The 144,179-nt window shown below is 42.5% G+C and overlaps 1 protein-coding gene across 3 annotated transcripts; it reads left to right on the top strand.

The window, feature by feature from the left end:
* Positions 1-4,564: 4,564 nt before the first annotated feature.
* On the top strand, positions 4,565-118,300 carry CRACDL (CRACD like). Of its 3 annotated transcripts, none has more exons than XM_073664882.1 (12): positions 4,565-4,815; positions 55,088-55,245; positions 74,958-75,020; positions 84,151-84,319; positions 86,780-86,915; positions 88,262-88,411; positions 89,722-89,793; positions 95,461-95,685; positions 96,333-97,728; positions 107,887-108,059; positions 114,710-114,857; positions 117,470-118,300. In XM_073664882.1, exons 2-12 carry the CDS (start codon positions 55,239-55,241, stop codon positions 117,613-117,615), a joined length of 2,685 nt encoding a protein of 894 aa, XP_073520983.1. In that variant the 5' UTR covers positions 4,565-4,815; positions 55,088-55,238; the 3' UTR covers positions 117,616-118,300. The 3 variants fall into 3 exon arrangements, with proteins under 3 accessions (XP_073520983.1, XP_073520984.1, XP_073520985.1); XM_073664883.1 differs by having other exon boundaries at positions 55,142-55,245; XM_073664884.1 differs by lacking the exon at positions 55,088-55,245 and having other exon boundaries at positions 4,566-4,815.
* The last annotated feature ends 25,879 nt before the right edge of the window (positions 118,301-144,179 follow it).

Here is a 144,179-nt window from a genome sequence, read left to right on the forward strand (position 1 = left end):
CAGGTGTTATGCAAATGTAAATCAGATTTTTTGGGCCTTGGCTTTAAAGGCCTTGCATTGTATAAAAGGGTACAACACAAGATAAAAATCCATGTAAAAGATGAGATATATAAGTGTGAGTATCTTGTCTTAAAATGTGCACTAGTGTTCAGGGGTGTAGTTATACGGGTACAGAATAAGGTTATGTGCCACGATACGGAGTAGCAGCGGTTTGGACGCAGCTCACCTGCGCTGCGTCCAAACCGCTGAATTGTACAGTACAAGCACAGTGGATGGGATTTATAGAAATCCTATGCCCACTGTGCTTCTATTTGCCGCCACGTAAACTCACCGGTGGCGTGGCTTGAGGAGCCGCAGCATGTCAATTTCTGTTGCAGAGACGCTAGCCTCAGCAACAGAAATTTCCACAATAGAATGGATAGGATGCGTTAAATCCACATGGTTCAGTAAACACATGCGGATTTAACTGCATGATTAGAACGCAGCTCTTTGGACGCAGCGAATATACGCTGTGTCCAAAGCGCTGCTACTTCTTGATCGTTGGAACGTAGCCTTAGAAGTTACATCTGGGTCTGTTGCCTGAGAAGGTTCAAAGGCTCCTCTGTCACATAAGAAGACACCACCAGCATAATGTCATGGCTTGGTTTGGGGATTCGATCCACTGACCTGTCGCTCTGTGGCCGGTTCTTTGTCTACTGAGTTATTGCTTTTTCTTCCCTGCCCAAATGCTGATGGTTTCTATTGTCCTTGTTCCCCCTTCTTGGTTTGCTCCTCTCCAAGTATTTTCCATTTACATGTTTTGGTCTACCCTATCACATTCTCGGTTGGGTTTAATACGTTAACCCTTCAATACACTTTCTTGCTGGCTATACCTCTAGGTGGACTTGGGTTTAGAAGTTCTTTGGCTAAGGGGTTTACCTTGAATGGTAAACACTAGTTAAATTCCTGCAGTGATTCTGTTTGTTTTCTTTTCTAGTTCCTCTTCTTTTCGCCTCTTTAGGTTTCTGGGAGGTTACACTTGTTCTGTTTAGTTGTGGTTCTCCTTAACTTTCCCTCTCTATCTTATATGAACGTGTTTTAATTCATCTTACCCTGGGTTTTCGTATCTTCCTGCACACTTTCCTCTCCTTTTGTTGGCAGTGTGTCACAGCCTCCCCTCTGGTTCCTCAGGAGGTACGCGAAACCCCTCAGGCTAAGTGCCCACGAAGCAGAAATGCTCCTGATTTTTCCTCATCTCCCTGGCAGGAAAAACGCATGCGGATTTTCCAAGCGATTTTTAGCATCACTTGGAAAAGTATTTGACAACTTGTTCACATTATATAAATCCATGCAACCGGCATGGATTTATATAGTGTGACCAAGTTACGATGCTGCAAATGCAGCATCGATAGTAAAAAAAAGAATAAAATGGTGAAAAATAAAAAAACAACATTATGCTCACCTTCCGATGGCCCCAGTTCTCCTTCTCCGGTGTCTTCGACGGCTCGCAGTGGTGTAATAGGACCTTCCATGACGTCATTTATTCATGTGACAGGTCATGCGACCGCCGACGTCAGCGGTCGCGTGACCTGTCACATGACTAAATGACGTTATGGAAGGTCCTTTTAAACCACCGCGAGCCGTCGAAGACTTAGGACGCATCGTACAGGAGACCGGGGGCCATCAGAAGGTGAGTATAATTATTATTTTTTTTAATTCTTTTTTAACTACAGGTACTATGGTACCCGGGTCTGGATGAGAGTCTCCTCTTCTCCAGACCCGGGTACCATCTGCACATTGAATCGCTTAATATCCGCATGTGCACATGTACTCATGTGGATATTATGCAATTCAATGCAAGTCAATGGCGGCAATTACGCCGCGTTTCCGCAAAATTAATGGACGTGCTGCAGATTATTACTGGAGACCATTCAAGACCTTCTGCCAAGCGTTTTTTAAGCTTTTCCGCGGCGGTATTGCCTCAATGGCCTTTTAAGGAGCCAAGTTCGAGTTAGTGTTTTTGAGTTGTGCGGCTAAGGCCTTTCTAGTCTGTACAGGGACCAGTTGGGTGTGAGTGCTGCGTCTCCCTGTAGTAGATCTTCCATTTTTCCATTACTAGTGAGTGAGAGTGTGTTGCGTTCATAATACATAAGTCCAGTTTCACACGAGTGTAAATCAGGGGACTGCAATGCCCACATTGATCACGGGTCTCCTGACCCAAACTTATAGCCTTATAAGTGTTTATGAGGCTGTAAGTTAAGCTCGGGAGATCCATGGTCAGTCAGGGCATTGTGGTCCATATAACAACTGTGAAATAAGCTCGTATGAACACATCCTTAGGCTGAATTGTGATGTCCTGATTTCAGGACTAGCTGTGGGACACCTGACTCAAACTCAATATCCTCAACTAAAACTATGAGACTTTTGAGATCAGATGTACAGATCCGCAACAGGTTCAGGAAATCATAGTCTGTATTTGGCTGTATTCAACCCATGAATACAGTGTAAGGGTATATTCACAAATTGCTGTTGCATTGCAGTATTTGCTGAGTACCTAATCTAAAACTATAACACTTGAACTGGACTAATTGTATTGAGTTGCAGTACAGACAGAGTCACAACCATATGTACCCTTCACTCATCTGATTTTCATGATTCCGTCATGTATTGAAAACCTGATTAAAAAATATCTACAAAAACCTTGAAAAGGAACCTGCCATGTCCCCAAATGCTATTAACCTGCAGTTATGGGGTTAGTCTGCAAGTTAATAGCATTCTAAATCTGCCGTGCCAGTGCATTGAAAGCCCAGGTACCGGGGATAATGAACTGTATTCCTCCCCGGAGCCGACTGCTTTGAGCACGGCTTCGGTCACAGTTCAGCATACAGTGAGCGGCAGCTGTAAGAACACCCTGGTACATTGACTGATAGCCATTTCTGCAGCGTATCAGTGCAGAGATGACTATCAGTCAAAGTGGCAGGTTAGCGTCTACTATTGAAAGCCGGGGACTGCCAGGAAGAAATGAACTTTATTCCTCCTGGGAGCCGACCGCTTTCAGTCATAGAGGCATGTCAGCATGGCTTCAATCACAGTGACCGGCAGCTGTAACCGCGCCCAGGCACACTGACTGACAGATGTCTCTGCACTGACACACTGGAAAAATGTCTGTCAATCAGTCAATGTGCCAAGGCATTCTTAGAGTCTATGACTGAAAGCCAGAAGCTGCCGGTAAAAATAAAATGTATTTCCTCCTGGTAGCCTAGCTGCTCTAGAACACTATTAACCTGCTGATTAACACCGTATCTGCAGTTTAATTGGGGACATGAAAGGTTCCCTTTAAATTATCTAGCACTATGAACATTCTATTCATTTTTTTTTAAATACTTTGTAACAATTTCATTCAGGTCTCATTCAGATATCTGTAGGTTTTTTTTTTTTTTTACTTATGAAAAGAAAAGGTCCATTTTCATCAGGTATTGATCCACCTTTGGTCTCTGTGCCCATTTTCAGCATCATGTAACATCTGGGGTTTTTTATATGAAAAAAAAAGGCTTTCTGAACTTCTCCTGCACAAGTGAAAACTGGACAGCACTAGGATGCAGCAAGGCTGAGGTCTGTGTGCTTTCCGTTTGTTATTTTCACAGACCCATTCAATTGACGGACATGTCTTTTTTATTTGCTGACCAATATAGGGATCATGTGATGGGTGTGTTCTGTCCGTGATGGTCTCAAAATGCATATGACAAAAAACAGACGTTCGAATGAGGACTTATTCAGGAGTTGGGAATGTGGAACGACAAGGCGCTAATGTGCAAAATATTCATCATACATCCAGAGACAAATCTATTACATTATTATGGTTCAACACATCCAGGGCTCTGTTCACATCCGCATTAGTTTCCAAGCTTCGGAAAACCCTTCTTTCCCTTAGGAAAACAAACTGCGCTTTACTCACTCTCCCTGGGATCAACGTTGACCCTTCCCACTGCTCTGGGTATATGTTATTTTCGGCAGCACTGACATCATGTCGACAACGCTGCAGCCAATCATTGTGGTCAGTGATTTGTGCAGTCAACTCAGGTTGAGCTGCTGAGCTCCGTTTCTGGCTGCAGCGCCATGACGTGACAATAACAGACACCCAAAGCAGCGGTGGAGACTCTGCGCCGGACCCACAGAAGGTTCTTAAAGCAAAGGAACAAACTGCAGCTACAGGGTTTTCTGAAACCGTAAATCCCCTTTAATTCCATTGTTCTGCTCTGGCATAGGAGCAGACCCCATTGACTATATTGAGACCCATTGGGCTTCTGTTATGGAGTCCATCATTTTACCAGACAAAAAAGCAAAGTATGCTAGGCTGGTTTGTCTGACATTTTTTTGCCATTTCTATACTAGTGATCGCACCCTAGCCTTTGTAATGTATTTCTTGGTTGTCATACACACTAGTGCCAGTGCTCACAATTGCATTGCACTAGAGAGGCAGTGACCATATACTGATATGTGACTCTTGTGATATCTGCCAGGTGCTTGCAGTTCCGCACTTTGCCCAGCAGGGGGGTCATGTTTCATCTCCATATAGTACAGTCCACGTTGTACAGTCACAAGGAGAAGCTGACCCCGCCTGCTGCCGGACTCTGAGCCCTGCTGGATCCTGCTGCCGGATCCTGCTGCGCTGCACACAGTTCCTGCTGGACAGGGATCGTCTGCAGTGGGCACACTGCCCGCTCTGCCACTACTGGTCATCCTCGGAGCGATCGTCCTGCTATGTACCTGTCTGCACTGTGAACCTGGATTTATCTCCCAGTCTGTGCCCCAGAACTGACACCTGTAGCAGATAAGGTAAGGAACATACATATATGGCTTTACCTGTGTATGCTGAGATGTGGAAGGCTCCAGAATCCGTAGGTAGGTGTTATTTTAGCTGATTATATATATACAAGTAGGATACAGTGCAAACCTGGTAGTGATCAGCTTTACTTTGTGCCCCTTGTGATGCTGTCTGTGACCAGTTCCTTATATATTATATATCACCTGTGTGCCAACCTGGAGGGTAGTAATCAGCTTTACTTTGTGCCCCTTGTGTGCTTACCCTGTGTGCTACCTGTACACTAGAGCTCACCTGGGCGCAGGTAGGATACAGTGCCAGCCTGGAGGGTAGTAATCAGCTTTACTTTGTGCCCCTTGTGTGCTTACCCTGTGTGCTACCTGTACACTAGAGCTCACCTGGGCGCAGGTAGGATACAGTGCCAGCCTGGAGGGTAGTAATCAGCTTCACTTTGTGCCCCTTGTGTGCTTACTCTGTGTGCTACCTGTACACTAGAGCTCACCTGGGTGCAGGTAGGATACAGTGCCAGCCTGGAGGGTAGTAATCAGCTTCACTTTGTGCCCCTTGTGTGCTCACTCTGTGTGCTACCTGTACACTAGAGCTCACCTGGGCGCAGGTAGGATACAGTGCCAGCCTGGAGGGTAGTAATCAGCTTTACTTTGTGCCCCTTGTGTGCTTACCCTGTGTGCTACCTGTAGACTAGAGCTCACCTGTTTGCAGGTAGGATATAGTGCCAGCCTGGAGGGTAGTAATCAGCTTCACTTTGTGCCCCTTGTGTGCTTACTCTGTGTGCTACCTGTACACTAGAGCTCACCTGGGCGCAGGTAGGATACAGTGCCAGCCTGGAGGGTAGTAATCAGCTTTACTTTGTTACCCTTGTGTGCTTACCCTGTGTGCTACCTGTAGACTAGAGCTCACCTGTTTGCAGGTAGGATATAGTGCCAGCCTGGAGGGTAGTAATCAGCTTTACTTTGTGCCCCTTGTGTGCTTACCCTGTGTGCTACCTGTACACTGGATCTCACCTGGGTGCAGGTAGGATACAGTGCCAGCCTGGAGGGTAGTAATCAGCTTTACTTTGTGCCCCTTGTGTGCTTACCCTGTGTGCTACCTGTACACTAGAGCTCACCTGGGCGCAGGTAGGATACAGTGCCAGCCTGGAGGGTAGTAATCAGCTTCACTTTGTGCCCCTTGTGTGCTTACTCTGTGTGCTACCTGTACACTAGAGCTCACCTGGGTGCAGGTAGGATACAGTGCCAGCCTGGAGGGTAGTAATCAGCTTCACTTTGTGCCCCTTGTGTGCTCACTCTGTGTGCTACCTGTACACTAGAGCTCACCTGGGCGCAGGTAGGATACAGTGCCAGCCTGGAGGGTAGTAATCAGCTTTACTTTGTGCCCCTTGTGTGCTTACCCTGTGTGCTACCTGTAGACTAGAGCTCACCTGTTTGCAGGTAGGATATAGTGCCAGCCTGGAGGGTAGTAATCAGCTTCACTTTGTGCCCCTTGTGTGCTTACTCTGTGTGCTACCTGTACACTAGAGCTCACCTGGGCGCAGGTAGGATACAGTGCCAGCCTGGAGGGTAGTAATCAGCTTTACTTTGTTACCCTTGTGTGCTTACCCTGTGTGCTACCTGTAGACTAGAGCTCACCTGTTTGCAGGTAGGATATAGTGCCAGCCTGGAGGGTAGTAATCAGCTTTACTTTGTGCCCCTTGTGTGCTTACCCTGTGTGCTACCTGTACACTGGATCTCACCTGGGTGCAGGTAGGATACAGTGCCAGCCTGGAGGGTAGTAATCAGCTTTACTTTGTGCCCCTTGTGTGCTTACCCTGTGTGCTACCTGTACACTAGAGCTCACCTGGGCGCAGGTAGGATACAGTGCCAGCCTGGAGGGTAGTAATCAGCTTTACTTTGTGCCCCTTGTGTGCTTACCCTGTGTGCTACCTGTAGACTGGATCTCACCTGGGTGCAGGTAGGATACAGTGCCAGCCTGGAGGATAGTAATCAGCTTTACTTTGTGCCCCTTGTGTGCTTACCCTGTGTGCCACCTGTACACTAGATCTCATCTGGGCGCAGGTAGGATACAGTGCCAGCCTGGAGGGTAGTAATCAGCTTTACTTTGTGCCCCTTGTGTGCTTACTCTGTGTGCTACCTGTACACTAGAGCTCACCTGGGTGCAGGTAGGATACAGTGCCAGCCTGGAGGGTAGTAATCAGCTTTACTTTGTGCCGCTTGTGTGCTTACCCTGTGTGCTGCCTGTACAATAGAGCTCACCTGGGTGCAGGTAGGATACAGTGCCAGCCTGGAGGGTAGTAATCAGCTTTACTTTGTTACCCTTGTGTGCTTACCCTGTGTGCCACCTGTACACTAGATCTCACCTGGGCGCAGGTAGGATACAGTGCCAGCCTGGAGGGTAGTAATCAGCTTTACTTTGTGCCCCTTGTGTGCTTACCCTGTGTGCTACCTGTACACTAGATCTCACCTGGGTGCAGGTAGGATACAGTGCCAGCCTGGAGGGTAGTAATCAGCTTTACTTTGTGCCCCTTGTGTGCTTACTCTGTGTGCTACCTGTAGACTAGAGCTCACCTGGTTGCAGGTAGGATACAGTGCCAGCCTGGAGGGTAGTGATCAGCTTTACTTTGTGCCCCTTGTGTGCTTAGCCTGTGTGCTACCTGTACACTAGAGCTCACTTGGGTGCAGGTAGGATTATACAATATCAGTGTGAAAGGTAGTAATCAGCTGTTACTTTGGGCATCTTGTATGCTGACTCTGCTCAGCTACCTGTTCACTAAATCTCACCTGGGTTCAGGTAGGATGCAGTGCCAGCTTGGAGGGTGGTAATCAGATGTTACTTTGTGCCCCTTCTGTGCTGACCCTGCTCAGCTAGTTGTTTACTAGATCTCACCTGGGTGCAGGTAGCAAACAATGCCAGTCTGGAAGGTAATAATCAGCTTTAACTTTGGGCTTCTTGCATGCTTACTCCGTTCAGCTTCCTGTACGCTTGTACTCATCCCTGTGTCACTATGCCCCTGTGCCTAGTGCTTCTCTACCTGTCAGTTCCGCCTTTACAGAGCATCTGCTCCTCTGCTACAGTATGTAAATCCTGTCACTGATACTCTGATCTACTGTGCCACCTGTCTGGGCAGTAGAATGTGTTTTTCCAATGTTTTTAACATTCTGTTCAAATAATATCCAAAATATTAGAACATCATTGCAAAGTGGCTGAGCTGTAGAGTGGTAGTCGTGACAGAGCTGCTGTCCAGTTTTGCTCTGGCACTTTACAAAAAGGGGTGTCCCAGTCCCAGTGTGCTGTAGGGTGGGGGCATCACACTCATTTGTAGGCCCCAGGCCTCCACTACCTCCCAACTTCCGTCCTCAGGAGCTGCCGCACACAATTTATGGAACACCAATTCTTTGTGACAGTCAAACTTTTACTAAGCAGTCCAAGTTTATCAGCTGGGCACAGGTGGGATAGGTCACATCAATTTGCACTTCCTTCCTCCTTAGTACAACTCCTTTTTTCATCACGCCCCTTGGGGGAGGGCATTGCTCACATGGGCAGGTCTCTCTGGGCAAGCCTCTCCCTGGGCTGGACGGATTTTCGTGAGATTTCTCTTTGAGTACGCCCACAATGGGCGGGTCCATCTAGCCATTTTGAGCCACTCACCGCCATCTTTTCGTCGGTGTTCAGCGCCATTTTTGTTTTTTCTGGATCCTTCCCCCCATCTGTCAAGTTTTCTTGATGCATGGATCCATCCTACTGACTACGCCAAATGTAAAGTGGCTTAGAGCGGTAGTTGCGACCGAGCTGCTGTCCGGTTTCGCTTGGGCACTTTACAGACAAGGGGTGTCCCAGTCCCTGAGTGCTGTAGAGTGTGGGGTGCATCACACTCACTTGTAGGCAGCAGGCCTCAGCTGGCTCCAGTCCTCCGTCCTCAGGAGCCGCCACACACAATGCATGGGACACCAAGTTCTTTGTGACAGCAGGTAAATCCGCACTGAACCATGCAGATTTACCGCATTCAATACATTCTAGTGGTCAAATTTCTGTTGCGGAGACTAGCGACTCCACAAGAGAATTTGACATGCAGCGGTCCTGAAAGACGCGCCACACGTCAGTTTCCGCGGGTGATCCGCAGCCTCAGATGCATGCATAGTGGACATGGGATTTCTAAAAATACCATCCACTATGCTGTAACATCTGGACGCTGCGAGTTTGATGCTGCATAAACACGCCGCTTCAAACCTGCAGTGGCTCCTGATCGTGGGCTCGTACCAAAACTCAGCAGCAACATGTCAATTTCTGTAGCGGAGACACTAGCTGCTGCAGATTTTGACCGATTGAAATGCGGTGGATCCTCATGTATTGACAACAAAAGTGCGGCATTAGAATACTGTGCTTTGGACGCAGCGAAAATACGCTTCGTCCAAAGTGCTGTTGGTTGCTGATCGTGTGGACATAGCGGCTAACGAAACAGCTGTGAGCTGTTATTAATAGCCAGGGAACATGTTTGCCTAATGGCACCATCTTATGTTAAAAATAGTAGCTCTCAGCTGCCCCAGAAATGACATGAATGGGAATGCAAATGAGATTGGGTTTATTGGATTAGCTGACACCTAGCCCTTTTGTTTAGTGATGACAAGGTGTCAATCAGACCCTTTCATTACTAAACCTAATTAAAGTAAAGAGTTAAATAAACACACACACAGAGTAAAACACTTTATTTGAAATGCAACACACACATTCTTTAATCATTTAAATTAACCAATATATTCACCCCAGATCTGACGGTAAACCAAGGGTTAAAGCGATGTCCCACATTTCTTTTTCAAATATCTTTATTTAGCTCCAAAAAGCATTCATTGGTGTACAAAATCGCATAAAAAAACGTATAAAAAAACGCGGCAAAATTGTGGCAAAACGCCATTTCTTTCTGCAGCGTTTTTCCTGCCAAGAGATGCAGAAACCTTAAGGAATTTTCTGCATTCAAATCCTGAACGTGCGCATATAGTGTAAAACTTTTACTAAATAGTCCAAGTTCATCAGGTAGGATAGGGCACAGGAATTCGCACTTCTTTCCTCCTTAGTACAATTCCTCTTCTGGCCTGCCACCCATTCATTCTGGACTATCCCAAGCCCGCTGTATCCATCAGCCTCAGGGATTCGTTGTCCACTCCAGCAGTGCACCCCGGACCGACCACCTGCCCCCCACATAATTCCACTTCCACCGACCCCATGATGTCAAAAGACCCGGCCCGCTCTGTGGTACCTGGCCTGAGCCCTAGGCTCCAAACACTGTTGGAATGTCCATCAGAGAACTCAATTTGATCTCCCAGTGCCTTGAATGGTTGGCCCATGCTGCCCCTAGCAACCCACCCCACCTCAACATGAACTCCGCTGTCCAGTTCACTAAGTGACACTGAATCCCCCCCCCCCCCGTTTTATTTACACTAGTTCCCACCCACTGGATTAGTTCTATCCTTAACCATTTCCTATCTTACATGCTGAACCCATTATTCTTATTCTATATCTTATGCTATGGTACATCACCATAATAAATTACATTAGACACATGTCACTTTTACATATAAAACCGCACAACGGTATTCACATGGTGCGTCTGTTGTCTTCAGGGGCAGGAAGAGGACACTCCACAACCCTACATCAATTCCACAGATAGTATAAACTATCAGATTCACATATATATGGTGAAAGTATTCAGGCACGGTGAAATCGTCATGTGATCTGCAGAGAATTTGCACAGTGAAAGGAGAGAAACCAAGTCAGTAAAAAAACAAGTTTGTCAAACTCTTGTTTTGAAGAAAAGGTTTCATAGAAACCAATGTTGCAACACAAAGGTTTATTTTTATCTAATTATTATTGTTTATAATTGTTGGTTCTCTGTGGCTCGTGGGCCCATGATCTGTGGCTCGTGGGCCCATGATCTGTGGCTCGCGGCTGCCTGACAGCTTGGTGCCTTAGCACAAGTTCTACCATACACCTATGAAGAGCAGGTCTCCAGATGGTGACTTTTGATACTGCCCCTCACAGAAGAGCAGATCTGAGTGCACATATACTGGCGTGGAGGGAAAGGATACATAAGGTGGAGGTAGGGTGATACTATTCGTTAGAGGGGCATTGAAGCTGGATGAGATAGTTTGGTGGGAGTGCTTCATGCTCGAATTCCAAATGGGAACCCCTGAATGTAAGTATACTGCCTATAAAGATGGGTGGCTCAAGGTGATTTCTGAGAAGCTTTGGCTGTCATTTCGTTGATACTCTACGATGGGGGAGGATGGGCGTTCTGCACGTAGCTTGAGACCATCTCTCAGAACTGAATGTGGCTCTGAGACCACGGCCCCACTATCAGTATTTGGTCAGTATTCAGTCAGCATTTTTTCTCAGGAGTGGGAGCCAAAACCAGGAGTGGGTGATGAAAGCAGAATTGGTGACTTGTTTCTATTATACCTTTTCTCGGATTGTTCCTCACCTGGTTTTGTCTCCCACTCCTGAGAAAAAACACTGACCGAATACTGACCAAATGCTGATAGTGGGGCCGAGGCCTAATAATAATTTTCCAGACAAGCTTTTCTGGGCAGAAGTTTGAACTGCCAGCATTCTCAGCACCAAGAGGCTACATGCACACAGGGAGAATTTGCCGGTGGCTAATCCATGGATCTTACCACAACATGGTGACTTATCCATGGCAAATTATGCTTATATGGCCTCTTGATTTATTACTATTATTATTATTATTATTATTCATTTGTTTTCTGAATTTGCATTTGTTTTCACTCTTTGCACTGAATCTCAAGCAAACAATGCCATTCTGCAGATTCCAGTACCTACATTACATGTCTATATCCATGTGGCCAATTTTTAAATCGCAACTTGTTTGTTTGTACTGTATTCACCTGCGGGTTTTCCACTTGGAAATCTACATGAAAACTTTGCAGCAAATATACTACGTGTTCATTTGTTCTAAAGGTATGTTCTCATGTCAGAGTAGATTTTCCATCCGGATCTTGCGAAATCTCATCCACCCCCTGCGGAGCATAAATTGATTGGCGTGGCGAATTTCACGCTTTGCAAGTAAAATGTGAAACCTTCAGTACTAAATCTGCAGCATTCAACAGTGAAATCCGTAGTAAAATCCGCACTTTTGGACATACACTAATACTGTACTGGTGCTGTAAAAAGAACAGGTGCCAGTATGCATTCAGTACTTTATATCCAACTGGATTCCAGAACACTGTTCTCCTGCCAATCCCCGGTCCAACGAAATGATTTCCCTTTTAATTACTGCACACCTTTTTGACTTAAATGACAGAACATGCTATTTCTAGTAACTAGTTTAATATATTCATTATATTAATATGAACTTTTTTATGCTTCATTGTTTTTCCATAGTTGTATATGCTAAATAGGTACAATTACATTACACAGCTACATGTCATTCTGCTTCTCCAGACATTTTTCTTAGTGTAGACAGGTTTATTATCGTTATTGATTTAAGGTTAAGCTATTCCAGCTACTAAGATAATGTATTATGGGACATGGGACTAGGGCCAAGCAGGAAACAATAACCATTTGAGGTTACTCTCAATAGTGTCTGGGTTTCGCTGGAGACTTTAGTCTTTGTTTGTAAATCTTTAGAACTTGACGCAAGCCTTGCATTTCCAAGTAAGCTAAGGTTACACAATGATGTAGATTTCTGGTAATGTTAATGACTACAGTAGTTAAGGCCTGCACCTGTAAATCAGGTATAATTAATGTGGGATTACCTGGAGTAGTATTCAACCTCTAAGATTTAGTACTCAGTTGTATTTATTTAGGAATTGAAATATATATTTGCTTAAAGTTTTTAGATTTGTATGGAAGGCCAGACTGACATGTAGCAGGTTCATTACAGCCCCAGATGATACACTTTGGTGAGCTGACTTTGCTATGTTTAAACCACAGCAGATCCTATTGATTGTAGTTTATGTCATTTTGCCATTGGCTTTAATAAACTCAGTACCGGTCAATAAGTCTATGTTACCCGCAGAGGCATAGCTAGTACAGCTAAGGGGAAGCGAACCAGGTAACCTTGATTATAACTACGGTGTCATACCCCAATTCTGGGTGTAGGGGAACCTCAGCAGATGCCCGTGCTGTTAATGTAAACAAATCTCTATACCGCCATAGGGTGACCATTTAGTGGTAGATATCAGACCTGCAGAACATGTAGGAGATTACAGTACAGTTATATATAGTGACTTACAGCTGACGTTGTTTCTTGTGGAGTCGTTCCCATCTTCTCCATCTGGCTCAGACCGACATGACAACTTCTCCAGCCTCGACTCGTCTGCAGAGATTACATCAAAGACACATTTAACTTCTAACATTTCTAGCACCGCCCCCATCTATTCCCAACCTGTTCAAACTCCTCATCTTGCTGATACCCCAATATTGAGCCACTGATACCCCAATATTGAGCCGCTGCTGCATATGTGTGCCTATTACTGCACTTGATATTCGGCATAATAACAGCACTCCTCTTAGTGCCCCACATAATAATAACCAATTCTGTGCCCCATACAAAGTAAAATGCCTTCTTTGTGTCCTTTAGATGGTAAAATTGCACACTAGAATATATTAATGCCCTGTGCAAGTGCCCTAGAAAACAGTGGCCACATTTTGCCCCTAGAAAGTGATAATGTCCCATGTACACCTTTTCACAGTCACAATACTCTGAGTGCCCCAATAACAATAATGCTTCTTAAGTGCCTATTTAAACTTTAATAATGTCCCGAGTCCCTCCATGTACAACACCCCTATACCCAGTATGGTGGACACACAGCTCCGCTATACACAGTATGATGGGCCCACAGCTCCACTATACACAGTTTGATGGGCCCACAACTCCCCTATACATAGTATGATGGACCCACAGGTCTCCTATACACAGTATCAGGGACCTACAGGTCCCCTATAAACAGCATGATGGGCCCATATCTCCCCTGTACACAGTATGATGGGCTTACAGCTCCCCTAAACACAGTATGATATCATGACTGCTCCCCCTATTCACATTATAATGAATCCCACATTAGTCCTCACACCATATGATGGCACCCACACTAAATACCCACACTTTATGGAGGCCTCACACTTTATCAGGACCCCCCACAGTAACCCCCACACAGTATGAGGGCTCCACAGTAACCCCCTCTCTGTATGAGAGCCCCCACAGTAGTCCCTACAATGTATGAGGGTCCCCAATTGTTTATGATGCCCCCACAGTCACACCACGTTTTAATTAAAATGAAAAACATCATATACGTAACTAATCCAGGATCTTGACGAGTGCACCTGCAAAGCGCTGGTGCAAACACTGGACGTCAAAGTCCCAGTGCGGTGACGTCATCGTGCCATGCCGGGACATTGACGTCCAGTGCATTATCCTGCTGTTTTGTAGATGTTAGACATAAAGTGACCTGCGATGTATAGAACTGAGAGTAATAGTGTAGGGAGACCGTCTCCTTGCTCTACCGCACAGCTGCCCTACATCAGTGTGCTGCGCATACCAATACAGTTAAAGGGGTTGTCCAGTCTCAATTGATAAGTCTGCAGTCAATCTATGTCTCAATTGATAAGTCTGCAGACTTATGAATCCCTCCAGCGCACGCACTGTGCTGTCTCAGAGCTGGGACCGGCAGGTTGTATGCGTTATACATATTCCCGGCCAAAGCCCGTCTAGTGGGCGCAGCCTTAATCCTTACACTTGTATTGAGCAAGGCTGAGCCCACTGGACGGCTGCGTCACTAGACGGGGTGCGGCTCTGCTCAATACAAGTGTATTGAGTATATAGTATATAGTGCGGCATAATAGACGGGCTCTGGCCTGGAGTATGTATAACGGTGAATCCTCGCAGCGTACTATGCGTGCACTGGGGGGATTCATAAGTCTGCAGTCACACAGAGTGACTGCAGACTTATCAATTTAGACTGACAACTCCTTTAAGGGTAGCAGTAGCTCTGAGTATGGGGCCCAGGGTAACTACCTCCTACCCTTCCCCATTAGCTATGCTACTCGTTCCCACGATATTTGGTGAGTGTTTGATATTATAGATTTTCGGCAGCATTTCTACATCTATTCTATTAGGTAAATTAGGTTACTTGTGGTTTTTCATTGCATTTTTATACAGTGCATTTTTTTTACGTGTGTTTTTTACGCTGTGGATTTTGTCTCCTTGTGGTATGTCATTCTATAAATAATACTGCTTTTTGAAACTTCCTGGTATTTGGCTTTGACAAAACTTGGTACAGTCATGTGCTTATTACATGCGTTTTTGGTGCATATCCGCAAAAGAAATTGACATGTTGCGGATTTGAAACACGCACGACAGGTCAGTTTCTGCTGAGTAAAATAAAAAGCACAGCGGACATGAGATTTCTATAAATCACATCCACTTTTCTGGAGCTGTAAGATGCAGCAAAAACGTACAGCGTCAAAAATTCACCAAAAACTCATTGTGGGAACACAGCCTTAATCAGACTAGAGTGGTGCATGCAGCAATTTTTTTCCCCTTGCAGACCATTTCTCCATGAAAAACAAGCCATGTACACTGACACACTGGCTATAATGGGTCCGTGTGCTTTTCGGGTGCGGTCCATTGTGCCCATGGACAACATTTGAATATATAATATACTCTTGTGGACAAGCCCTTGGGGTAAGTTCAGATACAGAAGATGCTTTCTAGCTCAGATTTTTCGGTACATTATATGCTGTGTTACATGCTGTCCTAAATGCAGATTTTTCTATGGATTTTACACGGCTTTCACCTACTTACAAGGGTAAACTGCATGTCAAATTTACAGCACAAACCATGGCATATCTGCCACATAATACTCATAATGCAGATTTTCAAATATTCCAATGTACAGTTGAAACCAGAAGTTTGCATACACTGTATAAAAAGACACATATGCATGTTTTTCTCAATATCTGACATGAAATCAGAATAAACCTTTCCCGTTTTAGGTGAATTAGGATTACCATAATTTTTAATATTTGCCAAATGCCAGAATAATGAGAGAGAATGTTTTAAGGTATTTTTATTACTTACTGCAAAGTCAAAAGTTTACATACACTAAGATTACTATGCCTTTAAACAATTCTGGACTGGCCATGTGATGATGTCATGTGTTTGGAAGCTTCTGATAGTTTTTTTTGCAACATCTGAGTTAATTAGAGACACACCTGTGGATGTATTGTAATGCACACCTGAAACACACTGCTACTTTGTGTAGCATTATGGGAAAGTCTAAAGAAATCAGCCAAGATATCAGGAAGAGAATTGTGGACTTGCACAAGTCCGGCTCATCCTTGGGTACAATTTCAAGATACCTGAAGGTGCCTCGTTCATCTGTACAAACAATTATATGCAAGTAGAAACAAGATGGGAATGTCCAGCCATCATACCGCTCAGAAAGGAGATGGGTTCTGTGTCCCAGAGATGAACATACTTTGGTCTGACATGTGCATATCAACCCCAGGACAAACGCAAAAGACCTTGTGAAGATGATGGCGGAAGCTGGTAAGATTGTGTCAATAACCACAGTGAAACGAGTACTGTATCAACATGGGCTGAAAGGCCACTCTGCCAGGAAGAAGCCATTACTCCAAAGGAAACATAAAAAAACAGATTAATGTTTGCAAATGCACACAGGAACAAAGACCTTAATTTTTGGAGAAATGTCCGGTGGTCTGATGAAACTAAAATTTAACTTTTTGGGCATAATGACCATCTTTACTTTTGGAGGAAAAAGGGAGAAGCTTGGAAGCCTAAGAACACCATGCTAACTGTGAAACACGGGGGTGGCGGCATCATGTTGTGGGGTTGTTTTGCTGCAGGAAGGACTGGTGCACTTCACAGAATAGATGGCATCATGAGAAAAGAAGATTATGTGGCAATACTGAAGCAACATCTCAAGACATCAGCCAGGAAGTTAAAGCTTGGGCGGAAATGGGTCTTCCAAATGGACAATGACCTGAAGGATACTGCCAAAATGGTAACAAAGTGGCTTAAGGATAGCAAAGTCAATGTTTTGGAGTGGCCATCACAAAGCCCTGATCAATCCCATTGAAAATTTATGGGCAAAGCTGAAAAACAGGTGCGAGCAAGGCAACCTACAAACCTGGATCAGTTACAGCAGTTTTGTCAGGAGGAATGGGCCCAAATTCCGACCAACTATTGTGAGAAGCTTGTGGAAGGATATCCCAAACGTTTGACCCAAGTCATTCAGTTTAAGGGCAATGGTACCAAATACTAATGAAATGTATGTAAACTTTTGACTTTGCAGTAAGTAATAAAAATGCCTTAAAACATTCTCTCTTTTTCATTATTCCGGCATTTGGCAAATAGTAAAAATTATGGTACTCCTAATAGACCTAAAACGGGAAAGGTTTATTCTGATTTCATGTCAGATATTGAGAAAAACATGCATATGTGTCATTTTATGTAATGTATGTAAACTTCTGGTTTCAACTGTAATTATGTGAATGTGGGTTTTAAAAAAAACATTTACATAAACTGCACTGCACTTGTTGCAGATTTCTGGTGCAGGATCCGCATAGAAGATTCACAAGAACATGTTAAAACTTTTTTCTCAATAAATAATGTGTAATTTTTTTAATAAAGCCTCATTTTGTAAAGCAAATTTTCACCTAAAATAATTTGTACAAAAACAAAAAACTATAATAGTGGAGTTAAGTGTAATACTGCAGAGCCATATTTTTGATTGATATAAGTAATCTGAGGATTGCACACTGACTCTGTAGCTGCACAGGTACTGTCTACCAGCCATATATCCCCAGCAACCAGTCTGACTGACGTGACTCAGCTGATTGATATAGTGATGACAGCAGAAAAGGTGAAATTCGTCACACCTTTACATTTCCTATCTCAGCTTGTGTTACTAATCAGATTGTTCTATTTTACGGAATTTTAACGAATCATCTATGCAGTTTATAATGTTCACAAATACAATGATGGACTTTAAAAGTTACTGTCTACTTCCCTGAGATCAAATCATTTTACATTCCTTCTTTCTGAAGTATAATCAGCATTGAAGTGATGGCATATCATTAGAATATGCCTTCACTTTAGTCCTCATTCACGCTTGTTTGTTTAAACACGCACATGAAAAAATGGTACTGGTAACTTCTTTATTTTGGATCAGTGTGTCAGTGGTGTGTCCACTCTTACCATCAGTGTTTGGTCCGTGTGTCCGTTTTTACCATCAGTGTTTGGTCCGTGTGTCCGTTTTTACTATCAGTGTTTGGTCCGCGTGTCCGTTTTTACCATCAGTGTTTGGTCCGTGTGTCCGTTTTTACCATCAGTGTTTGAGCTGTGTGTCCGTTTTTACCATCAGTGCTTGGACTATGTGTCCATTTTTACAATCAGTGTTTGGTCTGTGTGTCCGTTTTTACAATCAGTGTTTGGTCTGTGTGTCTGTTTTTACCATCAGTGTTTGGTCCGTGTGTCCGTTTTTACCATCAGTGTTTGGACTATGTGTCCGTTTTTACCATCAGTGTTTGGTCCGTGTGTCTGTTTTTACCATCAGTGTTTGGTCCGCGTGTCTATTTTTACCATCAGTGTTTGGTCCGTGTGTCCGTTTTTACCATCAGTGTTTGGTCCGTGTGTCTGTTTTTACCATCAGTGTTTGGTCCGCGTGTCTATTTTTACCATCAGTGTTTGGTCCGTGTGTCCGTTTTTACCATCAGTGTTTGGACTATGTGTCCGTTTTTACCATCAGTGTTTGGTCCGTGTGTCTGTTTTTACCATCAGTGTTTGGTCCGTGTGTCCGTTTTTACCATCAGTGTTTGGTCCGTGTGTCCGTTTTTACCATCAGTGTTTGATCCGTGTGTCCGTTTTGACCATCAGTGTTTGGTCCGTGTGTCCGTTTTTACCATCAGTGTTTGGTCCGTGTGTCCGTTTTTACCATCAGTGTTTGGTCCGTGTGTACGTTTTTATCATCAGTGTTTAGTCCGTGTGTCCGTTTTTACCATCAGTGTTTGGTCCGTGTGTACGTTTTTACCATCAGTGTTTGGTCCGTGTGTCCGTTTTTACCATCAGTGTTTGGTCCGTGTGTCTGTTTTTACCATCAGTGTCATTTAAATAAATATATAAATGACAAAGCTTCTCCTATACTTTGCAATGTTAAATATGGATGGAACAAATATAGCCTCACAATATCAATTTCCAGAGGGGAGTTACCACTCCTTCACCCCTAGATTTTCATTACTCCAAACCTATTAGAAAAATACAAGTATATGCATACATCAAGAAGACCCTAATACAGGATCCACTAGAATTCATTAGCAGACCGACCAGTAGTTATTAACCAGCAGACTGACAAACAAGACCACTAAATAAGGTCTATTTTTATACACTACTAAATAAAGTCATTTAAAGTGTCATTGTGCATAAATAATAATAAAGACGTGTAGATCTCACCCGTTATGGCTGTAGAGGAGGCCAAAATCCAAGGGGACCCATTTGTAGTAGTTGACCGGATACAGTTATTCTTTATTCTACCCTGTCGTGCCCCTTGCATTGACTCCCGCCCTAACAAGGGCAGTAGTCAAGTGACTTTCTCATATTACTGCCCTCAAAATTTTCCCCTCCCGATGCGTTTTTTTCTCCGTGAGAAGTCATCTCATCAAGGGAGTATACTGGATCAATCGGGGAATTCCATATGATAGAGCGCTAATGGTGTGAGACCCAAATTGCTAAAAACTACAACTCAGCAAAAAGTGTCTCAGTGCCCAAAAAAGTGCTCAGTGCCTAAAAAACAAAAATAAATATAGAGCGCCCGCAGTGGTGGGTTTCTCTCTGCCGAGGTGCAGAGTGCCGCCCTCTCCTAATAGAAAAAAGGGGAGATAAATATGGACGGCATACAGATGGTACACGGATGCTATCTGTTTACTGTACGTGTTTTTCAAGGACCCATAGACTTGTATTGGTTCTTTTCATCCATTTACTGGATATCACAGACATGTCTCTGACTCTAATGAGCACGAGTTGTATACATGAAAAACACGGATAGACCACATGGGTGCAACACAGATGTGTGAATGAGACGTTATCATCTGTCGGAGTCCGACCAACAATCCTTAGAATAAGAGGCTTGGTAGGTCTGTGTCTCCCAAGTTTTCGCTACACAGGTGCACTCCCAACCACCCAGCTGAGCACGGAACTGCGGCTGTCGCTATTCTCTTGATGGGTGTGCTGCAGTTAAACTAGTGCTTCAACCCCTTAATTTTAAAGATTGATCGAGGTCAAACCCCCACCAAATTATTAATTTATGGCATATTGTAGCAATACACCATTCTTATTACAATATAGAAATAACCCCTTACACCAAAATTTTACTTTTAAATCAAATTCCATGAATAAAAGGTGGCGGAAAGATTGTGTGTCTTTGTAAATACTCTACTGTAATGTGTCAGTAATTTTATATTGATTACATTCATATACAGATTACTTTCACTACCTGCTCAAAATAGTTTTTATCAAAAGAGCAGATTAGCAGAGTTAGACATAAAGACAGCTATGTTCCCACCAGTGTCAGACTGTGGAGCCAAGGGCCCACCACTATCCAACTCCAGGGTCCCACTTTTCAGCTACATGCAAAATGTGACATTTTCCTCAATCACAAATACTGTATATACAGTATAACAATGAACTGGCTAAATGAATAAGATGCTGCCTTTGTCTGTACATAGTGATTCAAGTATATTGCGCCAAGTGCTGCTCATATAAGAGGGTCGTGGACACTCCTGCACAGGGGCCCAGGAGAGGATTCTCCTGTTCTCCTGTCGGCCAGTCCAAACCTGGTTCCCATGATGAGTTTTTGGTGAGTATTATATGCTGCGTAATTTAGAAAAAATGCAAGTAAATCTATTTTACTTGATGGGTGCTGAAAATCTGCAACATCAGAAACTCACTAAAAGCTCTTCATAGGAACGTAACCTAATTATAGCATTTTTTTTATTTTGACAAATTAAAATAAGTCCTCAGAAATATTCATAATTAATAATAAACTTGGACTGGACTTGGAACTTTGTTTCAAAGTTCAGAACCGTAATTACCCACTGCTTCCTCGCATTCCACAAGATTCCACGAGGGTTCAGTCTCTGCAGAACACTGCGCTATCATACCATTCATAATTAATTTTATTCTGTATTTATCAGGTTACAATGTGGTATGGCCACTCATACAAGTCATTAGGCTGCCAAATCTTTGCCACTATACGTTCAAAAACTGCAGCGGTATTTGGTTTTTAAACTGTAAATGACCTTATGGTTTTTAGTTTAAGTTCCCACATTGAGTATTTGGTGCATTTTTGATGCTGAGTAGTTTCACTGCGCAATAAACACAGTTTATACAGTTCTAGTAAAGTGAATAGAGTTTATATAAATCTCATTCCACATCGCTTTTTTACGCAAAATAAACTGAACTATAGTTAGTTTTTGAAATCCGCAATATGTCAATTCCTTTTGCGGTAAATATGCGTTTATAGAGGATTTACAGTGCCCCATAGACTTAGAGGAAAATGTTCAGGTAATAAAAGCATGTAATCCGCAAATGACTTTATTGATAACGTTTTAACAAAGCTAAGTAACAGTCTCCAAAAAAAGCAGCTTTTTTTTAAAAAAACATTACAAAACAAAAGCAAAAAAAAAAACGCAGCTGAAAAAAACTCTTTAAAAACGTATGTGAAAAACACACTCAACAACGTATGGAACCTAATTTAGCTAACTGATGCAGAAATGTTGCAACATCAAAAACAAACCAAATATTCAGTTTACTTGCCAGCAGTCTACTTGAAAAATCACACCGCCATTAGCTATCAGTTGAAAAACTGTTCTATTTGTAGTAGTCACACGTTGCCACAGTGCTTGCCTTCCAGTGACACCTAAATGTGAGAACATTGAAGGAGATTTCTGCAGCAAATCAGCTGAATGTCAATCTAGGTTAAAATTACATTTCCAGCAGTAATAGTAAAATTCTCCAGCCTGTCCTCACCTTGGTTCCCTTTTAAATTACGAATGAGAAGATAAAATATATAGTTACTTTCTCCAGTGATAGTCATACTCACTGTACTGATGCTGCTCTTCTTTGAAAGTTAACGAAGTTGTCCACTACTTGGACAAACCCTGTTCATACCCCTCACTTGGCTTTTAAAAAATAGTAAAGTTTATACTCACTTCCCGTGAAGGGGTTGTCCTAGTAGTGGACAACCTTTTTAACATGTCCCCAGCTGGCTTCCGTTCCCGAGGTGTCAGCACTCGCTGTCCCCGGGCCTCACGTATCATAACAACTGCATAAAGGTCCCGGGGAGTAACAACATCGCTGGAACGGAAAGGAAAGGAAGCACGGAGGCCAGCTGGGCACATGTTAAAGGGGATGTCCACTACTAGGACAACCCCTTCTTGATCAAAATGTTTGGCCCGCATAAAATAATAAAGCTTATATTCACCTCCCGTGCTGACACCGTTCCCACGGTGTCGGCACTCATGGTTCAGGAGCTCCTGTGCTGTTGTTGTGACACCGACGCCTAATCAGCACTGGCTTCACTGTCTCCGCTTCCTGTCGAATTGAGCATGAAGAGGAAGTCCAAGATCAGCTGCAGCCATGACTTCCTCTTCATGTTCGATTAATCTGAAGGCGGAGACAGTGATGCCAGCGCCGATTGGACGCCGGTGTCACAATAACACCACGGGAGCCTCGGGACCATGAGAGCCGACACGGCGGGAACAGCGTCAGCACGGGAGGTGAATATAAGCTTTATTATTTTATGGGGGCCAAACAATTTTGATCAAGAAGGGGTTGTCCTAGTAGTGGACATCCCATTTAACATGTCCCCTGCTGGCCTCCATGCTTCCTTTTCTTGCCGTTCCAGCGGTGTTGTTACTCCCCGGGACCTTTATGCAGTTGTTATGACACGTGAGGCCTGCATCCAAGCAGCGTTGGCATCACTGTCCCCACCTTCAGACAAATCGAACATCAAGAGGAAGTTTGAGAGCAGCCGCAGTGCTAACTTCCTCTTTATGTTCGATGTCTCCAAAGTCGGGGACAGTAATGCCAGTGCTGATTGACTGCAGGCCTCATGTGTCATAACAACTGCACGATAGCCCCTAGAATACGAGTGCCAACATCGCTGGAACTGCGCCGGCACGGGAGATGAGTATAAGTGTTTTTATTTTAATCGGGACCAAGCATGGGGAATGAGAAGGGTTTGTCCTAGTAGTGGACAACCCCTTTAATGAGAGTATGCCAGTAGAACATCTTGTACATAGAGTTAAATAGACCACATTTGAAGGTACCTGGTATCTTGTAAACCTAATGTGCATTGGCAATCTTTATCTTGTCCGTGGTCACTGTATATAAACTTGGGAGGTGGATCCTCTAAGTCCCAGGTCTGAGTGGGTACATGAGCCACGGGCATCGGTGCAGAAGGCAGGTAAGGCATGCTGGAAACAAGAACTAGAAGCATTGGAGGCCTCAGGCAGACAGGACACAGAGAAACAGGTACTTGAAGCACTGGAGGCCGCAGGCAGATGGGACAAATGGGAACAGGTATGGAACAGGTAATGGTGCACAGTTAAACTAAGAGTCATAATACTAAGACACAGGTATGTGTCTTGATAGGCCTTATATAGGCCTAGGTAGATGATCACATGGGAGCATGTGAGGCTACTTGCAAAGCCCAACGTGGAGCACAAGAGAATTTTGAGGACCGGGGTGAAGGGAGCAGAGCCTGGACCTGGGACAGGTGTGTAACACAAACATGTTTTACATTTTTCTGGTTGCATTCCTGATGTTGTTGGAGAAGACATTTAGCTTTTGACAATGTTATTTCTTATCCTGGTGCCTATTACACAAAAGCTAAGGGATCTTGATTTTAAACAGTCATTATTTTTTTGTAATTATGTTGTACATGACTACCAGAGGTACCCAATGCTCTCTTGTTTAGGTATTGTATTGTAGGAGCTGGTTTGGCTGGTGGCCATATTAATTTTAGTTTTCAATTGTTCCTGGATTTTAACCCTGTCAAGCCATGTCTTTTTGAGGCTGCCATTGTGTTTGTCTCTATCCTTAGGGTTGGTACATATGCAGTTGTACCTAATAGCTTGACCTTCGATAATCTGCGGTATGTTGGGTGGTCAATTGACTTATGGTACAGTGACATCTCTATTTTATTGCTCTGTATCATTAGTAAAGTGTTCTGAAAGCTTATTTCAGTAAAGAATTTGTTTAGTGTTAAGCTGATCTTGAGGTGATACTGGTTAAAATGTTCTTGGAACATTTTAACTGTTGCTCATCTTTACTCCACATGGTTAAAACATCGTCAATGTAATGAAGGTAAGCTTAGGCTTGATGGAGCTAGTGCTGAAGAAGACATCTACATGCTTGGCAATGAAAGATTTGCATACAATAGCAACATTTTACTCACTATCACTTTACCAGCCTTCCTAAATATATGTTGTTACCAACCTATAAATGATTCGGTGAAGATGAATTTTATAAGCATCACTAAAGATCCAGCTTTAATTCCTTTATACTCCATTAAAACATGGTAAGTATTATTCTATTCGGGTGTGGGAAATTAGTGAATAATGATTTCACATTTGTGGTGGCTTGTTGATGCCAGAGGACCCTCAGACACAGTATTTATTTTATTTTACTCTTATTTTCCGGACTATAAGACGCAACAGACTATAAGACACACCCCAAATTTTGGGCAGGAAAATAGGAAAACTTTTTTTTTTTATATAATGGTGGTGCTGCAGGAAGCTGACGGTGGCGGGAGGAGTGGGGTGATACTGTTGTCCCTGGGCAGGGAGGAGGGGATGTTCTGCAATGAGAGGCTGCGGTGGGCTCTAGGCTTTCAGAAAATGTCGGCTGAGTCCCCTCATGTCCCATAGTTTTCTCAGGAGCCAAGATCTCGGGAGGTGATATCTCAATCTGCGCATGCACCGCCTCCAGCAGCCACTTTCCCGAAGTCCACCGTAGTGAAAACGATGGGAAGTGCAACGACTCCACAGTCATTTTCTGAAAGCCCGGAGCACACTGCAGCGTCGAACTGCGAATATCCCCTCCTCCCAGCCAGGAGACCTTGCAACCCTGCCTGTTGGGACCCCACTCACCGCAGCCACCCCCCGGTAAGCGTCATTCGGATTATAAGATGCACCCCCATTTTCCACTCAAATTTGGGGGAAAAAGTGTGTCTTATAATCCGAAAAATACGGTATATAGCGCCATTATTTCCACAGTGCTTTACAGACACTGTTATCACTGTCCCAAATAGGACTGACAATCTAAATTCCCTATCAGTATGTCTTTGGGGTGTGAGAGGAAACCTGAAAACCCAGAGGAAACCTACACAAACATGGGGAGAACATACAAACTCTTTGTAGATATTGTCCTTGATGGGATTTGAACCGAGGACCCCAGTGCTAACTACTGAGTCACCATGCTGCAGTACAGAAAGAGGAGAAGTAGCGTCAATCCGAGAAATCAGTGTACTTTTTTTTTTTGTTCCACATCATTGAGTCCATTAACATTAACTTTTATAGTTATGGACAACCCCTTTAAAATATGTTTTGGTTTTTAACTGTAAATAAAATTTCAGTGGTACACAATTGTGACAATACCCGTTACATTTGCATGGGCATATATTTCAATGTAAAATCATATCCGAATACAAGGATATCTTTAGTGTTTTTTAATTAAAAAAATATATACATCCAATCCTGGTGTTACACGCACTCTACTAGGTTCAGATAGGGGCGAGACAGGTTACATGAATTCTATGGAATCCTGGGGGAACCGTTACTCAGGGTGACCATAGACCATGTGCCGCAGCTTCTCTCAGGCACACAGGGGTATTGACCCTCAGGCACAGACACGTAGGTTGTTTCACTTGCTGACCAGACACACTTGACAAGAGTCCTCATAAATGGTAGAAGAGTAGCATTTAATAAGAAGCCGCACAGCTTGTGCAAGTTAAGTCTTATGAGCAACAGGCTCCAGTGACAATCAGTACCGTTTCCTTAGCAGCACAGCAGTTCACAGTCTTCCCAGTAGTACAGGACAGCACAGTTCTAATGCAAAGCCACATTAATGAACACAGCATTCTTTACAGCACAGTGAGATGGAGGAGGGGGGAGGGTTTGCTGAGGGAGATGATCCCTGTGACACTATTTCTTCCAGTCCTTATGTTTCTGCATGACAATACTTTGCACTGTTTGTTCAGGAACTCTACCTGACCTGTGCTTAGCTTCACTCCTGACTTGAATCCTTTTCACTTGCAGGGGCCCTTCTGTGAGATACAGAACACACACACCACCTTTCTCTTCAGCTTCAGCCAGACAGTAAACAACTTCCCCATGATCCACCTGGGGCTCTGCTAAAACACTCCCCTTCTCCTGTGACTGTGTTAACCCCTCTAGTTGCTGGATGCTTCTGGAGCACAACACTTCCTGTCTCATGTGCTTGTGTTACTTTTAATAGTTGCTGACTGCTTTTAAAGCAACAGCACTACTTCTGCATGTCACACTCTGCAACAGCACAACGTCTGCATGTCACTTTGTTATTCTAGGAGAAGATAGTGCAGAACTCTAACTATGTTAGTTTACATTTTATGCCAGCTGTTCAACTTTACATCATTTTGATCTACGTACCCCCACATCTGAAAATACGAGAAATTGACAAGAAAGTCTTGGTTACCCACTGGTCAATCCCAGACAGCATCCATAATCACTGCTTACATACAGGAATTAAATTATTTCCAAAGTTGCCCAGTCATTTTATTGTAGATGCATTCTGCTGATTCATGCTGATTAACCTTACAGATGTGAAATGACTTCAGAGTCTAAGGATATTCTTAGCTGTCATGGAAAAGTGACAGAATCTAATATTAAATATTCATCCATCTTCATTGTGTCTGTATCATATGAAACCATGGTTTGCTGTATCTTTTTCTCTTAGTCTAAGAACAGACTCGGATAGAGTTTTGGCGGAAAGTGCAGGTGCATATAGTAGAAAACGAATATTTCTGTGTATCTGTATTTCCACTGAAAACCATAAAACTGTAAATATTCTAAGAAATCAGAAAGTAGAATCGCAGCCAGAGTAATTATGTTTCCTTTATTTACAGAGATATTGTCAGCGTCATATGTAGCTGCTACAGTTATTTTTATGTAAGCAATAAAGGAGTGCTGCCATTCTGGCTGTCACTTTTCAATTTTATTTTCAGCCAATAATGGTATTTTTTCAGTATTTTGTAAGCGGAATTAACACCTTTATTTCATATCTGTATATTTTAGCTATTTTGTTACAGTTTACTTATTAAACCCCCCAAAAAAACAAAATGAGCATATACCCTGTAGTAAGTAAATAGTAATAATACATGTAAATAACATAATGTAGTTATTTAACGCTATTTTGATCCAAAAAGCGTAAAAGCCATCCCACAGCGACAAGGTGTACCCAATCAGCACGGTCCTATCCTGACTCTAGTATTAAAACTTTACCTTTTGTCAGCTAAAGTATTGTAGTTTAATTGTGTGGTCAGCAAATAAAGGTGTCGTCCGGTCATGTCACGTTGGCTGACTTTTACCTTTTGATAAGCGATTGTCTATAAACAGACAAGTAGCGTCTTGTATATGCTCGACTAGAGTAAGCATTAGTCATAACTGTGGTCTGCAGTAATATTCCACGATAGTGACAGCCATTCTGAATTTCACTGTCTGCATATGTATTGTCATTGTATAAATGATCTTACTTATTATCTAAGAATTAACTGGGTGGTGTTCAGCTCTTCAGATATCTACAGTCATGGCCGAAAGTGTTGGCCCCCTTGAAATTATTTCAGAAAATGAAGTATTTCTCCTAGACAATGATTGCTGTTACACATAGTTTGTTATACACATGTTTATTTCCTTTGTGTCTATTGGAGCAATACAAAAAAAACAGAGAATAAAAAGGCAAATTGGACATAATTTTACACAAAACCTCAAAAATGGGCCAGACAAAATTGTTGGCACCCTCAACTTAATAATTGGTTGGACACCCTTCGGAAGAAATAACTGCAATCAATGACTTCTTATAAGTATCAACAAGCTTCTTGCATCTCAGCTGGAATTTTGGACCACTCTTCTTTTGCAAACTGCTCCAGGTCTCTCATATTTGAAGGGTGCCTTCTCCCAACAGCAATTTTAAGATCTCTCGACGGGTTTTCAGTGGGATTTAAATCCACAATCATTGCTGGCCAGGGTGATTCTTATATGTTTGTGGTCATTGTCTTACTGGAAGACCCATGACCTAGGACACAAACCCAGCATTCTGACATTGGGCACTACATTGCGAGCCAAAATCCTTTGGTAGTCTTCAGATTTCATGATGCCTTGCACACAGTCAAGGCACCCAGTGCCAGAGGCAGCAAAAACAACCCCGAAACATCTACACTGTGTGCAGAATTATTAGGCAAGTTGTATTTTAGAGGATTATTTTTATTATTGATCAACAACTATGTTCTCAATCAACTCAAAAGACTCATAAATATCCAAGCTTAATATTTTTGGAAGTTGAAGTGGGTTTTTTTTAGATTTGGCTATCTTAGGAGGATATCTGTTTGTGCAGGTAACTATTACTGTGCAGAAGTATTAGGCAACTTAATAAAAACCAAATATAATCCCATCTCACTTGTTTATTTTCACCAGGTAAACCAATATCAGTGCACAAAATTTAGAAATAAACATTTCTGACATGCAAAAACAAAAGCCCAAAAAATGAGTGATCAATATAGCCAGATTTCTTTATGATGAAACTCAACAGCCTTCCATCCATAGATTCTGTCAGTTGCTTGATCTGTTTTCGATCAACATTGTGTGCGACAGCCACCACAGCCTCCCAGACACTATTCCGAGAGGTGTACTGTTTTCCCTCCCTGTAGATCTCACATTTTATGATGGCCCACAGGTTCTCTATGGGGTTCAGATCAGGTGAACTAGCGGGCAATGTCATTATTTTTTCTTCTTTTAGACCTTTACTGGCCAGCCACGCTGTGGAGTAGTTGGATGCATGTGATGGAGCATTGTCCTGAATGAAAATCATGTTTTTCTTGAACCATACCGACTTCTTCCTGTACCACTGCTTGAAGAAGTTGTCTTCCAGAAACTGGCAGTAGGTCTAGAAGTTGAGTTTCGCTCCATCCTCAACCCGAAAAGATCCCACAAGTTCATCTTTGATGATACCAGCCCATAACAGTACCCCACCTTCACCTTGCTGGCGTCTGAGTCGGAGTGGAGCTCTCTGCCCTTTGCTGATCCAGCCTCTGGCCCATCCATCTGGCCCATCAAGAGTCACTGTCATTTCATCAGTCCATAAAACCTTTGAAAAATCAATCTTAAGATATTTCTTGGCCCATTCTTGACGTTTTTTCTTGTGTTTCTTGTTCAAAGGTGGTCATTTTTCAGCCTTCCTTACCTTGGCCATGTCCCTGAGTATCGCACACCTTGTGCTTTTTGATACGCCAGTAACGTTGCAGCTCTGAAATAAGGCAAAACTGGTGGCGAATGGCATCTTGGCAGCTTCACGCTTGATTTTCCTCAATTCATGTGCAGTTATTTCGCGCCTTTTTTGGCCAACACGCTTCTTGTGACCCTGTTGGCTATTTCCCATGAAATGCTTGATTGTTCGGTGATCACGCTTCAAAAGTTTGGAAATTTCAAGACTGCTGCATCCCTCTGCAAGACATCTCACAATTTTGGACTTTTCAGAACCCGTCAAATCTCTCTTCTGACCCATTTTGCCAAAGGAAAGGAAGTTGCCTAATAATTAAGCACACCTTATATAGGGTGTTGATGTCATTAGTCAACACCCCTCCTCATTACAGAGATGCACATCACCAGATTTACTTAATTGGTAGTTGGCTCTCAAGTCTATGCAGCTTGGAGTAGGACAACATGTATAAAAAGTATCATGTGATCAAAATACTCATTTGTCTAATAATTCTGCACACAGTGTAGTAGTAGCACGTGCTTTTCTTTGTAGGCCTCATTCCGTTTTCGGTAAACAGTAGCTTTACCAAAAAGCTCTAGGTCTCATTTTTCCACAAGACGCTTTCCCAGAAGGATTTTGGCTTACTCACATACATTTTGGAAAACTGCAGTGTAGCTTTTTTATGTCTCTGTGTCAGCAGTGGGGTCCTTCTGGGTCTCGTACCATATCGTTTCATTTCATTCAAATGTCGACGGATAGTTTGCGCTGACACTGATGCACCCTGAGCCTGCAGGACAGCTTTGATTTCTTTCAGACACAAGTACAATTGAACAACAGGAGCTGGCACATTGCACATTCTCTGAGCCTCCTATCAGCTTGACAACCGGCTCAGAGAACGGCCGACTCCCAGTCTGCAGGTAATGTAGCCGTCGGGAAGACACCTCAGACCACTGTGTCCCCTGCCTGCTGCGCCGGTGCAGATACCCTGTCTGCGTCCCCCTGCCAGCGGCGCCCAGGGCAGATGCCCTACCAACCCCCCAGATACACCTCTGGGTAAAGCATAAACATACCTAGGTTTATTCTATTTTCATGATCATGGGCATTCTATTTTCATGGCCATTCTATTTTCATGATCAAGGCAATTCTATTTTAATGATCAAGAAAATAAGTTTTAATCCCATTCATGCTGAAATTGCAAGTGTCAATAGGCAATCACTTCATGTGCAGAGTTCTTTGCTTTCTGCACTTAATGTTCCCTCTCTTCTTGAGTGATAACTCTAGTGGTGTCCGGGTTAGATGTTATTTGGAAGTGCTGTTGGCATTTTTGAATTGTCGGTGCTGCTGATACACACTCTTTAAATCTATTCCATAATTTGTGTTATGGAAATAACAATTTAAACTGACTAACAAAGGCCACTTGGCAATGGCTATGTAAACATGGATGCAAATCAGTCTCAGTAGATCATCTGTTTTCTACTTTAGGTTTCACATAGAAATCAAAGTACCAGGTCAGGTCCTCACAATGGGAATGTATGTTGCTCAATGTTTTCGTCAAACTATTTGTAATGTTTTCTATGCATAGTGAAAAGTACCCGAGTTCATGTTGTGTGTTCCTTAGGGTTCTCATTACTAATTGTCCCTGGTAGTGTGTTTAGTGTGAGGTAAGCAAATGACACTGGGTCAGATTATCCTCTGGAAATTTAATCTGTTGTCAATTTGTGAGAGATGTTTTTCTGTTGAGTTAAAGCATCTAGTATGTATAACATCACCCAATGAGAAGCCTCACTGATGAATGTCATGCATTTCCTATGAGGTAAGAATGTCCTAGCATATTTAGGAACATCAGCTTTGCTTTTAAAAATATTACTTTGTTTCTTTTACCTGATTTTGAGATCCTTTGCTCAGTATCCTCCTCTCTTAGCGCATAGGTTACAAAAAATATTTCTCAGTCAGAAGCACTTGTCCTGTACTGCATTACATGAGCAATACATTGGTTCAAGCTCAAAGGGACTCTGTCAACTCAAATTCACATTTCAAACCAACCATATACACTGTCTGCACAATTATTAGGCAAGTGAGTAGTTTGACCATATAATTTTTATGCAGATTTTCCAGCTCCAAGCTGTATAACGTTGAATGCTTATAGGATGAAGCAGATCAGGTGGTTTGTATTTGTGTAATGAAGGACGTTGTGGCCTACAACAGCCTTTACCAAGATGTGCAGAATTATTAGGCAGCTTGTTTTGCTCAGGTAAAATAGGCCAAAAATAGAATTAACTGACTCTGAAAATTGTTAAAAGTCTTACAGAGGGATGCAGAACTCTTGAAATTGCTAAGTTATTGGGACGTGATCACAGAACCATTAAAAGGTTTGTTGCAAATAGTCTGATCGAAAACATGTTGAGAAAAATAAAGACGCGCATTAACTGCCAGAGATTTGAGAAGAATCAAACGTGAAGCGACCAGGAAACCATTATCCTCCACTGCTGTTATATTCCAGAACTGCAACCTCCCTGGAGGTCCCAGAAGTATAAGATGTTCAGTGCTCATGTCAAGCAAGGTGTGGGAAAGACTAAGTGCAACACGAAGGGAAGAGGGGAAGGGAGCCCAGACACTAGGTAAAGGGGGAGTGGAGACCTCCTAGGCTGACCTTATATCACCCTGTCTCCCCTAACGTCCCTATATTTGTTCCTCACCAATCGCCGCTCAGGAACCTAAACCCTGTATTTCCCTAGAGTTTGGCTCTGGATAGGTAAGTAGGGGATGAGAACTAGTCAGTCCCCACTAACAAAGACAACAACGGTGACAAACACAGGGGAAAGTAACCTAGCTTGAGCCTACTTCAGAGATATTACACAAAACGTCCTCCTAGCACCTGAGAGGAAGTAAACAGACTGCAATAACTCCAAGCCTTCCCAAGGGAACATGTCAATATCACCGGCACCTCCCTGTAGCAAACAGAAAGTATTTAAACACCCAGGCCTGGGTGTCAGTTAGCAGGAGGGAGGTAGCCACTGGGTCCTAGAGTGAGACAGATCTAAGAAGGTGTCTGTAATGCCAAACGAAGAGATCTTCTGCAACCAACTGCTGGGCAACTGTCTGTCACATCTGACACACCGTGACAGCTCAGAGACATGACCAAGGTAAGGAAGACTGCAACTGACCACCACTGAACAAGACACAGAAGTTGAAACATCAAAACTGAGCCAAGAAATACCTGAAGACAGATTTTTCAAAGGTTTTATGGATTGACAAAATGAGAGTGACTCTTGACAGACCAGATGGATGGGCCCGTGGCTGGATCAGTAATGGCCACAGACCTCCACTTCGACTCAGACACCATCAAGGTGGAGGTGGGGTACTGCTATGGGCTGGTATTATTAACCCCTTCACCCCCTGGCCATTTTCAGTTTTTGCACTTTCATTTTTTGCTCCCCTTCTTCCCAGAGCCATAAGTTTTTTTATTTTTCAGGCAATATAACCATGTGAGGGCTTATTTTTTGCAGGGAAAGTACCTTTGAACAACATCATTGGTTTTACCATATCGTGTACTGGAAAACAGGAAAAAAATACCAAGTGCAGTGAAATAGCAAAAAAAAGTTTGTTTTTTTTACCATGTTCAATAAATGTTAAAACTGACCTGCCATTACGATTCTCCAGGTCATTATGAGTTTGTAGATACCAAACATGTATAGGTTCTTTTTTATTTACGTGGTGAAAAAAAAATCCAAAGTTTGTTAAAAAAAATAAAAAAAAGTTGCCCTTTTCCGAGACCCGTAGTGTCTCCACTTTTTGGGATTTTGGGACGGGTGAGGGCTTATTTTTTCCGCGCCAAGCTGATGTTTTTATTGATAGGGGTAGGTGCAATGTTTTGATCGCCAGTTATTGCATTTTATTGCAATGATGCGGAGACCAATAACATGTAATTCTGAAGTTTTTTTGTTTTTTTTCATTACGCCGTTTACCGATCGGGTTAATTCTTTTTATATATTGATCGATCCAGCGATTCTGAACACGACGATACCAAATATGTGTATATTTGAAATTTTTTTATGGTTTTATTTTGAATGGGGCGAAAGTGGGGCGATTTAAACTTTTTTATTTATATTTTTAAAAACGTATTTTTTCACATGCTTCAATAGTCTCTATTTGAGACTAGAAGCTGCGATCATCAGATCGCCTGTGTGTAGCAGAAATACTCACTTGCTATGAGCGCCGACCGCTGGGCGGCGCTCATAGCATCCTGGCAATGACAACCACAGGGGTCACATGCAGACCCCAGGTTGTCATGCCAACCCATCGACTACCCACTGACATGTGACACGGGCACCGACTAGTGACATCCTTCTGCGATTCCCCCCGCGGCTGATTAGATCAGCTGTCATGTCCTCAGAAAAGTGCAGGCTCATCACCGAAACCCATGCCAAATGGAGAGACCCGACCTGTGCCGTACATGTACGGCACATGTTGATAAGGGGTTAAAGATGAGCTTGTTGGACCTTTTTAAAGAAGGACTCCATAAACCTATTGCCAGTTTTTAGAAGTAATGGTATGGGAAAAAGTCTGAATCTTTCAAGAAAACCTTGATTTTTATGCAAGACAGTGCTCCATCACATGTATCGAAATCCTCCTCTGCTTGGCTGGCCCCTTCCTCACCTGACCTAAACCCTATTGAGGATTTGTGGGCCCTTCTTAAATTGGAGATTTACAGTGAAAGAAAACTAAATAGTGTCTGGGAGGCTTTGGTTGGTGCTGCCCAACAACTTGATTGTCAACAGATCAAGAAACTTACAGGGTCCATAGATGGAAAGTTTATGACTTTTATCGAAAAAAAAAAAGTGCGGCTTTAGTGGTCACTGATATATTTTTTCTAAATGTCAGAAATTTAATTTTATACATTTTGAGTTGTCTGGTTATTATTCTCACTTTAATAGATAAAAATAAATAATTGAGATTGGAAAAAATTTATATTTTTCATTTAGTTGCCCAGTAATTCTGCACACATAGATATTCTCCTAAGAAAGTCAAAACCTCACTTTTAATTTCTTAAATATTGAGATTTCAAATTTATTAACTTTTTGGGTTGTCTGACAGCATTGTAGTTGTTCATTAATAAACTTAGACATCAAAAATACCTAATAATTGTGCACACAGTGTAGCATTGTATGAGATGGAGCAACAATAAAAATTGTTCCCCTAGTTTTCAAATCTGTTCCTTAGCTGCATCCACAAATAACTTTATTGCAATATGCAAATTACGGTGCTCAGTGCACCCCTGGCCTGGCTAAACTCCAAGGTGCACCATTCCACCCACTTACAGTGTCTACAAGTAGTATTCAACCCCCTGCAGATTTAGCTGGTTTGATAAGATGCAAATAAGTTAGAGCCATCAAACTGCAAACGAGAGTAGGTTTTATGAACAGAAGCATAAATCTTACAAACCAAAAAGTTATGTTGCTCAGTTGAATTTTATTACATTTTAAACATAAAAGTGTGGGTCAATTATTATACAACCCCTATGTTTAATATTTTGTGGAATAACCCTTGTTTGCAATTACAGCTAATAATCGTCTTTTATAAGACCTGATCAGGCCGGCACAGGTCTGTGGAGTTATCTTGGCCCACTCCTCCATGCAGATCTTCTCCAAGTTATCTAGGTTCTTTGGGTGTCTCATGTGGACTTTATTCTTGAGCTCCTTCCACAAGTTTTCAATTGGGTTAAGGTCAGGAGACTGACTAGGCCACTCCAACACCTTGACTTTTTCCCTCTTGAACCAGGCCTTGGTTTTCTTGGCTGTGTGCTTTGGGTCATTGTCTTGTTGGAAGCTGAAATTACGACCCATCTTAAGATCCTTGATGGAGGAGCGGAGGTTCTTGGCCAAAATCTCCAGGTAGGCCGTGCTATCCATCTTCCCATGGATGCGGACCAGATGGCCAGGCCCCTTGGCTGAGAAACAGCCCCACAGCATGATGCTGCCACCACCATGCTTGACTGTAGGGATGGTATTCTTGGGGTCGTATGCAGTGCCATCCAGTCTCCAAACGTCACGTGTGTGGTTGGCACCAAAGATCTCGATCTTCGTCTCATCAGACCATAGAACCTTGAACCAGTCTGTCTCAGAGTCCTCCAAGTGATCATGAGCAAACTGTAGACGAGCCTTGACATGACGCTTTGAAAGTAAAGGTACCTTACGGGCTCGTCTGGAACGGAGACCATTGCGGTGGAGTACGTTACTTATGGTATTGACTGAAACCAATGTCCCCACTGCCATGAGATCTTCCCGGAGCTCCTTCCTTGTTGTCCTTGGGTTAGCCTTGACTCTTCGGACAAGCCTGGCCTCGGCACGGGAGGACACTTTCAAAGGCTATCCTGGCCGTGGAAGGCTAACAGTAGTTCCATAAGCCTTCCACTTACGGATGATGCTCCCAACAGTGGAGACAGGTAGGCCCAACTCCTTGGAAAGGGTTTTATACCCCTTGCCAGCCTTGTGACCCTCCACGATCTTGTCTCTGATGGCCTTGGAATGCTCCTTTGTCTTTCCCATGTCTGAGTGCTGTTCACAAGTTTGGGGAGGGTCTTAAATAGTCAGAAAAGGCTGGCAAAAGAGATCTTTAATCCACACATGTGAAGCTCATTATTCTTGGTGCCTGAACTACTTCTTAATACTTTACGGGGACCAAACAGAATTCTTGTGGTTTGAGGGGTTGAATAATAAATGACACTCTGAATTAACTTTTTACGTTTTAAAAAATATATATATATATTTGCTGCAGTGCATTTCCCACTTCCAGGCTGATCTACAGTACAAATGTCACAATGCCAAGTTAATTCCACATGTGTCAACCAGCTAAATCTGCAGGGGGTTGAATACTACTTGTAGGCACTGTATTTAGCATACCGCCACCTCCTTCTATGCCGCGTAACAGCACTCGTTTTCCTTATATTCAGGGCTGTTAGAAGATATATTGCCCTGCGCAGGAGTGAGTGCATATATCACTCTCTCCCATCTGTTAACCCTGCTCGGCTGTAGCTGTGTAGCGAGCAATGTCAGCAGAGAGGAGAGAGTGATATTTGTGCTTCTTCCCTCTATATAGGTGTGATGTCAGCATAGACAACTTGTGTGATTTCAGCAGAGGATAGAGTGATATGTGTGCTGCCACCTGTACAGGAGTGTTTTTGTGGCGCCCCTGCGGGTTCAGTCGCCACAGAGGTACTTCCTCTCACCCAGAGGTGTGGTATCTCACTCTCAGGTAAGGATAGAGTGCTGCCCGGGACCCTAACACCTGCATCCAACACTACACTACTACAGACCAGCTGGAGGGGTGTAACATACCTGGCGGCGTCCTTGCATAGTGGTCCATTTCCCACTGTGCAGGAGCGCGCACTTGATCTCCTGTCCAGAGTGTCTCTCTGGCTTCCCTCCATGCTGTCTGTTTGTGTCTGTCTCTGCTGCTTAAGGGCGGCGCCCGATCACTTCCTGCTTTTTGTACCTGCTGTGGGTCACACCCCTTGTGCGTCCTCAGCCTATTGCTGTCTGACACTTGGTATATAGCTCAGCAGCTCCCTTCTATCCCTGCCTGAGCATAGTGTTTTCCTTCAGTGTGTGCTTGCACTCTGAAGGTGCCAGGTCCCGTCTTTGTTTCCTTGTCTGCCTTTCCTGGAGGCTGTATTTCCAGGCCTGTCTGAACTTAGTCCTGTATGTCTCCTGCTTTGCGGTATTAGTTCCCGTGTCTGAACTAAGTCCTGTATGTCTCCTGCTTTTCGGTATTAGTTCCCGTGTCTGAACTAAGTCCTGTATGTCTCCTGCTTTTTGTATCAGTTCCCGTGTCTGAACTGAGTCCTGTATGTCTCCTGCTTTTTGTATCAGTTCCCGTGTCTGAACTGAGTCCTGTATGTCTCCTGCTTTGCGGTATCAGCTCCCGTGTCTGAACTGTGTCCTGTATGTCTCCTGCTTTGCGGTATTAGTTCCCGTGTCTGAACTAAGTCCTGTATGTCTCCTGCTTTGCGGTATTAGTTCCCGTGTCCGAACTGAGTCCTTTCTGTGTTCTCTTGTCTGTCCTGTCTGAACTCGCTCCTTGCCTGTTCGTTCCGCCTTCTAGTGGCCGATTTCCTAGACCCGCTCCTGTTTCTGGTCTGTCCTGTCTGAACACGCTCCTTGCCTGTTCGTTCCGCCTCTCTGGGGGCCGTATTCCCAGACCCGCTCCTGTATCCCTCTGCAGTGTCGGTCTCCTCCGTACACTCAGTTCCAGTCTGAACTCGTACCTAACTCCTGCTTGTTGTCTCTGCAAGTACTGTGTGAGTATCTGGCTCTGTCTTTCCCTTCCTGTCTGTTCCGTGTGAACAGAGCCCTGTCCTCCCTGCTCAGCCTTGTCTGCACTCTAGCTGTGCTTGCCTGTAACCCTCTGCCTATTGTTCCTGAGTCCCGGTGTGTACTGGGTCCTATCCCGCCTGTGTTCCTACCTGCTAGTGCCTCCCTGTCTGCACTCTAGCTGTGCTTGTCTTTACCCCCCTGCCTGCATACCCGCCTGCCTGCATACCAGTCGTGCCTGCCTATACCCACCAGTCTGTGTGCCAGCCTACCAGCCTGTTCCTGTATTCCCCTGTGTGGGTCAACAGCCGTGTCCGGGGTCTGTCCTGGAGTAGCACCTGGTCCCTCTGCTCGGTTCCTCCTTGGTGCACTGGCGTCGTATGCCGTCGTGCGACCCTGGTCGGATCGGGTGAATACTTAGTCACGCCCCTCCAGGCATTCACTCTCCGGCACGGTCCAGTGGAATCACTACCAATCACACGCACACGCCGCTTAGCCCGGGCGTGTGCATAACAGCATGCTCAGGCCATGGTTCCCGTTGAGCCCCACGGCCTTCGCCCTCTGAGAAGTTTTCCAGCGAATATATGCATTAAAATAAATAAATAAATTTTTTTTCCCTTAGCTGAGTTCCAGGCGAATTACGCACCGTCCAGATGGATCTATCAGCTCTCGTTCCTGCGGATCCGCCACGTTACTATGGGGATCCAAGACAGTGTCGTGCATTTGTGGAGCAATGCATGCTACACTTTAAGGCCTACCCTCTTTATTTTCCTTCCGATTGGGCTAAAGTGGCCTTTATGATGTCTTACCTGGCGGGTGATGCCTTGGAATGGATCAACCCCCTATATGAAACACAGGATCCGATCCTCCGGGACCTAATGGCCTTCCTGGTGGCCTTTCTAATGGTCTTCGATGATCCTAACCCGGAGGCTCCTGCTGAAGCTTCACTTCCCAATATCCCGGAGCAGCCCCAATGGGTAATGTGTGTGGGTAGCGCAATAGTCCTCCAGCCCAATGAGACTACTGCCCACCCAGAATCCTCTCAGGGTGACTACGCTTTCCGGAATACTTCTCTCAACCTCAAGAGGCAGTCCAGACGTGCTAGACTTAGAGGCAAGCCGTCACGCCAGGGCCTGTCCTCCCTGAGACCTCCTGACCCCAACCTTGAAGTCCCTACTGAAGCTTCATCTCCCTGTATCCCGGAGAAACCCCAATGGGTAGTGTGCGTGGGTAGTGCACCAGTTCTCCTGCCCGAAGAGACTTCTGCCCATCCAGACTCCACACAGGAGAACTTCCTGCACCCGGCATCAGATGCTTCTCTCTCTTTAACCGGTGTGCATGTCCAAGGATGCTCCAAAGCTGTGGTTACCTCTGAGTCTGTGCACCTCTACTACCTGGCGGAGGATCCCCTGTTGCCTCCTGAATCCTCCGGGATACCACTCGATGACAAATGGAGAGAGACTTCTCTACACCCGGTACTCAATACTTTGTCCGCTTCGTCCTGTGAGCCTGACAATGGGTACCCCAAAGTGGTAGTTGCCTCCGAGTCTCTACACCCCTCCGACCAGGCGGAGGATCTCCAGTTGTCTCCTGAACCCTTCGGGGTGCTACCTGGTAACGAAAGGACAGAGACTCTCCTATACTCTGTACCTGATACCTCGCTCGCTTCGTCCAGTGAGTCCAACCTAGTGTACTCCGAAGCAGAAGTTACTCCCGAGTCTCTACACCCCTCCGACCAGGCGGAGGACCTCCAGTTGTGTTCAGAACCCTTCGGGGTGCCACCTGGTGGTGAATGGACAGAGACTTTCCTATATTCGGTACCCGATACCTCGCCTGCTTCCTCCAGTGAGTCCGACCTAGTGTACTCTGAAGCAGTTGTTTTCTCTGAGCCTCTGCACTCTTCTGACCCGGCGGAGGACCTCCAGTTGTTTCCTGAATCCTCCGGGGTACCACCAGATAACAAAGAGACAGTGACTTTTCCTCATTATGTACCTGATAACCCGTCTATTTTTTCCTGTGAGCTTGACAAGATGTACCTCGAAGCAGAGATTACCCTCAAGTCTCTGTCCCCCTCCAACCCAGTGAACGACTGGTCCTCGAATTCCCTGCGGAAGATTCTGGCAGGTCTGAAGAAGAGGGGGCGTAAGGGGGGAGGTACTGTAACATACCTGGCGGCGTCCTTGCATAGTGGTCCATTTCCCACTGTGCAGGAGCGCGCACTTGATCTCCTGTCCAGAGTGTCTCTCTGGCTTCCCTCCATGCTGTCTGTTTGTGTCTGTCTCTGCTGCTTAAGGGCGGCGCCCGATCACTTCCTGCTTTTTGTACCTGCTGTGGGTCACACCCCTTGTGCGTCCTCAGCCTATTGCTGTCTGACACTTGGTATATAGCTCAGCAGCTCCCTTCTATCCCTGCCTGAGCATAGTGTTTTCCTTCAGTGTGTGCTTGCACTCTGAAGGTGCCAGGTCCCGTCTTTGTTTCCTTGTCTGCCTTTCCTGGAGGCTGTATTTCCAGGCCTGTCTGAACTTAGTCCTGTATGTCTCCTGCTTTGCGGTATTAGTTCCCGTGTCTGAACTAAGTCCTGTATGTCTCCTGCTTTTCGGTATTAGTTCCCGTGTCTGAACTAAGTCCTGTATGTCTCCTGCTTTTTGTATCAGTTCCCGTGTCTGAACTGAGTCCTGTATGTCTCCTGCTTTTTGTATCAGTTCCCGTGTCTGAACTGAGTCCTGTATGTCTCCTGCTTTGCGGTATCAGCTCCCGTGTCTGAACTGTGTCCTGTATGTCTCCTGCTTTGCGGTATTAGTTCCCGTGTCTGAACTAAGTCCTGTATGTCTCCTGCTTTGCGGTATTAGTTCCCGTGTCCGAACTGAGTCCTTTCTGTGTTCTCTTGTCTGTCCTGTCTGAACTCGCTCCTTGCCTGTTCGTTCCGCCTTCTAGTGGCCGATTTCCTAGACCCGCTCCTGTTTCTGGTCTGTCCTGTCTGAACACGCTCCTTGCCTGTTCGTTCCGCCTCTCTGGGGGCCGTATTCCCAGACCCGCTCCTGTATCCCTCTGCAGTGTCGGTCTCCTCCGTACACTCAGTTCCAGTCTGAACTCGTACCTAACTCCTGCTTGTTGTCTCTGCAAGTACTGTGTGAGTATCTGGCTCTGTCTTTCCCTTCCTGTCTGTTCCGTGTGAACAGAGCCCTGTCCTCCCTGCTCAGCCTTGTCTGCACTCTAGCTGTGCTTGCCTGTAACCCTCTGCCTATTGTTCCTGAGTCCCGGTGTGTACTGGGTCCTATCCCGCCTGTGTTCCTACCTGCTAGTGCCTCCCTGTCTGCACTCTAGCTGTGCTTGTCTTTACCCCCCTGCCTGCATACCCGCCTGCCTGCATACCAGTCGTGCCTGCCTATACCCACCAGTCTGTGTGCCAGCCTACCAGCCTGTTCCTGTATTCCCCTGTGTGGGTCAACAGCCGTGTCCGGGGTCTGTCCTGGAGTAGCACCTGGTCCCTCTGCTCGGTTCCTCCTTGGTGCACTGGCGTCGTATGCCGTCGTGCGACCCTGGTCGGATCGGGTGAATACTTAGTCACGCCCCTCCAGGCATTCACTCTCCGGCACGGTCCAATGGAATCACTACCAATCACACGCACACGCCGCTTAGCCCGGGCGTGTGCATAACAAGGGGCAAGATGTGTAGTGCTTCCGTGCTGCTGAACCCTGTCCCTGGCTGGAGTGGGGGGAACCAAAGTGAGGGGGGAACCATGTAGTGGGTGTGGGTGGAGGAAGAAGCTCAGGGGAGCACTTGTTAGAAGTGATATAAAAGAGGGAGCCATCTTGGAAAGACAGGTCAGTCAGACAAGGCAGTCTGAGAGGAGAAGTAGTGGGAGCAGGAGCTCTGCGCAGGAGGAGGGTCTAGCAGAGAGGCCCAAGTCTGAGAGGGAGAGGAGGAAGGAGAGAGAAGCAGGAGAAAGGCTCCAGGAACGTGAAAGGGATCCCAGGGGTACTGGCAGTGCTGGAGGCCACCCATACGCCCGAATCTGCCAGGCGGTGGAGGGATCAAGCAGCAGAGGGGATCTTCCCCTGACCAGTGAGAATTGCAAGGTTCACCTGGAAACCGGAGGCTTCTGTACTTTCAGGGTGCAGTTGCCACATCCGCACTCAAGTCGCCATAAAGGTAACCACATAGGATCCAGGGAACTCCAGGTTGCCCAGAAAGATCCGAGGATACCGGCTTGGGACATTGTTTGGCGAGGCGCAGGGCAAGAAGGGTGAGGGCCAACGCAGAAAGACGGCTGAGAAGGTCATATAGAACGGGGTCCTGTCACACACTCTTGAAACACCTGGGAGTTTGCTGAACCCCTGAACCCCTGCCTGGTGAACGCAGCGCGATGTGGGAGGCTGTAATCCGGACAGTGCAACCTGAGGAACTTAACAACTGTGAGTAAACTCTGAAGACTGCACCCCACTGTCTCTGTGAAGTTATTGCTGTGCCATCACCCCCTGCACTACACCGCAACATCTTTAACAGCTACACCACCCTGGAGCTAAGCTCTACCTGTGGAGAGCTAAACCAGCTCTGCTGCATTTACACCAGCTCCAGAGGACCTGTTCCGCAGCGGCGGCTCCCTTTAGCCGCATACCACAGGTGGCGTCACAAACAGTATATAAGAACTATAAATCCCTTGTAAATATAATCCCCCTTTTGATTGACCGCCCTGGGTCACGGACCGGGTCACCGCCACAAGTGACATCTTCCCTAGCAATGACCGGCCCGGCACCGAGTACCCCACGGCCCAGGGGGCGCGTCATCTTCTGCAAAGGGGAGATGAGCTCAGCGCACCTTTAGCCACACAAGTGTGCACAGATCACCCAAGTTTTCATATTGCAATAAAGTTCTTTTGTGGGGAAACTGTGGAATACATTTGAAAACTAAGAGAATAATTTTTATTGTTGCTCATCCTCTGGTGGGTCCCGCGGTCCAGCTAGCAGTAGTTAGCGATATAAGTCTCGCTCCAATCGTGCTTAACCGCTCTCAGGCTTCTCCGGTGCCGCTGCAGTGGGTGCATCACCCAAGTATATGATTTGCATACATGCAGCCACATTTTGACTAGATGGGTGCGGCCGTGCTCAATGCAAGTATAATGAGCGAGGACGGACAAAGTCTAGTTGGAATGTGGCCGAAAGTATGCAAATCGCATACTTGCAGTTACATTACCGCCAGAGAATCCTCACAGTGCGCGTAATGTGAGAATTCAAAGGTCAACAGTGACTGCAGACTTGTAGCTTAAGACCGGACAACCCCTTTAAGGTTTTTTTTTTAGTATTTTTTTGGACATCCATTAAAAAAAGAATAAAACATCAGCATTTTTTTTTGTAGGCAAAAATACTTACAAAATGTTCAAAAAGACTCCCTGGTGTATTCTGGGCATTTTTTAACTTTCTCATTGAGTTCATTTGTAAATTATGGAGCAGTTTCACACCTGAAAAAGCCAGAAGAATGGTCAGCTCACTACTTTTATCTGCTTGGCGCTTTTAGAAACCTGAAAAGCCTAAGTGTATGAACAGCAATGTCATTTTCTTTACAGTAGAAATGAATAAAAAAGGTGATTTTGTGAGCAGTTGGTAAAGAGTTTTTTTGAGCGAACCGCTCAAAAAACGTCTGAAAAAAATGTAGCGTGAAAATACCTTTAGGGCCAATTTATCAAGTAATTTACACCAGTTTTCTGGCCTGAAAAGGCTTGAAATGTCACAAAATGTTTGCCTAACTCATAGTTGTGCAAAGATTCAGAAAATTTTACAGTTTTTACCACTTTTCTGCCTGTCCCAGCAAGCTCCAACAACTTTTTGAAACGTGGATGAAACTCGGCTGAGAGAGTGGAGGGTGTGAATACATTTTTTGCAGTAGCGCACAGCAGCTACAAATACGCCAAATTTGTTAAACGGCACATGCCTCTTAATGAAATTGGTGCGTCTTACTCCAACAACCAACTGTAGTCTTGTTGAATTGGAACCTTTAACTATTTTAATTCTGCGCTTTTAGTTTTGGTGAAAAACATACTCTGAGAAATCTTACTAAGTATCCATTTAACGGAAGCCTGTGCTAATGACATATGATTTTTTTTTAATTCTTTATATATATATATATATATATATATATATATATATATTGTAAGGCAGCGCTAGTCATCATGCTGGGGGACACTCGCTTCACCGGGTCAATTAAAGCGCACAAGCAACGTTTTCCAGTAACATGAAATCCAGCAGTTTATTACACTTCATAACTGCTTATCACACAGTCCATCTCAGTGGCTCACCGGCATGTTTACACACATAACATCCAAGAGCCTTTCAAGTGGCAGACAGGCCCACTTGGCTCCAGTTACAGCCTTCAGCAAAGTAACTATATCAATGTCCATAAACGCACCGCTTTTACCTTTTGCCGGGTCTAGCGGTTTCCATCAGATTTGTTCTGCCACAGCTGTGGCTTTACGGCTTCCCAGATGGGGGTCTCCAGCCCTCGTACCTTCCAAGACTACTGGGGTCCCACACACACACAGGGATCCAGCCTCTGCCTTTCAGGACTCTTGTCTTCCAAGCCTCTTGCCCTCCAAGGCTGCTGGCATCTCTTACACACAAGGATCCAGCCTCTGCCTTTCAGTACTCTTGCCTTCCAAAGCTACTGGGATCCCCCCACCAGGGGTGGATTAAGAGTAGCAAGGGCCCCGAGCAGTTTAGAAGGCACGGGCCCCCCCCCCCCCACACACCTGATTTATCACGTGACATGTCACATGATGCCCTGTGATAGATCATGTGATAGTTCACGTGAAATTAATTTGGCACAATATTAATTATAATATTTTTTTTTAGGCTGTGTGCCCACTATGCAGAAACGCTTAAAAAACGCTTGGTAGAAGGTCTGCCATGTTCCCCAATGATAATCACCATGTGTGAACATGCTGCGGAAATTTCCGCTACGGATTATCATTGCGGAAAAATCCGCAGCATTACCAATTATTTTGCGGAAGCGCGGCGTTTTCGCCGCCATTGACTTGCATTAGAACGCATGGAATCCGCATCCCTGCATCTGTAGATGCGGAATCCATACGTTTCAATGTGCGGATGGTACCCGGGTGTGGAGGACAGGAGACTCTCCTCCGGACCCGGGTACCATAAAACCTGTAAAAAAAGAATAAAATAAAAAATAAATATTATACTTACCTTCTGATGGCCCCCGGTGTCTTTATCCGATGCGTCCTGGCTTGCCGGCAGCTCGCGATGGTCTGAAAAGGACCTGCCGTGACGTCATTTAGTCATGTGACGGGTCACGCGACCGCTGACGTCGGCAGGCCATCAGAAGGTAAGTATATATTTTTTATTTTTTTACCATTCTTTTACGGTCACACTATATAAATCCATGCTGGTTGCATGGATTTATATAGTGTAACCAAGTTGTCAAGCACTTTCCAAGTGATGCTAAAATCGCTTGCAAAGCGCTTGCCAACCCGCATGCGGAAATGCAAGTGAAGAACGCTTCACATCCGCATGTCCCTGGCAGGAAAACGCATGTACAATCCGCATGTACAATCCGCATGTAAAATCCGCATGAGTTTTTCTGCCATGCAGATGCAGAAACGATCAAAAAAAATCCGGAACATTTCTGTATCGTGGGCACATAGCCTTACATTAATTGTATGACTCAATATTGAGCACATGTAGCCATCTATACACAGCGGGAGGCTGCACGGTGCCATCTATACACAGCGGGAGGCCGCACGTAGCCATCTATACGCAGCGGGAGGCCGCATGTAGCCATCTATACACAACGGGAGGCCGCACGTAGCCATCTATACACAACGGGAGGCCGCACGGCGCCATCTATACACAGCAGGAGGCCGCACGGCGCCATCTATACACAGCGGGAGGCCGCACGGCGCCCCCCCAGAGACAGCAGGAGGCCGCACGGCGCCATCTATACTCAGCAGGAGGCCGCACGTAGCCATCTATACACAGCAGGAGGCCGCACGGCGCCATTTATACACAGCGGGAGGCCGCACGGCGCCCCCCCCAGAGACAGCAGGAGGCCGCACGGCGCCAACTATACTCAGCAGGAGGCCGCACGCAGTCACGCATGCAGTCACGCACACACACAAACAAATACAGACATATACATACACGCATAAACACATTTGAAACACAAAAATACATATAAACAGACATCACACAATGATATCTGCCTGCACACACACACACACATACACACACACACACACAGACTCACCATCCCCCGGCTACATTCCACCTGCCTGCTCTGACTTCTCCGTTGAAGCAGTGCAGGCCGGGCGCGCACTGCGTGACGTCACAGCTAGGAGACACGGCCGCGCACAGGGCCGTGTCTCCTAGCAGTGACGCGGCCGGGCCAGCACAGGGAAGTTAACTGCTGCAGTGCTGGCCCGGCCGATGAAGAAGTAGCGGCGGCCGCTGCTGGGGGAGCGGTCTGGGGCCCACCCTCCCGCCACTGCTACCGGTATGTGCCGCGGCGGCCCGAACATATAATGAGGGCAATCCTACATTAGACACCCCGCCCGGAGCCGCGGGCCCCCTGCAGGCTCGGGGCCCCGGGCGGTAGCCCGGATTGCCCTCATTATAATCCACCTATGCCCCCCACACACAGGGATCCAGCCTCTGCCTTTCAGGCTTCACCAGGCCTTTCTAGGCCTCACTCTCTAGCGGTGTCCCACACACGGGGAACAGGCCTCACGCCTTCCACACCCTGTTTCAAAAGCACCAGGATTTATATATATGTCAAAGCATTTGACAAAGTATCTCACACCATCCTTATTGAAAAAATGACCAAGTATGCAATGGACCAGGCAACTGTTAGGTGGATTCATAACTGGCTTAGTGATCGGACTCAAAGGGTGGTTGTAAATGGCTTCACATCCAGCTGGATGAATGTCTCAAGTGGGGTACCACAGGGCTCTGTCCTGGGACCTGTATTGTTCAACATCTTTATCAATGATTTAGATGAAGGAATTGAGGGTAAACTGATTAAATTTGCTGATGACACAAAGCTAGGAGGGATAGCTAATACTAGAGAAGAGAGAGAGAGGATTCAAAAAGACCTAAATAAACTGGAGCAGTGGGCAGCAACCAACAGAATGGTTTTTAACAGGGAAAAATGCAAAGTACTACATCTGGGCAATAAAAATGAAAAAAGCATATACAGAATGGGAGGAATAGAGCTAAGCAACAGTACATGTGAAAAAGACTTAGGTATACTAATAGATCATAGACTGAACATGAGTCAACAGTGTGATGCAGCAGCAAAAAAGGCAAATACAATTCTGGGATGTATTAACAGAAGCATACAGTCTAGATCACGTGAAGTCATTATCGGTCTTTACTCCTCTTTGGTCAGACCTCATCTGGAATACTGTGTACAGTTTTGGGCACCACATTTTAAAAAAGACATAGACAAACTGGAGCAAGTTCAGAGAAGAGCGACCAGAATGGTGACTGGTCTGCAAACCATGTCCTATGAGGAACGGTTGCAGGATTTGGGAATGTTTAGCTTGCAAAAAAGAAGACTGAGAGGAGACTTAATAGCTGTCTACAAATATGTCAAGGGCTGTCACATTGTAGAAGGATCATCTTTATTCTCATTTGCACAAGGAAAGACTAGAAGCAATGGGATGAAACTAAATGGGAGGAGACACAGATTAGATATTAGAAAAAACTTTTTGACAGTTAGGGTGATCTGTCTGAGATGATCTAGTGAATCCTGCTTTGAGCAGGGGGTTGGACCAGATGACCCACGAGGTCCCTTCCAACTCTACCATTCTATGATTCTATGATCCTTCAGTGCACATAAGACCTGTGATGATGTCACAGTCATGTGATCAGTCCTTCAGTGCACACAGGACCTGTAATGATGTCACAGTCATGTGATCAGTCCTTCTGAGGGAGAGGTACATGGTCAGCCAGAACACACCCTGGACCATTACAGTAAGGCCGCAAGCCGCTGCATTACAATATATATATATATATATATATATATATATATATATATATATATACACACACACACACAGGTGCTTCTCACAAAATTAGAAAACTTAGAATATCATCAAAAAGTTAATTTATTTCTGTTCTTCAATACAAAAAAGTGAAACCCATATATTATATAGAGTGATTACAAACAGAGTAATCTATTTCAAGTTTTTATTTCTGTTAATATTGATGATAATGGCTTATAACCAATGAAAACACTAAAGTCATTATCTCAGTAAATTAGAATACTTTATAACAACAGCTTGAAAAATGTTTTTAAATTCCGAAATGTTGGCCTGCTGAAATGTATGTTCAGTAAATGCACTCAATACTTGGTCGGGGCTCCTTTTGCATCAATTACTGCATCAATGCGGCGTGGCATGGAGGCGATCAGCCTGTGGCACTGCTGGAAGCCCAGGTTGCTTTGATAGCAGCCTTCAGCTCGTCTGCATTGTTGGGTCTGGTGTCGCTCATCTTCCTCTTGACAATACCCCATAGATTCTCTATGGGGTTAAGGTCAGGCGAGTATGCTGGCCAATCAAGCACAGTGATACTGTTGTTTTTAAACCAGGTGTTTGTACTTTTGGCAGTGTGGTCAGGTGCCAAGTCCTGCTAGAGAATGAAATTTCCATCTCCAAAAAGCTTGTCGGCAGAGGGAAGCATGAAGTGCTCTATTACTTCCTGGTAGATGGCTGCACTGACTTTGGTCTTGATAAAACACAGTGAACCTACACCAGCAGATGACATGGCTCCCCAAACCATCACTGATTGTGGAAACTTCACACTAGACCTCAAGCAACTTGGATTGTGTGCCTCTCCACTCTTCCTCCAGACTCTGGGACCTTGATTTCCAAATGAAATACAAAATTTACTTTCATCTGAAAACAACACCTAGGACCACTGAGCAACAGTCCAGGTCTTTTTCTCCTTGGCCCAGGAAAGACGCTTCAGGCACGGTCTATTTGTCATGAGTGGCTTGACACTAAGAATACAACACTTGTAGCCCATGTCCTGGATACGTCTGTGTGTGATGGCTCTTGAAGCAAAGACTCCAGCAGCAGTCTACTCCTTGTGAATCTTCCCCAAATTTTTGAATGGCCTTTTTTTTAACAATCCTTTCAAGTCTGCGGTTATCCCGGTTGCTTGTGCACCTTTTTCTACTACAATCTTTCCTTCCACTCAACTTTCTATCAATATGCTTGGATACAGCACTCTGTGAACATCCAGCTTCTTTAGCAATGACCTTTTGTGGCTTACCCTCCTTGTGGAGTGTGTCAATGACTGCCTTCTGGACATCTGTCAAGTCAGCAGTCTTCCCCATGATTGTGGAGCCTACTGAAACAGACTAATGGACCTTACACTTAGGAAGCCTTTGCAGGTGTTTTTTGTTAATTATTCTAATTTACTGAGATAATGACTTTTGTGTTTTCATTGGCTGTAAGCCATAATCATCAACATTATCAGAAATAAACACTTGAAATAGATCACTCTGTTCATAATGACTCTATATAATATATGAGTTTCACTTTTTGTAGTGAAGTACTGAAATAAATTAACTTTTTGATGATATTCTAATTTTGTGGGAAGCCCCTGTATATACTGCTCCGTGTAGTTTCTGAATGCCACTTTTTGAAATAACACAATCTGCTGCATCTTTCCATTCAACTTAAAGTATGAAAAATGTGTGTGTATACTGCCTAAATGGATGCCACATCATTTATAATGTAGTTTCATTCTGCCTGTAGCTAAATGTACTGACAGGTTACCTTTAATTTATGTACAATAAAGTTATTTTTAGTAATTTCCTCGTATATATTTAAAAGGGATATTCCCACCAATAGAAGTTATGCCATATCGCTAGATTATGACATACGTTATTGACAGATGAGGTCTGACTGTATTATTTGTAATTCCAGTCCGACTAAGTCCGTTTTCAAACATCTAACTTTCAATCCTAATGTCCAGAGTGGCTGCAGGTTTCTTCACCTGATGTCAATAGCCTGATAGATGCTTATGAGTCAGATGAGTTCAGGTCAGGAGACCCCCAGCCATTCAGGACACTGTGGTCCATACTCAAACCCATAAAAGTCAGATGTGTGAAGCTGGTACTCTAGCACTGGTAAAACACCGTGCACTTTTGTATTTCCCACTGCAGTTTTTAGGCTGGTTTCACATACAGCGTTGCCCCAGAACTGGTGCCAGAGAGAGCTTTGCCGTGTAGTATGGAGAAAGCAGTAATATAAATGACACATTGTGTTTGCTTTTCCCAGTTTGACCATAATATATAGTTGTCTGAATTTGGCCTGAGTATGGACTGGGATTTCAGGACTGACTTCAGTTCTCCTGACCCAAACTCAACAGCCTCATATATGCCTGTGAGGCTGATGATTTTTGGCTAGGAGAACAACTATTAGACCAGAAATCACAGTCCCTACACTGATCTTGTGTCTGAATTCAACCTTAGAACAGACCGCAGTTCATGGACTGCCCACGCGTGTCCTGACACAAACTCAACAACCTCATAACCTAAGGAAACCTGCTGCCAGTATATGAATTCTGGTCCAAGCATAGAGTGCGAAACACGGATGTGTGAATCCGGCCTTAAAGAGTTGCTCCAGCGTCGCTCATGGTCTCCATGGCAGGCAGGTAATGTGCATTGGTTGTTTTAATTCACATGCATGCTATTTACCTGTTGGATGTGCACTTGTCCTGGCTGGCACCTGCCATCAGGGCATCAGCAGTGCTGCTCACCTCCCTATGTGGAAGCAAGTGGTGCCGGAGCCACTATTTAATTTGCATTGGGTCCTAATAACTAAAACTTATGTCTGTATAAAGGTTATGTTAAAATATAAATTGTACATACAATGTATTTTGGTGGTCTTTTTTGGTCAATGGCTTTATTTTGCAAAATGAAACTTGCTCTAGGTTTGGCATTTTTCTTTCTTTAATTTTCCCTTGCGGTATTCCATAAGACTTGAAAAACATCAGAAAAAAAAGAAATCTACATTACAAATTTAATGCCACTAAAAACATTTGTAAAGAATGCTGAAAATACAGGTGTTGAAAAGACAATGAAAAAAGTATGGCAAAGAGCCCTTTTTATTGAGTGGTGCTGTGCAGAGAACATATTATATGGCCTATGACTTCTATATTCCAGTACCTGAGGGGTCCTAAACCAAGGCAGCTTTAGAGGGAGTCTGTCAGCACAGAATGACTGTTCAAATCAAGTACAGGCGCTCGGTGCACCCTTTGTCTGTCCAAACATTTAAATGCACCTTCCCACCTACTTGTTTTCCATCTATCTCGGCTCTTTATAAAGTCAGAGTCGTTAATCAAAGAAGATGGCGTGGGGATAAAGGGAAAACAAGCAGGTGGGAAGGTGCATTTAAATGTTTCGCCACGTCTAGGGTGCACCAAGCGCCTGTACTTGGTTTTAACAGTTATTCCGTGCTGACAGACTCCCTATAACCCATAATTTATATAGTATGGAAAAACCCCTCTCAAGTAGCTGGGAAGGCTTCACTCTCAGAATTCTGTCAGTAGTATAAACTGGCATGTAACATAATGTTAATATCTCACCTAATTCCTTTTATTACCCTCCCTTGATTCAATAAAGGATTGGTAAGGGCAGGTTACAGATTTATAGCATACAGGTGTTGAAGCCATATTTCGCTTGGTTTTGTCTGCTTTAATTACACAATGGGTGTGGATCTCGTTGCCTCTGTGTCATAATGTTTCTTCTGTCCTGTTAACACGTCATTGCCACTCAGTAAGAAAACTACAAGAACCTGCTTTTTAGCAATGCAGTTACTATAAGGGATGCAACAGTAGCATGGCGGTGTGTTAGTGTTGGGTAAAAACCTGATTAAAGGGTAGACTAGGTGTTATGAAAATAAATCTTGACCACTGTGATCACTTTAATAATAAAACAGACATAATTTCTAAAAATCTTTACTATTTATTATGACCTCTGCTTTCTGTTAGTACAGCCACCAAAGCCAGTTTCATGAGTTAGAACCTGTACCAAACACTAAAATAAATGGCAACAGAGCTCCTCAGAGTGTTGTGCTTTTTTATTTTTATAGGATCTCTAAACTTGTTGTCAGGTTTTCTTAGTGCAGTCAGTGAGAGTATAAGGCCACAGCCCCACTATCAGTATTTGGTCAGTATTCGGTCAGTATTTTTTCTCAGGAGTGGGAGCCAAAACCAGGAGTGGGTGATAAATGCAGAATTGGTGACTTGTTTCAATTAGGCTATGTGCCCACGATGCAGGAATGCTCCGGATTTTTCCTGAGCGTTTCTGCATCTCCCTGGCAGAAAAAAACGCATGCGGATTTTACATGCGGATTGTACATGCGTTTTCCTGCCAGTGACAAGCGGATGTGATGCGTTCTTCACATGCATTTCCGCATGCGGGTTGACAAGCCTTTCCAAGCAATTTTAGCATCACTTGGAAAGTGCTTGTCAACTTGGTCACACTATATAAATCCATGCAACCGGCATGAATTTATATAGTGTGACCGTAAAAGAATGGTAAAAAATAAATCTATACTTACCTTCCGATGGCCCCTGGTGTCTTGCTTCGCTCCGTTCTCCCTTGTCGGCAGCTCGCTTTACACTACACTGAAGGACCTGTCGACGTCAGCATCGCGTGACCCGTCACATGACAAAGACGTCAGCGCAGGTCCTCCAGTCCATCGCGAGCTGCCGGCATGAGAGGACGAGCGCACCCGGGGCCGTCAGAAGGTAAATATAACATTTATTTTTTATTTTATTCTTTTTTTTACAGGTTCTATGGTACCCGGATCTGGAGGAGAGTCTCCTGTCCTCCACACCCGGGTACCATCCGCACATTGGAACGCTTGGATTCCGCATCTACAGTACAGACCAAAAGTTTGGACACACCTTCTCATTTAAAGATTTTTCTGTATTTTCATGACCATGAAAATTGTACATTCACACTGAAGGCATCAAAACTATGAATTAACAAAAAAGTGTGAAACAACTGAAAATATGTCTTATATTCTAGGTTCTTCAAAGTAGCCACCTTTTGCTTTGATGACTGCTTTGCACACTCTTGGCATTCTCTTGATGAGCTTCAAGAGGTAGTCACCGGAAATGGTTTTCACTTCACAGGTGTGCCCTGTCAGGTTTAATAAGTGGGATTTCTTGCCTTATAAATGGGGTTGGGACCATCAGTTGTGTTGTGCAGAAGTCAGGTGGATACACAGCTGATAGTCCTACTGAATAGACTGTTAGAATTTGTATTATGGCAAGAAAAAAGCAGCTAAGTAAAGAAAAACGAGTGGCCATCATTACTTTAAGAAATGAAGGTCAGTCAGTGCGAAAAATTGGGCAAACTTTGAAAGTGTCCCCAAGTGCAGTTGCAAAAACCATCAAGCGCTGCAAAGAAACTGGCTCACATGAGGATTGCCCCAGGAAAGGAAGACCAAGAGTCACCTCTGCTTCTGAGGATAAGTTTATCCGAGTCACCAGCCTCAGAAATCACAGGTTAACAGCAGCTCAGATTAGAGGAGACTTTGAGCAGAAGGCCTTCATGGTAAAATAGCTGCTAGGAAACCACTGATAAGGACATGAAACAAGCAGAAGAGACTTGTTTGGGCTAAATAACACAAGGAATGGACATTAGACCAGTGGAAATCTGTGCTTTGGTTTGATGAGTCCAAATTTGAGATCTTTGGTTCCAACCACCGTGTCTTTGTGTGACGCAGAAAGGGTGAACGGATGGACTCTACATGCCTGGTTCCCACCGTGAAGCATGGAGGAGGAGGTGTGATGGTGTGGGGGTGCTTTGCTGGTGACACTGTTGGGGAATTATTCAAAATTGAAGGCATACTGAACCAGCATGGCTACCACAGCATCTTGCAGCGGCATGCTATTCCATCCGGTTTGCGTTTAGTTCGACCATCATTTATTTTTCAACAGGACAATGACCCCAAACACACCTCCAGGCTGTGTAAGGGCTATTTGACCAAGAAGGAGAGTGATGGGGTGCTACGCCAGATGACATGGCCTCCACAGTCACCAGACCTGAACCCAATCGAGATGGTTTGGGGTGAGCTGGACCGCAGAGTGAAGGCAAAAGGGCCAACAAGTGCTAAGCATCTCTGGGAACTCCTTCAAGATTGTTGGAAGACCATTTCCGGTGACTACCTCTTGAAGCTCATCAAGAGAATGCCAAGAGTGTGCAAAGCAGTCATCAAAGCAAAAGGTGGCTACTTTGAAGAACCTAGAATATAAGACATATTTTCAGTTGTTTCACACTTTTTTGTTAAGTATATAATTCCACATGTGTTAATTCATAGTTTTGATGCCTTCAGTGTGAATGTACAATTTTCATAGTCATGAAAATACAGAAAAATCTTTAAATGAGAAGGTGTGTCCAAACTTTTGGTCTGTACTGTACATATGTAGTGATGCTTAATCCATGCGTTCCAATGCAAGTCAATGGCGGCGAAAACGCAGCACTTCTGCAAAATAATTGGTAGTGCTGAGTTTTTTTCCGCAATGATAATCCGCAGCGGAAATTTCTGCAGCATGTGCACAGCACATGCGGATTATCATTGGGGACCATGGCAGGCCTTCTAACATGCGTTTTTTAAGCGTTTCTGCAGCGTTTTTGCCGCTGCCGAAACGCTTAAAAAACGCATTGTGGGCACACAGCCTTATACCTTTTTTCTAATTGTTCCTCACCTGGTTTTGGTTTCCTTTCCTGAGAAAAAGTACTGACCGAATACTGACCAAATACTGATAGTGGGGTCATGGCCTAAAGCACATACACTTGCACTTAGCGACAGACTTGGATATCTGAAATTCTCAATCAAAAAAACAAAGGAGCACTCAGATGAGTGCCATGGAATCCTCATGTGAGCAATAAATTGGGGTCCTATTGCCCAGATTCTCATTGATGACATTTTGGAGACTCCCTGCTGGCGCTCTGTAAATGCTCCTGTCAGAAATTGTCAGCTGCATATAACACACACGGCCGTTATAGGCTGATGATTGCTGACTATCACAGTCATCATCTGCCAAGAAAGATGTGGGCTCAGCTTGTGAACTTGTATCGAAGTCAGGGAGCCGCAATAGGACATAACTGTGCGACCTATTGCGCAATGGGTTAAGCCTGCTTAGTCTAAGTTTGCACGGTCTAAGAATTTTAGACAGTTTTGATAAATGTGCCCTCTGTGTGTGATGCCACCTTTCATTTTCAGATTTGATCCGTGAACTGGAGTAGAAAATAGAGTTTACGTTTGAGCGCTTATATGTACTATATATCTTACATGAGCTCTCTTTATGCAGAGACATAAACCCTGTAGCCATCAGCAGTGAAGAATACAGTTTTTTGCTACTGGATGTTTGTTTCCTGTTCCAGCCTCCAGTGTGACAAGGAAAACAATACAATGAGACATTCCATTCTGCTTCACAGAATCTGGAGATCAAATCCCACAGGCTTTAGACCCCGCAGCTGAGTTGGCTTCAGTCTATCTTCACTTCGCCTCGGGTGAACTAAACAGGTTTATACCATGTCAGGTAATACATGCTAACATTTACAATAACTTTTCTAGAGTGTCAAGTTCAGGTTACCGGACGCTGTTTCTGTGTCACTTATTAGAGTTTAGTCATCAGAAACACCAGGTGATTTCTCAGTCACCAATCTTTTCTTTTCAGGATGTACCCAGAGCCGGAACAATAATCTGTATATTATTGTACAAAACATATGTACTGATTAATATTAATATAAAATCCACATGCCTAATGTTCTCTTGGTCTCCTTGTGCCACCAAAACAGCTCTGACCTGTTAAGGCATAAACTCCCCAAAACCTCTCTTGGTATCCTATAGTATTTGACTCCAAGAAAGTCCAGTTGCAGTACTGAGTATACTTAAATTAACTTGTTTTTTTAGCACATCGCACAGATGGTTGATTGGGGAACAGTAGGCCAAGTCAACACCTTGAACTCTTTGTCATGTTCATCAAGTCATTACTGAGCACATGAACAAAATTTGTGACATAGCATAGCACATAGCTATCTAATACCGTTGTCATGTAGAGATGTACTTTACTGCAAAATTGTTTAGGTAGGATTGTGCGTTTCAAAGTAACATCTACATGAATGCTAGGACCTAAGGTTTCCCAGCAGAACTTTCCCCAGAGCGTCACACTGCCTCTTCTGGCTTGCGTTCTCCCCATATTCATCTTAGTGCAATCTCATGCCCAGATAAGTGATGCAGATACAGCGTCCACCTATTGTAGAAGAAAACGATATTCATCAGACAAAGCCATCTATTTTCCTTGCTTCCTGGTTCTATTCTGATGCTCACGTTCCCCTTAGAGTTGTTAGGACACATTTCTGTCAAAGCCAATATTTCACTATTATCTGGAGTATCCTAAAAGAGAAAAAAAGAAAAAAAGACGTGGAGCTATCTAAGCGTAGTGAGTTTGTCAAGTTGTAAAAAGTGAGTTGTATGAGAAAACTTGCTCACCTGATATAGTTGTGCTGCCTGAGGCACAACTCTCTTTTTGGTTTGGATTCAAAAGTGATAGACTGCAGCTATTTCTGGAGAGACAGGGGAAACCGCTTCCAGGAGTTTCCCACAGTGGAAGAATCAGAAATGGAGACCGGGATCAGCGGTGTCTTCTGTTGCCACGACTGAATCAAGGACGGTGTCTTTTTTGATTCTTCAATGAGCATTTATTTAAAAATAAAAGATTATTAAAACACTAGTTTACAGAACGCGGCAACCGAATCCTGGTCTCCATTTCTGATTAACTGTTTCAGCAATTTGTGCTACTGTTGTTCCTTTGAGGGATTGGACTAGAGGACTAGCCTTTGCTCCTGTGTGCATCAATGTGCCTTGGGCACTCCTTGCTCAAGCACAATCTCTCAGCACAATACAAGTGAATGGGGTTGCATTGAAACTCTTGGGGTGCTGTGAGAAGCAAGTCGCAAAAAATCCAACCACAACTACAGGTATTCATTAAAATATTAAATTCAGTGTGTACCCTTAACTTTAATGTAGCAGGTCCATAGAATATAATTATATGGGTTCCTGTTAGGGGGAAAACCCTCCCCTGATCTGGAGAGCATGAATAAATAATTGAACAATTGAAATATATAGGCAAAATACATGAAGCAGAAGAGTCTATAGGATGGGGCAGTGATTTAATGTTCTTACTAATATTTATCAACCATACCAGTATTTTGCCAATGACATTTACAGTCTACATCTCTCTCTGCTTAGTTCCTTTCTTTTCCATTTTTTACATACTCAGCCTAGTGATATACTGAGATATTGTTATGTATCATAACATGGTTAGCTTGTATTGCGCCACACATTGTTTAGACTTGTCACCAAGGGAATACGGTAATGGAAGCTTAAAGTAAAAAAGCAATGTCATTATACTGTACAATAAATTTGCCTCTGGGGATTAGGCTAGCATGACTACATAGCAGTGTGTTATTACATCCCTGTCTCCATGTGACATTTCCATGAGGTTTTGTCATGTTACAAAATAGGAAATTAAAAATGGTTCATGAGTAATAAAACTGCTATTACAAATATTTAAATATAGACGTAGGTGCCATATAGACGTAGGTGCCAATTGTCCTCATTCTCCAGGGACGGTACCATGTTCTAACCTAGTGCCCAACACGTCAGGGATGCACAACCTTTTTTTGATCATTGTCACATTGTACCATTCCTAGGATCAGAGAAAAAAACATATATGAATATTGTCTTCTGCAATATGGCATAATAGTTTGATAGCATATGTTATAAAAGTATGTTAGGAGGTCGCTTCGCTATCTGAAGAAGTTGGGTCCTCTGTTTGGAATTCCAGGGAGGAGGAGGCCGGGCAAATGTGTGTCTCTCTTAGAGATGAGGAAGTCAGTTCACGCTCCTCTGGTGACTAGGCCTCGTGATGTCATGATGTCCTAGGGCCTACAAAGTTACAGAGGTTCCCGGGATACCAGGTCAAGGGTGTCGGGCGCAGAAGTGAAGACAGGCTGCCATGGAGGACCGGTCTGGTACCAGGCCTGGGTAGAGCAAAATGAATTGATCATCTCTAGTTTCTATCCATTGTAGGTTATAGAAGTTGCAGAAACACCTAAGCAGTTCACAAGTGTCATAAACTATGATGGAAAGAGCCACATGTGTACATGGCTAACTCCCAATATCATCTATGGGGTGCTGAATAGGTGATCAGAAGACCCTTATTCATATTATTTACAGGAGTCCCAGTGTTGGAATGTCCACCTATTAAACATTTATGGTATTTTCTGTGGATATGCCTTAAATGTCTCAGATGGAAGAACCCTTTTAAAGTAGATAAATGTTACGCCCACTGTAGGGTCTGGGGGGCATGACACAGGGTACAGAGAGGATCTATATATCATACTCTTCCTCCCTGTGGCCTGTGCTATCTATAACTCAGGAGCATTTTCGCCTGTTTCTTTTCATACCTCTCTTTCTGTATGTATCTATCCTGTGTAAACCCTTTTGGTGTCCTGACAGTTGGGGGCTGCACAGAATAGCATTACAACATGTGGATCCTAGGCATCAGGTTGTGCATCTCCCTGTTTTCACAATGTTGACCATAGATACTAATTTTATGCCTCATTAACACTATTATAATCTGGACCCATATGAGTTCCGTATTGAAAGCGACTGACGTAAGGAGCAAATATTAGTCAACAGAGCTAATTTTGTCATTTTAAACAGCTATATTTCTATATGTACAGTTATTGTGCATTTGCAAATATGTGGCATCCTCTATTACTGCACATATTGCTTTTTACTAGAAGGATACATTGATTTACTTTTAAAATATGGATTAGTGTGGATCTGTATTGTACATCTGTATGTGTATCTGTAACTGAGTTATATTTGTATATGCAATATGGGTAAAAATATAAAAAAAGAGCCTAAACTCCTGTTTAGGCCTCATACATACGGCTGAATTTGGGATTTTTGGGATTATGAAGTGCTGCTCACTTGGCTCTATAGCTCCCCTGGACACCCTTCCATTGAACTCTAAGGAGACTGACATTAGTGTAGGGCGATTTCCAGTTCTCCTTGATAGGTGAGGGTCCTTACAGGCATATCCTGTGGGCCTTGTGTACTAGAATGTAAGATTATGTTGCAAAACAGCTCTATATTCTTAGGATATGTCCACACTGCTTGTTTTTACAAAGGTAAAAAAACGCCAGTTTTTCACGCTTCAAGAATCGTACCTTTTCTCTGGAGTTTGGTAAACTTGAAGCTTCTTATTTTATTTGTGTATTTATCTTAGTATTTTTGGTCATCTCCTGAGCGCTTTTTCAACATTTTTGTTATCTTTTTTCAATATTTATTGGCCATCTTTTTATTCACGTTTTCTGGAAGTTTTTTTTAAAATCCATTAAACAATTAAAACAAGTAAAAATGGTGACAAAATACTCAAAAAGACACCTGGAGGTCTTTTTAGTTTTTAATTTGACTTACCGTATGTTGTAAAGTATTGACCGATTTCCTAGAGGAAAGTGCCAGAAATATGTACGTTACTTGTTTTAACTGCTTGACATCTTTGAAAGCCTGAAGTGTTTAAAACACATTTAAAAGTCTGAACATATGAGCAGCAAGTAGTTTTACAAAAGATATTAATAGGACGATCAATTAACAGCAGAAAATGATTAATATACCCTGTGTTCATATATCCTTAGGGCACATAGATGTCAGGACAGAGGCTGTATTTATAATACAGTCCAATTAATTCCACCATAGTGCGGAAATTTATTTGCAATGGACTCACCTGCATTTTATAGAGATTGCTCATCAGTAATATATTTGGCCTCCTTCACACTATATTTTCAGTGTTAGGAAACACTGTAAATTTCAAGCATTTTATAGCATGTTTACAAGCATGGTTTATGGAGCATTTATTTTTTTTAAATTGTAAACACGCCTTCCTGGCATTATTCTAGTTTTATGGAAAAGCCTATAGAAATAACTCCAGTGAAATGCCATACCATAGCATTCTGCAATTTGAAAAGAATGATAACAGCAAAAATACCACAAATCAAAATGTTGTACAAGCAGTCCCTGACTTACGAATCTCCGACTTACATACGACTCATAGTTACGAATATAAGATGGAAAAAGACAACCACTCACCTCTCCAGTCACCGCACTACTAGCTGCCCGCCATCCGCTCCTCTACTTTACCCCATTGTGCGCCTCATCTCTGACCTCATCACTATAGGCCAGGGCTGATTACTGTATAAGTAGACTGTTCAGTATTTTACTTTAGACTTTAAAGTAACATCTTGCAACCTACATATAAGGGTTGATATACACAGTTGAATAAAGTAAGATTTCAGCTACATAATGTAATTTTTCCACGTAGTCACCACCATGCTGACCTCCTAAAAATTTATATCGGCAAAGGCAAGGTACTGTTTTACACCTGCAATGACAGTGTTATTATCTGGAAAATGTTGCCCATATAGTGCATGTATCATTGGCCCAAAATTACTACTAAAACAACCCCTTCTCATTCCTCATATTTGGTCCTATTAAAATAAAAACACTTATACTCTCCTTCCGTGGTGGTGCTGTTCCAGCAATGTCGGCACTCGCACTCCTCGAGGGTCACGCGAGGTTATGTCACGTGAGCCCAACACCCAATCAATGCCGGCGTCACTGTCCTTCCTTTGGTCAAATCAAACATCAAGAGGAAGTGAACGAGCCATGGCTTCCTGTTGATGTTCAGTAGGTCCGAAAGTGCGGACAGTGAAGCCGGCACTGATTGAGAGCAGAGCTCATATGTCATAATAAACGCACGGGAATGCGAGTGCCGACACCACTGGAACTGCGACGGCATGAGAGATGAGTGTAAGTGTTTTGATTTTAACAAATAGTGGACAACCCCTTTAAGGCAACTATACGGTGAATGTAGTAGTACAGTCCAGCAAACTTTTGCAATGTGGCCTGGAGTTACCATGTCGCAAGGGAAAAGTTATCTTTTTCTCTGTCCTGACTTTGGAAATTTGAGCCTTCAGTTTAGTCAACATCTTCATGTAGCATCAGAATTAACAGTTCTGCAAAGCTCCAGCAAATCCAAAAGAATCACCAATTTCCTATCCCAAAAGACTGTGCACATCACTTAGCATGCAGATGCTTTTGTCTTCAACTTCTTTACCCTTGGAACGTATCTCGTCTTTCACATCATTTTCGCCATTGTTGAAACGCACAACTCACTGCGTCACTGTGCTCACACTCACTGTATCATCTCCATAAACCTTCAACAAATGACTATGAATGTTAGTGAGTGCATTTTTTTCAGCATGGAGGAATTCAATTACACACTTGTTTCATATGCACATTTATGTCAGATACCATTTTGGTAAATTACCCCTCAAAAGTTATCTGTCAGACGACAATGAAATTCACAAGATGTTAGCGGAGGGTTCTGCCTTTACTAAAACACCACCAACATCCGTCTCAGAAGTTGCAGGTCAACACAATACAATAGGAGGCATTGCTTTCTGAGCCATTCCTAGATACTCTAGTCTTGACTGATTGGTATTAATCCTGAATATGGATATGTGTCTTCACATTCAATTTCGGATTTTCTTTAAAGTAGCATTTGTCTGCAGCATTTTTAAGGTTAACCTACAAACAGAAAAAAACGCCAATGAAAACACCAAGAACAACTTGCTGTCCAAAAAGCTATATTTTCAGCATCCTCTGGAATAGCAAAAAATGTTATATATAATTGCACATAAATATAAAGTATGATAATTTTCACTACACCAGGCTATTTAGATTCATGCGTCAGCTGAGATTTTGTTTGGTAAGCCTCTTTTCTAATGATTTGGGAAAATTGGGCCAGGATTAGGGATGAATTGAGGGCCGGCACATTTTAAATCTTTGAATGTCTAGATTTTGGCTGACATCCCAAAAGCTACTGTACATTCCAAGTTCTTTTTATTAGCCAAGTGAAAGAGTTGCTAAAGTATCCTAGAGAGTTGTGAAGGATGTCAAAAGTTATAGTATATTTCCGGATTAAAATGGAAATTACGATTGTTGAAGACCTGTCTAATATTCTGGATATGTTACATTTCAGAAATATTCGTTCAAATGTAATTGTACTCCATTTAAAAGAGTTGTCTTTTAAAAGTGTTATAGTACCATGAGATTGCAAGGATAAAAAATAAACCGTAACTCACCCTCCCTCCGCAATGAGTAGGGCAGCGCTTACTGTCTGTGCGAGTCGCCAGTGTGATACATTGCAAATGTTTTGTCTCCAGAAAAATTGATTCATTTTTGGACAACTTAATCAAAAGTCTTTGTAATTGCCCAATCATTTTTTGATTCACAAACCAGTTGCAGACCCCCCAAAAAGGATATTTGTTTTATTTCAATTTGAGTGGGCAAATCTATTTCACATGCAAAATAGTATAGTACACCTGTTTTGTCTTATAATTAAAGAGATAATTTTTGGACAGCTTATGAAAAAGCTATTGCTTCTTCATTTAGCAAAATGTAAAGCTCTTTATACTCTTCAAACAGGGATAAAACTGTTGTACCCAGCTGTGTGAAAATACCACAGATTCTTCCATTCGTACCACCTGCCTATAAACAACAGCAATGCATGCATCTGCCATCCAGAAGGGATAATGTTTATACCTGTTATGCAATTTAGGTAGCCAAAATAGTCTGATACTGCAATTTGGTGTTAAATATGCTGTTGGTTACCTCAGGTAACTTTCCCTTTTTACCCTAGCCAGATAAGTCATTTGAACATTAAAAAGACAGTCATGGCCGAAAGAGTTGGCACCCTTGAAATTGTTCCAGAATTTGTTATACACATGTTGTTTATTTCCTTTGTGTATATTGGAACAATACAAAAAAAACTGAGAAAAAAAGGCAAATTGGACATAATTTCACACAAAACCCCAACAACTGTTGGCACCCTCAACTTAATAATTGGGTGCACATTCTTTGGAATAAATAACTGCAATCAATTGCTTCATATAACCATCAACAAGCCTCTTACACCTCTCAACTGGAATTTTGGACCACTTTTCTTTTACAAACTGCTCCAGGTGTCTCATATTGAAAGGGTGCCTTCTCCCTAAAGCCATTTAATATCTCTCCACAGGTGTTCAATGGGATTTAGAATCACACTCATTGCTGCCACTTCAGAACTCTCCATCCACTTTGTTTCCATACATTTTTGGGTGCTTCTTGAAGTATGTTTGGGGTCATTGCCTTGCTGGAAGACCCATGAACTAGGACACAAACCCAGCTTTCTGACACTGGGCACTAGATTGCAACCCAAAATCCTTTGGTAATCTTCAGATTCCATGATGTCAAGGCACCCAGTGCCAGAGGCAGCAAAACAACCCCAAAATATCTTTGAACCTCCACCATATTTGACTGTAGGTACTGTGTTCTTTTCTTTGTAGGCTCATTCCATTTTTGGTAAACAGAATGATGTGCTTTAATAGACGCTCTATCTTGGTCTCATCTGTCTCATCTGAAGAAGCTTTCCCAGAAGGATTTTGGCTTACTCATGTACATTTTGGTAAACTGCTGTCTAACTTTTTTATGTCTCTGTGTCAGTAGTGGGGTTTCAATTTGTTAAAATGTTGACGGATAGTTTGCAAATTTTGGAACTTGATTGGGAACTTTGGAACTTGATTGGGACTCGTTATCCACCATATAGACTATCTTGCGTTGCAACTTTTTATCAATTTTTCACTGCCATCCATGTCCAGGGAGATTAGCTCAAGTGGCATGAGTTGTAAATTTCTTGATTATGTTGCTCACTGTGGACAAAGGAACATCAAGATCTCTGGAGATGGACTTGTAATCAATCTTGAGATTGTTGATATTGTTCAACAATTTTGGTTCTCAAGTCCACAAACAGTTTTCTTCTCTTTCTGTTCTCTGTGCTTAGTGTGGCACACACAGACACACAATGCAAAGATTGAGTCAACTTCTCACCTTTTTATCTGGTTTCAGGTGTGATTTTCATATTGCCCACACCTGCTACTTGCCACAGGTGAGTTTGAACGAGCATCACCTGCTTGAAACATAGTTGTTTATCCAGAATTTTGGAAAGGTGCCAACAATTTTGTCCAGCCCATTTTGGGGGTTTTGTGTGAAATTATGTCTAATTTGCCTTTTTTTCTCAGTTTTTTGTGTTGTTCCAATACACACAAAGGAAATAAACATGTGTATAACAAAACATGTGTAATTGCAATAATTTTTTGGGACAAATACTTCATTTTCTGGAACAATTTCTAGATTGCCAACATTTTCACGCATGACTAAAGCTCCAAGGGGAACTCGCATTGTTCTACACATATTTTCCCTGGTGATTATAGGCATTTTAATTACACAATTTTTGAAAATGTATTCACCGCAAATTGAATTTGTTGGGAAATTTTGGCAGAGTTTCACAAGATCTGCTCATCTCTAGATATCACTTCTTGGAATGTCTCCTTATGGAAAACTCTACAAACAAACCCCCGTACAATCAGAAGGCTACAAAAAATGCTGCAGGAAAAAAAAACTCTTCAAAACCGCTTGAAAAACTCTTTAGTACGAATTCGGAAAATAAAAAACTACACAATGAAGGAAAGTCCTGAAGCAATTTCCACTAGAAAACTTGTCTTTTTTGACTGCATGGAAAAATTGTCGTGTGAACATACCCAAAGGGTGGTTTTACCTGTTTTGAGTTTTGACATAATTTCACATAACTGTGATATTTTCACACTGTGCAATTGTACCCCAAGTTATATAATATGGATGTGTTACTATGTGGTTTAGGCGACCATATGGCAGCTAATGTTAATAAAGCAGTACAACATAATCTCTAAGCTGGAAATTGAGTTCTGAGGAATGAGGCCAGTCCTTTGTTTCATAGTGTTTGTCCTTTTTATCTTTCTTCTTTTCTCCTCTAATGTCAGGCTGGCAGGGCATATCTATTACCTTCTCATGGCTTATGTTCCTTGGCAGTATTCTTCATGTTTATCTGTGTGTTTCAGGGTGGGGATATGGTACAGAATTCGTTTGTTATACTTACAGTCCTTTCTCTAAAAATTAATGTTAACTTGTTGACCTTTGATGACAATGCACGGGCTGGTGCATGATATTCTCAAGTGTTAGTATACACACCCATAGAGGTTGTAGTCATTGGCAAGTATGGCTTAACATTCTGCTGGGTCACATGTCATCCCAATTAACATTTTGATATTTAAAGGACTTTTAGTACTCTATGTCCTGCTATACAAATTAGATACACACTTGTGTACATTGCTGTCATTTTCCACAATACTTGGATGTCCATTAGCTCAGAGTTTTGATCTGGGACTACAGTTCAGCTACAGTGCCTACAAGTAATCTATGGTAGTCTGAGACACACCTCCTGCCTCATCATTAGTCCAGGCTGCTGCAGCTCTGCCTCCTCAGATTCCCTGCTATGTATAAACACAAACCTAAGGGCTTGCTAATACGTTTTTGCCAGTTTTTTCCCCTGTATTTTTGCTCCTTAAAAAAAATGCAGCATTTTATAATACAAGCAAAGTGATTGAGATTTCTGAAATCTCATGCATCTGCTGCTTATTTTTTCTTAGCATATTTGAACCTTAAAGGGGTTTTCCCACGAACAAAAGTTCATTTCAATCAATGGCTGTGTCTAACCGTGTACTTAACATGGTCTGATCATACCACAGCTCCTGGGCAGGGGAGGAAGCAAAAGCGTATACAGACATTACAGCAGGGGATCACAGCTGATTCTATCTTTGAAGTAATGTAACACAGGTGCCGGAATGCAACAAACAGAGACACAAGGCGGGAACAGTCAGGGACTGATAAAACCACTTTATATGTATAACAAATATTATGCAAGGGGGTTAGTAACAGGGATAATAAACTACAACTTGGAATAACAATAAGAAATAGTTTCAGTGAATAACAGAAAAGTTCTTTGCAAAAGCGTGATACACCCAGTCATGGGAGTCACCACGTGTGTTCTCTTTGTATGGCCCTAGCGGGGGTCACCTGTTCTTCCCGCTAGGCCGCAAGTCTCATCAGGATAAAGTCTATCAGATCCCGCTTAGCCTCCCACACACCAACCGGCCCCCTCCCAAACTCAAGTTCTAATCCCAACTGTCCCCGGTACCATAGGTGAGAGTTGGAAGTGACGGTCCTCTTCACTTGCACGATCCCTCCGCGGTTGCTGGTGTGTCTCTCTTGTCGCAGTACTCTCTCACTCTTTTCGGCTTAATCGTCGGCGGTAGCTTCTCACGCTTGGGGTCAAGGGGTCCAGACCTTGACTCTTGACAGGTGGCGTCGGATCCCAGGAACTGCGCAGGGCTCAGGGCGTTTCTGTGAGGAGTCAGGAGCTTCTCAGGCGGTGTCCGACTCTGATGTAGCGCAGGACTCCGGCTGAGGCCTGTCGCACTGGGCTCTGCTGTCCCTCTGGAGCACGTCTGCTCGACTCTGCAGTCTGGCACCAAATGTTCCTGTGTCTTGGCGCGCTGGACTTTTATATCCAAGAAATCCTTCCTGGAGGTCACCTGATCAGGTCCAGCATCTGAATTTGCTCCCCCTTCAACTCTTCCAGCATAACTTGGTTTCGCTTGATTTCGTCTGCCCAGCAGATGACAATCTTTACTTATCTCTGGCACATCCTGCGAGAATCCTCCTGCTGGTTCATTGTTCGGTTCATTGCTCTCTACGACAGTAAAACATTGTTTAAAAACAGGCAGTGAAATTTTTTACCTCACAAAACAAATCATCTGTGATCCCCTGCTGTAATGTCTGTATTGTCTTTTACTTCCTCCTCTGCCCAGGAGCTGTGGGATGTCCCGTACACGGTAAGACACAGCCATGGATTAAAATGTACTTTTGCTCGTGGGAAAACCCCTTTAGGGCCACGTGCACACGTTGGGTATTTGGTGAGTTTTTTACCTCAGTATTTGTAAGACAAAACCAGGAGTAGTGATAAATCCAGAAGTGGTGACGTGTTTCTATTATACTTTTCCTCGGATTGTGCCACTCCTGGTTTTGGCTTACAAATACTGAGGTAAAAAAATAACAAATACTGAATGTGTGCGCATGGCCTAAAAGTGTTTTTACAAATCTGTAGCATGTGAATGCTTTTAGTCTTTTTGCAGCATTTGGCCGGGGTCCCACTAGTGTATGGCATCTGATGCGATATGCTAATGACGCTCGGCTCCTGCTCTGCTGCGAGCACCAAGTGTCAGTGCTCTGTGCTCAGATCCTCTCAAATCAATTTCTCCATCTCCTCTGTTGCTGGCATCGGCGGGAATCGCACTGCACTTGGGTGATATCCGAGTGCAGTACAATGTTTCACACGCACCCATAGGCTTATATGGGTGTGTGCGATCCGAATGCAGCATGCTGCGATTTTTTTCCAGCCCGATTGCAATCCTTTCGGAGCAGGAAAAAAAAACGCCACTGAGCACAGAAACATAGGATTAAATTGGTCCGAATGCAATCCGATTTTTTATCGGATTACATTCGTCCGGTTTAATCGCAAGTGAGAGCGAGCCCCTTTTCACCCATTCAAATGAATGGGAAAAAAAACACAACTAAATATGCATCAGTTATGCACCCAAAAATGTGGCAACTTTTTTCTTGCCAACACTGGTTTTGTAGCAGAAGCAGATGGAATAAAATTTGGATGTTTTTATACAAAAAAATTGGGATGTGCAGTTTTCTCTACTCTTTTCACTAATCCAGTTGATTGTCTGCAATATTAAACAGCACTCACATATACGGAGACCAGTTTCTATCAATATCAGTAGTCAACAGGATAACAAATGTGGTAACCCCTGATCTTTTCATGCTCATGTATGAATAATACGGACAGAGTCACAGTGTGACTGTCTTGAATCATTTTTGGCTCTATACGCCTATTGGAGGCGGGCAGCAAAACGTAGTCGACTGTGTCGAGAGTTGTAGGTCCTAGAGAGCTGAAACCCAGTGTAAAACCTTCCAAAGCGCCTTATTTACCTATTTGCCAAATGTGGAGCAGGTTGGTCTAGTTCTCTGGCCTTCAATTAATATTTGCTTTTCAATTCCTTTTTTTTTTAGAATATATTAGGACTACTGGACTCGTGACCCCGCCTAGAAGTACTGAAAGGAGTCATTTTGACTCCTTGCTTGTTTTCGTTTATTTTTAGACTTTCATTTGTGGTTATTTATTAATAATTATATTTTTTGTAATGTATTATTATTGTGAGATCCAACAGTAATGCTTTTGATTGTTTTTTTTCTGCTTTTCTTATTTTTCTACAGAAAATAACAATAATTATAATAGACGTTTTTCAAACATTTTTTTTTATTCAAGTACACACATATAAACAACAACTGAAGAACAAAAAGCAGAGAAAATGTAGGTGGAGGAGCATAAAAATGAAAATATGGCGCAGAATTCACCTTCTAAACATTTGGTGTTTCGCATTTTAGGCATTGCCTTTGATTTATGGCAGTACATTGCCCACACAAAGACTTACCACAAGTCTTACAATTTCCGACAGATCTATTTTTCTTGCACTTTTCTTTGATCTGGCAAAATTTTGTTTGAACCATCACTTCTGAGCATGTAGAAACTTGGGACGTGGAACCCTTTTCCCTATCTGTGACATAAGGACCACTCAACTCTCTCACAAGCGTTTGCAAAAATGCCTTGCGTGACATTTTTTGGTGGGTAATCTCCTTGAATATTATCCATGCATTTATACCCGCAAAGTCTAAGGCATTTTCAAATGCATGAACAGGCCATCTCCTTGTGCATGTTCGTGTGGTATATTTTCGTGCCATCTGATCCACTACATCTACTCCATATTTTGTTTCATTGTAAAACTTTACCGTTTCTGGAGTTTTTTTAGCGGAATCAGACGCAACAACAACATCTGGATGGACGGAACTCAAAATGACAACATTTTTGTTGGGCTTTCCTTGATATACTGTAAGTGTAAAATTGTCTTCATTTCTAAACACTTTAGTGTTGTACAATTCCTCTTTCATGGATTTTATTTCTTTAGGCACTTCTCGCCTTATCTTGTTCAGTGTTCCCACGATGGTTGTTCCTTTGCTTTTTAGCTGTTTAGCTAATTTTACTGAAGTAAAATAATTATCGGTTGTAACATTGCGACCTTTTTTCAAAAACGGGTCCAATAACTTCATTACCACATGGTCAGCTAAACTGTCCTCAGCACGCCGTGTGTCATCTTTGCCTAGATAAGGGAAGCCATTTGCCAGATATTTGCTCCTCTTATCAACAGCTAGCCAATATTTGTGGCCATATTTATCTGGTTTGGAAGGCATGTACTGCGTGAATGGACACCTAGTTTTGCTTGGGAAAAGTTGCTCATCCACCATTATGTATGGGCCAGGTTTGTAACACGCAATACAATTTTCAATAAACCTGTCCCACACAGTAGAAAATAGAGCAAACTTGTCCGTTTGCAGTCTCTCCGATCGAGTAGATTTCTCATCAAATCTGAGAAACCTCATAATTTCAACAAAGCGGTCCCTAGACATTGTCGCTTTGCAAAACGGTATTCCCCAGTCATTACACCAAATACTGCTAATCGAGTGACGGTTCGTGCCAGATATTCCACGAGCATAGAATATCGCAATGAATGCATCTAGCTCCTCATCAGATAGAGTTTGTTCAGCATTACACAGTAATACAAGCAGGTAAAACACAAGGAAAATGTGAAAAGTTGACATGTAAATTGAACTACATCTATATGAACATCAGGGTAAATAAGACAGAGTGAAAAAATTATGCACAAAACTTTATAGCAACATTTAGTGACAAAAGGACCTCAAAATATAGTAGGGAGTCAAAATGACTCCCTTCAGTAGTTCTTGGTAAATTTTGAAAAAAACGCGCAAATTTTTCACCAAAATTATTTATTCTCACAAAATCTTTTTTCACATCATATTTGAGGAAAAGTCACCGAGTTTCAAGCCGGAATTCTGAAAAATGTAGTCACAGAAGAGAAATAAAAAACGAAAGGAGTCAAAATGACTCCATCAGTAGTTCTAGTGTTAAGAACGTTAAGACCTAGAGAGCTGAAATCTGGCGTAAAACCTTCAGAAATTCCTGATTTACCTATGTGGAACATGTGGAGCATATTGGTCTAGTCATTTGCCCATAAATAAATATTTGAATTTGTATTTCTTTTTTTTTGTTGAGAGCCATAGGCAGTAGAGAGCTGAAACTAGCTGTAAAACCTTCCAAAGTACCTGATTTACCTATGTACCAAATTTAGGTCACATTGGTCCAGTCATTTGGCAGTAAATTAATATTTGCTTTTGTGTTCCGTTTTTTGGCACCAATCTTGAGAATGATAGGTCCTAGAAATCCTGATCTAAAACCTTCGTAAGGGTGTGTGCACACGGTCAGGAGCCGCTGCGGGTTTGACGCTGTGTGTTATGCAGCGCCAAACCCGCAGCGTCTAGCTGTTACAGCGTAGTGGATGGGATTTCTAGAAATCCCATGTCCACTAAGCGTCTGCGGATCACCCTCGGAAACTTACATGCGGCGCGTCTTTCCAGACCGCAGCATATCAATTTCTCCGGTGGGTTCGCATGCAGGCTTTCCCCACAGACCTAACCTCTATGGGGAAAATCCACAGGTGAAAACAAAAATGCATAAAATGATAGGAAGCCGTCGGCGGCTATTCTACTTTGTCGGGGCCACAAGTGGCTCCGGACCGCGTGCACATACCCTCAGTGCATGATTTCCTATTTGTCAAATTTGGTGCAGATTACTCCAGTCGTTTGGCCATAAGTTAATATTTGCTTCTGTGTTCCGTTTTTTGGCGAATATCTCGAATGCTTTTGTATTCCCTTTGCAAAGACATGTCAATAATAGTAGGTCCTAGAGAGCTGAAACCTGGTGGAAAACCATGTGGCAAATCTGGGGCAAATTGGTCCAGTTGTTTGACTGTAAATTAATATTTGCTCTTGTGTTTCATTTTTTTGTCTTATATCTTGAGAACGGTCAGTCCTAGAAAACTGAAACCCATCATAAAACCTTCGGAAGCTCCCGATTTACCTATGTACTAAATTTGGTGCCAATTGGTCCAGTCTTTTGACTAAGCATAAAGAACAGACAACAGATAAGTTTTTGTGATGTTTTGAGATTTTGAGGAGCATTTGAGAGTTTGCACTTAGTTTGAGCCCCAAAAAAACTTTGTGTGCACATAGCTTTACTCTGTATATGATGTCTCTTATTTATTATGTTTTTTTTTAAAGATAAATAAAATATGACTTGTGTCTTTTTAAATCAAATGACCTGCGGAAAACAAGCAAAGGTCTGGTGAAGGATGGTTGCAATGACGTACATTATCAGTGATTAAATAAACGCTGGCGCTGCGATGAATATGAAAGGCATTTTATGTGTGTACAAAATACACAACACATCTTGCACCTCGGTTACCCAGCACTTGGGTTTATCCCGGTTGTAGTCACTGCTGCCAGTCACAAGGATATTGTAATCTCTGTGGATCTGATCCAGGTGTTACTTGGCAGCAGTCACCTACCTACCTATAAATAACCTCAGAGAGGCTCCTTGAAGAAGCAGAATGACATGATATTACATAGAACTAGTTGTGTTGCAGGTGCATGGCTGGCATAAAACAATAAGTAGATGTTAAATCTGCAAAAACTGATGATACTTAGAATTTATTTCATAAGAACTAGAATATATTAGTCAAAAATTATAAGTCAAGGGAAAACATTCAGGAGCTACTTAACTACACTAACTATAAGTGAACCACCCTTTTGCTCTTTAAAGGGTGGTTTTACACACATCATTTTTTTTTTTATAAAAATGCTGTTTTTTTATGCAGTTTTCAATGCCATTTTTTGAGTCAAGGTCAAAAGTAGATTTAAAAAGAATGGGAAAAATAAGCATATGTTCACACTGAAGTTTTTTTTAGGAGTTTTTGGAGCAGAAACTGAGTGGAAACTCTGCAAATCCTAATCAAAAACTCAAAACTCCTCAAAAACTTGGTTTCCACTCAGTTTTACACTCATAATTTAAGCAAAAAGACTCAGCACTGTTTTATCAAAGTGATTACACCAGAATTCTGGCATAAATCACTTTGAGAAGTCACAAAATGTTTGCACAATGCGGAACTGTGCCAAAATTTAGCGACTTTTGGTGCTTTCTTGTCAGTATTTTTTCAGTTCCTCCAAAATGGACGAAGCTGGGACAGAGCAGGAGCACGATAATACATCCCATCTAATTCATGATGGGCTGTGGTGTACCTTATGCCAGAAATCTTACTCCAGTCCCTGACAGAAGTAAGATTTGTGGCGAGGACAGGACGTCACTCTAAAATTGATGAAAACATATGAAGTAAATTGGTCTGAGAGGCAACATTAAAGGAGCTGCATGAATTTCTGGCAAGTACTGGTTGTGTACTGTATGTGACTACAATCTCCTGTATTCTTCATATGTCTGGCCTGTGGGGTAGGGTGGAAAGATAGTCCTTTTTAAAAAAAGAAAATCATCTAAGCCCAACCATGTAGGAAACCATATTATGGTCTGATTAAACAAATGATGAACTTTTTGACCATAATTTCAAAAGGTATGTTTGGCACAAAGTCAACACTGCACATCACCAAAAGAACACCATACCCACAGTGAAGCATGGTGGAGGCAGCATTATGCTTTGGGTCTGTTTTTCAGCAGCTGGATCTGGAACTTTAGTTAACATAAAGGGAATGATGAACAATTCCAAACATCAATCAATTTTGATAAATCGAAAAACCTGAATATGAAGAGAAATTTCTGAAATGATTCTACTTGGTATTGATTATTTTTAAATGACACAACATTTCAACAGGGGGTGATATACTTTTTATATGGACTGTTAATGTTATGAACCTAACACACATTCACTCACAGGTATATGAAAAAGGGAAGACCTACTACAGGGAGATGCCGCACCCACACCCAACTGGTTCCTTTACAGGCTAGAAAGACCATAGCCGCACAACTCAACAACATCCCCTCAGACTTGGCCCCCTAAAAGGCCATCAAGGGGTTTCTTGTACCTCCTGAGGAAACAAATCGAGGTCGCAACACACTGTCAACTAGATGAGAGGAAAGTGTGTAGGGAGATACAAAAACCCAAGGTGAAGAAATTAAAACACGTTCATATAGGGTAGAAAGGGAAAGCTAACGAGAGTCAAAAGTAAACAGAACAAGTATAACCTCCCAGAAACCTAAATAGATGAAAGGAAGAGAAACTGGGAAGGAAAACAAACAGACTCACTGCCGAAATTTAAGTGGTGTTTACCATGCAACGTAAACCCCTTAGCTGAGGGTCTGGAACTCCTAAACCCAAGCCCACCTAGAGCTATAGCCAGCAAGGAAGTGCAGTGAATGGTGAACATATAAAACCCAAACCAGAATGCGAAAGGGCAGACCAAAATGGGAAAATGGAAAACACCTGGAGATGCCAAACCAAGAAAAGGATAACAAAACAATTGAAACTATCAGCATTTGGACCGGCAAGAAAAGGCGATAGCTCAACAGACAGGGTAACCGCCCACACAGCAATAGGTCACCGGATCGAATCCCCAAACCGAGCCAAGACAGTTAGCCTCTGTATGGCATATACAGGCATATCCTGGGGTTTTACATGTGTGCTGAAAGTAAAGCCCAAATCCAATGGGAACAGAGCCTAAAAGTAACAACCTGTATTCTTGATGAAGTTGCTATTCTCCTTGTCCCACTTATCTGCCAGGGTATACAAAATGTGTTATCTTTATGTAGCCTGCATAGAAAGTGGGCACAAGACAAAACTTAAGCGATAAAAAAACCCTCCATATTTGAGTTCATTCATGATGTAAGATAGTAGTGATAATCAGAATTAAAGGACCCAAAGTGTTGGTAGACAATTAGACCGCTTGATAATGATTTGCATAAGGTGTTGGAAAGGTATAAAGTAGAATGAGAGGTGAAATGTGGATAGGTTAATAATGTGAGGGTTAATAATGTGGTATTAGTAGTTTGAACTAAGTTGTGGACTTCCAAGTTTAAAGGTGTTCTCCTGACATTACATGGCACTACTACATAATACCATTGATTGTCTGCCCGCTGTTTTTATTGATGTCCTTCCTGATTTTTTCCAAAACTGAACTTCTTCTGTTTCCTCCCTCTACTAACCTACCTAAACCCAATATTGCCATTTCCATGTGTAGTTCTACCATAACTCCCAAGCAGTGCACCCTCTCTCTTGGTTATATTTGACTCAGATCTTTCCTTAACTCACTATATCCCATCACTCACTCACTCATGTCACCTGCAACTCAAAAACATGTCCAAAATCTGACGATTTCTTACCTTTAAAACTGCAAAAGCTCTTTTTATTACTCTGATTCTATCTCATCTTGATTAGTACAACACGCTACTAATCAATTTTCTTCTTAATAAACTTTCCTCTCCAATCTGTCCTTAGTGCAGCAGCAAGGCTCATATTTCTATCCATTAACAACTCCGGTGCCTCTTCTTTGTGTTGTTGCATAGGTTGCCCATTCGCTACTGAGTACAATACAAACTTATCACTTTCACCCACAAAGCTCTCCCTAGTTCTGTACTGCCGTATATTTCCTCCCTCATCTCTGTCTACCACTCTTCTCGTGCTCTCCATTCCTCTAATGACCTAAGACTAACATCCTCCATAATCTCCCGTGGTGCACCAATTCTCTGGAATGCACTACCCTGGACAATCAAGTTAATTCCCAGTGTCCAGTTTTAAGTGTGTCCTAAAAACACAAGCCTATCACTTCATTGATCAAACTTCTCACTTCTCCCTTCCCTTCTTTCATGTGTTTCCCACACACACACATCATGTACTCAGTAGCACTTTGAATCTGTACATATACAGTTGCTGGCTGGTAACCAGTTCATGCAGCTTTACACTAATAACCTTATTTAAGATGATGGGACCGTATAATAATCAATAATACTGCTTTATTAACATAAAACATAAAAGAAATGTTCAGTCATGGGCCGTTTGTCAGTTTTGTATTGATTTTTCAATATGCAACATATGACAGATATATTTGGAAAATGTTTGCATTTTGTTTCATTTTGTGTTTTACACTATGCTGTTTAGAATGCTCCCTGAAGAAAAAAGAATTGTATCAAAGAAATGCAGTTTTTTACAATTGTTTTCTCATCTCTAGGTCACCTATTTGGGATGGAGCCAAAAGTGAGAGAAGGAGACAGCCTTGTAGATGATAATGCAGGTATGTTGAAGTAATGCAATCTGCATTTTTTTCATTTTCTAAGATTAAGTTCAAACTTTGCATTTTTGTGCGGATTTTCCTGCAGCCTACCCTTGCTATGGTTTTTGCTGAAGATTTGACCCTTTCCAATGGAAAGGGTAACATCCATGTTGAATTCCGCACAAACAGTTAACATGCAGTCGATTTTCAAATCCGTACAGCATATTTCCATGCAGAAATTTTCAGCAACGTAAAATTTGTTGACATCTCAGTTATTTAGCTTGTACTGTCATGCAAATCCATACATTAAATCCACACTAAATACGCACTTGGTTCTGTGCAGAAGCTCATACTTGGCAAATTAAAATATTACTCTTATATGAACACAAGGTGGCAGTATGCAGCCATATCATAGGATGCCACTAGCTGATAAGTAAAGTATTTGCTTGAATTTTATAAACTTAGTTAAATATTGATATCATAGATCATCAGTTTTTAAATTAAAACAGATGAAAGAACTGCTAATATCAGGAGTTCTTTATTTTGTCTACTTAATGTTACTTTTCCTATTTCCAACTTCTTTTAATTATGAACTTCATTATACCATAGTCCTCTAATATGTTATTGTTAGAAACATTCCCTTTATACTATATTTGATTGTGTTCTAATATTCCATCACAGTGTATTATAGAATTGCTGTTTAAAGAATCACTCCCACTAACATTGTTATTGTTTAAATGTGTGTGTATGGGGATATAATATAGTGTGAGTGCATTAATATACTCACCTACCGCTGCTCTCTTCGGTATCCAGCGCCGTTCTTCTGCTATTCTGATTGACTTCACCACTCTATAGACTGGCTGGCTCATGCTGCGCTCTGATTGACCTGGAAGGGACTTTTACAGTATAAGCCTATCGAGCTTCAGAACGAGGCTCCACAGGCTTATAACAGCGACTTCTGGCTCACGCATAGATTGTAGAATGAGCCGGCAGGCCTCATTTACAGTGACATCACTGGGAAGAGCAGAAGAATGGTGCTGGACACTGGAGAGAGCAGTGGTAGGTGAGTGTATTAACACACTCACACTACACTACATGCACATACACACACATTTGATCAATACAAATTTTAGTTGGAGTGCTTCTTTAAGCAGTTTCTTAAAGGGGTTGTCCATCACTCAGATAACCCTTTCTCAATCACTGTTCCCCTTTTGTTCCCCCTTATAAAATTAGTATTTCATTTCACAATCCAGACACATATTTTTTTTTCTTTTTTTATGTCACTACTATTCAGTAGAGCATAAAATTTTTGAGACCTTCTAAAAGAGACATTAAATAGGTTGCCCACTACTCGGACAACCCCTTCTCAATCTCTATGTTTTCCCCCAGTAAAATAATAAATAATACCTACACTTACCTTCGGTGCTGGCGCCATTCTAGTGGTGTCATCACTGGCTCTCCTGGGCTCCCTTGACACTGTTATGTCACGTGATCCCTGTGTCCAATCAGCACTGGCTACACTCACCCCTTCTTCAGATAAAACAAGCCATCTGGACGATGTGAGAGCTGCGGCTGCTCTCTCAGTTTCTCTAGATGTCAATTACATCTGTAAGAGAGGAGACTGATCCATTTTTGGTGGTTGGCCAACTGAAAACCCCTTTTAATTATCCAGGGTGCCAAAGTTTAGCAATTGGTTTCAAATGTAATATGAGACAAATAAGATCAAAGAAAATGAGAGGAATCAGAGAGGAATTGCTGGGATATTTTTATATATTTTTTTTGTGTATTTTCTTTGTTTAGTGTTCCTTTAAAACGTCATTATGGAAAATCTTTTAAATGTTTTAATCCTTCTTGCAGTACAGAGAATCTCTCAGGTTAGGTCACTTTTATTAATCTCTCTGAAGTCAACAATCATTTGCTTCTGCTAATAACAGAACACATAATAAGAATTTGAAATCTACTCCTGCGTTTTTCTCCTTCTACAGTAAATGCAATATTAGTCTATAGCATACATGTCAAACTCTGACCCATGGGCCAACTCTGGCCCGCAGGGTAAATATATTTGGCCTGCGACAGCAGAACCACCATCCCTATGTGGGGCCATTATTCTGTATGGAGGACTATAGGGAACCATTATTCTGTGTGGAGGACTATGTGGGGCCCATTATACTATCTATAAGGCTATGTGGGGCCCATAATAATATAAGAGGATTATGTGGGGCCCATTATACTGTATGGAAAGCTATGTGGGGCCATTATACTGTATGGAGGACTATGTGGGGCCCATTATACTGTATGGAGGACTATGTGAGGCCCATTTTTCTGTATAGAGGACTATGTGGGGCCCATTATTCTGTATGGAGGACTATGTGGGGCCCATTATACTGTCTATAAGGCTATGTAGGGCCCATAATAATGTAAGAGGATTATGTGAGGCCCATTATTCTGTATGGAGCACTATGTAGGGCCCATTATACTGTTTGGCGGACTATGTGGGGCCATTATTCTGTATGGAGGACTATGTGGGGCCCATTATACTGTATACTGGTTGGCCGGCGACTTTGTCCAAGTTTTTCATTTTGGCCCTCTGCTTGTTTGTTTTGCGCTTGACATCCCTGGTCTATAGGATCTGATTATTTCCAAGGATTTTATTTTTATAGTAATTGTAAGGCAGCACTAGTCATCATAATGGGGGATACTCGCTGCACCGGGTAAATTAGGCACACGTGCAATGTCCTTCCGGTATTTTCTCAATACAGCAGTTTATTATCTTATCATAAACCGCATATCACACAGTCCTTCTTAGTATATCACCGGCATGTTTACACACTTCACATCCGGGAGTCTCTCAAGTAGCAGACAGGCCCAATTGGCCCAAGTTACAGCCTTCAGCAAGGTAACACTATAGCAATGTCTATATAAGTGTCCATATAACAAAGTGTATTACCTTTGCCAGGTTTAGTTGCTGCAGTCCATTTAATCCTCCACTACTGTGGCTTTAAGGCTTTCCCAGGTGGGGGTCTCTAGCCGTCGTCCCGTCTAAGGCTACTGGAATGTTTCACTCACACCCATCCAGTCTGCGCCTTTCCGGATTCTTCACCAAGCCGCTGCCTTCCAAGGCCACTGGCATCTACACAAGATCCAGGCTCGACCTTTCAGGCTGCCAGGCTTCACGGTATCACGGTGTACCACACACACAGGGAACAGGCCTCACGCCCAACACACCGAACACACCTGTCTCCCATCAAGCAGGGTTTATATATGCATCCCGTGCACACACACACACATACTGACAGGACCTTGCTGATGTCACAGTCATGTGATCAGACAGACATTCTGTGTGTGCAGGACATGTGCTATGTCACAGTCATGTGACCAGTCACCTGAGGGGGAAGGTACATGGTCAGGTAAAACACATCCTGGACCATTACCGTAATGCCAGCAAGTCGCTGCATTACATAATCTATTCAGCCATTAAAATATTATATAATTTTATCAATATAAATGTTTTCTTTGGTTTATAGAGCTAAAGCAGAATTTACTTATGTATTAGTTTTTAATATATTATCTTCTAAAATTTTCTAGTCTTTTGTAACTTCTGTCATACATTATATCAGTGGTCCCCAACCTTTTTGACCTTGGGAGCCATATTCAGCTTTGAGAAAGGGTCGCAAGCCACATTTAAGTCTAAGAGAGAGTCGCGAGCCACACCCAGCTCCCGCCCCCTCACAGTAGTGCACACAGAGTCCCCATTGCTGGTATAATGACAGCCAAAGCTTTTCCACAGAAATCACACCGAGGCAGTATACCAAGATCCAGGGGTTCCCAAAATACCTCCATTCAGTATACTCGCATCAAGCACTCCCACCACACTGTTGCATCCAGCTTCAAGCACATCCTCTGATAGTTAGTATCATCTAGTCTCCAGCTTACTATACTTACATTGTCTCCAAACCCCCAAGGCCAGAATATGTACATCCAGATCTGCTCTTTTGTGCTGGGCTACTCGCAAAATTCACCATCTGGAAACCTGCTCTTCATAGTTGTTTGCTAGACCTGGTGCTAATGCACCAAGCTGTCAGGCTGCCGCGAGCCACACATCATGGCCCCGCAAGTCACTTGTGGCTCCTGAGCCACAGCTTGAGGACCCCTGAATTATAGTAAGAATCTGGTCACATTTGTGATGGGGCTTTCTAGCAGATGTTTCATAGAGGTTTCCGTTACTTTTGACTACAAGAATAAAGTTAGTTTCACACATCCGTGAAACATAGATTGTGCTTGGATCAGAAGAATGAGCTAACTGCTTCATATATTCCCATGAAGCAGTTAGCTCAGGTTGGGAAACCCAATGGTTGGGTCTGGTCTTCCCATCCAAGCATGATCTGTGTTTTACGAATGTGTGAAATCGGCATGATCCTTTTCTTGCTATTAAAACAATGAAAACTTCTCCGTAAATCCCAAATTGACCCATTTATAAGTCATTGGGTCCGCCAGGCACTACCAATACCAGGTGAACAACAGATGCCATAGCGCAGATTTGAATGGAGTCTAATATACCAATAAAGGTGTTGTCTGGTTTCAATAATAAAATGTGGCCTTTGCAGTAATATAAAAAATCAACATTTCTTACCTATTGCTACTCCAGTGCACTACATTTATTTTTTATTTTTTACCAAATATTTTTAAATATTAATCATGGAAAATGTATGCAGAAAATAAGTAATAACATCACTATTCCAAATGTATCCATAATGGTTATACCCTTTGCATCGCTCCACAGGCTCTGTGCTTCTTTAGGGCAACTTCCCACCAAGTTACCAGCAAGTCCAGAGACTAATTGTTTCCAAGGCGCCAGAAAAATAATTCTATTCCTTTATTTATCCAAAAAGGCATCATGAAGGCAACGTTCCTGCCAGCATGCCATTTTGCTTATGCCTGAAAAAGGCCGCTTGCTGGCTGAAACATTGCCTTGATGATGCATTTGGATAAATAAAGGAATGAAATGATCTCTCTGATCACTATTCCAAATAACATTTAATACTTGCCGTCACTGCTAATTTTTTTTCCTATCTGATAATCAGGCAGAGCTGCTTGGTTTCCATATTGTGCTCTGCCAGTAAAGTCTGTCTTGTTATTGACTTAATAGAAAGCAAATGCACATTATTTATAGCATTTGATACAAAAGAAGAACTAATGTATGGCTCCTTTTTCCATTAATGTAAATTGTATCTTCAGGGGATAGAGCACAGATTTTCATACCGCCCTACAAATGTTGGCGTTTACATCCGCTATTTAGCAAGATCACTTGACTTAGATATGCTCTGCACAACAATGAGCACTGTATATCAGGAAAAAATAAAGCTGCTTAGATTTGCCACATTTAGATCACTGCTTTTCTATAAACAGCAGGATTTTCCTGTTCAGCATTTTCACATATTCTAGAGTATTTATAGCAGATTATAAGATTTACTGGAACATTTACTGGACCTTTCTACAACTAGAATAAAAATGTTCAAAGATATTTCCCACTGTTTACAGATATTGATTCATTGCTTCTGCGCTTGTTACTTCTATGCTTGAGCACATTACCAATGACATTATCGTCATTGAATCACTTTTTTTTTTTGCTTTCTAGGGCAAAGAACTGTTACTATTCTAGACTTTCCAAGTTAAAGGGGTTATCTGGGACTTTTGTTTTTTTTTCCCTTGTAGGGCTAAGAACTTACAAGCAGGTAGTTGCAATTAGAGGAGGCCAAAATTGGTCTCCCCAGTGATCTAGTGAATGTTTTATGGATTTTTGGCACGCTATGAAACACTGGTATATTATAATCTTGTTTGTGTAGAAAGATATGTGGTTTTTTTTCAATAATATTTAGTTTGTAATAATGATCCAATATTTGATCAATCTTGGTCATAATTGTATATTTAGGATTACAAGATACTCGCATGTAATTTTCAGTATCAGATAATTCAGACATACAGGTGCATCTCAATAAATTAGAATATCATCAAATTTATTTCAGTTCTTCAATACAAAATGTGAAACTCATATATTACATAGAGTCATTACAAACAGTGATCTATTTCAAGTGTTTATTTCTGTTAATGTTGATGATTATGGCTTACAGCCAATGAAAACACAAACGTCATTATCTCAGTAAATTAAAATAATAAAAAAAACACCTGAAATGCTTCCTAAGCATTTAAAAAGGTTCCTTAGTCTGTTTCATTACTCTCCACAATCATGAGGAAGACTGCTGACTTGACGATGTCCAGAAGGCAGTCACTGACATACTCCATAAGGTCCCAGAGTTCCAATTTTCATTTGGAAATCAAGGTCCCAGAGTCTGGAGGAAGAGTGGAGAGGCCACAATCCAAGCTGCTTGAGATCTAGTGTGAAGTTTCCACAATCAGTGATGGTTTGGGGAGCCATGTCATCTGCTGGTGTAGGTCCTCTGTGTTTTATCAAGACCAAAGTCAGCGCAGCCGTCTACCAGGAAATTTTAGAGCACTTCATGTTTCCCTCTGCCGACAAGCTTTTTGGAGATGGAAATTTCATTCTCCAGCAGGACTTGGCTCCTGTCCACACTGCCAAAAGTACCAATACCTGGTTTAAAAACAACAGTATCACTGTGCTTGATTGACCAGCAAACTCGCCTGACCTTAACCCCATAGAGAATCTATGGGGTATTGTCAAGAGGAAGATGAGCGACACCAGACCCAACAATGCAGACGAGGTGAAGGCTGCTATCAAAGCAACCTGGGCTTCCATAACACCTCAGCAGTGCCACAGGCTGATCACCTCCATGCCACGCCGCATTGATGCAGTAATTGATGCAAAAGGAGCCCCTACCAAGTATTGAGTGCATTTACTGAACATACATTTCAGTAGGCCAACATTTCGGATTTTAAAAACATTTTTCAAGCTGTTGTTATAAAGTATTCTAATTTACTGAGATAATGACTTTTGTGTTTTCATTGGCTGTAAGCCATAATCATCAACATTAACAGAAATAAACACTTGAAATAGATCACTCTATTTGTAATGACTCTTTATAATATGAGTTTCACTTTTTGTATTGAAGAACTGAAATAAATTAACTTTTTGATGATATTCTAATTTATTGAGATGCACCTGTAATTTCAGACTCATAATAGGTTTTGTCCATTAATACAATAGCACGACCTTTATCAGTTGACTTAACTATTAATGATTCATCTGACATTGGGGTCATTAGAGCTATTGTCCACTCAACGTTCAAACTGCAGTTAAATTCGGAAATAAAAATAAAATGGAAATGTCCCAACTTCAAAAACTTAAGTGTGGTCTCAATGTCCCTGAAAATCAAATCAATATACCATAATATTGTAAGCTTTGACACCACAATGTTTTTTAGGTGGTTTCAATGGGTTCTTAAATCCTAGTCCTGAGGCAAATAAGGAGAGTAGATCAGACACGGATTCCTGTGTTTGAGATAGAGTAGAAAAATATGCTTTCAATCGTAAACTATGATAAAAGTATTTCAATTCTCTCTCGGAAAGAAAAGCAGTAAGTTACCCTCTAAGGCAAGATGATAACCCCATTTGGAAGAGTCTATGTTGAGCCTATTTTGAAGAAATGTCAGTCCCCTACCGTGGAATGTGTCTGTATCATCTGTGTTGGTGGATCTGTGGTGTCTGGTCCCATGGAATATGTGATTGGTCACAGTCGCTTGCATTGTGTGCTTTTTTTAAAAAAAATGAGGGCTATGTGTATGTGAACAGGGCTCACTGCGTGAGCATGAGAAAAAACGATCTTGGGAAGAGAGACGTGGGGCGTATGTAAAGGTATTGTATGAGTTCTGCCATTTGTATACTAAATTTAATTGACAATGTTCAGTATCTTGTAAAACTTTATTTCACTTTTTTGATTCTGTTGTTCGACAATAATTATCCAAACGTTTCTGAATTTTAGTTTTTAATTCAATAAGATCGGTGCGTGTCAGAGTAGCTATTAATTCATCCTCAATTGAGCTTACTTTTTCTGTTGATTCTCTGATCACCGTCTGGAGAAATTCGATATTACGCAGTATGAAATCATATGTACATTGTTTCTATAATGCTTTCAAATTTACTGCTGAACTCCTTGTTCTCTAAGAAAATGGTAGGGCATAAATTCATTCAGAAGCCCTGCGGTATCATTTGTAATTTATGATAATCAGCAAGATTGGAACAATGTAACTCATAAGAAATAAGTCATCTACACTCAAGTTCCCAGTCCCGAGACTTCAATTAGCTTTTTGAAATATGAAGGCGATCTCCTGTGGTGTAAAGCTATAACAGTATACAGCTAGTCATTGTATCACCATAGGAGAAGGTAGATGTAGACATCTGGCCAGTACTCAATTCAGTTAGATAATATGGTAAGGCACAATCAGCTTATGGTGGGTTCTCCTGTGGTAAGGATGGTTGACCCAATCAATCTCAAGGAAAGTCATTCTGACATGACTCTTCAAAGTAAGTACAGCAGTCTCATCAGGTCTGGGAGATCTATTCAAAGGGAACCTGCCATGAGATTCATGCTGCCCAAACCAGGCAGCATGAATCAGAGCCTATTCAGCTCTATTAACAGCGCCACCTCTACCTGCTTGACTGACAGCTTCTATGCTGTGTGTTGTCAGACAAAGGAGTCAGGAAATTGGAGGAGGCGGTGCTGGATGCTGAATAGAGCTGGAGTGACAGAGGCTTCAGATCTACAGGCTCATTGGCATATCAATACAAATACTTATTGCTCAGTGATGGAGGAACTGACTGGCCATGTAAAGGTGGTGCTGGACTTTGCTTTGTAAGAGCTACATGCACATACAAATTGTTTGGGGTGTGAAATCCTGTTAACAGATTCCTTTGAAGAATGTATCCAGTTTTTGTTTTGAAACCTCATGACAGATATGCTTTAAAATTGTGCTCGATGAAGACTGGCACCAGGGTGTGCAATTATTTTCAGTAAATTGCCAGATAGAACACAAAATCTGTTATATAATAATTCTGCTAGTCCATTAATATACTAAGATAGCATATAATTTTATTTAGTATGTGAGTTTGTGCGATTAAAAAACATTTTGACTGTTACCTAAAAGGACATTCAGACTTTATATTCATTTTTTTCTTTTAGCTAAAAAGAAATTTAAATTTAAATCATTCAAAAAATTATTTGGAAAAAAGAAAAGGAAAGAACCTTTACCATCAATCAGCACAAGTGGTCTCAAGCAGAGTCAGTCAGCCAGCGATGTCACCGTCCCAGACACCTTGCGTGCCGATTATGACTCTGAGGAAGAACTTGAGTAAGTTTATTTTTTTTCTCTTTATTTTCCTTGTTTGCGCTTTAGCATGAGCTGACATTCCAATTTATAACATTATTTAATATATATTGAAGTTTTAAATTCCTGGGTGAAAAATGTAAAATATGAATTATGCAAAACGCTGCGGTATTCTGTTTGTTAAAAAAAAATGATATGTGATGAAAAGTTGACAAGACACATTATAAGTCAATTTAGTGACCCAGAAATGGATCAAACCTGTTGTGAAGACACAGGGTCTTCCGTGGGAAGAACACTACTCAGACAACTCAGGGTGATGATAAACAGTGTAGCAATAATTTATTGAACAACCAAATGGACAAATAGAACAGTCCCAGCTAATACCCAAGATGATACAGCATTACACAGTCTCACTGTTCTGCTGGCCCAATGGGAATAGAGCAGCTGTGACTTACCTCAACCAGTGGCCCCCCGCTTTTAGCGGGCCCCCACAGAGAGGAGGTAGCGGCAAGCTTAGGAAGCTGACCGTCCATCAAGGCTAGGAGACCCGAGGGTCCCACCCTGGCCTCTCCGAGCGTTTCCATGGGGCCAGATGACCGGCTGTTCCCTATCTGGCTTCTCCGAAAGTCTCCATGGGTTTGAGGCGACCGGAGGGTCCCACCTGGCAACCCCAAACAACATATCCATGGGGCCAGGTGACTTCATCGTCCCAACCTGGTCTCCTCAAATGTATCCATGGGCTCTCTGATGGTCAATGGAGCAGATCCGTACCCTTCCAGTCAGGGCCGTGTACCCTTATGTAGCATCCAAATTTGTGTCTCTCTGTATGGAGCCATGCTACCAAGCTGATGTTCTGAAGAATGTCTCTCTGATTCTCCTTGCAGCAGGATATAAAACCCCTTTTTATATTTACATATGTGGCTAAGGTCATCAGTCACAGGTCAAGGGGGAATGTGCAGAGCTCAGGTCTCATTGTTTGAGTTAATCCCCCTGCTCTTGTAAATAAACTAGCTGGTTTAGTAGAATATTCAATTAGCATAGTAACAAACATCATTGTTCCCAAACACTGAGTCACTGTCCTTCTTGATCAGCCAAAGAAACACAAACATTCAAAAGTCAACAAAGATAATAGTGTATTTCTCCTGCCTGAACAAATCTAAACATATGGCTGATTAAGATAAGAAGCTGTTTCATCAAACAAAGTTAATGATTAAATAGATGCCAGTGTGAGCTGTGCCTTAAAGGGGTAGTCCGGTCCACACTTGCATGGAGCGAGGCTATGCCTTCTAGTCAGCCATGCCCACTGGCTTCCTCACCCAATAAAAGCATATGGAGCTAGGCCACGCCCACTAGACGGGCTCTGGCCGGGAATACGTATAACTTGTGCATACCCTCCGGTCCCAGCACAGAAACTGGCGAATCCACGCAGCGCACAGTGCGTGCGCTGGGGGGATTCATAAGTCTCAAGTCGCACAAAGTGACTGCAGACTTATCAATTTGAACCAGATAACCCCTTTAAATGGGTCTCTGTTATGTGGAGACCACCCAGGTGTCTGCACATTTCCTTCTGGTTTATGACCACCAGAAGTCTAAGGGTAGATTCACTGCTTTTTCCACATCCTAGAAAAATGGTCCGATTATTCAGATCATACTCTGATCAGAGTTTCATCAGAGTGGTATCAGTTTTTCTCGGACGTGGATGAGATAGAAAAAAAAAAGGTTCTCCACCTTCTCCATTCTGTCAATCTGTGAAAATCAGACCTCACTCGGGTGACATCTGAGTGTGGTTTGATTTTTTTCACGAACCCATAGACTTGCTATACCGATTTTTGGATTAAAAGAAAAAAAGGGTTTGGTACCGTGTTAGCCAGTTGAAAAAAGATTTCTCTCAGTGGGAAAAACAAGATAATCTTGTAGTTATGATACCTTTTAATGGCTAACAAAAATAAGATAAATGATGTTACAAGGCAAGCTTTCGAGACAACTTAGGTCTCTTCCTCAGGCATGGTATAACAAAAGGAAGACACCTAAGTTGTCTCTAAAGCTTGCCTTGGATCAAAATCAGACATGTTTCCTATTTTGTCAGTGGACCACTCGGTCTGAGAAAATAATTGGACATGTGCACAGTCCAGTAGAATATTATAGATACGAGTTCTATCTGTGAAAACCACGGATAGCACTCGTATGAAAAAATCGGTCGTGTTCACGAGCCCTATTAATGAGTGTTGTCATACATCTGCCCATCATATGTATAATGAAACTGTCTCTCGCCAGAATCCTGTCATCCCTAGCATCAGGGTATTTTTTTTTATAAAGTAATTATTGTGAGCCATGACATCACTGATTGGAGAGAGAAGAACGTTTGCAGGTGGGAGATTTATATTGTTGATTTCTCCACATTAAATACTTGCAGCTCTTTGCGGCGTCCTCTTCTGCACATTTCCGTGGTGAACTCTGTGTTTGTAATGCGAGTTGTCATTTTAGGGCCACAGCTGGCGTGCTGGGAAGCAGAGCCGTGTCGCATGACAGCATCTTCATTCCAGAGATAGCACAAGAGACGGCCCGACCAATACGCGTCTTCTCTCAAGAGAATGTGTCCGACCACATCAAAGCCCTGCAGGTATTGTCTAGAAGATATCGCCATCTGTGCCTCAGGATGAATAACTTTATATAATTAGATCAAACACCATTTTTCAGAAGCTTGCCCATGTACTATAAGTAGTTGACTGAAGGAACTTAATTTTTTTAATATCACAACTTTAACAACAACATTAACACCACATAGAGGATTAAAGCAGTGGGGGGGTTGGTTTCTGCTTGTCATGTATATAAAGTAACAAAACAATCTCATTGACCTCTCTAATCTAAAGTGCTTTGCACTGGCACCTCGAGCTGTCAGAGGGAACTTATCTAAGTACATGCTGCAAAGTACTTAGCTACCTAAATTAGATTTGCCATTGATTCCTCACGGAATGTGAGTCGTTCACTGCATTTACTTTCCTGTTTCTGTTACTCTCTTTGCTCAGAATTTCTACTTATGGAACCTATTATCACATGTCATATTCCTATATATATGATTTTTTTAGGTGATAATTTTCTCAGTACCTTTTTTTGTGCACTTATATCTTTATTAATACTGCAGCTAAGTTGTGCAGCTGTGGAGAATTGCAAACAGGGGTGTAACTATAGTGGGTGTGGTGGTACAATTGCACCCAGCAAAGTCGATGGGATTTATAGAAATTTTGTGCCCACCATGCTTCTTTTTTACTCAGTGTAAACCGACTTGTGGTGCGTGTTTCAAATCCTCAACATGTCAATTTCTCTTGCGGGTAGATTGAGTTTTATGTGCGTATTTTCCCCTTAGACTTGCATTAGATGTGGAATATCCACAAGTAAAAAACGCATATTCGTTTGTAGTGCTTTTCTGCAGCGGAAACGCATCAAAAAGGCATGTAATTAACGAGCCTTGCCACATGAACATGAATTAAGATAAAAGCCAAACCAGAATGTTCTGGTGTGTTGCCCCTCCTCAGTGCAAAGCATGAGATCTGATTTGGCTGTATGATAGGCCTCTGACTGGGGTTCAAGGGGTAACGTCTTTCCTTGTGGAGAGTGACACAGGTGGCACTAGAGTTGAAGTCCTCTTCCTCTTTGAAGAGGCAATTTGTATATTTAATTCAACAGAGGAGCATTGCACAGCCTATAATTCTACTCACCCTGGCATGTCAGGCATGTCACAAAGAGATTTAAAAACACTGCAGTTCTAAAAAAATACTAGCGTGTGCATGAGATTTCTGAAAACTCATAGCTTTTGCTGGTCCTGTTAAAAGCAGCTTTTAATTTGCATAAAAACGCTGGATGTGAACATATCTTTATACATGGTATCTGTGATGCGAAAGTTGCTATGTATGGTGAACCTACACTGTGTATTTCAGTAACAAAAAGACCTAAATGCCTCAATTACAGTTGAAACTCCAGGCTAATATCAAAGTTGGCCCACCTCCTATTGGGTTCCTCAGTAAACGACCTGATGATGCTGGGACCAGTTCTGAAGATGATGGACTACCACGCAGCCCTCCAGAAATGTCACTTATACATGAAGCTGTTAAAACCAGGGCAAGTATATGATTAATTATATAAATAGTACAGGAGTCACACATTGGCAGCAGTTTCTAATGTCCTGCAGTGTATAACAGAACTATAGAGTTACGGGGCCTTTCTGCATGATCTGGACTGTATCAAGCTGGCAATGCTGCAGACACAGGGAACAAAGCTAGACATTGTTTGGACATTAAACTGTAAGGCATGTGGGCTGGGTAGAGCTCATATTGAAAAAATCTATGCATGTTTTTGCAAGAATAATGTAATGTCCTTTGATTTTTATTTTCTCTTCATGTACTAGAAATGATTTCCCTGTTTACCATGGTAATGGAATAGCTGGGCTTTGTGGCTATAGTGCATCGAGTGAACTGCGTAGCATAACAGCAGTGTAATGCATTATCCATTGTGCTGCATCACGCTTGCCTTTATTCCCCAGCTTGGTTACATAAGGGCCTTTGTAATCCACAGACACTAGATAATAGATAATGTATCTGTATGATGTAATGTAGTACCCCAACAGATGAACTCTACAGAATAAAAATGATTTTGCTATTATTTTCCTGTGATGGAAACTCATCCAATGGCTGTTCCTCCATAGTCTTTAATCAATGCCCATTTGTTAAAAAATGTTTAAAAAGTTTGAAACTTTCAGAAGATTAAAATTGCATTCCATCTCAGTCAAGTTAGCTGAAATATTTTTTTACTTATCTAGTGATTGGTACAATTCATGCCCATCCTCACCCCCCAATGGAGCAATGGATGGAGAAAGGGATAGAAAGACGTATCATGGTTGCATGTTCACCAGTTATTTTGCCTGAATATCTTTCAGTTAGTGACTTTTTGCTTTGCGCCAATTTATCAAATTATTTGCGCTTTTTTTTTAAGTTGTCTTTTATTATTTTTAGTTAATTTTCACATTTTTTTCGTCTTTTTCTGATGCTTTAACCTGATTCATCAAAAAACTTTTATTAAAAAGTCACAAAATTTGAAGCAAATGTGCTACATTTTCCCCCTGGAGTGATTTTATGTATGACAGTAATTTTGGCACAATTTTTGTGCAATTTTTCGAAACATGCGCCTTTTTGTCCAAAAAGGTTACAAAACGGGCCGCAGACAAAAAGAAAGAGTATTTTTGATTTTGCGCTAAATTCTTGAAGAAAGTGCGCCATATTGAAGAATTTGGGGTAAAAAAAACAGCAGCGAAAACCAAAAGACAAAAAAGAAAAGATGCAAATAATGAATTGGCGCCATAGTTCCATTTCTAGAAAATGTTGACCTTTATTTCAGTATTTTAGTAATATTTTTCCCATTTTGTATTATTTCAGTTTTTCGACATCCATAGACATCATCACAGCGCACTGAGCTTAGCTGGAACAGGCAGTGAGGAAGACGAACAGGTAGTGTATCCCCAAAAAAAAGGAATCAACTCTGACACCACATCAATTAATCAGCCGCCTGCTTACATTCCTCATTCTCCATTAGACAGAAGCAACTTGCCCAAAAGACAATTGCTGGTTGAAGATTTTGTATTTTGAGCAGAATGCTTAGAAAGCAAGCTTCACGTTTTAGTCCTACATGAGACTACTATGGGAACTTGTCTTTTCCTGAACCTTTAGTTACATTTCTTTACATTTTGTCTGTAGCAGATCTTTAATTTGTACAGTACAGACCAAAAGTTTGGACTCAACTTCTCATTTAAAGATTTTTCTGTATTTTCATGACTTTGAAAATTGTACATTCACACTGAAGGCATCAAAACTATGAATTAACACATGTGGAATTATATACTTAACAAAAAAGTGTGAAACAACTGAAAATATGTCTTATATTCTTGGTTCTTCAAAGTAGCCACCTTTTGCTTTGATGACTGCTTTGCACACTCTTGGCATTCTCTTGATGAGCTTCAAGAGATAGTCACCGGAAATGGTTTTCACTTCACAGGTGTGCCCTGTCAGGTTTAATAAGTGGGATTTCTTGCCTTATAAATGGGGTTGGGACCATCAGTTGTGTTGTGCAGAAGTCTGGTGGATACACAGCTGATAGTCCTACTGAATAGACTGTTAGAATTTGTATTATGGCAAGAAAAAAGCAGCTAAGTAAATAAAAATGAGTGGCCATCATTACTTTAAGAAATTAAGGTCAGTCAGTCTGAAAAATTGGGCAGACTTTGAAAGTGTCCCCAAGTGCAGTTGCAAAAACCATCAAGCGCTACAAAGAAACTGACTCACATGAGGACCGCCCCAGAAAAGGAAGACCAAGAGTCACCTCTGCTTCTGAGGATAACTTTATCCGAGTCACCAGCCTCAGAAATCGCAGGTTAACAGCTGCTCAGATTAGAGACCAGGTCAATGCCACACAGAGTTCTAGCAGCAGACACATCTCTACAACAACTGTTAAGAGGAGACTTTGTGCAGCAGGCCTTCATGGTAAAATAGCTGCTAGGAAACCACTGCTAAGGACAGGCAACAAGCAGAAGAGACTAGTTTGGGCTAAAGTACACAAGGAATGGACATTAGACCAGTGGAAATCTGTGCTTCGGTCTGATGAGTCCAAATTTGAGATCTTTGGTTCCAACCACCGTGTCTTTGTGCGACGCAGAAAAGGTGAACGGATGGACTCTACATGCCTGGTTCCCACCGTGAAGCATGGAGGAGGAGGTGTGATGGTGTGGGGGGGCTTTGCTGGTGACACTGTTGGGGATTTATTCAAAATTGAAGGCATACTGAACCAGCATGGCTACCACAGCATCTTGCAGCGGCATGCTATTCCATCCGGTTTGCGTTTAGTTGGACCATCATTTATTTTTCAACAGGACAATGACCCCAAACTCACCTCCAGGCTGTGTAAGGGCTATTTGACCAAGAAGGAGAGTGTTTTGGGTGCTACGCCAGATGGCCTGGCCTCCACAGTCATCGGACCTGAACCCAATCAAGATGGTTTGGGGTGAGCTGGACCGCAGAGTGAAGGCAAAAGGGCCAACAAGTGCTAAGCATCTCTGGGAATTTCTTCAAGATTGTTGGAAGACCATTTCCGGTGACTACCTCTTGAAGCTCATCAAGAGAATGCCAAGAGTGTGCAAAGCAGTCATCAAAGCAAAAGGTGGCTACTTTTAAGAACCTAGAATATAAGACATATTTTCAGTTGTTTCAGACTTTTTTGTTAAGTATATAATTCCACATTTGTTAATTCATAGTTTTGATGCCTTCAGTGTGAATGTACTATTTTCATAGTCATGAAAATACAGAAAAATCTTTAAATGAGAAGGTGTGTCCAAACTTTTGGTCTGTACTGTACATATGAAGCATTAGCTTTTAACATAGTATAAAGCAGACAAATTCTTCATGGTTCTTCTACCCATTACCATTAACCTAACGCAAGTCCCACTTTTCTCATCTATATCTGGTGATTGCATTCACTCTGATCTTAGCATGACCATAGCAGGATATCTAAGGGAATAAGCAGAATATTTATAAGAAGATGTACAAGATTTTCTCTCTCTAGAACAGGGGAGCACAACTTTTTTTGGTCTGAGGGCACATTGTCATAAATATCACCACTTTAATATTTCATAGGGGTTGATTTCATTTTAGGACCTCTTTCAGTAGAATATAGAATATAGGTCCTCTACTCTACTATTCACAATCCAGAAATGAAGAGACCATGGATACGGCTTTCTCCATTGCAGTTTATTTGAGATGCTGACACAGTTGAGTGATTCGCTTCTCCCGTAAACTCCAATGATTATGGTAGCACTCATGCATGGCCACTTCTTCATCTCATCTACTCCCTATCTAGATGATGATATGGTCCATTCGTTGTTACTCATCTCTATGGTGCTACCTGTCACTCCTCTACTTCTCAACATGGAAAATACGTCCAGACATTGTCAGGCATGTCTATGACCTCGTAGCTGAGGGCCACACAGATAGGCATTGAGGGTCCTGTACTAAGGGGCGGTGGTGTTCCTATGAGTACAGGGCTCATCAGTTTGGCGTGGTTTACTTTGGTAAAATGTTCTCAGGTCATTAGTTCAACAAATGCTGGAGGTAGCTGTCAAGAGGTGAAGGGGCATAGTGCTGTGGAGCATTCTAGCACCTAGTTTTTCAAGTGCTTGATGCTGTTTCATCCACTGAAACCCCCACATATCTGTCAGATGTCAGAAGATAACACTTTAGAATGTAATACTGTAATATTCAATTAAATCAACTAGTATAGTACAATACATGTGAATCAAGACAAAAAACACATTAATATATAGCAGATTTTTTTGCTGTGGATTTTTTAGATATATGCTGCATGCCCATTATCTTGTACATTTGCCGTGGACCCTTTGTAATCTGCAAAGTGTTACCAAATATCTTGTAAAATCCACTGCAAACTCAGCCTAACAGAAGTTTCTGCACGATTGTAGTATATTACTCAGTGAAAACCCCCTTACCAAAGTACTGTATTCTTCTGACTATAAGATGTAAATGAGCTTAAGATGCACCAAAATGTAATCAATAGAAAATAGGAAAAAAATCATACTATCATAGTGATGTAAAGATATGGAGGAGTTAGTGTAACTCAAGTTGGTGGCCTAGGGCTGTGCCTCGTTTTTGGGTGTTCTAGATTAGAAGAGAATGTGAATGTTTTATTCCAACCTGTGGTCTAGAGTACAGTATATTACGGGTGACATTACAAAGCCCTAATGCTTTTTACTATGGTAGTCTTGTACCAAAGCTCATACAGAACACAAGTACATTTATTACGGAATAATCTATGTGTTTGGTGTGTTACATTGGTATTGATGTCTTTAATTTATGCCACTTAACTCCTTACACACAATTTAGTCAGCTGTACACTTTAAAAGAAGCAGCTGTAGTCCCCACACTATAAAGGATGGCTAAAGAAGATTTCATGTCATGTTGTGCTCCGCTGATTTACTGTGCCCTTCATAACTCATAAATCTGGTCAATCAAGGACTGCATCATATGTGTATCCTGTACAGTGGACATGTAACATGGCACGGGGCAGTAGCCATGGGCGAAGTACTCGTCTCCTATGTCCGGCACATTACATGAAATTAGGGGTCGAGGATGGGTGTGTGGACTTGTGCTGTGAGGGCGCTACGCCCGTCCAAGGCTTCATATAACCAATGTTGCCGGTTTGCCAGGACCACATGTTGGACAGTTCAATGAGGGAGACCAACCGTCAAAAATAAACTTTTTTTTGAACGGGAACTTGGTAGGGAATATATACAAGAGATAGTGGGTACACAGTCTTATGAATGTTTCCTTTACAACTCAAAACATCTTCCTCACAGTTTCCTTCTTTTGTTTCTCTATTGTTCTCCTTTCCTCTTTACTCTCTCTACTTGTCCTCTGTCTCCACTGTTTCTCACTACTTCAGCAGAACCCAGCTCGACTCTACAGTACTGTTTAGCAATAGTCCTTTACTTGACCCACTGTTCCGTATTTTCTCTCCCCTTAGGGAAGCTATGGCCGATACTTATCTTTTCTAGTGCTGTTGCTCTGGAACTCCTGCCCGGGACAATCTATTTGTATCACGTTCTCAGTCATGTCTAGGCCTGTTACCTTCAAGAGTTATAAACTCTGGGCTTTACCGCCAGATGTCCTCTCCCAGGACCCGTCTCCAGTAATTCACTCTGTCTCTTATTCCTTCCTGCTCCGGATCTCGCTGTCTCTTTTGGTCCCCTCTCACTTTAGGGACACCCCAGAATGCGGCACTGCTCACAATGGACCTTAGGTCCTCTTTCTATGCACTGCAGGCCTTATCTGTCTCTATGACCAGGAAATTGTCACTTTTCCTTCCACTTAACCCCTCCCACTCTGGGCTAGTCCCAAACATTAACTCTCACTATTCCTACTGTCAAACTACACACACTATCAGTGTTTTTAACACCTTTAACGCACATCACAATTCACGTTATACATCACAGTTCACATTAGCATAAAGCTTGTTTCTTCAAGGGGGAACGTGGGCAGCATGTCCATCTCCTTACACACAGACAGAGCAGCATGTGAAAACGCAGGAGACTAACTTCTAGATCTGAAACCAAGACTCTCCTGCTAAGTGTAAATCAACTTCATAACTACATTTGTGATTTTATTTTTCTTCACTCTGTACATCAAAGATTCTTTTTATTTGACCCTTGTGTGGACATAGGCTCTAACCTGATAGCATGGTCAGCTTAGTTCTCCTGCTCAGCAGTGATCAATAACACCAATGTTGGTAGACAGAAAGCAGTATGCAGCTCCACAGTTTTCTCAGTTATCAGAGCACAGCGCCTTATAAATGCTAAGTGCAATGTTTGAAAGTAGTGTGTCTCCTTTTATATTTTTAATAAATAGTATATTTAACAGTGTATGTATTATATTTTTAAAACAGTTAAACCACAAATTGCTTTGTTTATTTTTTAATACATTTTTTTATGCAGCCACTGGAGGCTGCAATTTGTATTTGCTTGTGTGTAAGCATCAAATTACTTGGCACACACAAGTCATAGGAGACTAGGATTGGCCTCTGCCCTGCTTCTTATGCTGGAGGGGGAGCCTGGTGCCATGGCTTCTGAGCCCAGTGCTTTGCCCCAATGACCTCTTTCTTCAAATAGCGGTCTTCGCTTGCTTTATTAATTGCTTTGCACACATTTATATCACAGAGCCGTCACTAACAAAATGGCGCTACATTTCAAAAATGATTTCTGCCTCCTTTGCTAAACAAAAGAGGAGTGACATCAGAAGTTGCTGCCCACATTTGCAGCTATCTTAATGGTAGCTTGCATTCATTTTAGCTTTTTTGGGCAATTGCTCCCCTAAGTGTCTAAAATTTGAAAATATGGTAATGTTATTTGTAATTTTTCATATTTTCTAACTTTGAAAAAATATTAATTATTAAAAAAAAATAGTTTTTGGATGAAATATTCCCTTTAAGGAGAAAGTCAGGGAGGTTTAGTACTGGACTGTAATACGAACATACTTTTTTTTATCAAGTTTTACTTCTTAAAGTCTGAAAATGTAGTAATTATCCAAGTTCTAAAAACATTTTTTGTTGTCCCTTTTTAGATCTCATCAGAAACATCTTCAAGACCTCTATCTCCAGATGAAATTGAGCTTAGAGAATCTCAGAAAAAGTATCATGAGAAAAGAGACAGCATCAACCTTTCACCGTCAGTGGATTTCAGCACACCTCCTCAGTATTCCACTTTCCTGGACAATTCTGCTGCTAGGCATAGGCTTTCAGTAAAGCCTAGAAATCAAAGGTTAAGCACGAGCAGAAGACCATCTGTGGTAATGTTGCAATCTTCCATGTTGTACAATGCTAATGTGTTTTTAGTCATTATTGTAGTGTCTGTTGTATGGTTCCGATTACTATAGTTCACCATTATCCTCTAGCAGTTGTAGCTGTTCTCTGTGCTCAATACCAGTGATATGGTCTGTTCCCCAATATGATAGTGAGCTACTAGGGGTATATTCTGACATGACTAGCTTACACTCCTCTTGAGACTGTAGAAAAAGATCAATGGTAAAACTATAGATTTTGATTGATCTTAATTGACCAATTTGCATAACAAATTAACATGTTACTCACCCAATGAAAAGAGTTTTCTCCTTACCAGCAGAGAGGACAAGCCTGATGGAAATGCCCATCAGAAGTAAACATATGAAGCTATAAAAATATTGAAAAAATGTTCTTAGTCTCTTATTAATCTCATTGCTGAATTGTAGCCCTAGGATCCCCTACCAATTACAAAAATGGTTAACTTATGGTTCCACCGTCAATGGAGAAGAGGCCTTATTGCTGAGATCTAGTTACCAATTACAAAAAAAAAGTTAGCTTATGGTTATACCATCAGTGGAGAATAGGTTTCTTATTTGCAGTCATTCTCAGAGTTTTCTTCCTCTTTTAAATTAACATTATACTTTTTATTTCTCAGGCAGTACAGGAGGAATCTTATGAAAATAATTTTACCTGTGTGAATGAGGAAGATGTTCTAACACCCAACCCAAAACTGCCAGTCCTTGGTTCTATGGAAGTTAATACTCCTGATACTGACAACACTCTGGATTTGCGCTTAGAAAATCAGGCATCATCTTCAGAATCAGCAGAGGTTTATGTATCACAGAATCTTCCAGAAGTAGTACACAACAGATCTCTTGACCTGGATCCAGTTATAGCTTCACAATCAGAAAATGTCACAAGTGGTTCAGGTCCTGCAAACATAGAATTGGATCCAAGGAAAGAAGATCAGGGTGAATTGGTTTGTGGAAGGTCAAGTGATAATGTTTCTACTAGCTTACCTTCTGTAGAAAAAGAGATCTATGCTGCAATTTCAGCTAAGAGTCAAAAACACACAGTTAAAGAGAGCAGTGTATCAGCTGATGTAAAGCTTTCAGTTGGCCATACTTTAAGGACTACTTCAGGATTTTCCCAGGAATCCTTGCATAGTAGGAGAAGCCATTTTCAGAATTCATTGTCTGAAAAGCCTATGAATTACCAAGATCAACCTCTGTCTGATAAAGAAAATAACAAACAGCTTGGGAATGGAGATAAAAAAATTGAAAAGTCACATATAGAAGCTACACAAAGAAAGTTTTCTGTATCATCAGCTTGGGAGAGACCTAGGACTGGCAGCTTTACACTGAAGGCAAATGTTGAGAATGAGGCTCATAAAACCCCAAAGTTGTCTTTACTGAAACCAGCTATGTCCAAAACTGAGATCATGAAAGATGAGCCCAAAGTTACTGCAAATAACTCTGAAAATAAGTCTGTTAGTAGGAAGACTGAGTCCTTAACTGACCCTGAGGGTACGTCTGTAGACAAGGCAGTCTTTGGTAACATTACCCCAAACCAGCGTACAGTGCAAGCTGCCAATGAATTACCTGTGGTTACAGAATCACAACCAGGTTCTGAAGACAAGAAATCCTTTACTGTAAAGATAAGATCCACTTCCCTATCCTTAAAATACGGTGATGGCATAACCCCATTATCAGGCATGCTAAAGAGACACAGTGCCGAGTTTAAACAGACAAAAAACACCGATTTGTCATTCTGTAAGGAGGAATTAAATCCGGAGAAAGCAGAAAACAAAGATAATGATGTTTTTAGCTCAAAGAGTGAGAATGAAAAATGTGTATCAGAGTCAGAGGGAACACAGGCTAAGCCACCGCTGCCCAAGAAACCTGTTCTGCAAAATATTACTGCTGCTGACAATAACACGAATAAAGAAGCATCGGAACATGACTCCAGTCAAGAAAAAAAGATAAAACCTCCAGAGACAAAGATTGAAAAGAAAGTTCCTAATAGAAGGCTAAGCCTCAACAAAACACCTGGTAAGGCCTTCTCTGTATTTTACATGCGTGAACCTGATTATCTTCCATACTTCTGCAATGCTAAATCAAAATCACAAACAAAGAAAACAGTTTTGTAGTGGTTGTAATCCTCAGGGTATGTTCACATGTTCTGGTGATAGTTCACCAGGAAGATGAACAACAACAAAGCGATAAAACAACCCATTGGCTAACTGCAGTGATTGGGCATGTTATGGTGGCACACTAGATACATAAGGAAAGCAAGGCACAGAACAATTGAAAGAAATGTGACCCTTTTCTTAAGGAGAGGCATGTTAATTTTGATGACTGCTCCACTTGCCTACCCATGGTCATAGCCTGGGTTAGCTGTAAAAATCCTTTCAACATCTAATTATCTGTATATGGAGAGTGATGCCATACTACATGACTGATAACATAAGAACCGTTCTTCCTATAAAGAAAATAATGAGTAAATTTATGTTCTTACACTTATCATTTCTCATAAGCTGGTTGAAGTTTAGTTAAGTCGTTCCATACTTAAAGCAGTATTCCAATGTAAGACATTTATAGCACTCTAGATGGTGGCCCGATTCTAACGCATCGGGTATTCTAGAATATGTATGCGGCCGACCGGGCGCGACTAATCAGCGAAGCAGTGTTTAAATGGGTTGTGCACTACTTTAAATTAACCCCCCAATGTATCCCCCCGGGGACCCTAATGAATTTTGAAATTACGTCATGTTGTCAATACTGCTTGTGACAATATCGCTGACCACACACAGCCAGCACGTAATTCCCCCAGCTGCAGCCGGCTCTTGCTTCCGCTTACATCACGACTATTTGCGGCTGTAGCCAGGGGTCTCCTGTTCCGCTTACCACGGTGAATGGCGGGCTGTGGGCGGGGTTATCCTCCATAGTGTCACATCCAGCATCCACCGCGCGGTCTGTCAATGAATGCGCGTGCGGTGGATGACAAAACCAGGAGTGGGTGAAATGCAGAATTGGTGCAATAGACAAATACTCCAAACAGTAATATGCTGAATAACTCCAGCAGTAAAAAAGATGAGAGTAGTAGGATGGAATAATAGAGATTCAGTTGATAGGGGTGGGGAGATAGGACAGGTGCCAGTAACATTGCCAGTGTGATTATGATATGGTGTAGCTGGCTTCTGTTCTGTTGCACTTGAATTACAATAGATAACAGATAATATTTTTTTTCTCCATTTTTAACCCCTTCACGACCTTTGAGGTATATTTACATCACAGGTCGTGTCCCTGCCTTTGATGTGGGCTCGCACACCGAGCTCACATCTTTCCCTGCACATGATGACTGATCAATCAGTAATAATGTGCCTTTAACAGCTGCGGGTGGAGCGGTGCTTCTATTAACGAGTTAAATCTTGCTGTTAATCACTGACAGCGGGATTTAATTAACTCGCGCTGGCTGGAAGCGCATAATTTATCCCGCTCATCGGCGCCACTGTCACGTAATAGCAGGGCGGCGATTGGTTGTCATGACAGCTGGGATCGATGACCCCCGTGCCTGTCATTACGATCTTCCTGTGAAAGCTGGCCCTTGACCGGCGTTCATAGGAGATCGTGATTTCTGCTATACCTAGCAGGACTGAAGCCCTGCTATATATAGCACCAGCGATCAGATGATCGCAGCTTCAAGTCTCCTAAGGGGACTATTAAATTCAGTGTAATGCAAAAAAAAAATTATTATTTTTTTTTTATTTATAAGTGGTCATAAACTTGTAAATAACTCATGAAAGAATAAAGTTATGTTAAAACCAAGCACACCATTGTTTTTCTTATGAAATTCTCAATAAGTTTGATGTGTCACATGACCCTCTTCCCATTGAAAAAAATAAAATTGGATCCAAAATGTCCGACTTCAAAATGGCCACCATGGTCACCACCCATCTGGAAAAGTTTTCCCTCTCCCATATACTAATGTGTCTCAAACAGGAAGTTGATATCACCAACCATTCCCATTTTATTTAGGTGTATCCATATAAATGGCCCACCCTGTAGTCAAATTTTACATCTGTATATGCCACACCAATACACTGTCTTGCCACAGGTGTTGCCTTTTGGACCTCTACTTACCTAGCATTTCTTATTACGTCATTTTTAAGAAAGGGTGTTAAATTTTGTTGAAAGAATGGGAAAAATGTTTAAAAAATGAAGCCATTTAACTGTACATGTCTGCTTTACTAGTCCAAATTGACAGTCATGCATGCCACACATGGCCTGCTGCTGTCACATTTTGCTTTCTGTACATGTACTTACCTACCCAGCATTTCTGATTACGCCCAGTTTGGCAAGGGTTGAAAAGATTGAAAAGAAAAGTTAAGTATAAAGTGTACAAAGTGTATGGTAAAAGAAAAAGTGACAATGGCAATAGAAGGTGTAGTGTAAAAGAAAAAAAAACTATTTCATGGCTAAAAATGTGGGAGCTGCTACCAACAACAGAAGCACCACCATCGGCACCCGCCATCTGGACAGTAGTACTGTTAAAGTGAAATTGTATCCAGTTTTATGCAGATCAGTTTTTATGTGTCTCCATCTTACCTTGATGTTCTGTTTCCATATCAACAAGCAAGAAGTACATTTTGTAGCTTACTTAGTTGCAGGGATAAACAACTGAAAAAGTACTGTATATTGTTATCCCTGTGATTGCACATAAAAGAAATACATATACCTTTTGTCTCCAGTTTTCCTACACTTCAGCTTTTCATTATTGTTTGTTCTCAGGTCAGAGACTGTAAGTGTCATAGATACTGTACTGGACAACTCTGAGACAATTATCACTCTGATATTGATATGAACATTTGTCTTAGCTGAACTTGCATCTTATTCTAATAGAGCGTGACTCATCAGCAGCTGCCAGATACCTTTAAACCTGTTGTAGGCGAACTTGAAAATAGTGGCTGGATCTTTCCAATATAGCTAGGAACTGTCAAAGATCTAATGTCACTAGAAATGTTAATTGTCCCTGGAAATGTTAATTGTGTAGAATTTTCTTCTAGCTACTGGCTAACACAGTATAAATATATATTTTTTTTTCTGTATCAGTTGTGTAGAAGAAAGCTCCCAAGGACCTCTCACTTCTACACACACTATAGGATTTAGCAACTGCTTTTTTTCTTACAGTGTCCCATTGGCAGTGTTGGCAAAATGTACAGGCATTGCTATTTTTGGCTAGGAATATGTTTAATCCAGTTCATGCTCACTCTGACATCCACACTACTAAAGACTACTTAAAGTTTGTTTTTACAATTTATTTTGTTTTTCCTGGAAAGTTAGTTTTAAAATTGTCACCTTAATGAGAGAACAGAAACATATGCATCAGTTGTCTTTGACCAATGAATGTATGTAAAAAATGTAGAGACACTTATTTAAGTAACCCCTTTTTCTACAGCCCGAATTCTGGAAACATTTTTTTAGAAATACTCCAGTAGTGTATGTGGCTGTAGATTTATCATTTACACATTTAGACTATGAATGTTTAATTCATCTACATTTGAAAGATGTTCTTTTAAATTAAACTTTATTGTCTCCAGGTTCTTTGATGTACACAGACCTCATTGTCATATTCATGAAATCAGCTTCAAGTGGAGTGTACTTTGTAACTATAAGGGTCTTGTTATAGGCTTACCTGGTGAGGCGGATTTACTAAACTGAAAGTCAGAATGAGCAGCATGGACCAGAAACGTTGATGCAGCACAGCTGGACTAGCTGGATGGCACTTGGAACAGCAGACAGCACCTTAGAATAGAGGAGACAAATAGGCTGGCAGCTACATTGAAGCAGCAGTTGAGTGCTTGAGCATCACCTTGGAATAGTAGAGACTAGTATACTGGCGGGCACCTTGAAGAAGCAGTGTTGAGAGTGTGTACAGGACCTTGGATAGAAGAGACAAGGAGGCTGACAGGTACCTTGAAGCAAAATAATTGAGGGTGAGGGCAGCACTTTGAAATAACAGAGATTGGTAGGCTAGCGTGTGCCTTGATGCAACAGAGTTTAAGGTATGGACAGCACCTGGATTAGCAGAGATGAGTAGGCTGACAGATATCTTAATTCAGCAGAGTTGAGGGTGCAGACTGCTCATTGGAGTAACTGAGACAAAATGGTAAGCACTTGGTGGTAATAAAGCTGGAAGTGCAGAAAGCACTCTAGAACAACTGAGCAGAGTAGACAATCAGGCTCCTTGCAGAAGGAGAGCTGGTAGTGTGGCTAGCACTCAGGTATAGCTGAGCTGAGTAGACAATCAGGCACCTGTTTTTAGATGCACTGGATAGGAATTGAATAGACTCTTGGTACCCTAATACTCAGACAGCGCATAGCCACCCGAACCAGTCTTAAAAGACCTAGGATAACGACACCAGAGGTGCATGCCAAGTTGCCATAGTAACCCAGCATGGACTAGCACAGAGAGCGGAAGGAAGAAGCAGAGGTGGGTAACAGGTTGATTCACGCATCTCAGTTGTGTTGTAGGATTTGTTTATATTTAATACGGCAAAAACACAGCATTTCTGTAACTTTTGAACAAATCCTTAGGAGTTGAGCATAACTAGCAAGTATTGGAATAGGTATGCTTTGGAGATCAACAAAGATAGCTGTATGCACTTGAACTTGACTATGGTCCAACTGAAGTGAAGACCAATCGATTCACGGAACTCCAGTCCATCTGCCAGGTCAGTAGTCTCTGTCCGCTGGGCTGGAGGCTCGTCAATTTCTTACCTTCTGGGATCCCAAGCCTGGCTTTTGATTAGCCAGGCTAGTGCGACATGTCACACTTTTCCGGGAATCCCAGAAGGTATTTAGTATTGCATTTACGCCAGATTCTAATTGTAAATTTCACCAGAATTTGGTACACAGTATTTGCACAACTTTCCAAATGTACCGAAAGAAGTGGCTAAATTGAACAAGCTCTACACTTTTGCTTTTTCCTCTCGAAAGTAGATATGATAGCCTATGTCTATGTTTTCAACACATGTATTAAATAGAAAATTAGTATCTGGTGCAGGTTCACAATATAGAAGGAGCAGAAGGTTTTGATTGTGGATTTTGTTGCAACGCTTGCTTCTTTTGAACTCAAAACTAGTCTTTTGCTGCTGTAGCCCATCCACTTCAAAGTTTAATGTGCTGCATGTTCAGATGTGTTACTGTGAATACCACTTATGACTGATTTGATTAGTTAACTTACTGCAACCTTCCTGTTGGCTTAAAGTGAACCACTCAGGTCCGATAATGCTATTACCCTGAAGATATAGGATTAATCTGCAGGTTAATAGCATTATAAAAGTGTTGGGCCACTGTACTGAAACAGCAGTACCTGGGAGAAAATATTTCTCCCAGGTCACCGACTTTCAGTCATGCTGGCGTGTCCAGAGCAATTACAGTCACCATTTGCAGCACAGCACGCCCTGGCACTGGCTGACAGCCAGCTCTACAGTGCATCAGTGCAGAGCCAGCTGTCAATCAGATGTTTTTCTTTGTAAGAAAAGGCTTCAGTCTTGCAACCCTACCCCACAGGACAGATGACAGACATAAAAAGAATATGGGAGATTGTTGTCACACAAATTCCTGCAGCTCCTTTAATGTTGCTGTAGGCCTCTTAGCAGCCACTGAACCAATTTTCTTCTTTTCTTTTAATCAATTTTTGAGAGCCGGCTAGTTTTAGATAATGTCAGTGTTGTGCCAAATTTAAGCCACTTCTTGATAAATGTCTTCTCATTGTTCCATTGTATAGCTAAAGCCTGGGAAATACTTTTCTCCTGACTGATAACTTGCAACAATGCAATCCCTTTGTTATGTTGTAAGCTGTATACGGATCATGGCTTTTGCTGTAAAATGTAACTAAGAAAATGTTAGGAAATTCCTACTAGAACAGCTGAACTTCATATAGAGTTAATCAGAATCACTTTATATGATGGCAGCTGTGTACTGACTAATATTTAACATGAGTTTAAATGTGATTGGACAATTCTTAACACAACCACATCCCCAATTATTAGAAGATGATTATTTTATTTTCGTTACTTATATTTTTCCCCTCAAAATTATTTGTTTTTCAATGGGTTTTTACAGCTTATGGGTGACATTAAAGGTGGAAAAAAATATGAAACAATTCTTCTTGGTATCATTTTTTAAATGACAAATACCTGGCTTTTTAACATGGGTTTGTAAACCTTTTATATCCACTGTAGCTTGTAAATCTCTCTAATTCTTTATGAACTTCCGAAATTTTTAAACTCTAGAGATTAAAAAAAAATCAGGGAGACCCAACAGTTTCTGAGTTGCTCAAAGCATATCCCCTTCACCACATGCGCCATATATATGTGTCTCCCCCTTTGATGCGGGCTCCCTTGCTGAGCCCGCATCTTTCCTGGCATATAACAGCTGATCTGATCAGCTGTCATGTGCCCATAACAGCTGCAATCCACTCGCGGCTGTTAACATGTTAAATGCCACTGTCAATCTCACAAACCACGCCCATTGGCATCCCCATCACATGATCGTGGGCTGCCGATGGGTTGGCCTGACAACCCAGGGTCTGCAGGAGACCCCTGTGGTTGTCATAGTCCATTTGCTATGAGCGCCGCCCAGCAGTCGGCGCTCATAGCAGATGAGCATTTTTGTTACACATAGTAGGGCTGAAGCCCTGCTATGTGTAACACAAGCGATCAGAAGATCGCAGCTTCAAGTCTCCTTTGAAGACTATTGAAGCAAGTAAAAAAGTAGAAAAAGTTTTTAAAAATATGAAAGTTCAAATCACCCCTCTTTTGCCCCATTCAAAATAAAACAATAAAATAAATCAAAAATACACATATTTGATATCGCAATATCACATTTCTGCCCAATTGTAGTATATACATTTAAGACTTTCTGCGAATGTGATTGCCTGCTTGGATATTTGCATTGAAAAAAACAGATGTACCTAATAAAGTTGCCACTAAATGAACATTAGGAAAATGCTAGCGTCTATCAGCAGCTTTTCAAGTATTGCTAAGTGCCTTTTAGAGAAGGAATTATTAATACAGTTTCTAGTGCCAATTTTAAAACTCTTCGATATTCTTAATACTTGGTATTTAGTGATCATAGATACAAATCCTCTACTGTCAGGTATGTAAATGGTACCATTAGTCACACTTAACAGAAGGTGCTCTAAAGGTTTTCCACAATGTGAATGTATTTTTAGAATCCAAGAACAATAAGCAGCCTGCTGGCTATCTCATATCCATTAAATCATAGCAATAATAGTTGCCAAGCAAAGGTTCTGCAAATCTAAGATTGGTGTAGTTAATTGGCATCTTCTAGATGTATTTTAATAACACATGCACAGAGCTTGTTGAGTTGGGACTTTGGGACTATTGGGCTTATGGAAGACATTTTTTTTTACTATTTCACAACAAAATTAGTACAGAAGTCTTAGCATGTGTAATGCAGGGAGAAAGCTTGGAAACCATCAGGTTACTACTAATCAAAATGTTTTGCTAGAAGGAAACACATTTTTTAATGTATTATACACAAATACTGCAACAAGACACTACTATCTGCAGTATTTGGCCCTGATTCATCATCTGCATTTTCTTTTAAGTCACTTTCATTTTTGAACTTGATGTATTCGCTAACTTTTATTGCACCAAATTCATCAAAATGCAGTTCATGAATTTGGCGACAGTAAAATAAGGGCTTCTCTCCTGTCATGCAACTTCTTGAAAAACATGCATAAAACTATGTTCACACATTGCGTTTTTTCAGCGTTTTTCTATGCGTTTTTTTCTGCACATTTTCTGCTGCGTTTTACAGTACCAGCAAAGTCTATGAGATTCCAGAAATCTCATGCACACACCTTGGTTTTTGTTTGATCAGTATTTTGTGCTTTGCATGTTTTTTTGCAGAATAGAGCATGTCACTTCTTTTAGCGTTTTTTCAGCGTTTTTCACCCATTGAAAGTAATGGGTGGTGAAAGAGTGCTGAAAAACAACGCCTAGTGTGAAAATAGCTATCAGGTTTTACTGCGTTTTTAGTGAAAAAAAGCAAGTACAGCAGTATGTGAGACTCATTTATTTTTGTGATTGTAACATCTTGTCTTGGTCACCTGAGATGGCAGTTTGGATAGTACAGTTTAATTAAATTAGTGATGTGTACACACTAAACATTGGCTGAGCTAGGTGTGAGACTGAACAATACCTGTGGCCCACAGAGATATGAAATAGAACAATGATTGAGCAGGTCACTGGCAGACCATAGTGTGAAAATAAATAGTGTCCTACAAACTCAATGCACTGCCAATGTCTTAGAATAACTATTCCTGAACAATTCACCTCCCCCACTGTTACATTTGAAATTCAAGTTAATATGGTTTCACATATGTCTAGCATCCTGTGTTCATGCTTATGTGGTGGAAGCAAAGCTGAACTTTGGGATCCTGAAAAATGCACCAAAAAAAACAAGGAAAAAAAACAGCAAAATCCTGAACAAATCTTCCTGGCAAGAGATCAGGTTTTGCTGCAGAAAAAAAAACACAATGTGTGAATATAGCCTAAAACTACACCAGGACTGGACAAGAGTGGAGTTGTGCCAAATTTCATGACTTTTTAAAAAGTTGCAAATAAATTAGGCAAAAACAGTTGGAATCACTATACTCTGCCCCCAAAAAAGCGGAAAACAAGAAATAAAAAAGCAGCACAATCAAAATAAACTTTAAAAAAGACGCAAATAGAATAATGTATTGGGTGTAAACGAAAAAAAGCGCAGAACACACAAAAATAGATAAAAAAATAGGCACATGGGCCAATGATGAATCCGGGCTATGTATACAGTACAATTAGCATGATTTTTACTGTATACATTGTGTAGTGTGACAATGACACACTGACACATCCAAACCTTTGCTACAGGTTTTTAAAGGAAAACTGTTGCTATGAGCCACTTGTAAGACCCGACTGGAGCAGGCAATCTGCCCCATCCTTTAGATTGCTCCAAAAATAAAAGCCCATGTCGGGTTTTCTTAATCTGACTTGGTCAAATAGCTTGACCGAGTTCAAACTATCTTTTATTCTGCACTGCAACCATGGCTGTGTCTGTGATTGTAATGCACTCCAGCGGATTCAATATGCTTCTATGCGCATTCTAGGGCATACATACCGTCCCTCGCATATAATTCCTCTCACTGCCTCACAATTGCTTCTTGTTTAGTTACAGATGAAGTCCCGACAGAATTTTTATTTCATAAACTGTCCTAATTACTTACGTAAAGATGTACAAGTGTTTTAATATACTTACCAATTGCTGTCTTCTAGCACCATTTCAGTCCCCCACAAGAGTGCGCCGCCACTTTGCCAGCTCGCACAGTGACCAGCTCCAACATCTGTTCTGGCCATGATCCTGTTCTTGCCCTTCAAGCTACTCCAAGTCTGTACCTTCGTCCCTGTCCTCTTAGGATCAGCTGCTGTGGTTCCGGGGTCTGTCCTGAAGTGGTACCTGGCGACCACCTGTGGCTCAGGTCTAACCACACCATCAGGGGCTCTAGTGAAGAACCAGGTGGTCGCTTAGTTATGCCCCTCCAGGCTCTCCCCGGTCCTGGGCGCAGTGGGTCCACAACCCACCAACGTGACACATGTGCAGTACAATACATATGTATGGGGTTGAACAAAACCATTTTAAAAAAATGTAATGCTTCTGAATAAAACAAAACAAAACATGTTAATGAAAAAAATATATAAATTTGACTGCAAAGTTTACCTGTCATTGATTTTTTTTCCTGATATGCTGCAGGTTTTACAAATATCATTCTTTTTATTCGATACAGTGGACTTGGATGCAATATTTAATAAAAGTCCACCCTTTTTAAGACCCCATGCACTAGAAACCTTGTCTTAGGAGGATTTCCTAACATATTGTATATTGAATTTCTCATTCATACAACAGATGTACCTGTGATACCTTGATGTAACTAATATCTTTTTTTTCTAAAATAGAGAGTGCTATATTCTTTATGTATAGTACAATTAATTATTACAGTTGGTAAAGAAGTGTTTCATTTACAGAAAGGTTTGACATCATCAAATTCGAATTCTGTAATCAGAATTGAGCAATATGAAAAATACCTGAAATTACATATGGAACTATATTTACTTACTTTTATATGTGTTACATCACCAGATAAAAACACTCCCGTAGGAATAGCAGAGCATATTAAGGCAGCTGAAAGCAAAATAGAGCCTTCATGGATGTCCATGGCTCTAAAGAAACAAAGAAGTCTCAAAGATCGTCCTGTCTCTGAACATTGCACTGTAAACCAGGATTCTGAAAAGCAAGACAAAGACAGAGCGGAGGTAATTTACAAAAACTGTGGACAAGTTTTTAGATTTTTCATTTGCTTGAATTATTGGAAAAAATAGATTGTAAGCTTGAGAGCAAGGCCATCACTCCTCCTGTAACTGTTGAACTGTGTTACTTTGTGATGTCTTTATCGTCTGTACATGTCCCTGCTTAATTGTAAAGTGCTGCAGAATTTGTTGGCGCTATATAAATAAAATTATTATTATTAAAATATTATCCACTCCTGGCAGAGCACATGGACTTTTGCTCTCTTAAAGTAGCAAGTACACCCTAGCTGCTAACAGGAAGTCATCTAGGTCTTTGTTGTCCAGTGGGACAACGTCTTTTTTACAGTTCGCCCAAGAACCAATTGTTAAAGAGGTTTTCCCATGAACAAAAGTTAATTTTAATGAGTAGATCTTGGAATGATAATAAGTTCCACAATTGGATGTATTTAAATAAAATGTTCCTGTGCTGAGATAATCTTATAAATGTGCCCCAGCTGTGTACTGTGTAATGGCTGTGTCTGACCGTACAGGAACATGGTCTGATCATACCACATCTCCTGGGCAGGGGAGGAAGCAAAAGAGTATATAGACATTACAGCAGGGGATCACAGATGATTCTTTCTTTGAAGTAAAACATTGTTTAAAAACAGGCAGGGAAATATTATAACTAACAAAAAGAATCAGCTGCGATCCTGTGCTGTCCTGTCTGTATACTCTTTTGTTTAGTCCCCCTGCCCAGGAGATGTGGTGAGATCAGACCCTGTTCCGTACACGGTCAGACACAGCCATTACACAGGGACACATTTATAAGATTATCTCAGCACAGGAACATTTTATTTAAACAATTGGATGTATTATTATTACAAGATCTGTTGATTAAAATGAACTTTCGTTTGTGTGAAAACCCTTTTCTGATGTGGGGCGTATTAATATGTATCTGCACCCTGAGCCTATTGGACCAGATACATATTAATACTCCCTGGCGATTGTGCCCTCACAGAGGCTGTGCGGACGCGATCGCCACCGGGTGACAGCTGATTGTCACAGCTGACACCCGGTACTATGTGCAGGGGGCGATATTAACCCCCGAAATGCTGCGATCGAAGTCCATCGCAGCATTCTGGGAGCAAGGGGAGGTAAGCGTCGCTTACTTGAGTAAAATAAAAAAATAAATAATGACCTCTCCGGCGTCCCGATCTGTCTATGTGGTGTTCAGGAAGTTTTCATGGTGACCCGATGTCGTCATGACGACATCCGGGTCACCAGACAGAAGGAAGTTACTTTGATCATGCACAGTGCGCGATCAAAGTAACTTCTGCCTGGGCAGTGCTGACAAGCTGTATATAGCATAGAGATGCTGCTGCATCTCTATGCTATACAGGCGATCAGATTGCAAAAAGTGAAAGTCTCATAGTGGGACAAGGTGTAAAAGTAAAAAATAGTATCAGAAAGTGAAAAAAAAAATTCTAAAAATATTTTTCAAAAATATGAAAAAAAAATAATCCCAGAAAAATAAAAATATCCTGTAACCATAAATATTATTATGGAAAAAAAAAACAATAAAAGTACACATATTTTGGATTGCCGCATCTGGAATGACCTGACCTATAAAACTGTCCCACTAGTTAACCCCTTCAGTGAACACAGTAAAAAAAAATAAAAAACAAAGCAAAAAACTATGCTTTATCATCTGTCAAAAAATGGAATAAAACGCGATCAAAAAGACGAATGTAAAAAAAATGGTACCGCTGAAAACGTCATTTTGTCCCGCAAAAAACAAGGCACCATACTGCTCCATCAGCCAAAAAATAATAAACTTATAGCTCTCAGAATAAAGCAATACAAAATAAATATTTTTTCTATAAAATAGTTTTTATTGTGTAAAAGCGGCAAAACATTAAAAAAAATTCTATAAATGTGATACCGCTGTAAACATACTGACCCAAAGAATAAAGCTACCTTATCAACTTTATCACACGCGGAATGGCATAAAAAATAAAAAAAAAACAATTTCTGAATTGCTGGTTTTTGTTTATTCTGCCTCCCAAAACTCGGAATAGAAAGCGATCAAAAAATGTCCTGTGCACGAAAATGGTACCAATAAAAACGTAAACTTGTCCCGCAAAAAACAAGCCGTCACATGACTCTGTCGGCCGAAATGTGGAAAAATTATAGTTCTCAAAATATGGCGATGCAAAAACTAGTCTTTACAAAAAAAAAAGCATTTTTTAGTGTGTGACAGCTGTCGATCATGAAAACCCGATATGGATCTGGCATCGCTGTAATCACACCGACCTGAAGAATAAAGTCATCTAATCACTTTTACCACAAGAGAAAAGGTGTAAAAAATAAACTCTAGGGTTAGGGTTGTGCTAGGGTTAGGGTTAAGGTTGTGCTAGGGTTAGGGGGTTTGGGGGTGTGCTAGGGTTAGGGTTGTGCTAGGGTTAGAGTTAGTGTTGTGTTGGGATTGGGATTTTTTCAAAAGTAAAGAAAGAAGTGACATTCTCGGGTCTCCGCCCCATATGTTTCGCTTCTGTTATACATCCAAATAAACCTCGCGGGGATTGCCTGCCATGCACGAGCGATCCCCACATGTTTTTTTGGGGAGTCTAATAACCGTAAAACATGAGGGGCGGGGACTCGAGCATCCGCGATACATGGTGCATATCCGAGTACCCGATGCAAACTCAAGTAGCGAGCACTTGGCGCTCAAGACTAATGACAACTTATTCAATATAACGACCTAATGTTATCAAATTCTGTGTCGTACCTCTGGGTTCAAAAAAATGTTCACTATACCCCTTGATAAAATCCTTGAGGGGTCTAGTTTCCAAAATTGTGTCACTTGTGGGGGGGTTTCCACTCCCCAAACAGGACATGGCGTCCACTAATTATTCAAACAAATTTTACATTCAAAAAGTCAAATGGCGCTCCTTCCCTTCCGAGCCCTGCCGTATGTCCAAACAGTGGTTTTCTCCCACATATGGGGTATCGGCTTACTCAGGAGAAACTGAACAACAAATTGCATGGTGCAACTTCTCCTGTTACCCTTATGAAAATGCTAAATTGGGGGCTGAAAAATATTTTTGTGGGAAAAATCAGAAAATTGTATTTTTATGCCTCAATGTTATAAACTTCTGTGAAGCACTGAGGGGGTTCACCACACATCTAGATAAGTTCCCTGAGGGGTCTAGTTTCCAAAATGGTGTCACTTGTTGAGGGTTTCTACTGTTTAGGCACATCAGGGGCTCCCCAAACGCAACATGGCATCCGCTAATTATTCAAAAAGTCACACAGTGCTCCTTCCCTTCCAATCCCTGCCGTGCATCTAAACAGTGTTTTTTCCCCACATATGGGGTATCTGCGTTCTCAGGAGAAATTGCACAACAAATTTCGGGGTCCATTTTTTCCTGTTACCATTGCGAAAATAAAAAAAATTGGGTCTAAAGTAACATTTTTGTGAAAAAAAATAAATGTTAATTTTTTTCTTCCACATTCCAAAAATTCCTGGGAAGCACCTGAAGGGTTAATAAAGTTCTTGAATGTGGTTTGGAGCACCTTGAGGGGTGCAATTTTTACAATTGTGTCACTTTTGGGTATTTTCTGTCATAAAGGCCCCTCAAAGTCACTTCAAATGTGATGTGGTCCCTAAAAAAATGATATTGTAAATTTTGTTGGAAAAATGAGAAATCGCTGGTCAACTTTGAACTCTTATAACTTCCTAATAAAAAAAAATGTTGGTTCCAAAATTGTGGAAAATGCTATTTATTAACTACTTTGTGTGACATATATCTCTGATTTAAGGGCTTGAAAATTAAAAGTTTGAAAATTGCGAAATTTTCGCCAAATTTCAGATTTTTTCACAAATAAACACAAGTCATATTGAAGAAATTTTACCACTATCATGAAGTACAATATGACACGAAAAAAACAGAATCACTGTGATCCGTTGAAGCGTTCCAGAGTAATTACCTCATAAAGTGACAGTGGTCAGAATTATAAAAATTGGCCCCGTCATTAATGCGCAAACCATCTTCGGGTGTAAAGGGGTTAAGGGCTAGCTATCCAAAAACCACCACCATCACCAAATAAAGTGCTACAGTGCAATATAGTAGCTTATATCTAATAGATGACCATACTTGTATAAGGTTATAGACTTAAGAAAAAGACAATAAATACGATGATATCTGTTATGTACCTTCAAACAATATGGCAGAATACTTAGTTGTAGTGCCGTCTCACTAGATAACAACAATCATAGCCACATCTACACATAGAAACATATAATAGACACATATAATAATGTATATAGAGTCTATAAGTTAAAAATACATAACAGTGGGATCTGTAATAGCAGACTGTATAAAAAGAGTTCACATAACACAGTGTCCCCCTTAGTCCATATAGATATAAGCAAAGCAAAAGCTATCCACCAGGATCAATGACATGGTCAAAATGCAGCAGACCAGAGAATAAAAGTTGTACTTATCTCGTATAGTATTAAACAATCCCATCCCAACGCGTTTTCCCCAGGGAAATAAACCAGGGTTCATCAGGGGACCTAATGTGCTTGTGGAGGAGATGTCACTGCAGTGAGCGACATGTCTCAGTGGTTGCATGTATGATGAGATGAGAGCATGTATGATGAGATGCCAATAATCAGTAACAAGAATATATAATTTGCCCTCCTTGACCACCTCCTTATCTTTAGTTTATAACTCTGCCTCCTAGGTGCAGTGTGAATTGTACAGAGGGGCCATAGATTATTTTGTACACTTGGCTCTTCACTATAATAAGGCTATGTGCCCACGATGCAGAAATGCTCCGGATTTTTTCTTGAGCGTTTCTGCATCTCCCTGGCATAAAAAAACGCATGCGGATTTTACATGCGGATTGTACATGCGTTTTCCTGCCAGGGACATGCGGAAGTGAAGCGTTCTTCACATGCATTTCCGCATGCGGGTTGACAAGCTCTTTCCAGGCGATTTTAGCATCACTTGGAAAGTGCTTGACAACTAGGTCACACTATATAAATCCATGCAAACGGCATGGATTTATATAGTGTGACCCGAGAGAATGGTTAAAAATAAAAAATAAACCTATACTTACCTTCTGATGGCCCCTTCAGTCTTGCTGCGCTCCTGTGCTGGCTGCCGGCAGATCGCGGTACGCTGTACTGAAAGACCTGCCGTCACATGACTGTGACGTCAGCGCAGGTCCTTCAGTCCATCGCGATCTGTAGGCAAGCACAGGGAAGGAGTACGGGGGCTGTCGGAAGGTGAATATAATCTTTATTTTTTATTTTATTCTTTTTTTTACAGCTTTTAATGGTACCTGGGTGTGGAGGAGAGTCTCCTGTCCTCCACACCCGGGTACCATCCGCACATTAGAACGCGCCAATTATGCAAGTACAGATGCAGTCTTGCGGAATTGGCGCGTTCTAATGCAAGTCAATGGCGGCAAAAACGCAGCGCTTCCGCAAAATTAATGGACATGCTGCGGATTTTTGAGCGTAGTATAAACGCTGCGGCAAAATCCGCAGCATGGGCATTGAAAGTGCGGAATTGCATTGGAGACCATGGGGGAAGGTTTACCAAGCGTTTCCCAAGCGTTTACACTGCGGAAATTCCGCAGCATAAACGCTTGAAAAACGCATCGTGGGCACACAGCCTTATACTTAGGGATAGCGAATTTAGAAATATTGGCACAAATTACAATAATAAATATAGAAAATAAGAATGATTTAAAAAAAGTAAAGGGAACCTGACAGCTGATACAGGTGCATCTCACTAAATTAGAATATCATCAAAAAGTTTATTTATTTCAGTTCTTCAATACAAAAAATTAAACTCATATATTATATAGAGTCATTACAAACAGAGTGATCTATTTCAAGTGTTTATTTCTGTTAATGTTGATGATTATGGAACTCAAATAAATTAACTTTTTGATGGTATTCTAATTTCGTGAGATGCACCAGTACATGGTGCCCGTTCCACGGGCAGCATGTATCAGACACTGGCTGCATAATCTCAGCTACGTATGTTTAACTCTGAAAAGCTGCCGTGATTTAGAGAAAAACATAGTTAAAATCTGCCGGGGACTGAGTTGCACAGATAACTAGTCGAATAGACGGGTCCCTGGCGGCTTCTCCCCGCCCACTGCCAGCGACTGACAGGCCACTGCCTGTGTGCGCTTGTAGGGAGAGACAAGTAGCTCATGGGGAGCGGACAAGGAGAAGCCGCTGGGGACCCGCCTGTCCAATTAGTCTCCAGTGCGGCTTTTAAACTATGTTCTTCTCTGAAACGCTGCAGTGTTTCAGAGTTAAACATATATTGCTGAAATTATGCAGCCAAGTCTCATCCATGCTACCTGTGGATCAGACAGCATGTATCAGATGTCTGGTTCCCTTTAAGAAAAAGAAATAATTAGTGATCAAAAATAACAAACAGAAAAACAACAACTATAACCAATAGAAAAATAAAAAATAAACCTCAATAAAATAGTATTATAGCCCCGTTAATAGAATTTACAGTGTAACTAAGTAAAGGATGTAACTGAATGCATGCATCAGAGTCACTGAGTTGAGTGAAAAAAAATAAATAAATAAAAGTATACAAGTTAAAAGTTAACAAAAAACTTGTGTTTTCTTTAAGGTCCAGTCCAAGCAGCAAGTTGACGTAATTCAGAATAAAACAACAAGCATGTCAGTTTCAGTTCTTCCTGAAATGTATGGACCAGACACCAAACTCGAAAAGAGCGAGCAGAGGCAAAGAGCAAACACATTGCCACATCCTGTCCATGGTGAGAAAAGAGCTTTTCTCCAGATGAGGCTGTCTATTGTGCAGCTTCAGCACAAAAGCTTTTGAAGCCGTCATTAATATTCTAGACATTGATGTCCTCCATGTACACATGCATCTCAAACAATGTGTGAAGACTCATTAACCTCATGGTTCCACAAACTCCTCACCATTATTTTTTTTTAAAAAGGGTTAAAATGTAGCAGAAACACACGCATGTATCCCATTTATCTATATTTTCTGGTTGAATTGTCTACCCTAAAAGCAGACGTCCATATAGTGAGCGTGATATTTTTAGAGAATCCACCTCAGCACTTTGAAGTTTTGTATGTCATGGATAAACAATACAATGGCGCACTATACTTCCCATCAAATCTGACGGAACCTGAGCCTCCGACATAGAATGAAACCTTTTGACATGAATGTGAACTGAGCTTGAGCAATACATTCAATGGAGTATTCTAAACTATGTGAATATCAATTAAAACAGGCTAATATAGGTCTAGAGCAGTGTTTCCCAAACCCCATCCTCACGGCCCCCCACAGGTCATGTTTTCAGGATCTCCTTAGTATTACACAGGTGATTGAAGTATCATCAAGGCATCAGGAATTCTCTCACCTGTGTAATACTAAGAAGATCCTGAAAACATGACCTGTGGGGGGCCGTGAGGATGGGGTTTGGGAAACACTGCTCTAGACTCTGATTAAGACATACATGAGTCTCTAAGTACCATTAGCATTTTGGCTTCTCATGCACATTAAGATAATAGCCATATGTTCTTAACAGTCCAATGCATACAGTGGAGTCAAAACAGAATGTTTTCTCCGACATGACATCTAAAAATATGTGGTTATTTCTTAAAGGCGGCCAGTCACCAGGTTAAAAGTGGCCTGTTTTTGCTCCTATTTTATTCCCTCTGTTCCCCTGATTTTTGCGTTTTTTTTTGTTTTTTTTAAATCTGCCGCACGGTTCCAGATATATGGGTAGTTTTAGTTTGCGCTATTGTTTACGGTATCGAGTGGGCGGGGCTCACAATCTCTGGGGGCGTGTCTTTAAGCCGCACTGATTATCAACCTGTGAGCATCTCTGAGACTGTATTTAAAAAATGCAAAAACCCAATACTCAGAGGAGCAGCAGGAGTAAGACAGGAACAAAATCTGGCCACTAACGGTTGTCCAGTTATAGAGGACCTGTGACCTTGTCCAAAGTGGCCAGTTTTTGTCCTTCCTTCCTTAACTTCATTTTATGCTCTTTATGAAGGGGTTGTAGCTCACAGGGCAATAATACAAACCATATGATAGATTTAAAAAAAAAATCCCTTGGCAGAGCAACAGGAATAAAATAGTATCAAAACCTGACCCTTTTAACCTGGTGACAAGTCCTCTTTAAGAAATCCCATTATATTTACCCTATTAGGAAATTCTGAGACTCGTTGGCAACATGGAAAGCAATTACATAAAGCGTCTCTCACCCTGGAGGACCTGTCCTGTCTTGCATTACACAGACAACCCAATTCATTAAAATGTTCAATGTGTAATGCTTTATCAAACAATGTGGCGGCACTGTAGGAAAAATGTACACTTACTGCCATGGTTCCCACCATTAGCAGCTGATTGCCGGTGGTCCCAGCCTGCAATCTTCATTTTTTAAGGACTTTACTGTTTATTGAAAGGACAGAGAGCTGCTGATTTGGCTTATTCCATTGCTTCACTTTTCCATCTGTGTTAGGGTGCAGATTTACCAGTCAATACAAGACAATAGGATAACAGAGTCAGATAATATTTTGCTAATTGTTAAAAAGGTAATCCTAAACCCAGAGCACCGTGATGTAGGGCCAGAGACCCTGGTTCCAGTGATGTATCACATAGAGGGCTATATGCTGCAATTTTGATAAAACCTCTGTTTTCTCTGCTGCAGATCTAGCAGTTCTCTGAATGCTGAGCTCTGTCTAACCCCGCACACACCAGTGATTGGCAGCTTTCTGTGTACACTTTATACAGGTAGAAACCTGCTAATCAGGGCCGCACAGTGGCTCAGTGGTTAGCGCTGCAGCCTTGCAGCGCTGGGGTCCTGGCTTCATATCCCACCAAGGACAACATCTGCAAGGAGTTTGTATGTTCTACCTGTGTTTGCATACTGATAGGGAATCTAGATTGTGAGCCCCCATGGGGACAAGGGCGATAATGTCTGTAAAGCACTGTGGAATTAATGGTGCTATATAAGTGAGTAAAATAAATAAATCAGTGGTGGGGGTGGAGTTATACAGAATATGGATGAATACATGACAACAGGTTTACTAGTTTATTTATCACTTTAACAGTTATTTTATCAAAACTACAGGAAGCAGCCCAGTAAGTGATACATTGCTGGAATCATTGCTGTTCTCTGTCTCTACATTATGCTGCTCTCAGATATTTGTGGCAAAGATTCGGTCACAAACTCCCTTTAAGTCAGTTTTCTAATGTACCCTAAAGGTTGGCAAAATGATTCACAAAATAGCAGAGCATGAATACCGCAATATTGTACATCTATATTTATCAGAAGATATATGGTATAAGATCTATCAAATATCCACTGAACCTACTTTTTTCTAATTGTTGCATTTTTTTTTGTAGCTGCACAATTGTCTTTACTGACAGAAAAAGAGGAGAAAACTCTACACAAGCAACAAACATTATTGGTCTCACAGGAACCTTCTTGGATGGAACTGGCTAAGAAGAAGTCCCAGGCCTGGAGTGACAAGCCTCACATCATCAAATAAGAGGAGAGAATGCCTGATGTCTGTTTCTTTCATACTTATCCGGCTCCAGCATCTTCTTACATGCACAGAATACAACGGACCATGTAGAAATAGCGGACCCTCCAGCAGTTTTATAGAATCTGTTACTATATCGGTGATTTCTACCCTCCTCGCCTGTAGAGGTCCGTTTTGTTTTGGAGATGTATATGATGTATCATGTGAACAAGTAAAGCTGTTCATACTTCAGACTGGTGATCTTAGTTTCTTATGCACTGAGTTAAATTGTTTTTTTGCCTGTTTGGGTCAGAACTTTTGTAATTTGAGGGGTTGAGGGTTTTTCAACAATTTTTTGTCGAAATTTTTTAGGCAGAAATGTGGAGGAAAACTAGAAAGAAAACAACCACTTATAATTCATACACAGTTTCAGAGCCATAGTTAGGAGCCGTACAGCTACATAGCCAAAGATACATTCAGACGTGCAGAATCAGACAGAAAAAAACTAGTTGGCTCTGTATGAGTTCAAAAGTAAGGAAAAATCCTATGTCCTTCTGATCCTGCCCTACTGCTCCTCCCTACAAATTGGGGCCATATATGACTGTGTACAGTCTGGAGGAATATGTCTCCGCTATGTGATATGTATGTTTCATTATGAAGTGCACCTTTCAGACATAATAAATAAAGCCATTTCATGTGGTGAACACTACAAGGCCCGTCATACCTTTTTTAGCAAATATTGATGGGATTGATTATTATGGGGTCCATCTGGGTTCCTTTATGGGTCAGTTTTTAGAACAGAATAAAAAGCATATCATGCAAAACTTTATTTTTTTGCAACTGGCAATAAGGGTACACGGATGGACCTTATATTAATCAATGGGACTCCTATTCTTCCTTTTGCCTCAGTTTTGGATCCATTTTGGACATTCTATTTGTCTGATGCTAAAAATGGAACTGACAGAGTGTCTGAATGCTGGTGTGAACGTAGCTTTTGGGATTCTGCTAGAGAATAACTAGGCCGATCTGGCATTTTGCAAACAGGGAAACCGCTCATTGTATGTGGCTATTCTAAATTATCAGGGCAACATGGTCTGTGATCACCAATGTAGATCCACACTGCTGACACCCAGCTTTCCCGGGACCATGAGCAGCAAGTCTGTCTAGTCATTTGGGGGAATTTTCACTATATAACTGGACAAATTTGGAATTCAGTAGTTTGGGAAAGATAAGGTAGCAACCTCTGAAAAGATGTAATGGGGCCACACGTATTACATACTTTCTGTAAGGCCTCATTCACACATCCATGTTTAACCACGTACGTGAAAAAATCATCAGTGTTTTGGATGTGTGTGTCATCCTGTGTCCGTTTTTACCATCAGTGTTTTTCACAGATGGATAAATAAATGACAAAGCTTCTAATATCTGTTGCAATGTTAAATACATAGACACAAATTTAATCATGTTATATGGTCATGTGTCCAACCAAAATATTAAACCTATAAACAAGATACATGGCCCAAAAATGTAGAATAAAATATATAATTTTTTATTAAATACAGAATAATTAAAATTAGCAAGGGGACATTATCTCAATAAATATAAAATGTATAATACATATGGTTAGAGGACAATGGTAGATAAATGGGTGTACAGCAAGGATAAATAGACATTGTCCGTATATCAAGTACATATCATAACTGACTAGGTAGACATGAATGAGGTGTAAATAAATAAATAGAATTAGTCAAATATGCATACCATTGCTGTGAACCACAATGTGAAATAATATGTGCAAAAACAGCATGGGTATCAGAAAAAAATTATATAAACAAATAAATATATAATATAGATGACAAAGTAAATTCAAATAAATTACACAAAGTGTATGTCAGAGCACAGAATCTCATATCAGTATCTAAATAAACGCAACAAATAAATCCCAAAGTGGGGCGTGTATTCATGTCAGTCCATGTCTAGGGAGTTCAAAAAGGAAAAACCTTAAATATAGGATATTAATATAGCAAGTAATAGTAAAGTAGTAACCATAAACCATATGTTCAGTCCCGACGCGCGTTTCGCTGGTGGCTTTTACGAGGGAATTTTAAATATGTACAGCACCCGGATGGCACACTAATGCGCTGTATTTTCACGAAGCCATAGACTTGGACTAGTCCTTTTCAAACGTGATGCTGGAAAAAACAGACATCTCTGTGTGTGTTTTGCATGGACACATGGTCTGTGAAAAATCATGGACATCTGTGTAGCTCCATAGATTATAATGGGTACGTGTTCTTTCTGTGAATACAACAACTATGTGCAGCACGGATGTCTGAATGAGACCTAAATGCTATATACAACATGCCTAGTCTGGTGTTCAGTATACATCCACGTTGGTTGTAACCCAAGTATCCAAAGCTGCTAATGGACAAATGTGAGAAAGTTGGGATTATTGCTGCATAACTAGGCAAATTGTCATTTAGTTGTCTAGGAAAGCTGGGTGACTTTCCCTGTAGAGCTTAAATGGAGGCCTAAATTAGCTGTGTATACTCTGCTGTCCTGATGATATATGTTCGTGTATATATAGTATTGGGACAATGGTAATCTTATGTTGCTTCTGCCTCTGTATGAGCAATCAGATGAGTTACAGGCGCCTGGTGCCCCTATGTGTGGACTACTGCTTGTACTATTGGTACTACAGCTGGTAATGCTGCCAGTACTGTGTAGACAAAAAGCATGTAGCCTTAACTTAGCCTCGTCTCTTTATGTTCCTGGCTCACATGCACTAGCATTAATGTGGCGGAGAAAGCATGGCTTCTTCCCTAGATAAGTTTACTTTGCTTTTCAGTTTCGTTTTTTCATGTTTTGTAATATTAGGATAAAACAGAAGAAAAAATAAATAAAATAAGATATTATTTTATGTCCTGCACTGTTTATGGTTCTTATTCTTTCACACACACCCTTTCCAATTATAGTAAATCCCCTACTCCTGTGCTTGTTTTTCTCCAGCATATTTCTATAACGCATTTTTATAAATCTTCAATATATTGGCATAAAATCAGCTGCATATTCTCATGGGAGCTAGCACTCCATACTTCCAAGGTTATACATACACAGTAGCGATGTATACAGAGAGTGCGCTATGTCTAGTAATACACGGGTGCAGCAATGGAGAAGATTTGGAGACTAGGAGAAGCATTGATCCGGACAGGATGATTGTCACATTATTAGCTACTCCGAGGGCACAGAGATCATGATTAAGGTAAGAGATTTAGGAAGGGTCTGGCTTGTGGAGGAGTTTATAAATGAATCTTGCATTTTAATCTGGGATAACCTAGCAGCCAAAAAACAAATTACAAAGAGCTGGGGGATTAGTATAATAAGGCCGCTGCATACAGGATAGGCTAAAAGTGAGTCACATGGTTATAAGAATGGCAATTACAGTTATGTGGAGTAATGTGGAAAGCAGAGGTACACATCTTCTTAGCTTGTGAAGATCAGACTCAGATCTGGACAGATATTACATCCCGATGCAAATGATGTTCTCTTTATTGAGCTTCTTTATGAGATAAGAAATGAGGCACAGTAACAGTGAAGTGCAGAATTGAATGTATAAATTGGGTCAACAGACTGATCATTAGGCAGTACTGGAAGGTCACCAACAGAAGCAGAATCGTAAAGCAGAAGAAAAGTCAATATACCGGCTGAGGTGTCATAATAGAAAAACAGGACTTAATTTCAGAAGTGTGACCCAGATCTACCTGAGCTTATCACTGGCAACTAGATGTGAGATGATGGGATATATGCTGCACCATTTCCATTAACAATCTGTTTACAGCTGCTGTTATGTCTCCATACTACTGTATATGACAGTGTACTGCTTGGACATTGAGAACATTGTTCTCCGTAGTACTAACCACCGGCCACAAGAGGTCACTGTCTTCCTTTCGATCCTTATATAGACTCTCGTTTTGGAACTTATGTACAGGAGAGATTTAATGTATACTCAAAGCTGTGAGGAAAGACAAAAACATCCTTTGTTGACAGAAACTTGTGTCATGGTAAATTGACTCTGTTCTGCTGATTTAGACTCTATTTTGACAGCCCCAGATGAGGTTCAATCGGGAGAAAGTGCCTTACAGGAAGTGGGTGCGTGGCCATCTTGGTAAAAGAGAGTGAGAGCAGCATGTGTGGCGCCCATGCGGGTTCAGTCGCCACAGAGGTACTGCATCTCACCCAGAGGTGTGGTATCCCACTCTCAGGTAAGGATGGAGTACTGCCCGGGACCCACGCACTTGGATCCATTACACTCCACTTCAGAGGGAAGGGCGAGATTGCTCCTAAGGGAGAGCACAGTCCCTGGTCCCTAGCTGGAGGGTGGAACCATGTAGTGGGTGTGGGTGGAGGAAGTAGTTTAGGGGAGCACTTCAGTAGGAGTATTAAAAGGGGAACCATCTAGAGAGAGAGAGTCCAGTCAGAGAAGACAGACTGAGGAGGAGGAGTGGGAGCAGGAGCTCTGTAGGAGCTCTGCTCAGAGGAGCGGGCCTAGAGTGAGAGGCCCATGAGGACTGGCAGGACGAGGAAGGGAGCAGAGGAAGGCTCCAGAAGTGAGGGGATCCCAGGGGCATGGCGAGTGCGGAAGCCTGAATCTGTAGGAACGTGGAGGGATCAGGGCGCAAAGGGGATCGGCCCCTAAGTAGTGGAGAACTACAAGGCTCAGCTAGAAACCGGAGGCTTGTGTACTTTCAGGGTGCAGCTGCTCACAACCGCAACTACATCACTAAAAAGGTAGCCACATAGAATTCAGGGGACTGCAGGTTGCCCGCCAAAATCCGAGGTTATCGGCTTGGGACACTGGCTGCGAGGCGCAGGGCAGGAGGGTGAGAGCCAGCGCAGGAAGACGACCGAGGATGGCACACAGAATGGGGTCCCGTTATGTACTCCTGAAACACCTGGGAATTTGCTGAACCCCTGCCTTGGTAAACACAGGACGGCGTGGGAGGTTACCCTGGTCCTGGTAGCCTAGAGTTCAACAACTGTGAGTAAACCTTGAAGACTGCACCCCACTGTGTCCTAGAATTATTATCTGCGCCATCCACTGCACTACACTGCACAGTAACATCTACCTAATTAATCAGCACTGCACCGCCCTGGAGCTTAGCTCTACCTGTGGAGAGCTGAACCAACTCTGCTGCGTCACCATCAGCTCCAGGGGATCTGCACCGCAGCGGCGGCTCCATATAGCCGCATACCACAGGTGGGGTCACGAACATTAAACTATAAAAACTATAATCCCCTTTTATTGACTGCCCTGGGTCACGGACCGGGTCACTGCCACTGTGACATCCCCGGCACCGACCGGTCTGGCACCGAGTACCCCACGGCCTAGGGGGCGCGTCACGTGAAAGAGGACATGTGGATCTTCATCCCGCGTCATCCTTGGGGGCCATGTGACCTGGTGAGACGTAAACCACTCCAGTAACAGATAACATCGTCCCGATCCAGTTACTCCAGCAACAGAGAAGGTTGTCTCGGAGACGTTTACAGTAAGCAGCGTAGATTAAAGCCCCGGGAGCCGGTATCAGTGACACATCTGGAGGGCATTGCCGCAAGTCGGCAGTGGTATCACACATCGGTTGGTGAATCACTACTTTCCTTGTGATCAGGCAGCTTTTGGCCAGACGGATGTAATTTCGCATCATTACAGCAACCAGATGCAGGTCGGTAAGTCCTGAACTCAGGCCCCAGAGCAGTGATTACGGTGAGAGTGTTGGCTAGTGTGCATGCAAACGTAGTTAGTTTGGCGCCAATTGTAGGTACCGGATTGTATCAGTGCCCATCAGACACAGCTCTCGAAGCTAACCATATCTGAAAAGGAAAATGTTCACATACTTAGCGTTGCAGTGTGCTACTTTGTTTTTTATTTGTATATGGAATTAAGCACCTGTACACACCTATTTCTTGTTTAGGATGTGTCAGTTTTTTCTGTTTCTATGTATAAGCTTTGACTGAGCACTCCGCCTCTAGGCCACAGGCGGTTTTAATTGCAGCAGGTTCTTGCCTTCCCATACACAAGCAGGCTTATGTCTCTTAGAGAGGAGTTCAGACAGGCAGGTTCCTGGTATTTTGAGAAACGCTTTAACGTGGCTACCAGGTACACATGAATTGGCCAATTTATGAGCTAAGATTTCTCATTTATTTCTATTTTCTATAGCAGTAATGCCATTCAAATTTCATACATTTCATGTACGCATACTTAGCGTTGCAGTGTGCTACTTTGTTTTTTATTCATATCTGAAAAGGACTACAGCTGTGGAAAAGTGTACACATCGCCATATCAAACATTCCTTAGATGCATTACCTTCGGGGTGGGAGCAAAGGGAGATTTAAATTTTTTTGTTAAGTTTGTGAACTGTTGTAGTGGATCACCAATGGGTCACCCTTGACCCAGTTTGAGTACTCCTGTATCCTAGATAAAGTTCTCGGCTACTGTATGAGGCAGGGGTACTTATAGGCCTTGCTTACACAAGCGTATAACACAGCCGAGTGCTACCCCATGTTTTATTGGGTAGCACTCAGCCCAATGTTATACTATGAGGTAGTGCTGGTCTGTGATTATTTTCTCATGCCGATTCGCGCCTGTGCTGTGATTCTCTCATGCGAGAAAATTGGAGCACAGAGAACTGACAGGAGCCGAGGATCATTAGCATATTGCATCCGATGCTCTCGCATTGGATGTTATATGCAAGTGTGACTCCGGCCTTCGGCTACGGTCACACTATCAGTATTTGACAGCCAAAATCAGAAGAACAATCAGAGAAAAAGTATAATAGAAACACGTCACCACTTCTGTATTTATCACCCACTCCTGATTTTGCCTTACAAATACTGATGTGAAATACTGACCAAATACTTATAATGAGACCCGTAGACTTTGGCCATGGCCCCACTATCAGTATTTGGTCAGTATTTTTTCTCAGGAGTGGGAGCCAAAACCAGGAGTGGGTGATATAGCAGAATTGGTGCACTGTTTCTATTATACCTTTTCTCTGATTGTTCCTCACCTGGTTTTGGCTCCCACTTCTGAGAAAATATACTGACCAAATACTAATAGTGGGGCCATGGCTTTAGGCAAATTATAGCAACTTAGTGACTACACCTGAGTCTACCGAGTTGCGCAGCACACTGGTCTTTGTCAGTATTGACTGGGTGTATGTGAATCTATTTGGGATCTTGCTCTTGTTATTGTAAAAGCATTTATGCAAGTTCCTTAGTGTAAAAGATGCTCTGGCAAGCTTGGTGTGTGGCATTTTTTTCTTGTTCACGGTTTCGCTGTATCCTGGGGAGCCCAACCTGATTAAATTGTGTGATCCCCACTCAGGTCCCTGATAGCAGTGACTTTATGTTTAGCACCTTCAAGACATCATTCCTTGAAGGCAGTAGCGTAGACACCAGGGGGATAGAGGGTGCAGCCTCCCCTGGTCCCACATTTTAAGGGGCGCACCGGAGCTACACTACTTTTAACTGTATCAGTGTGCTCAGATACAGTTAAACTCTGTGGCAGAGCAGGGAGATATGATCTCCCTGCACTGCCTCTATGGGTCCAGTGAGCTGGGAAGCCCGGTGTCAGCGCCTGCATAGAGCCCCCCCCCCCCCCCTCTTCCAGTGTCCTCTACTTTTATGTGCGATGCTTCAGAAGACAAGCTGCGGAGACTGGAGCAGCAGGCAAAGAGGAGGAGAGGTGAGTATTGTATTTGTAATTATATGGTGTCAAGGTTAGTATGGGGTCCATCATACTGTGTGGAAAGCTGTGTGGGGGCCATTATACAGTGTGGAGAGGTGTGGGGCCATTAAATTGTATGTAGGCCCATTATATTGTATGTAGGCCCATTATACTGCATGGAGGGCTGTGTGGAGGTCACAGTTGGGGAATCATCCTGTGTTGGGTTACCATACTTTTCCGGGGCAGTTAAGGGGTGGGGTACAGTATGGTTATCATACTGTGTGTGTGGAGGGCACTGTGGAGGAATTCACTGTAGGGGTATCTAGTGTTTGTGGGGCACTTTTTTGACATCATACTTTATGAGTGCAATGAAAGGGGAATCTAGGGCCCTAGTAGGAGGAAAATTAGAGGGCACACAGTACCACACAGTAGGTGCACTAATAGGGACACATGGCAGCAGTGGATCAGCATTGGGATATCAGCAGGATAAGGAGTTTGTGTAGGTTGGGGATAGATTGAGACTGTGCCTGAAATGTGAGAAGTCAAATGTGTCTTTGTTGTAATCTCTGCAGCCGAGTGTCACGGGTGTATCAAGTGTGACAGACAGTCGCTCTGGATCCGGCTGTAGAAGGTCACTGCACTTGGCACTGCAGACGCCTTCTTGATCCTCTCATCTCTGTAGTGTAGTGATATCCTTCTTCTTTTAGGACCCCGCAGCGACCTCCACCTTCTGCTGCTAATTGACACACCCTTGCTTGGTAGTTAAAAACTCTCAGTGTCTCCAGATCTCCAGAGAGTCACCAGTGATAGTTCTATGTTCCTCTGTTCATGCCTGGAGTACTAGTATTCGGCTAGTTTCGTCTTGGACTCCCTTGGAGGACAGTTGACGTTATCTCTTTGGTGTTTTCTCAAGCTAAGGGTATCCCCTTTGTTTGTTTCCCTTGATGTCTTTAGTTACAGTGAGGCCTGACTAGTGTTCACCCCGTCCCCTCCCTACCTAGGGCCTAGCTCTAGAGACATTCAGGGATTAGGTTTCCTGCTCAGCGATAGGTGTGGAACCTATATAGGGAAGATAGGGTAGTGAGGGTGATATTAGATCTGCCTAGGGGTCTCCACTCCCCTTTTCCCTACTTACTGGGCTCCCTTTCCCCCTCTTCCCATTGTTGTATACTTGTTCCTTCCCTCACCTAGCGTGACACCGAGGCCTGTCGGGAAGAAGGTGCCAAGTCTATCTGGGCCGTTCTGGACTGCACTGGATAAAAATATGAAGGTTTGAGATATATTTACTGGGGTTTCACCATGGGCAATAGTCCCTTGTAATTCTTGTAGATTTAATGTCGCCATTTGTTCTTGGAAATTAAACTGTCGATACTCATTAGTTTGCTGTGCATGAATTCCATCGAGTTCCTCAGTGTTGTCCTCTGAAAAGAAATGCTTCTTGATGGTAAATTTTCTTACAAATTTATTAATGTCCAGGAGCGTATCAAAAAGATTGAATTTCTTTTCCGGTACAAAATTAAGGCCATATGGTAATCTGGACACATGCCACCCTAGCAGCTTAAATATGCGGCGGGAACTAATGTTTCGTTATTGATTTTTTACTTTGTATGTTAGCATGTAGTACAGTGTGTACGGAAAGTATTCACACCCCATTAAATTTTTCACTCTTTGCTTCATTGCAGCCATTTGCTAAATTCTAAAAAGTTCATTTTTTTTCTCATTAAAGTACACTCTGCACCCCATCTTGACTGAAAAAAAAACTGAAATGTAAAAATTTTTGCAAATTTATTAAAAAAGAAAGACTGAAATATCACATGGCCATAAGTATTCAGACCCTTTGCTCAGTATTGAGTAGAAGCACCCTTTTGAGCTAGTACAGCCATGAGTCTTCTTGGGAATGATGCAACAAGTTTTTCACACGTGGATTTGGGGATCCTCTGCTATTCTTCCTTGCAGATCCTCTCCAGTTCCGTCAGGTTTGATGGTGAACATCGGTGGACAGCCATTTTCAGGTCTCACCAGAGATGCTCAATTGGGTTTAGGTCAGGGCTCTGGCTGGGCCAGTCAAGAATGGTCACAGAGTTGTTCTGAAGCCACGCCTTTGTTATTTTAGCTGTGTGTTTAGGGTCATTGTCTTGTTGGAAGGTGAACCTTCGGCCAAGTCTGAGGTCCAGAGCACGCTGGAAGAGGTTTTCATCCAGGATATCTCTGTACTTTGGCCGCATTCATTTTTCCTTTAATTGCAACCAATCGTCCTGTCCCTGCAGCTGAAAAACACCCCCATAACATGATGCTGCCACCACCATGTTTCACTGTTGGGATTGTATTGGTCAGGTGATGAGCAGTGCCTGGTTTTCTCCACACATTCCGCTTAGAATTATTACCAAAAAGTTCTATCTTCGTCTCATCAGACCAGAGTATCTTATTTCTCGTAGTCTGGGAGTCCTTCATGTGTTTTTGAGCAAACTCTATGCGGGCTTTCATATGTCTTGCACTGAGGCTTCCGTCGGGCCACTCTGCCATAAAGGCCCGACTGGTGGAGGGCTGCAGTGATAGTTGACTTTGAGGAACTTTCTCTCATCTCCCTACTGCATCTCTAGAGCTCAGCCACAGTGATCTTGGGGTTCTTCTTTACCTCTCTCACCAAGGCTCTTCTCCCACGATTGCTCAGTTTGACTGGATGGCCAGGTCTAGGAAGACTTCTGGTGGTCCCAAACTTCTTCCATTTAAGGATTATGGAGGCCACTGTGGTCTTAGGAACCTTGAGTAAAGCAGAAATTCTTTTGTAACCTTGGCCAGATCTGTGCCTTGCCACAATTGTGTCTCTGGGCTCCTTGGACAGTTCCTTTGAGCTCATGATTCTCATTTGGTCTGACATGCACTGTGAGCTGTGAGGTCTTATATAGACAGGTGTGTGCCTTTCCAAATCAAGTCCTATCAGTTTAATTAAACACAGCTGGACTCCAATGAAGGAGTAGAACCATCTCAAGGAGATTCACAAGGCAATGGACAGCATGTGACTTAAATATGAGTGTCTGAGCAAAGGGTCTGAATACTTATGTGATATTTCAGTTTTTCTTTTTTAACAAATTTGCAAAAATTTCTACATTTCTGTTTTTTTTAGTCAAGATGGGGTGCAGAGTGTACTTTAATGACAAAAGAAATAAACTTTTTAGAATTTACCAAATGGCTGCAATGAAACAAACAGTGAAAAATGTAAAGGGGTCTGAATACTTTCCGTACCCACTGTATATATACAGATATATGTATATATATATAGTTTTATATCATGGGGTGTTTTTGGATTGAGACTAATTATCACTTGACCTCAGTCTCTATCCTTATTGGTGTTTTTTTATATAAATCTACTTGCATTCAGCATATATGCAGTTTTGATAAAGAACGCAGGCTTGTGTTCAAAACAAGTTGCTGTGCCCATTTTTTTTCCATAGACTCCTTTTATATTCATTAAATTTTGCAAGCCACTGAAGCTGGAATATTTTCCTTTTTTACATGGTTAGGGGCCCACTCAGAAGTTTTGCCCCCCCCCCCCCCCCCGGAACCAAACCCCTAGCTATGCCTCTGTTTGAAGGCCCATCTGATAATTCACAGAAGGAAGCTATTTAGATAAATTAGTTAATTTCCGAGCTGCCTATCTGGATGGCAGCATTAGACTCAGAAAAACTACCAAAACTTCTGCACTATTGCCAAGCAGCGCCCAAAACAAAGGTGCATTGCTGTGTGGTGACAAAAGCAGAGGGAACCAATATAAAAGTGTATGCAACATTAATCTCTCTTATGAGGGGGTACCCTTAGGAACAAACTTATCAGGAAAGGATAGGTGGAATGTCTTGATAACGCTGTTGGCATCTATGTGACCAACTGACACCCAAGATCTTTCCTTTGATCTATAACCCTTCAAATGTATGAGATATTGCAGAGACCTCATCACAACCTGAGAATCAAGGATCTTTTGTACCTTATACTCAAGATCGTCCCTAAACCGGAAAAAAAGGGAGAGGATTTCAAATAGGGTGTACTGGCGAAATGTATTTTGTAAGCAATGATTTAAAGGGATATTCCCATCTCCAAGATCCTATCCCAATATGTAGTAGGTGTAATAATAATAATATTAGCAAATACCTCCAATTAGAAATGTAGTATAGTATTTTTGATTCGCTACGCCACTTACGTCATGTGCAGGCAATACAGGACCTTAGATATACATGGTTACGACCACTAGCAACTAGCTAACTAACTGTCACTTTATTAGTGGAGGTAACCATGGATACCTAAGGTCTTGCAATGCCTGCACATGAGGTAAGAGAGATAGCGAATCAAAAATACTATCCTACATTTCTAATTGAAGGTATTTGCTAATATTATTATTATTTCACCTACTACATATTGGGATAGGATCTTGGAGATGGGAATACCCCTTTAAGGAACACATTATGTATCCTGCAAGACCCTCTCCTTCAAATTTAAGGCTACAGGATTAATGATCTCAAGGATTTTGTCAGGACCAATGAACTTGAGTCCTAACTTACTGGAGGGAATCTTTAGCTTGATATACTTAGTGGAAAACCACAACTTGTCCCCAATACCAAAGCTTGGTCCACCAGTTCGTCACTTATTAGCAGAAGAGATTATCTGTACCATGCCCTTCTCAAGTTTTCTCTGAACTCAGACCAAATAAGTTTAAACTTTTCCACAGATTTACTGGCCTATGGTGCATTCAATTTGAAAAGGTTCTAACAGACTCTTGAAACAGATTATTTATAGCAAACTTGGCTGAAGACCAGGGGTTGGCTGGCAAATTTTGGCCTGGAGGGTAAGCACACAGCAGTGGCCCATGAGCAGCAGCCCACCCTTACTGTGCATACAGCATGAAATTCATCTCTGAGTGGTCACAATATTATCAGACTATATACAGAAACATCCTCACCAAAGATTTGACACTCATTACACAGAAATGGTACTAGAACCAAGCTAACTACACAGAATCTACATAGAAGCCATAAAAGAACCAAGCCTACTACATAGATATCGTACTAAATCTAAGCTTAGACTATGTGCACATCTTTTTCAGGTGGATTCGGCCTTAAATCCGCCTGAAAAAGCAAGGCAAAAAATGAATATAAAGCACAGCAATGTAAAACGACGTTGCTGTGCACATATTCAATGTCTTGTAACTTTCTTCAACTGCTTGAGGGTTAGGAAACCGTGAAGAGGGTAAAAGAAGTGTCATGCTCATTCTTTGGCTGAAGTCACTCTCCATTATAGTGTAAAATGAAGAGAACAGATGCCAGTGGTGGAGTCGCCACGGAAAACGACAACAAAGCCACCAGTGATGCCGCTTCAGGAAAACAACCGCCGGCGTTTTCCTGAAGCGACTTCACCTAGAAAAACTCGGCTGAACAGATATCTTGTGTACATACCCTTAAAGAGGTTTTTGTACCCTGCTAATGGTTTGTTCACTGTCGTGATTCCCCTCTATTTCCAGCACAAGCGGGTGTTCAAGTAATCACAAATATGTGATTTGCATAATTGTGGTCAAATGCCAACTAGATTCTCATCTGCTTATCTCAAAGTTCTACTGAGCGAAACAGTTGAGACGCTAGACAGGATGTGACCACAACTATGCAGATTGCACAATTGCGGTCACTATGCTGGGAATAGAGGGGAATCGTGGCAGTAGCATGCTATCGCGATTCAGCAATCTGCAGTGACAAAGTGACTACAGAAATTTGTCTACAGCCTGGAAAATCCCTTTAAAGGGAACCTGTCAATAAGTTTTTCCCATATAACCTACGGCCACTACCTTTCAGCCCTATGTTGCAACATTCTGGAATGCTGTATATAAGTCTCTAAGCCGCCCTGCAAAACAAAAAAAAGACCTTTTGTTATACTCAACTATGGGGCAGTCCGGTCCAATGGGCGTCGCTGGTCTTGGTCTGGCACCTCTTCTCTTCTTGCGATCGCCATCCTTCATCTCTGCTTCATGTGGATGATGCATCCCACATCATCCACACAGTGTCCTCCACCACGCTCCTGCGCAGGTGTTTTTCTCTCTGCCCTGTCAAGGGCACAGCAAAGTACTGTAGTACCCATGTGCAGGCATTCTTTGGGCTTTCCCCCGCACATGTGCAGAACAGTACATGGACCTATTGAGGTTTTCCTAGGCAAAGCCGCTTTAATAAAAAGCATGCACTCATTTTCCTGAAGCTGTTTTGTTGGCGGTTCTGCTATCGATTTTCCGGTTGCTTTGCAAACAGGCATTTTTTTTCTGTTTCTGTTTGTTTTTTTTTTCAGTTTAAACTTGGGGCTGACATACTATTGGTGTAACCTGTGCAGCCGCACAGGGGCTTAAGAGGTGAAGGGCCCCGAACACCTCCAAAGTAGTAAACAACTTTTGTCACTGACACAAAGAAAGGTCCATATACTGTTTGTACACAGGGGCACTTTTGTGTCTGTGTTTGCCACAGGTGTAAACTTTTAGCAAATGGTACTACATAGTTACTGTACCTCTGAATACATTTTTTGTGTTTTTTTTTCAAACATACTCGCTCAACCAAGTCACCAATGTACACGAACTCCACAACCATGGAAAAAGGTCATAGTGTAGGAAATATCATTGACATTTTATCCTCTATACACCATCTGCTGGGGCATAACAGTCAGGGTACAGTTAGGGTTGCAGAAGGTGCGACCACGAGCGGGCCTATTTAGGAGTGCCTCCGCCAGCCCAATTTGTAGCTTAATGAGGGGACAGTGGATGTTACAGGATAAGGCCAGGATGGGGGACATAATTACAGGATCAGGCCAGGATGGGGGATATTATTACAGGATGATTCCAGGACAGGGGGCATTATTACAGGATGAAGCCAGGACAGAAGACATTATTATAGGGTGGAAGACAGGAGGGGCCAGGATGGGTGACATAATTACTGGATGATTCCAGGATGGAGGACAGTATTGCAGGATTGGGCCAGGACAGGGGGCATTATTATAGGATGGAGGACATTATTACAGAATGGCGTCAGGACATGGGACATTATTACAGGATGATTCCAGGACCGGGACATTATTACAGGGTGATTCCAATACGAGGGACATTATTTCAGGAGGGGCCAGGATGGGGGACATTATTATATAATGGGGCAAGGATGGGGAACTTTATTATAGGATGGAGGACATTATTATAGGACGGGGTGACATTATTACAGGATGGGGCCAGGACAGGAGACATTATTACAGCATGATTCCTGAAACGGGGGGCATTATTACAGGATTGTTCCAGAATGGGATACATTATTACAGGATTGGGCCAGCAGGGGCCAGGACGGGGGACATTATTACAGCATGATTCCTGGACGGGGGCATTATTACAGGATTGTTCCAGGAAAGGAGGCATTATTACAGGATGGGGCAAGGATGGGGGAATTTATTATAGGATTTAGGACATTATTACAGGACCAGGGACATTATTGCAGGATGGGGTCAGCAATGGAGGATGGAGGAGTTTATTACAACAGAGCGAATGTTTGGTCTGTCGTGTCGTGCATCATTTTTGGGCGTATACTCCAACTGGAGGCAGACACGCCCGAAAATGATGCACAACAGAGCGCACGTTCGCTCTGTCGACATCATTATAGTCTATGGACCTTAGGAACATTTTTGAGCCATGTTAATAGATGACAGCTACTTGTAAGAATGTAGCTGTTGCTGTCGGTGGGTTAATTCTATGTATTTGTTATTAGATTTTTTACTTCATTACAGACTATAATATCTAAAAAAATTCACTGCTTGATTGCTATGTTTCTGTAAATTTCAAATAAAATTCTTTTTTTTTTTTAAGATTATTTTAAATATTTTCAATTATTCAACACCTTCCTAACAAATAAAAAAAGATATCATCTATAAACCGTTTCCATAGAAAAAGATTTGCGCACCATGCTCACCACCCACATAGATTTTGTGCTCTTTTTATCTAGCCTAGCATACCATTCTGACCCATCATGTCAAATCTTTGGTTAGATCGCAAAAGGAGGATTACTCCTAGAACTAGATCATTTTCAGAATGCACATTACAAACAGTGGATGAAATTAATACAAATATTTTAGATAATTCCTTGTTGAATCCTACAACACATTCTACTCCAACCAATATAGTATCTGTGGAAGGAGAAGCCATATCATCTACTAATATACCAAGCCTTGAACACATGAATTGTTCTAATCTAAGCACTGCAATCATTGTACTTTGCATTGTACATTGCAATCAAGAACTGCCTACATCCACCAATAGGGCAGCACCATTAGAGAGTATTCACACACAGATTAGATTTGCGATTTTAAGGAATATAGAAACCACTGGAGGTTTATCGAACACCAACTGTGAAACTGATACTTTTACTGAAAAACCGCAGCGCAGGTTTTTTAAAAACATACAACATAAAAGGAAAGAAAAAAGGAGAAAAGCAAAGAAAAGCAAAAAACGACACTAAAAACATTAGATACATGTCCAAAAATTTTTAACCTGAGTTAAATGGTATGGTTATACCTCATAAGGGCAGAGAGTGTGGAGGCCAAATACCATAGGAGGCTTATTTAGGGCACAGTATAGACAGATGTTTTTATGCAGAGGACAGTTAATAACAGGCTTATTTTAAGGGCAAATTGTTGGGATGTGCTGCAGAAACAAGGAGCGGGTGTAAGTTTGTAGACGAGCTGTGGATGTGAGAAGTCATCATGGCTTCTGGACAAGATGGAGGCTAAAAGAAAGAGAACGACTCAAATCACGGAAGATGTCACCTCTAAGGTACCTGGATGTAAATATTTGTGATCTTGTCTGTGTCTCATCAGTGCTGTGGTTCCTGCATGGTCTGCAGTCTGATAAAGACTGATAGTAACAACTCCCAGCATCTCCTTAACATTGTTAAGGACATACTGGGAATTGTAGGTTTATGCGATGCAATTGTATATGGGGCTGACCTGACATTACAATTGATTGCTGTACTGAGCTTGGATATTGTATTCAAGTACTTATGGTGGTTCTTGTGACATGCAGAAGTAGTGCTGTTGCTTCAAAAGCATCCAGCAACAATTAGAAGTAACACAAGCACAGGAGACAGGAAGTGTTGTTCTCCAGAAGCATCCAGCAACTATTAGAAGTAACACAAGCACAGGAGACAGGAAGTGTTGTGCTCCAGAAGCATCCAGCAACTATTAGAAGTAACACAAGCACAGGAAACATGAAGTGTGGTGCTCCAGAAGCATCCAGCAACTATTAGAAGTAACACAAGCACAGGAGACAGGAAGTGTTGTGCTCCAGAAGCATCCAGCAACTATTAGAAGTAACACAAGCACAGGAGACAGGAAGTGTTGTGCTCCAGAAGCATCCAGAAACTAGAGGGGTTAATACAGTCACAGGAGACAGGGAGTGTTTTAGCAGAGCCCCTAGGGGATTGTGGGGAACTTGTTATTGAAGTCTGTCTGGAGCCGAAGAGAAAGGTGGTGTGTGTGATCTGTATCTCACAGAAGACAGGGGAACAGAATTCAGGTCAGGAGGGAAGCTAAACGCAGGTCAGATAGACTCCCTGAGCTAACAGTGTGGAGTATTATTGAGCAGAAAGATAAGGAGGGATTATGTCATAGGGATCTTCTCCCTCATCAACCCACCCTCCTTCTCCATGCAAGATAAATAATGTTGTGTACTATTGAGTCCTTTTGAAGGAAAAGCCTGTGGTTGTGTATGCATAGAAGTGTGCTGCTAAGAGATCTAATCTGTGCTGAATTATGCTACTGAAGAGACTGAGGTTACTGTGCCTGCTTTATTAAACTGTACTGTGATGAAGATTGTTGCTGTAATATCCCTGAATTGCACTGACCGTGCTTCAGATTAAATTCCACTGTTAACCCCTTTACAGTCTGGGATGTATTAGTACGCACCAGGCTGTAACCCCCGGTTCAGTGAGGGCTCCGGCGCTGAGCCTGCACTGAAACGGGCACATGTCAGCTGATTATTACAGCTGACATGTGCCCACAACAGCCGCTGGTGGAATCGCGATCCACCCGCAGCTGTTAACATGTCAAATGCCGCTGTCAATCTCTGACAGCGACATTTAACATCGCCGCGCCGGAGGAGTGTCACTTACCCCGCCCATGGGTGACCCCATCACTTGATGGCAGGTCACCGATACATGGGCATGACAACCCTGGCTCTGCAGCAGACTCCAGTGGTTGTCATGAGCTGATCGCTATGAGCGCCACCTAGTGGTCGGCGCTCATAGCACAGGGCCCTTTCTGCTACATAGAGGTGATCTGCTGATCACCTCTATGTAGCAGAGGCGATCAGACAAGTGCTGCTTCTAGTCTCCTATGGAGACTATAGAAGCAAGCAAAAAGTGAAAAAAAATGTTTTTAAAAATATTAAAAAAAATTAAAAAAAGATAAAAGTTTAAATCACCCCCCTTTCGCCCCATTCAAAATAAAATAATAAAAAAAAAAAACACAGACACATATTTGGTATCGCCGCGTTAAGAATCGCCCCATCTATCAATATATAAAAAAATTAATCCAATCGATAAACGGCGTAACGAGAAAAAAATTCTAAGCGCCAGAATTACGTTTTTTGGTCGCCACAACATTGCAATAAAATGCAATAACGGGCGATCAAAACATCGAATCTACCCCAAAATGGTATCAATAAAAACTTCAGCTTGGCGCGCAAAAAATAAGCCCTCACCTGGCCCCAGATCCAGAAAAATGGAGACGCTACGGGTCTTGGAAAATGGCGCCATTTTTTTTAGCAAACTTTGGAAATTTTTTTCATTACTTAAATAAAAAAGAACCTGTACATGTTTGGGGTCTACGAACTCGTAATGACCTGGAGAATAATAATGGCAGGTCAGTTTTAGCATTCAGTGAACGTGGTAAAAAAAATTTTTTAAAAAATCTGTGGTATTGCACTTTTTTTGCAATTTCACCGCACTTGGAATTTTTTTCCCGTTTTCCCTTACACGATATGGTAAAAGCAGTAATGTCGTTCAAAAGTACAACTCGTCCCACAAAAAATAAGCCCCACACGGCCATATTGACCAAAAAATAAAAACACTATGGCTCTGGGATCAAGGGGAGCAAAAAATGAAAAAGCAAAAACGGAAAATCCCAGGGTTGCGAAGGGGTTAAACTGTTGAAAAAGACTCTTGTCAGATGTGTCTGGTCAACAACTGAATCTATCGTGTGCCTGAGAGAAGCTGCAGCCTATGGTCGCCCTGGGTAACGGTTCCCCCAGGATTCCAACAAATTCATGAAACCTGTCTCGCCCTACCTGAACCTAGTGGCGTGCGTGTAACATACTGTTGATGCATTCATGGGCTTATGATAGTACTGACATTGTATTTATTTACTGATGGTGGTTCTGGTGATGTATTTGTATACCAATGGGGGTTCTGGTGACATTTATGTTCTGATGGTGGTTCTAGTGACCTATTTATTTTCCGATGATGGTTCTGGTGCTATACATATGTACTACTGATGGCTCTGGTGTTCTAATTATGTATGAGTTTGGTTTTGTATTCATATACTGATCATGGTTTTGGTGATGAATACGTTACTAGAACAATTATGACTACATGAATTCATCACCAGGACCATCATCACTACATGAATACATCATCAGAACCATCAGTAGTACATGAATACAGCACTATAATAACCATCACTATATGAATTCCACACCAGAACCAGTATCTGAAGTTATACATCACCAGAACCATCATCAGAACAGGACCATGGCAGCAGAACCACCATCAGTTTTGTTGCATGACAGGCGCCAAAACCTTCAGACATATCACTTTATCTATATTGGTGTCTGTTTAGTTTTCTTAGGCTATCCGCCCAATGATAGACACCTTAATTGAAACCAAACGGCCCTCATTATAGTTAAGCAATATTAATTTCCATGACTGTCCTCCAGTCCGACATTTGTCAGGGATGAATATCGCTATTTGTCCTTGCTATTGTGTGAATGGTTTGCAAATAATGAGTGATTCTACATCTAACTTTGAAATTGCAGTCCCTGTTGAGCCTCACCCCGAAAGTATACCACATTTTTACTTTTGCTGGTATTTTTTAGCGAAAAAGATAATAATTCTAGTGGAAGTGATCGTCAGAGGTTAACTGACCCTCGTAGGAGGGTGCATTAGGGGTCCTTAGTCTCCGACCCATTCCTTTGCTTGGGAGCTAAGGGGTGGGGACGCCATCAGCTTCATCTGCCTAGGGCACCAAAATACCTTGTCCCGTCCCTGATACACTTAAACAGTGGGGAAAAAAAGTATTTAGTCAGTCACCAATTGTGCAATTTCTCCCACTTAAAAAGATGAGAGAGGCCTGTAATTGACATCAAAGGTAGACCTCAACTATGAGAGACAAATTAAGAAAACAAATCCTGAAAATCACATTGCCTGATTTGGAAAGAATTTTTTTTTAATTTTGGTGGAAAATAAGTATTTGGTCAATTACAAAAGTTCATCTCAATACTTTGTTATATATATCCTTTGTTGGCAATGACAGAGGTCAAACGTTTTCTGTAAGTCTTCACAAGGTTGGCACACACTGTTGCTGGTATGTTGGACTATTCCTCCATGCAGATCTCCTCTAGAGCAGTGATGTCTTGGGGCTGTAGTTGGACAACACCGACTTTCAACTCCCTCCAAAGGTTTTCTATAGGGTTTAGATCTGGAGACTGGCTAGGCCACTCCAAGATCTTGAAATGCTTCTTACGAAGCCACTCCTTCGTTACCCTGGCGGTGTGCTAGGGATCATTGTCATGCTGAAAGAACCAGCCACGTTTCATCTTCAATGCCCTTGCTGATGGAAGGAGGTTTGCACTCAAAATCTCACGATACATGGCCCCATTCATTCTTTCATGTACACGGATCAGTCGTCCTGGTCCCTTGGCAGAGAAACAGCCCCAAAGCATGATGTTGCCACCCCCATGCTTCACAGTAGGTATGGTGTTCTTTGGATGCAACTTAGCATTCTTTCTCCTCCAAACACGACGAGTTGTGTTTCTACCAACCAGTTCTACTTTGGTTTCATCTGACCATATGACATTCTCCCAATACTCTTCTGGATCATCCAAATGCTCTCTAGCAAACTTCTGATGGGCCCGGACATGTAATGGCTTAAGCAGGGGGACACGTCTGGCACTGCAGGATCTGAGTCCCTGGTGGCGTAGTGTGTTGCTGATGGTAGCCTGCGTAACGTTGGTCCCAGCTCTCTGCAGGTCACTCACTAGTTCCCCCGTGTGGTTCTGGGATTTTTGCTTACCATTCTTGAGATCATTTTGACCCCACGGGGTGAGATCTTGTGTGGAGCCCCAGATCAAGGGAGATTATCAGTGGTCTTGTATGTCTTCCATTTTCTAATTATTGCTCCCAAAGTTGATTTCTTCACACCAAGATGCTTTAATATTGCAGATTCAGTCTTCCCAGCCTGGTGCAGGGTTACAATTTTGTTTCTGGTGTCCTTCGACAGCTCTTTGGTCTTCACCATAGTGGAGTTTGGAGTGTGACTGATTGAGGTTGTGTGTCACCCCAGGCCTGGATGCCACAAATATTAAAGGCTGTGTCTGAGAGCAGGAGGGAGGTTCCCTGGTCAAGGACAATTAGCATGCAGCACCTCCTGTCCCAGGCCAGTAGGGGGAGCAGGCTGCCCCTATAAAAGCTGGAACTGAGGGCAGGGTTAGAGAGACCAGGACCCACTTCTGAAGCATCCAGAAGGGTTCCCAGAGGAAAGGGACAGGTCAGCAGCAGCTGAGGAGTCCGGGAGGCAGAAGAGGAACAGCAAGCCAGGGACAGAGGTGACGAGAGCCGGTCCTGGCTGGGAGAGAACTGCACAACCGGACACTAGGGTCCGAGGCTGTCAGGGTTGCAAGCCCTGCAGCAGAAAACCAACCCGCAAGGGATTTCAGGTTCCTTGGCCTAAGAAGCCTGGAGGCACCGCCACACAGAGGGACCGGTACAGCAAGGAGAAGCAACAGGTACCTAAGGCCCGAGTCGCAAGTCATACAGGCGTAGCACACGGCCAGCTCAGGGACGTGGGCTATCACACCACGAAAAGGAGGATAATCAGCAAGGTCAGAGAGAGAATGGTAGGCCTTCACACTCACCCTGACCAGTGGGGCTCGCCCGAATGTTCTCAGACACCCAGGCCCATTCCTACCCAGTACTCCTGTTGGGTCATTAGAAATACCTGCAATAAAGACCCTGGACTGTTTGAAGCAGACTCTGAACCCTTATTATTGCGGCCTGCACCATCACCCCCAGCATCCTATTACACTGCCCTGAGACTACACTCTTCCCGTGGGGAGTTATCCTATCCCTGTGCTGCATACCAACATCAGCCTCAGCGGTCTGCCTTGCAGCGGCGGTCATCCCTGACCGCAATCCACGGGTGGCGTAGTCGGACATTCAAAACCCTACAAATAGACTGCCACAGCATTTGGTCTGACCACCCTGAGACACGGGATCGGGTTGCCACTACTACCCCCAACATTGCACCGAAGCCCGGTTCCGGGTGCCCCGCGGCCCAGGGGGCGAGTCAGCTTTTGGCGTAGTCGGCAGGATTGTGACCAACCTGCCACAAACGGGTATTGCGCGCCTGAAAAAGACTGTACACTTACCTGAAAAAGAGGTTTCCCGCCTTCCGGAGCCGTTTCCCGCCATCTTCAGCCTTTTTCCCGCCATCGGACGCCATCTTCAGGACGCCGCACGGGAAGAAGAGGGGCGTGGACGTCCAAACCGCATGAGACCTGAAGCCCCGCCCTACGCACCAACGCTGCGCATGGTCCTGGAAGGAGTGAGAGCGACGCTGACGTCACCAGGACGCGACGCAAGGTCCTCGCCCGGAGCAGCATCAGCGGAGCCGCGGCCTACGGTGGAGGATCAACAGAAGGTAGGCCACACTTAACTAGGGGGGAGGAAGATGACGGACGCGGAGGGAACTTCTACCACAAGCGTGGCTGCAGCAGCGGTGATGCCGTTCTCCATGCCCTACATCCCCGGAGCAGCCTGGCTGCCCTAACACTCAGGGGAATCCCATACATTAACTGACTTTAAGGAAAGACTGCACAGTTTATTTAAAGTTTATCCCCTGACAGAAGAACAGAAAGTGAGCATTCTGATGGGGCAGCTCACCGGCGCAGCCCAGCGGGAAGTGAAATCATGGTCAGATGAGGAGAAAAGGACAGTAAAGGACATTCTGACCCGGCTGCGGAGTACCTTTGATACCCGTACCTCAGCCGAAATCAAAATGCGGTTCTATGGCTGTAAGCAGCGAGCCCAAGATAGTATCAGAGACTATGCCTTGAACCTGCAAGAAGCTCTGGGAGCAATTAAACAAGCTGACCCTGGCAGCGTGCAGGACACTGATAAACTGTTGACTGACCAGTTCATAGAAGGTCTGCTGTCCAGCGCCCACAGAACCCAGCTGCGACTCATGGCCCTACAGAACCCTGATTTGACTTTTGCGCAGTTCAAGGATAGGGCCATCCGGGTGCTCCGAGAACCCGCACCAGGTGGCGCTGTAGTTCCCCGGCGCCCTGCCATCACTTACCACCAGGAGGCAGCGCCCTACCCCGCAGACCTTGTGGGGGCTGATGCACAGGCCCTAAATCCATCCCAGCCTGCAAACCTGCATCATCAGGTCCAGGAGCTAACAAAGAGTGTGGCTGCACTGACCAGGACCGTACAGTCGTTGCAGGTGGAACCGTCAAGACCAATCAAGCTGGCTTCCAGTCCGGAGGATGTTCCGTGGCATTGACAGAGGAGGATCAACGAGGTTCAGAGGGATGCCCGCCGACCGTTACACTGAAGATGGACAGCCGATTTGCTGCCGTTGCAGTCAGCCAGGACACATAGCAAGGTACTGTACTTTAAATGGGTCCGACCTGGGGCAGAGGGCCAACCCCCCGGCATAAGGTCATCAGGCCGGTCTAATTGGCGTGATAAGTACCTGGGGGGACGCCCGGTCTTACCCGTAGTGCTGGACGGTATCCCCATGAGTGCACTGCTGGACACCGGGTCTCAAGTGACTGCCATCCCCTATGTACTTTTCAAGCGGTACTGGAGTGACGCGGATATAACCCGTTATCCAGACGATGACTTAAGCATCATCGCCAGCAATGGCCAACCCGTGCCGCAGGTGGGGTTAAGAGAGATGACCATCAAGATTGGTAAGGTGGAACTGCCGGCACAGGGAGTGATCATTGTGGACACTGACCGTCGTGAAAGTCACCCTAAAATAACCTTGGGTACTAATGTAATTGAAAACTGTCTTTCAGAAGTAATTGTGATTTTGCAGCAGTTGGCGATGAATGCGAGCTGCAGCCAACAGAGGGTCCTCCAGAAAGAGATAAGAGCCCTGATGAGACGGCAACAGGTAGAACTGTCTGGTGGTGAGATCGGTAGCGTGAGGATGAGCGACCCGTTCCCCATTGCCATGCCTCCCAAAAGTGAAATGATGATCTGGTGTCGGAGTGCAATCGGGTTAAGAGGGAGAGACTACCAAGCCATGGTAGAACCCATGTACTCAGACAGCAGGCCCACCATTTTGACAGCCAGGGGGGTGGTTGATGTCCGCCATGGAAGGGTGCCCGTCCGGATCTTAAATATCGGGGAAAGGGAAGTACACTTGCCCCGGTACGCTACACTAGCCAAATTGTTTGCCGTCGAACACAATGCTATCAGGGTCGTGGAACCCTTGCCTCCATCTTCCCCGGTGGAGGGTAATGGCTCCCAGAAACACAAGGAGGACTGATGCCAGAAACTCCATGTGGGTGCTGACTCCACTCCCCTGCACCAAAAACAAGGAGTCTACCGGGTGGTTCAGGAGTACGAGAGAATTTTTAGTAAGTTCCCGCTGGACTTCGGCCGAGTAAAGGGAGTAGAACACCACATCCCCACGGCGAGCCACCCACCAATAAAAGAGAGACACAGACCTGTACCCCATGCACATTATCAGAACGCAAAGGGCATGCTGAGAGAAATGAAAGAAGCGGGGGTCATTAGAGATAGCTGTAGCCCCTGGGCAGCCCCTTGGTTCTGGTAAAAAAAAAAGACGGTACCATGAGAATGTGCGTGGACTATAGACAAATCAATCGTATCACCCATAAAGACGCGTACCCGTTTCCTAGGATAGAGGAGTCTTTAGCAGCCCTAAAATCAGCTAACTTCTTCTCTACTTTGGACCTTACTAGCGCGTACTGGCAGGTTCCTGTGGCAGAGGCTGACAAGGAGAAGACCGCCTTCACCACCCCGATGGGATTGAGCGAATTCAACTGTATGCCCTTCGGGCTCTGCAACGCACCGGGGACCTTCCAGAGGCTGATGGAATGCTGTCTAGGGCACCGAAACTTCGAGACGGTCCTACTTTACCTGGACGACGTGATTGTCTATTCGAAGACTTACGAGGACCATCTAAAGCACCTGGCCGAGGTGTTCGAAGCCCTGGCAGGCTATGGCCTGAAGGTGAAACCCTCAAAGTGTCACCTGTTGAAACCAAAGGTCCAGTACCTAGGACACATGGTGAGTGCAGAAGGAGTAGCCCCCGACCCCGACAAGGTCACAGTAATCAAGAGCTGGCCAAGCCCCTCAAACATCAAAGAAGTGAAGCAGTTCCTCGGGTTGGTAGGCTACTACCGAAGGTTCATCCCCGGGTTCACTAAGATGGCAGCTCCAATGCAGCCTCCTGATAGGTCAGTCTAAATCCAGAAGTCAAAAGCCACCCTTCAAGTGGGACAAGCCGGAAGAGGAGTCCTTCTGCCAGTTGAAGATGGCCATCACGGGGGATGAGATCCTGGCCTACCCCGATTATGGCCAGCCTTTTATCCTCCACACAGACGCCAGTAATGTGGGGCTGGGAGCCGTACTGTCACAAAACCAACAGGGCAGAGAAAGGGTGATCGCGTACGCCAGCCGGAAGCTGAGGCCCACCGAGAGAAACCCGGGGAATTACAGCTCCTTTAAGCTAGAATTCTTGGCAGTGGTGTGGGCCGTCACAGAACGGTTTAAGCATTACCTGGCCTCCACAAAGTTCACTGTGTACACGGACAACAACCCGCTGACACACCTGGACAATGCAAGACTAGGTGCCCTAGAACAGCGGTGGATGGCCCGGCTATCCAATTATGACTTCACAATCAAATACCGGGCAGGCAGAACCAACGCCAACGCAGACGCCCTATCAAGAATGCCTCACCTACCTGAAGGAGAAGAAGACTCGGAAGAGCTGGAGGAAGTAGAGCTCCCGGCGTTCCACCGGTGTGGGGCCGCTCCGTATTCTCACTGGGTAAGAGACAAAGACCTAACCACCATCATGTTCAACCCCTTACCCCACCACGGCTGGGCTGAAACGCAAGATAGTGACCCTGCAGTTCGCCTGGTGAAAGACCTGTTAACCCAGGCAGAAGCTAGCCCTGGCCCGGATGCTCCAGAGGAAGCCAAGCAGTTATGGAAGGAGAAAAGCAGGCTATTCCTCTTTGAGGGCAAGCTGTGCAGAAGGCTTGTCAACCACCGGACGCATGAGCTGACCTGGCAGATAGTGGTCCCAAGGCGAGATGCAGCAATGGTCCTGGAGGCCTACCATGACAGAGTGGGACACTTCGGGTGGAAGAAACTGGAGTTCCTGCTGAGAGAGCGGTTCTACTGGATCGGTATGAGAGGGGCCATAGAGAAGTGGAGCAGGGACTGCGGCCCATGCCACCTCAGAAGGAAGGACCGTAACAGCCAGAAGACACCCTTGAGGCCCATCGTCACCAGGCAGCCTCTTGAGCTAGTAGCTCTGGACCATGTGAAGTTGG

The sequence above is a fragment of the Phyllobates terribilis genome, unplaced genomic scaffold (assembly GCF_046119375.1).
Source record: "Phyllobates terribilis strain yellow unplaced genomic scaffold, ASM4611937v1 Scaffold_2__4_contigs__length_985480577, whole genome shotgun sequence".
Taxonomy (NCBI): Eukaryota; Metazoa; Chordata; class Amphibia; order Anura; family Dendrobatidae; genus Phyllobates; species Phyllobates terribilis.

What these genes read in the sequence shown, in the direction of transcription:
- CRACDL (XM_073664882.1), top strand. An exon ending in AAGACAAAGACAGAGCGGAG is followed by an intron (nt 108,060 to 114,709) that starts GTAATTTACAAA and finishes GTTTTCTTTAAG; the next exon opens with GTCCAGTCCAAGCAGCAAGT. An exon ending in ATTGCCACATCCTGTCCATG is followed by an intron (nt 114,858 to 117,469) that starts GTGAGAAAAGAG and finishes TTTTTTTTGTAG; the next exon opens with CTGCACAATTGTCTTTACTG.